Source organism: Erinaceus europaeus, chromosome 3, assembly GCF_950295315.1.
Source record: "Erinaceus europaeus chromosome 3, mEriEur2.1, whole genome shotgun sequence".
In the NCBI taxonomy this organism is placed as follows: Eukaryota; Metazoa; Chordata; class Mammalia; order Eulipotyphla; family Erinaceidae; genus Erinaceus; species Erinaceus europaeus.
In genome coordinates, this window is record NC_080164.1 from 142,044,449 (window position 1) to 142,188,627 (window position 144,179).

The window sequence follows — 144,179 nt, forward strand, 5'->3', positions numbered from 1 at the left end:
TATGGGGGAAGCAGAGTCTCTTCAACAAATGGTGTTGGAAACAATGGGTTGAAACATGCAGAAGAATGAAACTGAATCACTGTATTTCACCAAATACAAAAGTAAATTCCAAGTGGATCAAGGACTTGGATGTTAGACCAGAAACTATCAGATACTTAGAGGAAAATATTGGCAGAACTTTTTTCCGCATAAATTTTAAAGACATTTTCAATGAAATGAATCCAATTACAAGGAAGACTAAGGCAAGTATAAACCTATGGGACTACATCAAATTAAAAAGCTTCTTCACAGCAAAAGAAACCACTACCCAAATCAAGAGACCCCTCACAGAATGGGAGAAGATCTTTACATGCCATACATCAGATAAGAGTTTAATAACCAACATATATAAAGAGCTTGCCAGACTCAACAATAAGACAACAAATAACCCCATCCAAAAATGGGGGGAGGACTTGGACAGAATATTCACCACAGAAGAGATCCAAAAGGCCGAGAAACACATGAAAAAATGCTCCAAGTCTCTGATTGTCAGAGAAATGCAAATCAAGACAACAATGAGATATCACTTCACTCCTGTGAGAATGTCACACATCAGAAAAGGTAACAGCAGCAAATGCTGGAGAGGGTGTGGGGTCAAAGGAACCCTCCTGCACTGCTGGTGGGAATGCAAATTGGTCCAACCTCTGTGGAGAACAGTCTGGAGAACTCTCAGAAGGCTAGAAATGGACCTACCCTATGACCCTGCGATTCCCCTCCTGGGGATATATCCTAAGGAACCCAAAACAGCCATCCAAAAAGATCTGTGTACACATATGTTCTTGGCAGCACAATTTGTAATAGCCAAAACCTGGAAGCAACCCAGGTGTCCAACAACAGATGAGTGGCTGAGCAAGTTGTGGTATATATACACAATGGAATACTACTCAGCTGTAAAAAATGGTGACTTCACCGTTTTCAGCCGATCTTGGATGGACCTTGAAAAAATCATGTTGAGTGAAATAAGTCAGAAACAGAAGGATGAATACGGGATGATCTCACTCTCAGGCTGAAGTTGAAAAACAAGATTAGAAAAGAAAACACAAGTCGAACCTGAAATGGAATTGGAGTAAATGGAATTGGAAAAAGAAAAAAAAAATTAAAAAATAAAAAACATTTAGCCCTACGATAGATGCTTAGTAAGAATAACTGGCACACTTATCACAGATACTGCTCCAACTACCCTACTTACACTCTCTTATTCAATCTTTTCACCACCACCCTGCCATTATAGTACTAACTGATGGTATTTTTTGCACTAAAAGGTGGGATAAGTAACAAGAAGCATCTCTCTAAAGGGTATATTTAAATATATAACTAGATGGATAAAACACTGATGTAAGAGAGAGGCTGCTGGTCATAACTCGATGTTGGTTGCTTTTCCGGGTTTCTTTGGTTGCTGAAACCTGGAGTAGGTACCCGAGGTGTTGGTCCAGGGATAGAAGCAGAAATGGCCGTGGACTGTTGCCAAGGTTTTGTGAGACCCGTGATGATTATGGAAGGTGGACACAGAAGTTTGATAGTGGATGTAGTGTGGAACTATACCCCTGCAATCTTAAAATCTTTTAAACCATTATTAAACTACTAAAAAAATTACTAAGAAAAATAAAATAAGGGTTAGGGAGAGAACATAATGGTTATACAAAATACTTGCACGTCCCATGGTCAACCCTCAGCACCACCATGAGTCAGAGCTGAGCAGTGTTCTGGTTAATAATAACAACAACAACAATAACAATAATAATAGTAACAATAGTAACAACTGGGTGGTGGCATACCTGATTAAGCGCACAAATTACAATGAACAAGGACCCAGGTTCAAGTCCCTGGTCCCCACCTGAAGGGGGAAAGCTTCACAAGTGGTGAAGTAGGGTTGCAGGTGTCTCTCTGTCTGTCTCTCTCTCCCTCCCCCTTCCTCTCAATTTCCGGCTATCTCTAGCCAATAAATAAAGATAATAAAAAATAAAAAAAGAAAACTGAGAAGTTAAAAAAGAAGAGCTTTAAATATTAATGATAATAATATATTAAATAAAATAAAGCATTAAAAGATAACTTGAGGGCTAACAAGATAACTTCACTTGGGAGGGTTTTTTCTTTTTTTTTTTCATTTATTTATTTTCATTTAAGAAAGGATTAATTAACAAAACCATAGGGTAGGAGGGGTACAATTCCACACAATCTCCATATCCCACCCCCTCCCATGATAGCTTTCCCATTCTCTATCCCTCTGGGAGCATGGACCCAGGGTCATTGTGGGTTGCAGAAGGTCGGAAGGTCTGGCTTCTGTAATTGCTTCCCCGCTGAACACGGGCATTGACTGGTCAGTCCATACTCCCAGTCTGCCTCTCTCTTTCCCTAGTAGGTTGGGTCTCTGGGGAAGCAGAGCTCCAGGACACATTGGTGGGGTCTTCAGTCTAGGGAAGCCTGGCCGGCATCCTGATGACATCTGGAACCTGGTGACTGAAAAGAGAGTTAACATGCGAAGCCAAACAAATTGTTGAGCAATCATGGACCCAAAGCTTGGAATAGTGGAGAGGAAGTGTTAGGGGGGTACTCACTGCAAACTCTAGTGTACTTCTGCTTTCAGGTATATATTTTGCAGTAGTTTACGGATACGTGTGAACATATGCTCTCTCTCACAGAACCTGGTGTATAGGTTTTGGGACTTTGTTAGAAAGTGAACCACCTGAGATGGAATTAGAGTATACTATGAAAGGAAAGGTCTCACCCGAGTAATGAAGCTGAAGGGTTGTCATTCCACACGTGAAGTCTCTGGACACAGTCTGAAGTAAAGCATGTTGAGGTGGCAATCATTGCGTTGGTTAGGTTGTGATCGGCAGATGGAATATTATTTCATATGGATTGGGAGAGCATACGGGAAAGTGGGCCCTATCCAAGAGTTCCAGGACTGGGGTAAGTAGAGGCTCTATAGTGGAGATGTGAGGTTCTTGCTGTCTTAGGGTTCAAAAAGACAATTGATAGTTAATGTTATCATCACATTAATTGGTAATTGGGTTAATTTTGAAAAGTCCTTTTGTTAGGGTTTGCTGTACAGTACCCAGTATCTTGTATATAGCTGTGCTATTGGTTGCTTCTGATCTACTTGGTCTAGGCTTTTGAGAGAGTCTGCATATCAATTACACAGCCTATATATTGAAAAGATTCAGTTTGTGTTTCAAAAAACTTCGAGACATACAATTAATTTTCCCCCCTCATATTAATTAACTAGTGATTTATATGACTACATTTTACTAGGAGTGTATATAAAGACCATTCCCACCACCAAAAGACTGTGACCCATCCCTCCCACCCACTCCCACCCCCCACTGTCCCAGGAAGCTGCATGTCTACCCTCACCACAGGGTTTTTACTTTGATGCCCTACTTACAATTTGGTCAGGTCCTGCTTTTAGTTTCCCTTTCAGATCTTCTTATTCAACTTCTGTTGATGAGTGGGATCATCCCATACTCATCTTTATCTTTCTGACTTAGCTCACTTAACATAATTCCTTCTAGCTCTGTCCAAGATGGGTCAGAGAAGGTGGGTTCATTGTTCTTGATAGCTGCATAGTATTCCATTGTGTATATATACCACAGCTTTCTCAGCCACTCACCTGTTGTTGGGCACCTGGGTTGCTTCCAGGTTTTAGCTATTATGAATTGTGCTGCTATGAACATAGGAGTACACACCTCTTTTTGGTTGGGTGTTATGGAGTCCTTGGGGTATAATCCCAGGAGAGGAATTACTGGATCATATGGAAGGTCCATGTCTAGCCTTCTGAGAGTTCTCCAGACTGCTCTCCACCAATTTACATTCCCACCAGCAATGTAAAAGGATTCCTCTGTCCCCACAACCTCTCCAGCATTGGTTGCTGCTGTCCTTTTTGATGTCTGCCATCCTTACAGGAGTGAGGTGGTATCTCAGTGTTGTCTTAGGGAGGGTTTTTTCTTTGCCATGTGAACAACACAAATTTGAACCTAGCCCCCACTGCACTGAAACTTCCTTCAGTGTCTCTTCCTCTATCTCTTGCTTTCTATCTGAAAAAGTCAGTGTGTCCCAGGGACAACAACAACAAAATAAAACAAAACATAAACAACAAAAAGATAATCTGAATGTCACTGGTTTCTCTCCATTTATGTGCAGGACCAATCAGTTACATGTAATTTTCTCTCACCAGAGAAAAAGATGTTAACTTTGCAATTCTCACGGGTATTATATGCCCTTGGCCCTCCTGGGGAAGCAGTCACAGCAAATCTTTCCCAAATATCTTGCTAGAGTTAAAATAAGTCATTGCATGCTGTCATTATTATTATTAGTTGGCTTCAGATTAGCCCAAATAGTGTCAGGGTGCTTGTTTCTAGTAGACCCCATGACCAAGAAGCTTATACTTATCTAGGGCTAGAAGAAACACTTTCCACAGCTTTTCTGGTGTTGTCAAATGTGACCTGAGTTTCCCAGCCCTCACTACTCTGAGAGTACAAAAGAGATTTCACCAGGATGCCCGACTGCTGACTCAAAGCTACCCCTGAAGATTTCTGGAGCACCCCTGGGAGCATTTTACAAACACTAATAATAAGGCAGCTCCCAATGGGTACTGGTAGAAATCATCATTGCTTACTGGGCATTCACTGACTCCAGCCTTTCCTGCTGCTCCACCAGTGACTGTAGAACAAAGGGGAAGGTGAACCCTTGGTTCCTAGGAAGAGGAGGAAAGGATGTGACTCCAAAGCTTCCCTGACCTACCACATGTTCATTCATGAAATAGCAGTTACCGTCCTGTTCCTGATCTGTAACATCTCCGTGTGCAGATCACCTTGACACTTATTAGTTCAATGTCTTTTACCAGAAATGACAAGAATTCTCACATCTCACAAAGGTAGGGTAGAAATTGTCTATGTAATGATTGGACTGCATTTTAAAAGGCATTGTGTGCAAGGTTAAGTGCTAAAACAAGAAAGTCAAAGACTTGTGGCTTCCCTACTGAGACTTTTTGCATTTCTACTTTAAATGCAAAGGATATAAATTTTTGAATGACTGCATGATGCTGAGAGAAAGCAATCTTGAATTTTTGAGATCAATAACTTGTTCTTTAAGCCTCCTCAATGAGCTAGGTGACTGCATAGACAAGTCCAGGTTACAAGGAGAAAGCCTTGGAAAATCTTATACAACTTGAAATTATACAGCTAGAGGCATTAGTACTATGGAAAATTTGGATGGGAATGAGATCTCGTAACTAGTATTTAACAATTAGATCTTAATAAAAAGGACACTGAATTCTTTCTTTCCCCTTAATAACTTTCTTTCTTTCTTTCTTTCTTTCTTTCTTTTTTTCTTTCTTTCTTTCTTTTTTCAACAAGACTGTAGGATAAGAGGGGTAGAATTCTTATTTTATTTTATTTTTTTTAATTTTTAATTTATAAAAAGGAAACATTGACTAAACCATAGGGTAAGAGGAGTACAACTCCACACAATTCCCACCACCAGAACTCTGTATCCCATCCCCTCCCCTGATAGCTTTCTATTCTTTAACCCTCTGGGAGTATGGACCCAGGGTCTTTGTGGGATGCAAAAGGTTGAAGGTCTGGCTTCTGTAATTGCCTCCCGCTGAACATGGGCACTGACAGGTCAATCCATACTCCCAGCCTGTCTCTCTCTTTCCCTAGTGGGGAAGGGGTCTGGGGAAGCGGAGCTCCAGGACACATTGGTGGGGTTGTCTGTCCAGGGAAATCTGGTCAGCATCATGCTAGCATCTGGAACCTGGTGGTTGAAAAGAGAGTTAACATACAAAGCCAAACGAATTATTGACTAATCATGAACCTAAAGGATGGAATAGTGTAGATGAAGAGTTGGGGGGCCCTCCATTTTGCAGATAGCTAATAGGCATATTTTAGTTATATTTCAGAGGGCTTGTGGCTATCCTAGTCTTTGATATGTTAACTCTCTTAAAGCTTAGACCAAGGAGAACAGAAGCAACTGGTGGCATAGCTATATACAAATAATATCAAAGGACATAAACTATGGTGATGTTGTATATGATACAGCAAATCCCAAGAAAGGGATATTTCAAAGCTAACTCAATTGCCAAATAATGTGATTATAGCAATAACTATCTATTGTCTTCTTAAACCCTAAGACAGCAGGAACCTCCCACTTCCTCTTTAGAGCCTATATTTCCCCCAGCCCTGGAACCTCTATGGTGGGGCACACTTTGCTGCATGCTTCTCTCAATTCATACCAAATGACAGTGCATCCACCGATCCCAACCTAATCAATGCAACGAATACCACCTCAGCATGCTTCACTTCGGACTGTGTCCAGAGACATCAGGCATGGAATGTCAACCCTTCACCCTCATTACTTGGGTGAGACCTTTCCTTTCATAGTATTCTCTAATTCCATTTCAGGAGGTTTACTTCCTAACAAAGTCCCAAAACCTAGATATAGACCAGGTCCTATGAGATAGAGCATATGTTCACATGTATCCATAAATTAGGACAAAATATATACCTGAAAGCAAAAATACACAATAGTCTGTAGTGAGTCAGTATAAAGTTCATAATGAAATAGTGTCTACTTAGACTTAGATACCCTCCTCACCTATTTTCTATTCCAGTTCTCTCACTCCAAATCTAACCTTATCAAAGCAAGGACTGCAAAAGCTGAATAAGGAGAAAAGACTGTCATGCTTTATTTTTTTTAATTTCTTTATTGGGGAATTAATATTTTACATTCGACAGTAAATACAATAGATCGTACATGCATAACATTTCTCAGTTTTCCATATAACAATATAAACCCCCCCCCAGGTCCTCTGTCATCTTTATTGAATCTGTATTCCCCCCCTCCCAACCCCAGAGTCTTTTACTTTGGTGCAATACGCCAATTCCAGAGATTGGCATACTTTAACAATGACTCTTTAGCCACTATCAGGCCACCCCATCAGCTGGGGCCCTAATCGGGGAGTCAGTCCAGAGATTCCCAAACAGACAGGATGGGCCTAGCCCTCGAATAAATCCTTCTCTCCATTGTTACTGGTCATTCCTATCAGGAACAACACAATAGACCCCTTTGTGGGCCCCCATAGGACTTTGCCCTCAACTTGGATCAACAATGGTAGAGACTGTCCATCCTCTGAAGAGAGGCTGGACAGCATACTCTATGCTACACCTGAGGAAGATGGGTCCTGATATTGGGGCAGCTTGGAATGTTCCTACTCATGATCACAGAATGTGAACTCAGATCTAAAGGGATGCAGAGGTCACATAGGCTCCTAAGCTGAATATGGGCCCCAGATCACATCAAATCTATGGGGTTTATAGTCAACAATATTTATACACCTTTCCCATATTTGGGAGCTACTCTCTTCTCTGATCCAGCTTTCTGATCCTTCTGCCAGCCATGATACCATCTCCCCAGACAATAACTTGGATCTACCTGCATATCAGATTTCAGGCTTGGGGGGTGGGGAAAGAAAAAGAAAAAAAAAGAGAGAGGGGTACAATTCTACACAATTCCCACCACCAGAATTCTGCATCCCATCCCCTCTATTGGAAGCTTTCCTATTCTTTTCCTAGCATGGACCCAGGATCATTATGGTGTACAGAAGGTGAAAGGTCTGGCTTCTGTAATTGCTTCTCTGCTGGACATGGGCATTGGCAGGTCAACCCATACCCCCAGCCTATTTCTATCTTTCCCTAGTAAGGTAGGGCTTTGGGGAGGTGGGGTTCCCACCAGGACACATTGGTGATGTCGTCTGCCCAGGAAAGCCAAGTTGCCATTATGGTAACACCTGAAGTTTGGTGGCTGAAAAGCATTAAGATATAAAGCAGTGATTCGGGAGGTGGCACAATGGATAAAGCACTGAACTCTCAAGCATGAGGTCCCGAGTTCAACCCCTGGCAGCACATGTACCGGTGTGATGTCTGGTTCTTTCTCTTCTCCTGTCATTTTATTAATAAATAAATAAAATATTATAAAACCATATAAGGCAGAACAAATTGTTTAATAATCAGGAACCTAAAGGAAAAAAATAGCAGATGAGATTTGGCGTCTCCATTTTGGAAAAAGCTAATAGGTCTATTTTAGGTATATTCCAAGGGGCCCATGACTTTATTAATTTTTGCCTGAGCCCGATAACTAACATGCAGGTAGACTAATGGTATTGTCTGGGGGAGATGGTGTCAGAGTTGGAAATAGGGCTAGTGGGGGTCAGGCAGTAGCGCAGCAGGTTAAATGCATATGGTACAAAGCGCAAGGATCAGCCTAAGGATCCCGGCTCCCCACCTGTAGGGAGTTGTCACTTCACAAGTGGTGAAGCAGGCCTACAGGTGTCTTTCTCTCTCCCTCTCTGTCTTCCCCTCCTCTTTCCATTTCTCTCTATCCTATCCAACAACATTGACATCAGTAACAACAATAGTAATAACCACAACAATGATTTAAAAAAGGGGGGCAACAAAAGGAAAAAAAAGAATAGGAAAGCTATCAGAGGAGGGATGGGATATGGAGTTCTGGTGGTGGGAATTGTGTGGAGTTGTACCCCTCCTATCCTGTGGTTTTGTCAGTGTTTCCTTTGTATAAATAAAAAATTTAAAAAGAAAGAAAGAAAGTAAGAAAGGAAGGAAAGAAGGAAGAAAGAAAGAAAGAAAGAAAGAAAGAAAGAAAGAAAGAAAGAAAGAAAAAGAAAACGGTCCACAATGCTGTTCCTGATGAAGGTGACCAGCAATGGTGGAAAGATGGGCCTGTTAGAGGTCTAGGCCCATCATATCTGTGTGGGAATCCTAGGATTCCCAGACTAGTGCTCCAGATGATGAGGTGGCCTGGTAGTGACCAAGAAAGCCATCATTAAACTATGCTAGTTTCTTGCCCATGTCCAGCTTTTAAAGTCCTTACTTTATCTAACAAGGTTAGCCTTAGAGTGATTGAGGGAAGTGAAATAGGTGGTAGGTAAGGAGGATATCTGGGTCTGTGTAGAAACTATTTAATTAAGTACTTTATGGTGTCTACTTTTATGTCTTTCTACTCGCTTGCTGCACTTATTGAGTCTCTGCAAACTATTGTGCACTTTTACATTAAGGTATATATTTTCCCCTAACTTGTGGATACATATGTACATGTGCTCTCTCTCATGGGCGCTGGTCTTTATCTAGGTTCTATGGCTTTGTTAGGAAGTGCACCACCCAAAATGGAATTAAGGAGACCCATGAGCTAGGAGAGGTCTCATCAGAGTAATGGAGCTGAAGGGTTGACATCCCACGCCTGGCATCTCTAGACACTGTCCAAAGTGAAACATGTCCAGGTGGTATTGGTTGCAATGATTTGGTTGAAATCAGCAGATGCAGTATCAAATGGTATGTTTTGAGAGAAGCATGAAGGAAAATGAGAGCCACACCCCAGAGATTCTAGGACTGGGAGAAGTATGGGTTTTATAGAGAATGAGGAAGGTTCCTGCTATCTTACAGTTTCAGAAGGCAATAGATATTGTTATAATCAAGTTATTTAGGAGTTTGGTTTACTTTGAAAATCCTATGGTTAGGATTTACTATACCATACAAGACTTTAACATGGACATTGAATTCTAAGGTACTCTAATGACAGTAATAGCCTTAACAAAACCCTTTATTTAAAATGTAATGAAGGTGCTTAGAAGATAAAAAATAATGGTAAAGACCATGGAAAGGAGGGATAGATATAACATTGAAAATTTTTAGTGGCCAGGGAAAGAGTTCAACTAGTTGAGCACAGAACATCCTTGCCTGAGGCTCCTAGTGCTATGTGCACAGAAGTGGTTTCTGACTTCTTGCTCTGCCTCTCTAATATGAAGCTCTCTTTCTCTTTCTCTTTCCCTTTCTCTTTCTCCTCTTTCTCTTCCTCTCTCTTTCTCTCTCTCTCTTTCCCTTTATATGTATATGTTATAAAATAAACCTGGAAATAAAGAAAATTTGAAAATTTTAATTGAGACTGGGCTCTGCTCCTCCATTCACATATACCCTCAGAAAGTATACTAGAAGCTTCTTCCTCAGAAAATAAGTGACATGCTATATGTCGAATGGTGTCCTCCCCAAAATTTCTACATTGAAGTGCTAATCTCCAGTATCCCCCAAATGTGGCCTTATTTGGATATGGGGTCACTGAATATATAGTTATTTAAAATGAGACTACATGGGAGAAAGATTGACTCATGATATGACTGGTATCCTATAAAAAGGGGAAGTTTGAATGACACACACATGAGAACACTGGGTGACAATGAAGGCAGAGATTGGAATGACACTTTTTAAAAATTACTTTATTATTTATTGGATATAGACAGAAATCAAGAAGGAAGGGGAAGATAGATAGAGACACCTACAACACTGCTTCACTACTCATGAAAATTTCTACATTGAAGTGCTAATCTCCAGTATCCCCCAAATGTGGCCTTATTTGGATATGGGGTCACTGAATATATAGTTATTTAAAATGAGACTACATGGGAGAAAGATTGACTCATGAAATGTCAAGTTTCCAGGAGTTTGAGTCCAGGTCCTTGTGCACTATTACATATGCACTCAACCAGATTCACCACCACCTGGCCCCCAAATGACTCTTTTCCAAGAGAAGAAATACCAACCACTACCAGCAAACCACCAGAAGCTAGGGGAGAGGTATGGGTCACTTTTCCACTCATAGTCCTCAGAAAGAATCAGTCCTACTGGCACCTTCATTTCAGACTTTTAGCCTCCATAGCTATGAGGAAATATTTTTCTATTGTTTAAGCCACCTAACTTGAGGTAGCCCTAGCAGACAATTACAACACATCCCATCAGGCTGTTCTACCCTAAAGAACCAGAAGTGAAGAGGAGAAAGGGCTTAAGAGAATGACCAATATCAGAGAAAAATTTATTTTAAAAAATACTTTCAGGCCTGAGACTCTGGGCTAAACAGTGTTCTGGTCAGTAGGTAAGTACAAAGTAAATAAATAAATAAATAAATAAATGGTGAACAAAGATTCTACAGCACTTCACTAATTTAGAGGTGTGTGAGAGTTAATATATAACTTTCTGAAAATCCAAAAGAAAACGTAGAGGTCATTATCATCAGTCATTTGTTCTATATGCCATATTTCATTTTTTCAAAGATGTCCATAATATCTCCACCTCACATTGTTCTTCTAGAGCCTATTTCCATTAAGAAATCAACTCCCTTTGAATCCAAGCAGATTTATGACTCACTTGTAGCCAACAGAATGTGACAGAAATGTTAGCAACGACTACTAAGGCAACCTGAAGGCTAAGCCTCCCAATAATATTCAGGAAAAATCTTGCCTAAGATGTTCAGAACAAGGCTTCCCAAGATGTGTCACTTGGCATAGGAGTAGTTTCAAGCTGAGGCCAATTGACATCCGATGGGACTCTTTGGGAATATTTACCACTCTCTTACTAATTAAGAAGAATGAAAAATCATGGGTGTTTTTCAGAATTAAGGGTTTAACAGAAAGAATCTTTCTAACAGGGAATCCTGCTTACATGGCAGAGCAAAAGTTAATTACAGAGCATCTGGTCTTTGTCATGTGTTCATTTCTCTTCTTCATGTGAGTTCCCTTCTGTCTGTGAAACCCTAAGGCCATTAGTTCAGTATATCAGTATATTCAGTATATCTCTCTTCATCGAATTTATGTAGCTATTCTGACAGATGCAATCTGACTTATTTTCTATTAATATGTCTGATGTTAATTCAAGTCTGAGAAGTCCCAGATTAACTGAGAAGAACCCAGAGGGGTGAGAAAAAGTTTCCTCTTCATGTCTTAGAAGTTGATGCACTTGGTGACCTGGGAGCTAAAATAATTGCATTGGAGCTCTTAACTGCCCTGGGGCCACCATGCTGTGAGGAAGCTCAAATCAGTTTTTAGGAGAAACCACCTGGAGAGGTCTTAAGAAGAGAGAAATATTCATCAAGACTGCCAATCTCTCTACCATGCTCATCTTGAATTCCTGGCTACAACAACCAAGAGAGGCAATAAGAGGATTGTGGTTGGTTCCTAAGCTTTGAAGTGATTTATTATTATAGTAGTGACTACTGGGTATGATGAAAAGCATTATTCCAGTAATCAAATTTCTTGACTTCTGAATTAACTGTTCCAGAATTTAATTTTCTTTAGAAAAGGGTAGGAAGTTCAGAAGAAAAGATGATTTAGTAACCTAGAAACATCTAGTTTGCAATTTCCCCAAATCTGGTGGGCAGCCCTGTGGGCCACCCAAAGCTGACAGTGTCACTTTCCTTGGCATTTTGCCCTGTTGTTAATTTAAAATGTAAATGTGAAGGAGGTGCTGTAGGACTGGAAGTCACTGACTACACTAATGTTTTATTAAACCAGCAAATTTCTGAGTAGAAATTCCTCCATCCCTTATTTTTCCCCAACCAACTCCCAAGTGTCTTCTAATTAGGAAAAGTTGTGCCATCAGTTGCCTTGACATGAACTATTCAGTAGTTCTCATTGATGCCACCATTTTGCCTGTTGAATTTCCCAACTTCTGAAAACTTCTATTTTCAACCAGAATCTGGCACTAATTCTAATGATTCCTACTTCATTTGTGATGGGGGTGGGAGGCACAGGATGGTAAAGATGTTTGCACTCTGAATAATTCCCAGTCCTTGGCATCTGACAGGACTCTGCTCAGTTATGGAGTGTTCCCTATAGATATTTCCTGGATCCCTTTGACACTCTCATGTTCCAAACACTCCCTATCAGCCTGTGGCTTGTTTTCTATGGTGTCTTTGATTAAGGACTTCTTCTATCATGGCATTTCAACAAAGAGTTCCCCGCCTCCCCTTTTGTTATCAGAGTTCTTACTTGTTGCTTCTGGTCTCCAAGACAGCCCTCCAGCTTTAATGCCAGGGAGTACAGTGTCTGTAAAATCCATCTGTGTGCTGCAAAAGTATTCTTTGAAAACATTGACTTCTTTTCCATTTTCAGCCCTGAAACTGTAGTTGCTAGGAAATATTCATTGAGAACACAGTCTTGAATTAAGAATCTTTGCAGACAATGGATAAGGGGCAGAAAAGAAGTTGAAAAGGGGGAGGCTTTATAATCCCTTATTTGTGACTCCCAAGTAGTAGCTGTTAATAATGTTTATACTTAATCAGATAATTATAGGGCAGAGACAGCCCCTAATCTCCCCTCCTGCACTAGCCAGGGCCTGGAAGATTTTCTGAGGACTATTTCAGAATCCCCAAGTCTTGTCCTCACACCTACACTTGGAACAGTCAGAAAATACTCAGGGAGAAGAAACATCTTTTCTTTAGAACAGAGGCCAGATGACATTTTTCATCACCCAACAAACATTCTGGTAACTGAGAGGGAGAGATTCTATTTATAAAATCAAGGTTTAAATTTTTGCAGCTTAATGTTGTCTTTTTGGCAATGACCAGGTAAAAACTGACTTGCAGGGAAGGTGAGGCAGGATAACTAGACCGGTGGGGAACATATGAGGATCTTATTATCAAGCATATGCAAAAGAAAAAAAAGTCTTTTAAGGCAACAGTGAAGATCATGTATATGAAATATCACTCACTGCCTCTCACTCCTCACTCAGCTGCAACAGATTGTGATGACATCAAAGGCTGTATAAACAGGAGATTCGTGTAGATTCATCTCATAAGCATCTTGGTTTTTTTCTCTGAACATAGAAGAACTGTTTCATTTGCAAAAACTCTGTGCAACTAAAAAACTGGGCATCTCCTGGACTGGGATAGACTTCTTCTTCTCCTTCTTTTCCTTTTTCTTCTTACATCCTATGTCTTTTTTTTTTTTAATATTTTTATATTTATTTATTTCCTTTTGTTGCCCTTACATCCTATGCCTTATGCCTGTCTAAAGTGGCAACTAAGGAAGTTCAAAGAAATTCAATTGTTTAAGGCTGGGGATATGGATTGACCTGCCAATGCCCACATCCATCAGAGATGCAACTACAGAAGCCAGAAGCCCCCCAAAACAAGCTTGATCCATACTCCCAGCAAGGGAGAAGTAATAAGAGGAAGAAGCTAAGAGGGCTTTCAACTTCAGCTCCATCAGCATCAGAGAGACGAGAAAAAGGAGAGGGACATATGGAGGGACATATGTTGTCATGAATGGCTTGGAGGGGGAGAGAAGATTGGACCAGGAAGAAAAGGGGGGCAATTATGTATAAATGTAGACAGATAGTTGTAGAGATGATGGTTGGTCCATGTGTACAACCTTAGGGGAACTGTGGTAGCTTGCAGTGGGGAGACTGAAGATTCAGAACCCTGGTGGTGGGAATGGAATAGATTATACCCCCGTTGACATGCAATTTTGTAAACAATATTAAATCACTAATAAAATTTTTTAAAATAAATTCAATTGTTTAAAAATCCCATTGATATTAAAAAACCCAGCTTACAATAGACTCAGTTCTCTTTACTAAAGGAGGGAGCCAGCTCACTATATCTTCCTTCTAGTCTACCTTTTCAATGAATATATTCTGTATATCTCATGTCTGGAAAGTCATCTTACAGTTCTGTGGAAAAATTCACTGGTTATCAGCTGGTTTCAAAAGTAATCTTGCTTAAGAACAAACCTTGAGGAAGCAGACCAACTTATTGTGAGACAGATTGTCCCCAAGGTTATGCAAATTGTACCATGTCAGCGATTTCCACTTGTTAAACTGCAGTAACAGAACTTTATCTCAAGAACTTATAGTTGCTTCTGCCCATCTCCACCACCTTCCTAACTGCAATTTCCTTGCTTTGAATACTGGTTTTCAAATGGTAACCGCTGAACATTGGATTTCTTCCCTCCCCCTTCTTTCCTTCCTTCCTTCCTTCCTTCCTTTCTTCCTTCCTTCCTTCCTCCCTTCCTCCCTTCCTTCCTCCCTTCCTCCCTGGCTTCCTTCCTTTCTACCAGAGCACTGATCAGTTCTGGCTCATGGTAGTACAGGGGCTTGAACCTGGGACCACAGAGCCTCAGGCATGAGAGTCTCTTTGCATAACCATTATGGTATCTACCTCTGCCCAGCACTGAACATTGGTTTTCAGCAACACTCTCTATTCTTTTTGAACAATATTTGATGGATTTCAACTCTCAAATACTGCATGGGCTAACTATCTCTTTCACTACAGAAAGCTCAAAGATGTTAAATTACTGTCTGTGAAATGTGAGAACTAGATTAGAGTGATCAACCAGCTCAGTTTGCCCAGGACTTGGAGGTGGGTGGTTAGGGAGATTTCTGAAACATAAGATTTTCAATACTGAAACCAGGATAGTTCTAAGAGTTAGAAAGCTTGGCTACCCTAGATTTGAACCAAGTTCACATTGTCTCTAAAGTCATTCATCTGAACCTTAGTACCACCTGGAATTGTCCTTACTCAGAGATCTGGCCCAGAGACCCACAGGGCATCTTCTGGCACCAGTATGAAGAAATCAGAGTTTATTTCTTTTTGAGTCAGAGAACAAAGTTAGGTTGTCAGCTTTGGAAGGTCAGCTCAGAACACCAGGCCCTCTCGTGGGTTATACAGACTCCACTGGAAAGACTAGTCCAGGAGCTGACTCTTCCAAGTGGTGAAAGCCAGACACAAGAATGTGCCCCATTTTTTTAAAATTCCCACATCAGAAGACATTTTACAAAAGGCTTAAAATCATACCCACTGCATTGCTCATTACAGAGACCTCACAGAAGGTTGCTGAGGAGGAAGGCCATGTGAGCAAGAATGAAAGAGATCAGAGCACTACTCAACTTTGGCATATGTCAGTGTTGGGGACTGAACCTGGGACCTCTGGGACCTTAGGCACATAAATATTGTGTTCAATTGCTGGGCCATCTCCCTAGCCTAGATGCCTATTTTAGCCCAAATAATTTTCCAACTCATTCTTGCTCCACTGTGCCAAGTATACTTGGAATGGGTGGTGAGGTTAAAAGGTTTGTCCTCCTGGGAGTATGGACCGACCAGTCAACGCCCATGTTCAGCGAGGAAGCAATTACAGAAGCCAGACCTTCTACCTTCTGCAACCCTCAATGACCCTGGGTCCATGCTCCCAGAGGGATAGAGAATGGGAAAGCTATCGGGGGAGGGGGTGGGATATGGAGATTGGGCGGTGGGAATTGTGTGGAGTTGTACCCCTCCTACCCTATGGTTTTGTTAATTAATCCTTTCTTAAATAAAAAAAAAAAAAAGAAGTGAAAAAAAAAAAAAGATTTGTAATGCTGGCGCCAGGCCCCAGCAATAACCCTAGAGGCAAAAAAAAAAAAAAAAAAAAAGTTACTAGTAGTTGGTTCACACAGTAAAAAAAAAAAAAAAAAAAGGTTTGTCCTCAAATTTTACATTTCTATTAGAACAGCTCTTCATTCTTCTTTTTCTCTGTCTCCAAATAAAAATAATTTACAAAAGTATCTTGAATAGAAAGAGTTTGGGGTTGGGAGTACCAAGGGGTGGGGGTGAGACCTGCTCTTCCTCTCCTCCTAGGGCTCCATGAGTGAGTGAGTCACTGTCAGAAGTGGCAACAATGGTGGCACTGTGTGGAGGTCAGGAGCACAGCTGTACCCGGGTTTGTTGCCTAGTCAAGAAAGACTTTTCGCAAAGGATTTTGTTTTCCTTCATGCTAACTTTCCACTCCCTTCTTTCTAAAAGCCCTGTAATTTCAGAAGTAGATGTGCAGCTCTTCCGTCACTCTGTGTCACGGGATTACAGCTGGTTGTGGCGGCCCCAGCCAGCAGCCTCCTCCCACCAGTCATGGAAGAGTCAGTTCTAAGGTCAGTTCAAAAGTATATGCTTCTGTACTCTGACTACCCCCTCTATCTCCTCTCTCTCTTTCTCTCTCTCTCACCATAGCACCACTCAGTTGTGGCTTATGGTGGTGCTGGGAATTGAAGCTGGGATCTTTGCTGCCTGAGGCTTGACAGTCTCTATGCTATCTGCCTATCACTCCTCATTTACTACTGGCTAAAGAGAGAGAAAAATTGAGAAGGGAGGGGGGAGATAGAGAGGAAGAGAGACAGAGAGACACCTATAGCCCTACTTCGCCACTTATAAAACTTTCCCCCTGTAGGTGGAGACCAGGGGCTTGAACCTGGGTCCTTGTGCACTGTAATGTGTGTGCTTAACCAGGTGTGCCATCACCCAGCCCCTCCCCATCACTCTTTGTCCTCCCTTCCTTCCTTCCTTTCTCTCTTCTTTGCTTTCTTTTGTTGTTATCATCAGGACTTTGCTGCTCTGAGATGACTTTATTTTAAATTTTATTAGTAATTTCTTAATTGCCATCAGTAGCTTTCTATTTACCCCCAAGGAATGGCTTTCTTTTCTCTGCATACTTACTTTGGTTCCATATGTTCCCCATTCATAGAGCAGCTTTTTGAACTTCAGTGATTTGCTTCTTGTGCAAGTATCACTGCCTTCCATGAGGCTCCACTGAAACTGCTGTGTGCTCTGGCACATGAAGCTTTTAAGTTTGGATATTCTGTGCCTATCATGTGTGGGTTACACAAAGATGACTAAGAAAAAACCTGACTTCTTGATGCAACTTTCAGCAGGGACTACAGTTTATTGAGCATATACTATGTACCAGGTCAAGTACTTTATATATATTATTTTTGAGATAGTATCATCAGTTCCATTTTCTTTATTTCTGAATAGAGACAGAGAGAAATTGAGAGGTAAGGTGGAAATATGAAAAAAAAAGAAAAGAAAGGAGGAAAAGAAGGAAGGAAGGAAGGAAGGAAGGAAGGAAGGAAGGAAGGAAGGAAGGAAGACCTGCTTCATCAATTGTGAAATTTCTCCGCCCTAACACATTGACAAGTGGGGACCATGTGCACTACTGGGTGCACCACCACCCTGCCCCTGTATTATTTCTGTTTTAGAGACAGGGGAACTGAATCTAAACAAAATGCCAAAACTTGCCTGGTTACTGGTTGGTGGCAGAGGCAGGACTTGAGTGTAAGTCTGATGACTCAGAAACCTGAACTCTTCCCTAGTCACTCAGCAAATACTGAACACCTACCACCTCTCAGATACTGTTTTTTGCAGTGTAGAACACAACCTCTGATTCACTGTAGACTTCATTCCTTCTTGCTCTGTGCCAGAGGATGTTCCTCAAATCCCCTATAAGGACCAGGGTGGCGCAGAGTAGGAAAATGACTACCTGCATGCAGGTGTTCATTTAAAGTTTGCTAACCCCCAGGAAGAAAATCCTGTGTGAGAATTACTGTATCCGCTGTGTATTTCTATTTTAAACATCACTGGCAGTAGCTGGAATTTAGAGGCAGACAGAAATACAAATAATTGGGAGTATAGAATTCCATGAAGGTGTGACAGACAGGAGGGTCGGGAAAATGAGTTTGAAGGCCGTCTACATTATTTTTTCAACTTTTTTTTTTTTAAATAGTGAGGTTCAGTATTGAACTTGATGTTTCTAAGAAATGAAAGCATAATAGGTTCCATCAGACGGAAAATCAGAGGCTGGAAGATTACGTGCTAGACCTTGGATACACAGAAAATCTGTGGAGATAAAACACCTGCAATCTAAACCTTCAGGAGGTTAAAAGCCATAACTGGGGAGATGGCTTAACTGGTAGAGCACTGAGCTTGCATGCCTGAGGTTCTGGTTCATTCCCAAGCAGTACATGTGCCAAGGAAATGCTCTTATATCTCTCTCTCTCTCTTCGTGTGTGTGTGTGTGTGTGTGTGTGTGTGTGTGTGTGTGTGTGTGTGTGTGTGTGTGTGTGTGTGTGTGTGATGAGAAGACTTCTCTCAAATGTAATAAAGTAAAAAGTAACAACTTTTTAAAGAGAATAAATTCACTGTGGCTAGCCACTTCTTTTATTTTTGGGTTGTTAAAATAGTTTTTAACATTACTGAGAGTCAAAATGTGTTTTTTATATTTATTTATCTATTTACACAATGCCAGGGACCTAATATAAAGCATTACACATGCACATGTACTCTATTGCTGAGCCAACTACCTCAGTTTTTATCTTAATTTCCTAATAATAGAGAGAGGGGGAAAAAAAAAAGCACAGCTCTGTTATCCAGGGAGTTCCACAAGAAGGTAATAGAAAAAAGAGACAGAGGAGAGAAAGAAAAGAAAGAAATACATAGAGAGGAGGAGAGCTACTGCAGCACTGCTCCACTACCTGTGAAGTTTCCACCCCGCAGTTTGGTGGTGGAACCCCAAGTTCCAGTTTGGTGGTCCAGGGTTCCAACCAGGGTCCTTGTACATGGTAACATGTGCACTCTATATGAGATACCTTCTGATGCTTAACTTTATTATTATTTTAAACCAAGAGCACTGCTCATTTCTGGCTGTGGTGGTGTGGGGAATTGAACTTGGGTTCTCAGAGCCTCAACCATAACTATAATATTATCCTATCTTCATGGCCCTATAAGATTTTTTAGATTAGTAGACGTATCAGTAACATTTTCCATTTCTTCCCTGATATTTGAATTCTGGTTTTCAGATAAGTTTATCTGAGAAAAGTGAATCCTTCCCTCAGTTGCATGAGATGTACCATGATCAGATTGATTAATTTCCTCTTTGCAGGTCATCAATTTGGTTAACATGATGGTGATTTGGTTCAGTTCTCAGTAAGGAAACATACCCCATAGTTCGTTATTGGCTTCTGGAAAGATTTTCCTCTCTAGTAAGGAAAGACACTAAGGAAAAGCCTTACATCTCTTACTATGTTTGGAAACTTTTGTTTAAGATATAACACATTGAGCACTCTTGCCACCATGAGAAACATCAGCATGATCACACTGGAGGTTACAAAATGAAAGAGAGAGAAGGACTGGGTTCTTGGTGACCTCATTGCATCACTGAGCAATCTGAAACCACAACTGCAGAGTTCTTAAGTGATGCAAACTGCTCTGTAGTTTCAACTACTTTTAGTTCATCTCCTTGACATACAAAGTAGAGAGAAATAGCTGGAAGCCACTACATTATGAAAGCACAAAAGAAATACGTCTGTACCAGGATGATACTGCAGGTGTTGGATTCTCGGCTGGGTTGCAAAACCTTCAAATGAATTAAGAAACTGAGAAAATTTCATCTGTTTGCTGCCTGTTCCTATGTGCTAGGAGTGTGGATAAGACAGACAAAGTCAGTGAAGTTATAGAAATAGAATTCTAGAAGACAGATGGTAAACCAATAAACAAATAAGGGTAAGTGAGAACATTCTTGGGCAGCTTTCTTCTAAATTTATTATTATTATTATTATCTTTATTGGATAGAGACAGCCAGAAATTGAGAGTATAGGAGAGGGAGAGAGAGGGGGGAGAGAGAAAGAGAGACACCTGCAGCTCTGCTTCACCACTTGCAAAGCTTTCCCTCTGCAGGTGGGGACTGGGGGCTCAAACCCAGATCCTTGAGCACTGTAGCATGTGCATTCAACCAGGTGCGCCACCACCCAGTCCCTGGGCAGTTTTCTAAATATGGCTTAAGATCAGTCCTGAGTGTTAACACAGAAATCCTCAACTTCATCATCATTGTCACTATCATTATTCATGTCAGGTATGGCTGGTGTCAAAAGATGGACAAGACATAGACTCTGCATTCAAGAAATCTCTTAGATAAGAATCCAGCTTTGGCCATAGAACAGTAAAAAGTTAGGCAATGAATCAGGCAGAAAACAAAAGAATTCCTCTGGTAACCAGGGTTGGAGTAAGCTAGGCCCCTAGTCTCTACTTTTCTCCCACACATGTTTTATCATCATTACTCTTTTTATGAAGAGGGAAAAAAATATTCTGGTGATTGCGGCTCTTCTTTCACATACAGCCACTGTTCCCAAGAGAATCAAGTGGGCTTTTTTCTTTCTCCAGTGAAGTGAAAAATACAGGAGGTGTAGTTCTGAAAGGCACATCCCATTGAGTGCACACAGATACTGCCATAAATTATCTCACCGAACCCTATCTCCCTTCCCTCATCCTCTCAAAACCATAGGCACTTAAGGTAGTTCATATGCCACAGTTGACTATTAGCTGTCAAATCACAAGTCATGCTATAAAGTAAAGATAAACACTGACTAACCTGGTCCTCCATGGCCACCCACATACCCTCACCCTTATAGAAACATCTCCACTGATGGCAATGCCAGCCACTGAAAACTCTCTCACTCTAGGAGTGCATCTTCCCACAGGCTTACTCATACACTGGCTTTTTATTTGCACTCTCTTGGGAGATCTTTCAACTCTGAGATAGCAGTTTCTTTAATAAGGGAAGGGTAGGGGAAGGTCAGAGGAGAGGGAATTAAAATCACTGTTAAAAGGCATCTAAAATAGCATCACCCTCATCTTCCCCACCCCCTCTATCTTTATCTACATTCTGTGTAGACTAAAAAAAAAAGAAAGAAAGGAGGAAGAGGAAGAGAAGAAGAAGAAGAAGAAGAAGAAGAAGAAGAAGAAGAAGAAGAAGAAGAAGAAGAAGAAGAAGAAGTAGAAGAAGAAGTAGAAGACGAAGAAGAAAAGAAAGAGAAAAAAACAGTTTCTCATTAATCGGGCAATTGTCCAGGCTCTTGGTTTGGCATTAAGCCTAAAAGAGAGCTGTGAAATCAACCTCACCAAGCCTGTGCTTTGAAATGAGGAAATCTCACTGGAAGCCCATTCAAAACAAGGAACTTGTTACAAGAGTCCCAGGTCCTGTGTTTCTTTCTCTTCTCAGCCACATCTGTCTCGTCTTGCCAGGGTCTCATTTGACCAACACACAGATCAGAGATAGGAAAGCAGTGACCAGAAACTTCTACAGCTTATTCAGAAGCCACTGTCTGATTATCAAACCTGCAGAACCAGGAGAGGACATATTTTCAGTTGTTTTCCTTCTGCCCACACTGCAGGTTTTTCAGGTCCTTGCTTGAGCGTGCGCTCACAGGCGTAAATAAACGTGCTATCAACAGCCTGCGTCAGCCAGCTGGCTATTTAAGCAGGCTGGCATCAGCACTCTCAGCTTCCAAACCCAGCACTTGTCTTTGCCACTAACACGTAAGTAACTTGCAGAGGTTCACCTTTATTGTAGGGAATGAACTTGTGTGTGCAGAAACTAGACAGAAGGGCTGTGGTTACCGTGTTTTCTGTTCTGTTGGTAAAGGTAGAGGTGAAGGAAGGAAGTCCAGAACTGGCCGCTAGCAGGGAGGGAGAGAATTCTGCTGACAGAATAGATACCCGACCAACCATTGTTGTGGGTCTTTGCTCAGCAGGTATGATTTCTTTCTTTCTTTCTCTCTCTCTCTTATCTTTGAAAGACACTTTTAAAAACTGGCATGTGTGTGTCACATGAATTTATCATTTTGAGTAGTGTTATCATGAATTTCAGTCTACAATCAGATACAATCAAAATATCTTTTCTGTTTGATGTAGAAGGGGTATAAAGGTGTTTTGGGAGTGAATTGAGTTGGCTTGGTTGTGAGTCTGCAGTGCCATTTACTGTTACTTCTTTCTAGTTCTCTTTTTTTTTATTTGCAACAATGCAAATGCTGATCTTTAAGACGGGAAGGAATCCTGTGCTCTGGGGGTTTGTGACACTGCAGCACTGTGTTATCTGGGCAAACTGTTAAATGTGTGAAAACACCAGATGCTTTGGTAAAGAGAACTTAAAAGAGATGAGGAATGCAAAAAAGTTCCCATGAAATAGCTCTGCCACTAGCCAGAGCCACCTAATGTATTTAGTCAAATGGGATTCAATATAACCAAAGTGGGCAGAGAAGAAAATGGTAGTGCTGGGGAACAGAAACAGGAGGAGCAGATAGCAGATTTATACTTAAACATCATATGTGCCATAAGTCTTTATTAAAACCTAAGTAGGACTATACTAAGAAATAAAGCATACCATTAATTCTGTAATTCATCCCTTTGGGTCACGGACTGGACAAGAATCTGGTGAAAGTTGAGAGTCTTTCCCTTGAAGTTCTGATATCTGCATGTTCCCAACACCTTGGTACCATCTTATTGAACCCCTAGAAGTAACCCTAAGTAAAGATGCCTGGTTTAAGCCAACATTTTATTGTTAGCTGAGTTGCAACAGCTGAAGAATCTGCTCAGAAATAGTGGGGAGAAAAAAAAAAGAAATAGTGGGGAGAGGAGACCTTTGGCATAATAGGTACTTGCTGGCCATGAGAGAGTCCCATTCCAAAAACTCAGTTGATCACAAATGTCTGTTGATCCCAAATCCTATATCACATCATGCTAAAGTGAACAAGCGGCTTCTCTGAGCAACATTAAATTGGGGAAAAAAACAAAAAAGGTGGTTCCTGTTCTCAAAAAACTTGAAACCTAAAATATAATAGCACAGCTAATAGGTCTGGTGAAAAATAGTGCATATTTTGTGATCCAACTTGTGTCAGATGTGGGAAAATGCAAACAAATGGAAATGCTGAGCAGGAGTTACAGGGGGAAGGGAGGCAAGAAAGGGACAAGGAAGGGATCAGGAGGGCTGGGGGTTATAAATTTGTCCACTAACTTGTTTGGCTAACAATTTCTTACATGTGAAAATTTATCAGATTATGACCTAGGTTTGAGCCCAGCCCCCACCACACTAAGGGAAGCTTCAGAGTGGTCTCAGACCCCACCCCCACACACACCCACACCCCATCCCCCACCTGTTTTTCTATCTGAGAAAATTGGGCTGTAGCTGTGAAACCCCAGTGATGAGGGAAAAAAAGTTTATCTTATGGTTCACTTTATTATTTTTTTAAGATTTTATTTATTTATTTTTTTATTAATGAGAAAGATAGCAGGAGAGAGAGAAAGAATCAGACATCACTCTAGTACATGTGCTACCAGGGATTGAACTTGGGACCTCCTACTTGAGGGTCCAATGCTTTATCCACTGTGCCACCTCCTGGACCATACTCTTATGGTTCACTTTAAACATGTGGAGTATTATCTGCCAATTATACCCAAAGAAGCAGAACCTAAACAATACATCTTATTTTTTTCATAGTTGGAAGCATTCCTAAAGGTTAGCCTATGTAACATCATAAAGTATTTATTCATGTATTTATCTCCTAGAGCACTACTCAGCTCTATTTATGGTGGTACCAGGGATTGAACCTGGATGCTCAGAGCCTCAGGCATGAAAGTCTTTTTTCATAACCAGTATGCTATCTCCCAGCCCTCATAAAATTTTTAAATGAGGATATGGGGGAAAATTAATATAATAGATAACATGGGGGTCAGAACTGCGAACTTCCATGTAATGGGAGAGTCCCCTTGCCCCCCCAAAAAGGAGGAGGAAGAGGAGAATGAAATGGGAGAGTCTCAAAGAGTCTCACTCAGCAGTTTGAGAAAAACTGTTTTGGAAAATATCTGGGACTAGACCCCACCCTGAACAATTAAATCAGTATCCCTTGTGTTGATGTATAAAATTCCCAGGTAATTCAAATATACAGTCATGGCTGAGAACCAGTGAAACCCAGAGCCTCCCACCCCTGTTGATACATGGTCCAGGGTCCCTGAGAACAGCACCAGCACCCCAGAGGAAAAAGAACCCCAAGATCATTATTGCTTGATCTTCAGAACCACAATTCCACCTTTACTTAGGTTAGCTAGGTTACACTATCAGGCACATTTCAAGAGAATTCTTGGAACATTGATGTGCTCCAGGGAGGCCAGCAGGAGGTTCGTTACTAAAGGATTGTGCCAACTTAGGCGAAGGGACCGTGAAAAGAGTTGTTTCCAAACTAAAGCTACCTTTTGTGCCTGACATATCTGGCATAAGCCAGGGGATTATAACTATTGAAAAGAATCTCGGTGAACGAACTGAGCTCTGTGCTCTAGGGGCAGCCAATTTGTTCTTTCAGGATCGAGCATGAGTTCTCAGCACTGGGATGTGTCTAACTGGCACATCTTTGGTCCTTTCACTGTGACTACCAACTAACCTCTGGGGTAAGAGGCTGAGTGGGTGCAGTGTGTCTTTTTGTCCGCCTTCCCCTCAACACATGTGTTTATGCAAACAGACTCATGCCTGAGGCTCCAAAGTCCCAGATTCAATGTCTGCACCACCACAAGCAAAAGCTGATCAGTGCTCTGGTAAAGAGAGAGAGAGAGAATTAGAGAGGGGCCAGGTGGTGGCGTGCCTGGTTAAGTGCACACACTATAGTATGTGCAAGGACTGGGGTTCAAGCCCCTGGTCCCCACCTACAAAAGGAAAGCTTCACGAGTGGTGAAGGCTACAGGTGTCTCCCTGTTTCTCTCCCTACCTCCCCCTTCCCTCTCAATTTCTTTCTGTCTTTATCTAATAATAATTAAGTAAAATTTAAAAAATAAGATTTGTCTATGACACTACAGCACCTCATCTGCTCTTTCCAGGCCAGCTAATCATGTCCTACATGGTTTCCCACCTGCCTTCAATCCAACTGTGTGATTTCCAAGGTCTCATTCTCTCATGGGCATGCTTACCCAGTTCTTAAGAAGTAATTAAAGTCATATGTTAATAGACAATAATTGTTGAGTGCATTCCATCTCTCCCTCATGAATAGCTTCCAGCAAGATAACATATCTGGGGAGTTCTTTGACATGTTATATAAATAAAATTACCTTCTGTGGCAATCAGGAACAGCAACATTTTAGATAACATACTTCAACCCTGCTGGTCAAATTTCACGTAACTTACTGCATGGAAATAGGCCAAGATTGGTGGCGTGGAAAGAGTTGTAGAATTCCACAAATCACACCTATAGAAACTGCCTACCCAGGGGTCAGGCGTTAGTGCAGTGGGTTAAATGCACATGGCACGAAGCACAAGGACCAGTGTAAGGATCCCAGTTTGAGCCTCTGGTTTCCCCATATGCGGGGGGGGGGGGGGGTTTGCCTCCCCTTCTCTGTCTTCCCTTCCTCTCTTGATTTCTGTCTGTCTTATACAACAACAATGATGGCAGTAACAACAATAATAATCACAAGGGCAACAAAAGGGAAAAAAATAGCCTCCAAGAGCAGTGGATTCGTGGTGCAGGTACCAAACCCCAGCAATAACCCTGGAGGCAAAAAAAAAAAAAAAAGAAAGAAAGAAGGAAGGAAGAAAGAAAGGGAGAAAGAAAAAAAGAAAGGAAGGAAGGAAGGAAGAAGAAAGGAACTACCTACCTACCATGGGTCCTGAGAGATTACTTTTCCTGAGTGTACCCAGTCTTTGTTAAACACATCTTTTCTCACTAGAGATGTCGGCGTTTCATTTCTCTCTGTGTGAAAAATAGGTCTTCATCTTAATATCACTATAGTGGAGATCAAATCCCCAGAAATTTTTCTCTGAATATGACCTACTTCTTCTCTGGAGTGGAAGTCTGGCAGGGCAGCTTACCAGCCTTTGTGACCTCCCTTGGTCATCTCTCCACCCCTTCCATAGCCTGAGCAGAATCCTCTGCAGTTCCCTCCCCAGCCAGCAGCACTTACTTCCCAGAGATTGCTGCAGCTTCTCTTGGCAAGTGGTAGGGGCTGTCACAGGTGGTGCAGGTCCTACCTCTGATGGAGGTTTGGCCAGTGTATACTTAACTTCCCTCTGGGGGAAACAGAGTCCAGGAGGTAACTGGGTAGCCAGAAGGCACTCATTGATTGTACCGCACTGGTGAGAAAGCAGCAGCAAAGTGGAGGGTATAAACTGTCCTGAGCTCAGAGGAAAGGGGAACTCTCAGAGTCAGGGAGAAAGGATAAGAGAGTGGCAGCCAACACTGGTTTTAATGCTGTTGTTTGGAAACCCAGTATTTCTACTTCTTCCCATGCAGAATTTCAGACACAAAATTTTCCCCACCTCCCACCCCTATGCTGTCCTCCAATCTGGGGCCTCACACTTTCATGAGTCCACTGATCCTGGAAGATTTTAAATTTTTACAGATAGAAATAAAGAGGGGCTGGGTGGTGGCACACCTGGTTGAGTGCACATATTACAGTGCTCAAGGACCCAGGTTCGAGTCCCCAGACTCCACCTGCAGGGGGGAAGCTTTGCAATTGGTGAAGCAGGGCTACTAGTGTCTCTCTATCTCTTTCCCTCTCTGTCTCCTCTTTCCTCTTGACTTCTGGCTGTCTCTATCCAACAAATAAATAAAGATAGATAAAAAAAAAAAAGAAAAGGCAAGACACTACAGCACTGCTTCACCATTCATGAAGCTCCCCCTGCTGGCATGAATGGTGTTCCCATGTGGTGTCAGGGCCTCAAACCTGAGTCTTCAAGCATGGCAAAGTATGTTCACTATTGGGGTGAACTCTCTTACAGCACCACAATAAAGCTTTTAAAATGAACAAAGGGTTTGTATAATTGATAGGATGTTTGTGCAACCATGACAGAATTTCTGTCTTCTTTGTATGATTCTTTTAATTGAAAAAATACTTCAGTGCATTTTATTTATTTCATAAAACAGAGCTGGGAGGTGGGTATCACTGTGCCACATGTGGTGTTGGATACTGAACTCAGAGCCTCCTGCCTGCAAGTTCAGAACTCTGCACCAGCCCCTTCTCAGGAACTACATATCTGGCTTTTCTTTGAACATTTCCCTCTACTTTTGTTTCCAAACTCTTTCACTAGAAGATGGCTTCTTTCACACCTTTTATTGTTATTATTTTGATTTTTATGTAACTTGGCATTTTGACATTATAAAAGCTCCAGGGCCAATGAAATATCTCCCAATGAATAGCACTCTTCTTTGCTATGTGCATGACCCAGGTTTAAGCCTGACCCCTACTGAGTTGAAAGAGGCTTCAGGGCTGTGGTCTCTCTCTTCCTTTCTTCTTCTACCCCCCCTCCCCCCGTCTTTATCTAAAACATGAACAAAACCTTCAGGTGTACATCACTGGAAATCAACAAGTGTACACTCCCACCAGCTCACCACTGAAAAGCTAATCCTCTTTACCATACGTGGGTTGTTTTAGGGCTGTGTAATGGCCTAGCTGGGATTAACTTTTGGATGTTCTTGCTAGCTTCCTCAAACTTTTAAAATGTCAAATGAAAGGAGACGGTGAACAGAATTATGAAACGATGGATTTGTTGACAGAAGGGTGGTGGCCTTTGGCTCAAAGTGATTTACAAAGTTCTAACCTGCTCATTTAAAAAGTCAACATCTGTGAGAAGGGAGCACTGGCTCATGGGATGAGGTTTGTGCTTTGGCTCATGTGGCCCAGTTTCAAGCACCAGTACCACATGGTGCCAACATACTAGGATAAGCTCTGATGCTGTAGTGTCTCCCCCACACTGTCTCTTTATCTAAAGTTTTTAAAAAGCTCTCCAAGAATAATGAAATCACATGCGCATGAGGTCCTGGTCCCAGAGATGGTTGGAATGGGAGGTGACACAAACAGATGATAATCTCAAGGCAAACCCCACTACCCCAGACTTGTCCACTGGCCTTGGGTGATAAGTAGAGAACAAGCCAAACAGGCCAAGAAGTAGGAAATCTCCTGATGCTTCTGCTCTGGCCCTGGCTCCCTACATTTCAGTAACCCTGGCGTCAGTTGGGTGTTCCAGTGTTGGGGAACCTAAACTTACATGGGATTTGGAGTGTCAGAGCTCCTGACCAAGCAAGTGTAGGTTAGCCTGGTTTTGTTCTTTCTCAAAAAATGTTGAGGTGTGCCGGGAGCCGGCACCAGCGGAAGTAATTAAAAGTCCCTGAAGGAAAGGGGGAGTTGGTGATGAAGAAGTGAGAGACACATCAGCTGCTTCAGGTGCAGGAGAGAGGCGTCTCTGCCCTCTGTCTGCAGAGGTTTATTATTTCAACACTTTTTGCCCAGATATAGTTGACATTATGTAAGATTATTTTCATTAACATCAAGGATACAGATGACATTATGCATAATATTTTCATTAATATCAGGAATAAACTTAAACAACAATATTATTATTATAGGTATGTTTTCCTTAGAAAGTTCCCTAGGTCTGGGGCATCCTGATCTCCCCTTGAAAGTTTCTTGGGTCTGGGGTAGTCTAAATCTACCCTTGAAAGTTTTCTTGGTCTGGAATAGTCTAAATTTCCCCTTGAATGTTCCCTTGAAATGACCATCTGTGTTTTGACCATCTCCCTGTTCTGACCTTCTGTATGAATAAACATTTTTTCTCTGGAGCTAAATCTAATAGCTTTTCTTCTTAACCCATTCTTGGATGGGTCTAACTAGATCATAGTAGGCTGTCCACCTAAAGAAATCTGCTGCAAAGTAAGCACACACCATGGGGGCTCTCTTCTGGTTAACCTTTACATATGTGAAAGTTCACTGACTTTTAGCTTACTTCTACCCATATATCCTAACATTAGCTATTTAACTACACTACCTAATACTCATCATGGATGCCTGAAAGTGGAATCAGGGTGTTTGTGGGTGAGGGTAAGCAATAGGGCATCTTTATATTTAGGTGGAGATCACAGTCTGCCACTCATGCTACAAGCTTTTGGTCTGAGTCCAGCTAATTGAGAAGCTGTAGTGCTGATAAGTAGCTCTTTTTCTGAAAGCCTCCCAATGGATACAGCAGCTTCTGCTCCTAGGCCATTTTTAGTCTTGTCACACTCACTGCCATAATTGTTGTTACTATGTACTTCCCCTGGGGATCTCTTTCTACTGTCCCCTGGTAATATTTATGTATTTGCAATATAGCCAATAAGTCCTCAAATTATCAATGTAATTAAAAACAAATAGCTTCAGTTTAGTCTAGAACTTCCCTCTCTGCAGTAGGTTCCAGTCTGTTCGGACTTTGTCTGGCAACAGACATGACCTCACCTCCGCCATTACACAAAAAGGATGAATAGTTTCAGTTCAGTCCTGGCTTGCTCGGACTTTGACAGCAGCCTTGACGTTGCCTCCACCAGAGGTGGGCAGTTGGTGACACACTGGGTTAAACACACATGGTGCAAAGCACAGGGACCAGCACAAAGGATCTTGGTTTAAGCCCTGGTTCCCCACCTGTAGGGGGTCACTTCACAAGCAGTGAAGCAGGTCGTAGTTGTCTGTCTTTCTCTCCTCATCTCTATCTTCCCCTCCTCTCTCAATTTCTCTGTCCTATCCAACAACAACAATAACAACAAAATGGAAAAAATGGCCACCAGGAGCAGTGGATTCATAGTGCAAGCACCGAGCCCCAGTAATAACCCTAAAGGCAAAAAATAAAAAGTAAAAAAAAAAAAAGAAAGAAAGAAAGAAAATGTTAAATACTTGCACAGGACTTGGCAGAAGACAGCCAAACCTGGGGAGTGAAGCACGGTCTGGTGGTCAGGTATCTGGATTTTGTTTGCAGCCCTAACTCAACTGTCATGAAACTTAAATTAGGAGGGAGCTCAAAGGGTCATTTGTGCCAGTAGATTGCCAATAGAATATCATTCTTTCACTCTCAAAAAATATCAAGTCTGAGTAGTAAGTAAATTGTTGGGCTGTCAGAAAAGTCATGCTAAATTTTTCTCTGTAAAAATGCAACGAAGTTTTTCCAATAGCCCAATAGATGGCCCTCTATAAATCTAACGAGTTGCCTGGAATTCTACCATTAGTAAGTGGCTGATTTGGCACTGAAACTCATGTACTTCCTAGGTCTCAATTCTGGTCTCTGCCAACTTACTCACACTCACTAAGACTTAGTTTTCCTATGTATTAGTAATATATTAGGAATATATTAGGAATAACCATACTGCCCAGACAGATATGGAACAACCAATCATACTGGAAGTTTAGCATTAAAGCATTCTTAAAGTCATTTCTTAGTCAACTCTAGCTTTCCATTTCTCCATATCTGTCATTGATCACCTGGACAAAGCAACTGAAATGGACTAAGAAATCTTATCCATAAGGTTGAGTGGAGTTTCTAAAATGTTTTGTCATTTTAATGGTTGCAAAACCTGATATTTAGTTGCCCAACATTATGTCCTGAGTCACTGGGCAAGTTGAAGTAGAAACTTCGTAATGGTGCCTTAGAGTGACAGAGTATAATTTATAATGCTATTCTAAAATATAGTCTATCTCGTCAAGTCCTACAATAACCTGTGAGTTAGGCGGTAGCTGCTGATGAAAGGAGAGTGTGGGTCTTGCAGGCCCTTTCTGCAACATTATGCCTAATTCTCAAATAAATGATCTTGTGTAAATTCAGAGTTACCCTAAGCTGGACTTCATGGCAAATCAGTCTTTGTAGTGACTTTGTGATGTTATTGAGTAGGCTAAAGTGACATACCTTCTGTCTCATTACCTGAACACCTGTTCATAAAAACAGCTCAGTTGGGGGGAGTGTGGTGGATAGGGTTCATAAAACAGAGCAGTGTGGCAATAAATAGCATGCATGGTTTTGGACTTCTATACTTTGGATCATTACACAGTACCAAGTGTGTGCTATTTTACTCATTCCCTAATTGTAGTCATAAAACAAGAATGGTGGTGGGACCGTAAAAATAATAATTAATTCAAATACATTTGTGCAAAGAGATAATTCCAATTTTCAAAGAGTCTTTTGTGGACTTTTCACGATGCACAAATAACTTGAAAAATTATGCCGGCTAGTATTCACAGGTTACAGTGGTCTGTGAACTGGCTAACTAAATACCTACTGATCATGCATGCACAATACCATGGAAGTCCCTAACTACTGCTGGTCCTTATGATGTAACCAGAGTTTGAGCAAAAATATTGCATGCATTTTCAGGAAATAAGTATAATGGTATGTTCCCAGACTACAAGCCAATAGACCTTTTCAGAGTCAGTTCTTGGGAACATTTTCAAAAAGAAGCTAACTTTCTGACATTCCAAAATGTCTGAATAGCTACAGAACAATGTGACATTTTTAGCTGCTTGATTCTCAGCTATCTGTATCCAGAATTTCAATTAACTGTGCTGGCTTATCTGTATTAAGATTTTAAAAATCCAGACTTACTTCTACCATCAGCATTTAAGTTTTTGAGTACTCCTTTACCTGTGTTTAAAAAGCAGGTACATCTCCCTCCCTATTGTTCATTGATCTAATTAATGTGCTCCTAAATAAAACTGGAGTTGGAAGGCGAATAACTGAAAAAATAATCACACACTCAGAAATACTGCTGCAGTATCAGAGAACAAAATAAGAAGCTTATTAGCTGTCACTTTCATTAGCTTGTGTTACTGTTGCATTCACAAACTTGAGAAAAAAATTATCTTTAAGCTTAGTAGTGTTGACAGATTTCTTTTTAGGTTTAATGGTTCTCTTTTAAAAGATATTAAATTTCTCCCCCTCCTCCAGCAGAAGTTTCCTTTCCTAATTTTGTGTTACATCAAGGCCTCAGACATTCATAATGGGTAGATTTGATAAAATTCATTGTACTTCAAAAGTTGTATCCCTCCTGTATTATCTAGTTTAAAAAGTCCTGATCACATGGCCCCACGGAAATTTCTAGTACAAGCCGCTTTTGTTCCCTTTGTTTATATTTGATCATAAGACCAAACTGTGTTTGAAATGTAATGGATATTCATACTTACTAAGCATTAGCACAACTACACAAACAATATACCAAACAGGCAGAGGGCCAAGCATTATTCATCCTACTAGATAAATTCCTACCCAACATATTTAAACTGCAGTAACAATGAAAGCCAAGTGGCTGGATGGTGGTTCAGTAATAAAGCACATACTGCACTTCACATGGGAGGCCCTGGTTTTAACCTCTCCAGACAGGTACTCTATCTTCTCTCAGTCTTTCTTTTTCTCATGAAATAGATAAATGAATAAATAATAACAAAATAAAGAAAACTGAAGCTATGGTATATCCTCTTATCTTTAATCACAGAACAGCAACAGTATTCTCTCTCTCTCTCTCTCCCTTTGACAGAGACAGAGAGAAATTGAGAGGAAAGGGGAAATAGAGAGGGAAAGAGAAAGAGAGACACCTGCAGTACTGCTTCATCACTCATGAAGTTTCCCCTCTGCAGGTAGGGTCTGGGGGCTTGAACCTATGTCTTCTCACAGGGAAGGAATATGCTCTATCAGATGTGCTACTGCCCATCCTCCCAGCAGTATTCTTTCTTAAAAGAAAAAAGCATCCTCTGGTTCTTTACTATGTATAGGTATGTGGTTCTGTCCTCTCGGGTCCTAATAGACCTACATCTTGCCAGCCTACAAGAGCAGTATAGTCCAATAGGAACATTTTTACCATACCACACCAAAGTGAGAAATTTAACAAGTAATGTGATAATCTCCTGCCCAAAGTCTGCCTGGGAGACTTCTCATATATGTGATCCAGACTGAGTGACAAATTATGCAGTCATGTTAATTTAACAGGCTGACTGTTAAAAGGCACTACATTTCTAAATGTTCCATGCACAACTCAGTTGTCCTTGGAAAGAGAGACTAGCCCCCTGCAGAGGGAAGCTTCATACACAGTGGAGCAGGGCTGCAAGTGTCTCTCTCTTTCTCCCCTTCCCTCTCAATTTCTCTCTGTCCTATTAAATAAAATGAAAAAAAATTAATTAAAAAAAGAAAGAGAGACTAGCCACAAAGAATTTGGCAAATCAGGGACAGAGTCTCGAATCTAGGACACAAGTCACAATTTTCTCCCTTTCCAGATCAATAATATCAGCAAGCTGTTAAGTAGGAATAATACAATAACTTAAAACTCAGGTCAATTAGATTATCAGAATTTTTAGACAAGAAATGACTTCATCTGACCCAACATCACTTTTCTGGATGAAGAAATAATTCTAACACTTCTGGAAATGTGTATGTCATCTTATTGTTTACTAAGTTGTCTCATGAGCATAATGTCATTGTATCACATTTATCAGAAAAAGACAAAGAAGAAAAAAACTGAGATCCAGGTCTGACTCCTTTCCCAGTGCTCTATATGTTGGATCATCCCCATTAAAGAGATACATTCTCTCTATAACTAGTGCTGTACAAACCCAAAGCACTTTATCTCTGTTTCTCTCTCCCCACCTACAGCAACCAAACTGTTCTCGTCTGACTGTGCCCCCTTAGTGACTACCTCAGTAAACACAAGGCATAAGTTAAAAAAGTACCCCTCTCCTTGTCACCTGGATAAAAGAATCAGGAAAGGACCATGCAAATTAATTCTCCAGTTTCAATTATTCATCATTCACAATATCATTAATCATATTTGAGACAATTATGCATCTCAATGCTTTCAAAATTTCTCCCTTTTCCCTTTTAGTCTCATAATACGGTGACACAGATAATAATAGTTCTAATTATTGGGCTGTTGGAAAAACCATGGTGTATTTTTCTATATTTCTATGCCAAGATGTGCCATGACTTTTCCAACAACCCAGCATTATGCCTTCATGTCAACAAAGTGTTTTTTTTTTTCCTTCTCCTTTTTTAAATCATTTGTGAGTGATTCCACTCCTCCTACACCAAATATCTAGCTCTTTTTATTTCAAGCAGAGGGAAAGATAATACATCACTGCTCTACCATCTGTGGAGCTTTCCCCAGTACTGGGTGCTCCCATGTGGTGCTGGGGCTCAGCCACACACCTCTTGCATAGTGAGAAACATGTCAAGGATTATTCTGGATACTTGGGATACATCAGAATTGAGCAATACACTTTTAGTATCCTTAAAAGTTCCCTGAAAGCTCTTCAACATCTGCACAAAACTTCAATTTTTCAAGACAATTTTTAATTAAAATTGCTTTTTCTGGGGGGCCCAGGTGGTGGTACACCTGGTTAAGCACACACATTACAATGCTCAAGGACCTGGGTTCAACCCCCTGGTCCCCACCTGCAGAGGGAAAGCTTCATGAGTGGTGAAGCGGGGTTGCAGGAGTCTCTCTGTCTTTCTCCCTATCTCCACCTCCCCTCTCAATTTCTCTCTGTTTCTATTTATTAATAAATAAATAACATTTAAAACTTGCTTTTTCTAAAGTGAAAGACTACTGTTGAGTGGTTGCAGTACTATGTGAAATGTAGATAACTAGATAACTAGAACAAACAAAGTTTTAAAACAGCAACAAAATTGTCTCTTAGACTTCATGAGATGAGAACTGAAAACTATGGTGGCATTAATAGATTTAAAATGTAAGTTAGGAAGATCCTGCTTTGTGTTTTCAACAACCAAAATTAGCTATATTCAAAACCTAAGTACAATATGGGGAAAAATAACTTTCTAGCCTTCCAGCTTTCTGCTTCCAAATATCTATGTTTATAAAAATATGTCCCTGAGAAAGAGAGACACCTGCAGCACTGCTTCACATGAAGCTTCCTTCCTGCAGGTTGGGGCCAGGGGCTTAAACCTGGGTCCTTGAACACTGCATTGTGTGCCTTCAATCAGGTATGCCACCATATCATTCCTGAGAGGCTATTTTATCTGGCTCTGAAAGCCAAAAACAACAACAACAACAACAACAAAGGATGATTTAGTAGAGGACACTTCCAATTAAAGGCAAAATAATAAAGTTTCCTTAGTGAAATTTATACCTTAGGAAAAAGTAGATTCTCGTTTTTGATAAGATGGTCAAATAAATATGAATGGTTGTCATTCACATCTGGATGCAATAATAGGGTTATGTGTGGCGCGGAGCAGAAAAGAGAGCTGGACCTGGAAGAGAAAGGGGGCAATGATGTGTAAATGTACACAGGTAGTTGTAGAGATGATAGTTAACCTATGTCTGCAACCTTAGGAGAGCTGTTGTGACTTGCAGTGGAGGGACTGGGGATTCAGAACTCTGGTGGTGGGAACGGTATGGAACTAGATCCCTGTTGACATGTAACTTTGTAAATCAATATTAAATCACTAATAAATTTTTTAAATGGCTGTCACTCAAAAAATATGTCCCTGAAATCTTACAGTTTTATTAACCATGGTTAAATCACTAATAATATAAACAAAAAATGAAGAAATATAAAAATAATAATAACTATAATATAGCAATATTTCAAAGACATTTTCTAAAAGATACCTGTTTATAAAATGGAGATTTTTATGGAAGTGGACTGGTCTCTTTCATTTGGTCATTTGTTTCTAATCATTAGATTACATATTCCACTAATTTTACAGCACAAAGAAGAAACCTAAGGTTTACCATCTTTCACTATTGCTCCATGTTTCCACGTACAAGGTTTTGGATTAGAACATGAGCTAGTCTATCAGTGAAAAGAATTCAGTGTGAACAGAGAATTTTATGTCCTGTGATTAATTCACTGCTAGAAGCCATTCAAGAGCCACCTCTTCAACAGCTTTTCATAGCATCTTGCTATTTTCATTAAGTGGCTGTATAAAGTCCAGATCGCTAAGGGACTTATTCCAACGACAGTTTCAGGGGGCTCCTTTCAACAAACTGGACTTCTAGGAGTTAAGTAAAAACAATACCCTCCGGAGAGTTGGGCGGTAGCACAGCGGGTTAAGCGCATGTGTTGCAAAGCACAAAGACCAGTGTGAGGATCCCGGTTCGAGCCTCGGCACCCCACCTGTAGAGGAGTCGCTTCAGATGCAGTGAAGCAGGTCTGCAGGTGTCTATCATTCTCTCCCCTTCTCTGTCTTTCCCTCCTCTCTCCATTTCTCTCTGCTTTATCCAACAACGATGACATCAATAACAACAATAATAACTACAACAATAAAATAAAAACAAAGGGAATAAATAAATAAATATTTTTTAAAATATTTTAAATATTGTTTTAAAAAGCTAGTCTTTCTATTTTATTCTGTTGTATGCTGTCACTGTCACTTACCTATATGCTGTATAATTTACATAATGTCATTGCTCAGTGATGTCTGTACCAATCATAGAAAAGCATTTGGGGAGTGAGGGGAGGGAGTGGGGCGGTATAAATGGTTAAATGCAGGTGGCACAATGCTCCAGGAAGGGAGTAAGGATCCAGGTTGGAACTCCCCGCCCCCCCACCTGCAGGGGAGTTGCTTCACAAGTGGAGCAGGTCTGTCTTTCTTTCTCTCCCTCTCTGTGTTCCTCTCCTTTCTCCAGTTCTCTCTGTCCTATCCAACAACAATGATATCAATAACAACAACAACAATAACTACAACAATAAAACAAGGGCAACAAAAGGGAATAAATAAATAAATATTTTTTTTAAATCTTAAAAAAAAAAAAAAAGAGCATTTGGGGAAAGGGAGGCACTCTGGCTGACGGTGCTGTGTTTATTAACTGAAGTCACTGACTAATCTACACATCTGGGTCTCAGCCAGGTCTACCAAGGCTGAGAGAGGCCACAGACCAGCCCCACCCCCAAAGGGGAGCCAGAACAAATATATGACTCTACCTCCCTCTTGTCACAGAGGGCACCCACTTAGCACGACTGCCCCTTCTCCACCAAATTCCATGAAGGTTCTGTCTACATAAGCTACTCAGTACAAAGAGGAAACATGGTGTAAAGGTGAAAAATATGGATGTAGAAGCTAGACATTCTGGATGTGAATCCTTGCTTCACTACTCACTGGACTTAGGATCTGAGGAATGTTATATACTGTCCTTATGAAAGGCTTATTACGTTTCTATTTATTAAGCTTCCACATGTATAAAATGGAGACAGAGTGCCTATCTATCAACTAATATTATTTCTCTGATGGATAAATGAGTTTATGCATCTAGGATATTTAAGATTGTGCCTAGTACATACTAATCACTCAGTAAATAGATTATTGTTAAGACAGAAATGAGGCTTCTGTATATGATTCAAAAATAGAATTCAGCTTTCAAAAACCAAAACTCAGTTCTGTGTTATTTGGAGACAGAAAGCTGGCAGGCTAGAAAAAAAATTTTTTTTTTTACCAGTGTTGTGTTTTGGTATTGAATATGGCTAGTTTTGGTTATTGAAAACACAGAGGAGGATCTTCCTACCTTACATCCTAAATTAATCAGTTCATGCCAGAAGCTATTGGCTTAGAGCTCAGTTCAAAAGACATCTAGTGAGCAGCTGTTAAGTACAAAGTACTTCTTCTTTTTTTTTATCTTGTTTATTTATTTATTATTGATAAAGAGAAGGAAAGAAACAGAGAGACACCTGCAGCCCTCCTTCACCACTTGTGAAGCTTTCTCCCTGCAGGGCTTGAACTTAGGTCCTTGTGCACTAAAATGTGTCCACTTAACCAGGTGTGCCACTGTCTGGCCCTTGTACCAAGTACTTCTAATGAATGCTGGAGAAATGCAAGTGAATAAGACACATCATATCCCTCAAAGGGTTGTGTTTAATCTAGTGAGGAGGGTTGGCCCATGAATGGTTTCAAAACAACTTCATTTTGGTCATTTTTACAAGTTAAAAGAGCCAAGAGAAATCGCTTCACTAATTCATGGAGTTTTTGTTCCTATTCCTGCTTATTACGAACTTCTTCACTGTTTATTTTCTGTCCTATGAAGGCCTCTTCATTAGTAAATGACTGGAAAGGATAACTAGGGGAGGAATGAAAAAAGAAACCAATATTTTAGTGAAAATACCAACAATTTAGCTCAAATAAAAATGAAGGGTAAACATGCTAATGAGAAAATATTTTAATAACATCCCTCCCACTTGGTAGTTCTGAGAAGCTCCATCCAGGGGTACATTTTTTTTAAAGGTCCTTGTTTTATTTTACTTTACTTTTTTTTCAGATGCGGAGAAATTGAGAGTGAAGGAAGAGAGAGAGAGGGAGAAACACCTGCAATACCGCTTCACCACTTGTGAAGATTCTCTCCCCCCCCACTACAGGTGGGGGCTGGGGGCTAGAACCCAGGCCCTTGTGTGTAGTGTTCATGTGTGCTCAACCAGATGTGCCACAGCTCAGGCCTTCAGGGGTACATCTTGTCAGGAAGCAATATATTCAGTTCTGATTTTTGTTTTAAGGTTCTTACTTCAGCTACTAGGCTTAGCCACTCCATGAAGACTTAAGAGAAGGTAATATAACCCAGAAAGAGTGGGATTTATAAATTGTTCTTATTGGTTTGCCACCCAGGAGACAAGATACCGAATACCTAATTCCCTGTTGCTTAAAAAAGAACATGATGAGGATTGGAGAAATGGCCTAATGGTTATTGCAAACAACTCTCATGCTGGAAGCTGTCAGATCCCAGTTTCAGTCCCCAGCACCACTATAAGCCACAGAGGAATGGTGCTTTGATAAATTAAAAAATGATAATAATTTAGTTAAATAATTTAAAAAAACATATGTATGTTTGGTAAGTAGGCATTTCACAGCTTAGAAATACTTTCCCTACAAAAATATCTTATGGGGAGCTGGGCAGTAGTGCAGTGGATTAAGTGCACATGGTTTAAAGCACAAGGATCCTGGTTTGAGGCCTCGGCTCCCCACCTGCAGGGGGTCACTTCACTAGTAGTGAAGCAGGACTGCAGGTGTCTATCTTTCTCTCCCCCTCTCTGTCTTCCCCTCCTCTCTCCATTTCTCTCTGTCCTATCCAGCAATGACAGCAATAACAACAATAGTAATTACAACAATGATAAACAAGGAGGGCAACAAAAGGGGGGGAAATAGTCTCCAGGAGCAGTTTATTCGTAATGCAGGCACAGAGCCCCAGCAATAACCCTGTAGGCAAAAAACAAACAGAAAATATCTTATGAACTTTACAATAATGCTGTGGACTAGGCAAAAGTGAGTATTATTATATTTCTTTTTCACGTGAGAGAAATAGAGACTCAGCAAGTAACACTAGGAATGATTAGTTCTCAGAACTTTTAGTTATCTGACCTTTTTTATTACATTAACTTGCACTTTTTGTTGCTCTTAATTCTGTTGGGTTTTATGGAACAGAGAGGTTCTAAGGCAGGAGAAAAGCTAACCTGAAGAGGATAGCCAGACAGTAAGGTGAATTATAAACTATGCAGAGCATCTATTAGAAAGCATACCAGATACACAGAACTGAAAAGAAGGGGCAGCACTTTTTAAAGGCATAGATTAACTACAAGAAGATAAAATCCTAGTGCGGGGTTGCACACTGACAATGAAACCACCTTATAAAATTTGGCTAAGAGGCATTTGGGATGATAAGGTCATTTGCTAGCCAATGGAATGGAATGAATTCAAGTGCTAACTGGTATCTCAGTTTTCCTGACTCAATGAGCCACATTCAGCACATTCTGGGACCAGTGTGCTTGTCGTGAGTGGGCAGGTGGCCTGTGTGCTATTACATTGGACTACACTGGGTCAAAAGGTAGGAGCTCAGACTTTATAAGATAATCTTGAACAAATCTCCCTAATTTAACTGCACTTGTAAAAATGGAGTCAGAAACACACTCAAAAGATGGAGACTAAATAATCTCTGTTGCTTTGGTATCTAATAGACAGTGGGGCAAGAAAATGTAGCTGCAATTAAGGGAATGAAGCAGAAGAGCACAGTAGGTTAGCAACTAGGTAAAGTTAGCTTTGCCCAGCCTCTATTCTATTTATTTAATGATAGAGAACAATCTATAGGGAAGAGGGAGGTAAAGAAGGTGAGAGAGAGACACCTGCAGCACTTTCCCCTTGCAGGTGGGGACTGGGGCCTTAAACCTGGGTCCTTGCACATTGTAGTGTGAGCTTTACCAAGTGCACCACCACCACCCAGCTCCTATTCTTAACTAAAGTGGCAGATGGTGGTTGAAGAAGTGTTGCAGTGGCTAGAGCTTTGATCTTAAAAGTGTGAGGTCCTAAATTTGGCAACCCCCGCCCTACCCCACCCTGCCTTGCCCTCAGTATTACTTATGCCAGAGTGATGATCTCTCTCCTATGTGCTTTGGTAAATAATAATTTAATTAAATGATTTAAAACATCTGTATGTTTGTTAAACAGGCATTTCACAGTTTAGAAATACTTTCCCTATAAATGTATAAAAAATAAACTGACAATGACTAAAATCAGAGCTCAAAGATCCCAATAAACAAGTTAAAGATATCTTAGAATTTCTAACATCAGTAGGTTTGAGTCTGAAGGTAAACCAGTTAACCATCCTGTCCAGAAACAGGACTAATTTCATTCCGATTTCTGAGAGGATTGTGAAAGAAACAGAAAGAAATAATGTCAATCTGTTTTTGAACTGAAGCTCAGGACTTCATGGTCAGGATAGTGCAGTCTAAATTCTCAAACACGCTATTTGATTTTACATGTTTATATTCTGTTTCAAACCCACATTTCCTGTCTGTCCGTACATCCTTTTTCCTTCTTTACTAAACCATTTTAAAATCCATCTCTGTGGTTTTCATTTGGAGATTTTGATATTCACTGGGCAAGTAGTAATGTATTTGACATATCTTAAAATTTTAACACTTCTTTAAAAGTGCAGAATCAAGTTCTGAGTCCCAGGAGTTCTGTATAAGGGAAAATGTTAATACTTTTAGCAATAATACAGACGAAAGCTGTCCTCAAATTACTTTTTCATACATCTTTTGCATTGTTCTGGGAGAACTGATGGAAATAAATGAGCCAGCCTGGAGACAGTCTAGATTCAAAACATACTTTATTTTTAGGACTGGAGCAGAAAATACTTTTACACAATAAATAATAAATATAAGCAACCTTTTATCCCTAAGAAGTTAAGTGGGCTGAAAATATATGTAATTCGAAGGTCATTATTCATGGATATAATTGTAGATATTCATGGACTGCAGGAATATATGCCATCTCTGGAAAAAATTAGGAAGTCTGACTGTGATAGTGTTAATGAAAATGGGAGATAAGGAAATGCTAAACACTGCTGGTAGGAGTATAGTTTTGTCCCTCACCTTTAGAAAGAAGTTGATGTAATGTTGCCAGGCTAAGTAATCACATAGCTTATTACCCTGTTCCACTCCTGCTATCTACTCTGGAGAAACCACCTTAGGTGTATGTGCTACAGAAGGTATGTTGGGAGGGGGGCAATGTTTATAGCAGGAAACTAAAAACAATCCAAATATGCAATCCAAGTATCCATCAACAGGAAAAGATATTAACCAAATATAGCACAGTTACAAAATGGAGGCAGTACAGAATATGACTAGATATCTCTACATACAGAAATATGGATGAGTCTTGGGGACATATTAATGAAAACAGAAATCCACAGAATTCCATATAGTATGATACCTTTTTAAAAAAAATGTCTTTATTTATTTAATATTTTATTTATTTATTCATGAGAAAGATAGGAGGAGAGAGAAAGAACCAGATATCACTCTGGTACATGTGCTGCCAAGGATTGAACTCAAGACCTCATGCTTGAGAGTCCAATGCTTTATCCACTGTGCCACCTCCTGGACAATAGTATGATACCTTTTTATGGGAGAGAACAGAGCACCTCTTACCTCTGGTATATGCTAGGGCCAGAGATTGAACATGCTGAACTATCTATCTCCAACACTGGTACTGTTTTAATAAAACTAAAGAAGATAAAAAAAAAACTAAATAAACTGTTATTTAAAAAATGTTATTTTAGGGACTCACATGTAGATGATAGAATTCATTTTAAAGACAAAGGAATAATCAAAACTAAATTCACAATCTGGGTTTTTTCTGGTGGCCAATAAGTCAGAGGGAGGGATTGGAATGGAAGTGTAGGTAGCCTTCATAGTCTTGGTAATGATTTAATTCTTATATTGGTGGGGTTTACTGGTATTTATTTAATTTCTGTCTCATTGCTTACATGTATGATGCATACAGTCTTTGGGTACTTTTTTTTTTTTTGCCTCCAGGGTTATCACTGGGGCATGGTGCCAGTACTATGAATCCACTGCTCCTGGTGGCCATGTTTTCTATTCTTTTTTTATTGGCTAGGACAGACAGAAATTGAGCAGAGAGGAAGAGGGAGATAGAGAGAAAGAGAGACACCTGCACACCTGCTTCACTGCATGCGAAGCATCCCCCTGCAGGTGGAGAGGAGACTTGAACCTGGATCCTTGAGCAGGTCCTTGCATTTAGTACTATGTGCGCTTAACTGGATGTACCACTTAACCGGATGCACCACTGCCCATTCCCCTGATACTTTGTGATCTTTCAGTAAAATATTAAAATGTTCATTGCCCAATCTTCTAGGTAGACTTGATGGAGAGAAGTGCCATTGCTTATCTAAAACTGTAATTTTGGTAGCAGTAGTCAGGTAGATGATGTTTGGGTAAGGTAGATCATTGGTCTAATCCAGGGTATCTTTTTAAGGAAAAAAATTGACATTTCTAATTTCAGAGTGATAAATGTCTATTTATAAAATGACACATGCTAAGCAAATATAAGGAAGAAATTTTAAGACATCCAGAGGTCCACTGTCTAGATATAATCACCATTAGCATTTTGTTGTATGCCTTCCATTTTTTAATATGTCAAATTAGAATCAATATACCATTTAAAATGTGTTTTCCCATTTAGATTTAGAATCTAGCTTCAGTAGTAATACTCTGTACAGTAGTAATACTCTGTACACATGATGTATTCATAGTTCATTTTAGTTCTTAGTTTTACTTAAGTTTCTTTATAGAAGTTGCCTATATCATTGATTATTTAAATCTGAGCATTACTCTAACTGGAAAATTTAAAGAATTTGAAAAGGACAGTCAGACTCCATGCTCTAAAGAACAACTCATCTGCTCTTCATTCACCATGGGACTAAGTAAGGCTTTTTGAACATCAATAACTTTTTCTTTCTCTTGGCTTCATTACAAAGAGATCAGAATAGCTGAGAGAGGGAGAAGATGGTAAATGTGAACCTGGAGAAATTTCTAGGATTTATCTATCAGTTTTCTGCATTCTCAGGGAGCTAGTTCATAAAAACAGGTACTTTAGTTTTTTTTTTTTTTAAGTTTTTATTTGTAAATTGGAAACACTGACAAGACCATAGGATAAGAGGGGTACAATTCCCATCACCAGAACTCCATATCCCACCCCCTCCCCTGATAGCATCCCTATTCTTTATCCCTCTGGGAGTATGGACCCAGGGTCATTATGGGGTGCAGAAGGTGGAAGGTCTGGCTTCTGTAGTTGCTTCCCCACTGCACATGGGCATTGGCAGGTCGATCCATACTCCCAGCCAAAGACAGGTACTTTTAAGGGAACTACAGGATTAGAGGACAGAGGGGAAGCTGGAGATGACACACTGTCTGCCCAGGATTTGGTATTTAGAAAGAATATTATTAGTATTTAGAAAGAAAGTTTTTATTTACACTCTTTTATTTGCAGTGCTTCCTCCCAACCACTAAGAAAACATAAGCACAGGACAAATTACTCTTTTACTGTTTCATAAGATATTAATAACCACAGCAACAATAGTTCTTTGCTAAGATTAAAGTTTAAGAAGTTTTAAAGAGTTTTAGCTCTTTTCATCTGGAATTGTTTAGACTGCCTTCAGAGAAACTTTTCAACAGTTTCCTTGTTGGAAAGAGTTGAGAAGCTTTATAAAACCAAGGTTACTAGGGTGACTTGGTTTATAAATTACCTTTCAAAGAAGAAGAGAGACAGGTAGAGAAGAATTGAAGTAGTAACAGCAAACACTTGCTGTCGGGGTCCTGATGAGGACCCCGCTTCTCAATCTGACCAAGCAGGCTGACCCACTCTGTTGCGCACCAGAGGAGGGGGCTGAAGAGGTCAAATCAAGGGCAGCAGGGGTGAGTACGAGCTGGGGTCTTTCCCTGCAGATCGAGGGCAAGAGACAAGCCAAGGATCACCCCAGGACACTATTTGCCTGTGAATGCGCATTTATTTTATGGCAAGCAAGGGTTTTTATAGGTTGGGGTTGGGGGAAGAACAGAGCAGCTATGGCCTAGCCTTATATGGTCAGAAATGTTAAGGGAAGAGGGGGCCGCTGGGGGTCTTCAGAGACAGTTACTTGTTTACACTATATATGGTCAGGAGAGCAGGGAAACAGGGAAATGGTGAGGGTCTTTGTAATAACCGTTGGGTAAGTGATCAAGCTAGTTTGAGGAAGTGAAACCACCAGCTAGCACAGAGGGGATATGAGCCCCGGCTCCAAGGAGGCTTACAGAGGGGCTGGGACCTGTTCTGCAGGTTCTCTCTTGCTCAACCTATAGAGGTGAAAAAGCCCCTGGGGAGACTGACAGAAAGCCTTTACCTTCCAGGCATCCAGGGGTCCCTTTCTGGATGGCCCATGCCATGCTCAACCTCATTATGCAGGGTCCCACAACTTGCCCATCAAAGAGGACTGAAATAACAGGGTGAGTTATTACAGTGGAGGAATTACAGGTAGATCTAACAGTAGAGGTTAGATCTGTCAGTCACCCTCATTTCTAGAAATCAAGTTGTTTGTTTGTTTGGTGTACCTTGGAGAAGTGGGAGCTTTCAAAGGATCCTCCCACAGGTCTCCTGAATCAACTGCAATGGCCCTTAGCCAATTAACCAACCCAGAGACTTTTAAATTCAGTTGTTATCTACCCTTGGAACCTCATGCAAAGTCCTATACCAGGAAGTTTCCAAAATAAAAGAAAATGCACCAGATTAAATGTAAGAACCTTGTTAGCTTTTGAATTATATAACAGCAATTAAATACCAGGGAAAAAAGAGGAATGTACATGCATGACAATTATTGAATTTGAGTCCAGTTTAGAAATCTGTACATTTGATGAATACTTCTGAAAGTCTAGGGATTCATGAATATGTTTTTCATACAAAGAAATCAGCATTAATCTTTCAGTGAGGTGAACAGAGCCTTTCTAGGACAAGAAACAAAATCAGAGACAGAATCTTTCTCTTGTTTTCTTCTAGGCAAAATAAGCAACAGAGTGTCTTAGGAGTAGCTTAGGTTGAAACCGGTACCCCACTAGGACAGTCTGTGCTCATCCAAATTGGCAGCATGGCCTTGGCGACACTGAGGCCACTTCTTTCCTGATTTTTTTCCCCTGTCAAACCAAAGACAAAGGGCCTGCTGAGGACACAGCAGAGCAAGGGACTAAAATTGAAGCTAAGTCTCCTCCTAGGACTATGGCCACTAAGTGGACAATGCTAGGAAAGAAAGTTTGTTCTCCCTAAATGTACCTCATTCTCCTGGGCTGTTGCAGAGAAAACTAAGTTTACATCAAAGAAAGAAGGAGGTGAACACCAGCAGGATGGGAAGTATTTCTTTAAGGAGCACAGGGTGCAGGCCACACCAGAAAAGGTGCATTCTGCAGGCAGCTCAATGGAGGGAGGCTCACCCTCAGGAACAGACCACATCAAAACCTACTCAAGGTTGTGCTGGATGATTTGGTAATTGTTTGTTGAATCAACAAATCAGTGTGATTCCCACACTTGCCCTTGCTTTTGATTGTCAGCAGTATCAGGTCCTGACCTGTTGGTACCAAATCCACAGCCAAGAGCTATAAGACTCAAACTTCCTAGACCTTGGTATATCTTCACCTAGGGGGAGGGAACAGGAATCTTATCTGACATCTACTACTCACTCTACCTTATTTTGGAGTCAGTTCAGAGTGTAGGGTTAGGTGCACTATGGTACACTCAATATGCAAGAGCAATATTTGATTCTAAAGCAAGGAGATAGAAGAGGCCTTGAAGCTAGTAATGAACCTATTCACTTGACTTTACCATAAATTTTAATACAAAGAAGGGTGGGGGTGTTGTGGATTTTGAACCACAATTATGGTAGACCTCCCTCTGTTATTAGCTCAATTTGGAAAGGGTGTGGGGGTGCAGTGAAGAGAGCTCTCTCCTATATACTGTGGGATAATGTCCAAACCTTGCTGGGTAGTAAACAGTGGGGCAACCAAGCCTTGAACTCCAGGAGTTAGGCAGCAAGAGCTGGGGGTGGGAAGCAGGGTGCGGAATGTGAGTGGTCAATTCTTTATTATTATTATTTTATTAGTGACTTACAAAATTATAAGATAATAGAAGTATAATTCCACACCATTCCCACCACCAGATTCCTTCCTTCCTTCTTTCTTTCTTTCTTTCTTTCTTTCTTTTTTATTTTATTTTATTTTATTTTATTTATTCCCTTTTGTTGCCTTTGTTGTTTTATTGTTGTAGTTATTATTATTGTTGTTGTCGTCGTCATTGTTGGATAGGACAGAGAGAAATGGAGAGAGGAGGGGAAGACAGAGAGGAGGAGAGAGAGACAGACACCTGCAGACCTGCTTCACCGCCTGTGAAGTGACTCCCCTGCAGGTGGGGAGCCGGGGGCTCGAACCGGGATCCTTATGCCGGTCCTTGTGCTTTGCGCCACCTGCGCTTAACCCGCTGAGCTACAGCCCGACTCCCCCTCTTTCTTTCTTTCTTTCTTTCTTTCTTTCTTTCTTTCTTTCTTTCTTTCTTTCTTTCTTTCTTCTGCCTCCAGGGTTATTGCTGGGGCTCAGTGCCTGCACTATTAATCCACTGCTCCTGGAGGCCATTTTTTCCCCTTTTGTTGACCTTCGTGTTTTTATTGTTATTATTACTATTGTTATTGCTATCGTTGTTGTTGGATAGGACAGAGAGACATCAAGAGAGGACAGGAAGACAGTGAGAGGGAGAGAAAGATAGACACTTGCAGACCTGCTTCACTGCTTGTGAAGCGGGGGCTTGAACCATGATCCTTGTGTGGGTCCTTGAGCTTTGTGCCATGTGTACTAAATCTGTGGCGCTACCACCCAGCCCCCTAGATTTCTTTTTTTTTATAAAAATATTTTTGAATTTGTTTTGCTTTTCACCCCTTTTTGTTTTATTGTTGTTGTTGTTGTTATTGATGTCGTCATTGTTGGCTAGGACAGAGAGAAATGGAGAGAAGAGGGGAAGACAGAGGGGGGAGAGAATAGACACCTGCAGACCTGCTTCACCACTTGTGAACCGACCTCCTGCCAGTGGGGAGCCAGGGGCTGAAACCAGGATCCTTACTCCAGTCCTTGCGCTTCCTGCCACCTGCGCTTAACCCGCTGCGCTAACGTCCTACCCCCTTTTTAATTTTATTTATTTATTATTGAATGGGGACACAAATTGAAAGGGGGGATAGAGAGGGAGACAGAGAGACACCCGCAACCCTGCTTCACCACTTGTTAAGCTTCCCCCGTGCAGATGGGGACCAGGGGCTCAAACCTGGGTCCTTTAGCATTGTAACATGTGCACTCAACCAGGTATGCCACCGCCTGGCCCCCCACCACCAAATTTCTGTGTCCCCATCCCCCCTACAGGGGAAACTGCAATAATTCCCCTAAGGTCACAGATATAGGTTGATTCTATATCTAAATCTATCTTTTTGATTTTTTTAAACCATTTTTATTCATTTCTTAGGCCCTGCCTTCACTTCCTTCCTAAGTCACACCTACACCTATTACTGTGAGTGGCCCTTTCTCCTGATGCCCCCCAGCCCCCTGAGCCTTCTGACCTCCAGGGGTAAATCACTTCTCTGAGAACCTCTCTCCAACTCTATAAAAGCGAGGGACTGAAAAAGCGCCACTCCAAGTCCCCAACGAAGGAAGTATGAGTTGTAAAGAGCTAACCCACTTTTTGGCAAAGACCCCACCCAAAGCCACCACAGAAACAGGTGAGGGCAGGAACTGGGGTGCACCCTCCCAGGCCATCTAAGGAAGCTGGAAGGGGGCTTTTTGGAAATCTAGGGCTGTACTTCCTCCACTCCTTTAGAGCCTTAAAATAGTGACTTTCTGCCTAAGCACACCGGGAGCCGAATTGAAGGAGGAGAGTGGGGAGGAGGTACAAAAAGCCCCGAGTAGCTGGAAGTCTCGGCTGTGGGGCCCCTGGGGTGCCCCGAGAGGTGCCCGGAAGGCTTCCACGGCAGCCTGCAGTGCCCGAGGAGCACAGCCAGCGGGCAGAGCGCGCCGACCGCGCCGACCGCGCTGGGTATCTCAGCCACCCCCCCTCCCCACCCTCCGCCCCGGCCCAGCTCAGCGCCGCCTTCTCCTCCCGCAGGCGGGCGCGCCAGGACCATGTCTGCCGAGAACGCGAGCGGCCCCACCGAGGACCAGGTGGAGATCCTGGAGTACAACTTCAACAAGGTCAACAAGCACCCGGACCCTACCACGCTGTGCCTCATCGCGGCCGAGGCCGGCCTGTCAGAGGAGGAGACCCAGGTGAGCCCCGGCCGGGTGGAACCCCACCACCCACCACCCACACCCACCACCCACTCTGGGCTGACGGGTGACAGTGGGGTGATCCCCCTCGTTCGCGTACCCCCTGCCCCAGTCTTCCGTCGCTTGGCTTGCACCCGCCCCAGCCCAGCTTCTCCGCTCCTCTGCACCAGCTCTGCCCTTCCTCCCCAGCGGTGGAGCCTTGTGCACACCCGTCTGTCCCCGGGCTTATCTGTTCCCCTGGGCAGCCGGAATACACGCTGTCTGGGTTGGCAGTATGCTTGAGCCACCCTTGTCTTGCCTTTCCCGCTTCGGTTTCACCTTCGGATTGAGCGCAAAACCTGCAGGAGCTCTCAGCTCGATGCTCAGAGAGGTCGGCGCAGGAGAAACCTTAGTCGTCAGTCAGTCCCGAGTGAATAATCCTCGGGTCGTGAATAATCCTCGGGTCTAACTGGCCGATGAGCTGAGGTTTGCAGGACTAGGGCCCTGGGCTGCAGGGCTGGCCCGGGTCGCCAAGCATGCGCTTTCCATATCATGCTGCAGCCTCATCTTCAGCTGCAGAGCTAGAATAGCAGGTAGCTCTGGGGATTTGATTCCGATTGTTAAAAAAAATTCTCCAGCTCGCAGGTTTAGTCTTTTTTCTAGAGCTTTCCAAGAGAACCAAAAATCTGGCATATTGCAACTGGAGACAGAAAACAGATGTCCTCTAAAGTGCACTGATTCATTTATTAGTTGATAGCTGCTGTGTTACCTTAAAAAATGTTGCCGGTGGAGAAGGTAACACTGCCCACTATTAACTTCCAGATGCAGTGTTGGTGCCTAAGTCTGACTTTGATTGTTTATTTGTTCTGTTTTCCCTTTGATCGGGAAAGGTTGTTATGCAGAATGCTTGGAACTGCTCTAGCATTCTAGAGCACTAGGCACTTCCAGTCCCGGCTTATTCTTTCCATTTGATGGTTCTAGAACATCAGGAATGACTCATAGTGTGAAAGTTTAAAAATTTGTAATGGTTACTCCAGTGGATCCTAGAACAGAGTCTCTGATCTACTAGTCCAAAGTGATTTATTTGTTTATTTATTTATTTTTACCAGAGTCCTGGTCAGTTATGGCTTACAGTGGTGCTGGGGATTAAACCTCAGGCGTCTGGTGCCTCAGGCATGAAAGTGTTTCTGCAAAATTTTATGCTATCTCCACAGCCTGCAAAGTAATTTTTAAAAAAATAATAAAGCAGGGGCCGGGCAGTAGTGCAGTGGGTTAAGCACACATGGCACAGAGCTCAAGGACTGGTGTAAGGATCCAGTTAGAACCCCCTGCAGGGGGCTCACTTCACAAGCAGTGAAGAGGTCTGCAGGTGTCCGTTTTTCTCTCCCTCGTCTGTCTTCCCAAATTCTCTCGATCTCTCTCTGTCCTATCCAACAACAATGATAGCAATAGTAACAACAACAACAACGATAATCAACAAGGGCAACAAAAGGGGGAAAAATAGCCTCCAGGAGCAGTGGATTCATAGTGCAGGCACTGAGCCCCAGTAATAACCCTGGAGACATCATCATCATAATAATAATGAAATATGAAGAATTTGCCTACAGAAAATTCTCTCCCTCCTAGATCAAATGGAGAGTTGGCATGTCTATTTTTAGCAGATGGAACCACTGTCTAACTAGAAACAGAACTTAATAGCTAATTTTCTGTAACCAAAATCTAACAACTCGTGTTTCTTGGAACCCCCTGAGGAGGCAGATACTGAAGTTACATCATTGAAAATCCCATGCTATATTTAGGAAAGAAGAATAATTACAGAGACAATAACTTACTGTGTAAAAAGAAAGCTGGAGGCAGGGTGCACAGAACTTCGGTGGGGGCTGTGGTGTGGAATTATTTCCCTGTAATCTTATAATATTTTTTAAAATGAGACAAAGAGAGATGGAAAGAACAACACAAGAGACCAGAGCACTGCTCAGCTCTGGTTTATGGTGATGCTGGGGATTGAACCTGTGATCGTAGAGCCTCAGGCATGAAAGTCTTTTGCATAACCATTTGCTATCTCCCCAGCCATGTAATCTTATAATCTTGCAAAATACTAAATCACTAATAAATGTTAAGAAATAAAAAGAGGGGTCAGGTGGTGGCGCACCTGGTTGAGCGCACATGTTACAATGCGCAAGGACCAGGGTTCCAGCCCTCAGTCCCCACCTGCAAGGGAAAAGCTTCCGGAGTGATGAAGCAATGTTGCAGGTGCCTCTCTGTCTCTCTCCCTCTCTTTCTCCCCCTACCCTTTAGATTTCTGTCTCTATCCAATAAATAAATAAAGATAATTTTAAAAAAGAAAGAAATAAAAAGAAAGCTATGAGAGACAGTGATGCAGCACACACATTACCCTGCACAGGGCCCTGGGATTTAAGTCTTCGGTCTCTACACACAGGAAAATTCACTAGTGGTGAAACGGTGCTCCAGATGTCTCTTTCTCCCTCTCTCTTGATCTTCCCTTTCCCTCTAATTTCTATCAAAATACATATAAATGTAAATATATTAAGAAAGCTGTGAGTCAGAAAATAGCGCACCCAATAGGGAGCCTGTGTCTTCAAGGGAGAGGCTCAAGACTTGAGCCCTGGCATATTCCATGAAAACTCAGGAAGCTCCATGAAATGAAGAGTAATGCTGAGGCATCTCTCCTCTCTCTGAAGTAAAAGAAGAAAAGGAAAGGAAAGGGAAGGGAAAAAGAAGGGAAGGGGAGGGGGAGGGGAGGGGAGGGAAGGGGAGGGAAGGGGAGAGGAGAGGAAAGAAGGGTAGGGGAGAGGATGAAAAAGGACAGCAAAAGTCAGCCTGGGAGTCGCAGATTGTGTATATTGCAAGGTCCCTGCAGCACACACCCACAAAATAAAGAAAATGAAAGCTATGGATCTATTGTCAATGCAAAATAAAGTAGGGGTCTGACTTCTCAGCCTCTGATTCTGCTTTGTTAAGTTGCCATCACTTGGGGCTGGTGGTGGCACACCTGGTTAAGTACACACACTACAGTGTGCAAGGACCCAGGTTCAAGCTCCCCACCTGCAGGGGGGAAAGCTTCACGAGTGGTGCAGCAGGGCTGTGGGTGTCTCTCTTTCTCTCTCCCTCTCTAACTCCTCCTTCCCTCTCAATTTCTGACTGTCTCTATCCAATAAATAAATAAAGATAATAAAAAATATTTTTAAAAGTTGCCATCACTCCTATTATCTATAAAGCAGAACACTTTCTTGAACTTTATAATGAATAATCTTAACCAAGAATTGCTCCAAGTGCCCTCTAAGTATTAAGTCATTTACTTCTCAAAACAATGCTGTCGATGTATGAATTTTAACCCCATTGTACAGAAAAAGAAGCTGAGTTACAGAAACCATAAAGAGCTTACTTGCCTGAGACCTCACTGAGAAGAAGCAGATCTAAGATTAGAACCTTGGTAGTCTGTTTCCACAAAAAGACGTTTAGTTACCCATGCCAGGGGACCACTACAGAAGAACATTGGAAACTGTTGGGTGGAGCAGGAGGGAAGGTCTGAAAATCAATTTATGTTATATTTCTTTTTGAGAAAACATCCATGTATTAAAATGACAGGCATCTCAAGCTATACACAATCTTTCAAGATTCACCTTGTGTTAGAGAATTGAAGGGAATCAAGTTGGAGAGGAAGAAGGCAAGAGAACCTTCTTTTCTCCTCCTCCCACCTCCAACCACATAGCTGTTCTCCCATTTCCCCTCTTCTGTCAACCTCACATGGGCAAATGGTAGCACCACCTCCAAAATAAGTGGGTGTGGGGCTGAGTCAGCCTTGTACTAGCAGGGCCTCCGGCTTCCTGTTCCTGCCATGAAGCCAACACCTTCTTCCTCCCTGAGTTACCCATAGTTCTGCTTGCCCCTCTGTCTTCATAACTAGGCCTGTGGGCTTCACCCGAGACCCTAGAGCTCAGAGAGAGGCAGCATTTAGCAAGTTCCAGAAAAGAAGCTTCCTAGCCTGCCATCTCTTCCTGCACTGGGACTCATGCTACTAACTCCTGACCCTCCCAGTCCTTTCCCAATTCGTCTAAACCCCATGTGCACTGTTAAGAGAAAATGCTTTCTGTTTTTCTTTTTTTCAGTTTTATTTTTATTAGTCTCAAGGGGAGAGGGGCCTGTGAGGGGCGGGACCAGAGCATGGCATAGCTTAGCCCTATCCCATCCATGGTGGTGCCTAGGATTGAACCTGGGACCTTTGCAGCTTCAGGCTTGTAAATGAGGTGTACTGTATTTGCACTATATCCAGCCCTGGCATCTTCCTTCACTTTCTTTAATAGCATTTAATTTTATTATCATTATTATTATTGCCTTCAGGGTTATCGCAGGGGCTCCATACAGACACTAAGAATTCACCATTTCCTGTGGCCATTTTTTCCTTTTTTTTTTTTTTCTTCTTTTCTTTCTATTTTATTGGGTGGGACAAAGAAAAACTGAGAAGGGAGAGAGAGGAAGAAAGATAGACAACTGCAGACCTGCTTCACAACTTGAGAACTGCACCTCTCTGCACCTTTCTGGCTGGTGAGGGGAGTGCTTGAAGCCAGCCCTTGCACTTGGTAATGTGTGTGCTTAACTACTTGCTTAAACAATGTCTTCAGAAGATATACTGCCCAATGGTGAACTTTTAGGCACTGATACAATTACTTTTATTTATAGCCAGCCTTTTGGGAACCCTTTAAATCACTCCATGGAGGCCAGGGACTGTTGGGTTAACATTTAAGCAGTGTCTGCTATTAGGGCTTCCTGTTTCCTGTCTTTACTAATACTGCACTTTTTCATGAAGAAGAGTCACCAAAGCCAAATAATGTTAATTTCACATGGGTGATTCCCCTTCCCTAACAATATCTGCTTCTAGAACTGAAATCATAGTCTTTATTTTTTCTTGAACAAGTAATACCTTGAGAAGAAACTTATGGCCCAGGTAGTGGCTCAGTGGTAGAGCAGGTGCCTTGCTATGTGAGGTCTTTGGTTCAATCCCTGACACATTAAAGCAACAACAACAAAAACTATTCAGAACTCCATGAACAGTGGAATAATGTTTCAATTTCACTCTTTCTCTCCTACACACACACACACACACACCTTTATGATTATTTATTTGTATTGAGGGAAGGTTGTTTTACAAAACTTTTTGTCACTGGGGTACAGTTTCACATCTACCCAAAATATGCACACATATTTAAAAAAAAAAAATGGATAAAGGAAGACGGAATAAGCCAGAGATGTGACACAGTGGTAGAGCAGAGAACAGACCCTGAATTTGATTTCTGGCACCAAATTTAAAAACGAAGAAAATTAGCATGAGATGTCTTTGTGAGATAGTATGTAGAACTGATCCACACTGCTGCTACTTTGGCAGGGGCAAGAGGGGCTAAAAGTTTAAAAGAAAATCTGACTCTCCCCATGTAGAAAAAATTTCTTTACTATAGGCCAGGCACCTATGGGAACTCTGAGTGAAGCATACTTTAATGGAAATTGTTTTTTAAGTTGCATTTGCTGGGATCCTAGGATGGGTTTTTCTCATGACAATTATCAGATTTACATTTAAGCCAGATAAGTGTTACAGAACCCCAACCCCTATATCTTTTATTATTTTGAAGTCAGTGCTAGAAGGGCTGGGAAAGCTCTTTCAATAGCCCTTTGGGAGACTGGGCTGATCTACTGTCCCTTTTATCAAAGTAGCTGGCACTGGTTCTTAGAGAGGTTTCTAGTATTTTTTTATCTCATTTTGCTGTCCTGGGGCTATTCCCAGAGCTCAGTGGCTTAAATTGTTGGGTGTTTTATCAGTGGAATAAAGACCTTGAAAGATCTACCCTTAGAAAGAATAAAGTATTGGTGGGGAAAGGGCTAGGGACAATGCTTTTTTTGCCCCAGCCCCACCCCTTCACAGTGTCTAATTATCATCTGTTCACTCAGAATAAATAAATCTCCATCAGTGGGTAAGGGTAATGAGAGCATTCACTTATAAGCTAACAAGGGAAGAATGTCTTTCCCAGAGGGTGACTGAAACAAAGAAGCAAGGGTAAAGCCAGGTGGACAATTAGAATTGGTGTGAGTAAGATGTGCTAAGACTCACAATTTTAGAGGGACTAAAAGCAAGCATAATGTTTACTGGTTTTTTGTTTGCTTTTTTTTTTGTTAGAGAGCAACTGTTTTTGCAGAGTTATTGTCTACAACACACATCTTCAGAAAACAGTTGAGTGGTTTTTGTTTTAAATCTAGTTCCATCCTCCCATGTTAGAACTCTATTAAATATTTAGATGCCAGCTTGCTGATTTGCAAAAGTGGTCCTTGCTGAAATGATTTTTGGTAACTGTATAGTAATAGTCTGCTTCATTACTAGTGTAAAGATGTGGGTGGCTCTTCTGAATGAGGCCAGCTCAGTCGTTTTGCCTGAAATGAATCCTGATAGTAGACGAGACTTTATTCCTCCAACTTTTCAGTAATCAACCGTTAACATTCAGTCATTATTCAGCTGTAGTAACTGGAAATCTTAATGAATCAAACCTGTGGTCTTGAAACTCCAACAACTCTACCTCATTAATGAAATCAGGGCCTTGCTCCTCTCATCCCAGATACCAAAATTAACTGAGCACACACATGGATTACAGAAGAAAATGTGCTTGCCTTTAGTGGCATAGCCTGGGGGAAAAGCCACCAGCATTACATGCTCTTAGAATTAGTGATCACCAGGAATAAAACATGGCAAACCACAGAAAAATAAAGCTTCCTGCTGGGAAATTGTGCAGATGCAGTCACATCTGCCATGTTGCCCCCTCAGGCTATTGCTAGTTCCCAGGAGAATTGGGACATTCTCGGAGAGCCTGGGAGAGCCTGTTCCTGCCATGTTGTGCCCTCAGGGCATTGTCAATTCCCCCATACAGTTGGAGTGCTTTGGTTACTCCTCCCCCTTCCCATTCCCTCGAGAGAGTTATTATCCTACCCTGGAGTGCTATGGTTACTCCTCCCCCTCCTCATTCTCATAAGAGCTATTCCCATAAAAGCCCTTCTTCTTCTGCACCTCACTCTCTTGCCCTCCTTTCGACCCCAGGGAAGGTTGCTGCGTGAGACGGCCATTTTTGCTACCTCCACGTGGCCCAAACTGTTGCTCTCTCACCCAAATCTGAGGTGCCGGCGCAAATAATGGATTGTGTTCCTTTTTCTGCGTCCTGCCGTTGCCGCAAGTGACAGCTTCCTTAACCTACTAAGTTGTCATATGCTCCTGTTCTTAGACTATTTTTCTCTGCTGCCACTTCACTGTACAAAGTATAAGACTTTATAAGAGTATGCATAAGACTACCGATCTTTTTTTTATTTTATTTAAATACTACTGATCTTGACTGATGTGTAAGGCATTTTGATGTGTAAACCCTTCTGAGCAGCTAGGGGAAAGTGTAGGTGTGATCCCAAGCTGTTAAGTCAGCTTAGCTTTCATGCAAGGCCCTGAGTGTGATATGAATGACTTTTAGAAGCATGCCTTCCTTGGTTATCACCTTGCCTTCTGAATTTGGGTTTATGCTGAACTGTCTTCTAGCTCCTTAGATCTCTGCAGAGATGAAATTTTCCCTCCCAGCTTGACCTCAGAGCCTATTAAATTTGTCAGAGATTGAATCTGTATCTGGGCAGATATCCACTCATGCTAAACCAGAACCCTCTAGATGTTTCTTACCAACTGTCTCCAGCACTGTCCTACAACTGTGTTCTTTCTGTGTCCTTTCTGTCCACTTATCTACTTACCCCTAAAATTGGTAAATCCCAGAAAATCCAGAAGGAATAACGTAGACCTCCTAGGTGTATCTCTTCATTTATAATTGAGCTGACTGGGTTTTTCATAGTCAGTTTGTCAGAGACCAGTGGTCACCTATCCAAACACCTTGACTGTTTACAAATATCCTGTTCAGTGTATCCCATAATGCATGAAAGGTTGAGAAACATAGGCAAATAGAGCTTGGGAGTCTTAACTTCCTGTAGCATTCTCTAACTCCTCCTTTCCCTTGTGGAGCTGCTTGCTACTGCTGTTGTGTCTCCCTTCCCCTCTCCTTTTCCTTTTTCCTATCCTCCTCTTTCTCCTTCTTTTTCTTCTCCTCATTCACTAGTCTATACAAAATTGTTTTTAAAAAAAACCCCAATTTTGGGGCCAGGTGATGGCACACCTGGTTGAGTGCACATATTACAATGTACAAGGACTCACCCAGGTTTGAGCCCCTAGTCCCCACCTGCAGGGGAAAAGCTTTGCGAGTGGTGAAGCAGTCCTGTAGGTGTCTCTCTATCTCTCTCCATCTCTAGCTCCCTTCTCCTTTCAATTTCTGGCTGTTCCTATCCAATAAATAAACAAATAAATAAATATAATAAAAATTTAAAAACTAATTTATTTTATAAAAAAAAGTCCTAATTTCCTGGGTTAGAGAAGTGGCCTAGCAATAGAGCACATGCCTTGAATGTATGAGGGAGGCCCTGGGTTTGATTCCAGCACCACACAAAAAAGAAAAGAATGACAGAAAGCAAATGGAACGTCATAAATGGTGGTGCAATGCTTTGATATCACACACACACTCTCTCTCTCTCTTTCTCTCCCCCCCCTTTACCCAAGCATAGGTCTCTTATCTCCCCTTTGCGAAGACCCCTCAGCCCTCAGTAGCACAATCAATGTAGCTACTCCCTTACAACATATAAAAAAATATTTTGCCCCTCCTAGAAGATTACATCTGTGACCATCACTAAATCCATGGTGTGGAAATTGGAGTCACAAAGAGATAGAAGAATCTGAGTAAATTATAACCCTATTTGTGACTTCAGCAGCTCTGGGACAGGATTGTTTCATAGCTCTCCCAAATTGTGCTCAGAAATTATTCAGTGCTTAGTTTTTTCATGCATTTTATTCAACAAAAATATTTTAAAATCTGATTTTATTCATGATTAAATAATCATGTACAAAATTATGAGGTTATAGAACTATAGTTCCACATTGTAGCCACCATCAAAGTTCTGTGCCCTCCTGATGTCCCATAGTCACCATGGTTCTCACAAAATTTGAAAGGCAGTTTGGTTCCTTTTTTATTATTTTTAAAAAATTTTTTTTAGATTCATGTATTTCAACTCTCTATACTTCACATATAAGAGAAAACACCTGGTAGTTATCTTTCACCTTATTACTTTCTTCAGTAAGCATAATCACCTCCAGTTCCATTCACTTTTCTGAAGGGTAAAATATCATCTTTTATAATTGCATACCACTCCATTGTATATATGTCTTATAATCTCAGTATCCAGTCATCTGTCAGTGAACTTTTAGGTTGCTTCTACTCTTTGATTGTAGTGCAGCGATGAACATAGGGGTACATGAATCTCTTATAATTTGTGTTTGCATGTCCTTTGGGATATGTTGACAGGACTGGTGTTGCTGGCTTATTAAGTAGTTCCATATTAATTTAGCAATCACTTATTAAATTCTATGAGATATGGAAGTCAGTGAGGCCTATCTAGGGCCCCTAGGGAGACACTTCAATTTCTTTTATTCTTTCAGTAGCCACTGGTTATTTCCTAACAACTAAGTATGTGTGCTAGAGGCTAAGGATACAATTATAAGATATACTACATCTGTTTCCATAGGTCTTCTATTTTAGAAGGAAAGGGGCAGCCGGAAGTGTTGAATTAGGTGGAGTGTTCCATTTGGTGGGTTAGAAGAGGAACTCTGATGGTGGGGCTGTGAGTTGTTATTTGGATGTGATACTATACCCCTAAAATCATCAGGTATTGTAAACCAATATCAACTCTATAAGTAATGCTAAAAACAAAGTGAATACACAAAGTAATTATAGATATTGAAATTAATAAAGTACTAGAATGAATGGACAACTTATTTTAGTTAAAATGATCAGAAAAGGCTTTATTTAAAAAGTTACTTAAGTTGAGGCCTGAGGTGGAGAGGGAGATAGATCATCTAGTGAAGACTGAAGGTAGATAATCCTAAGCATAGAAAGGAGCTTGTGCAAATATCCTGAGGCACAACATAAGCTTCTGTGTCACAGTGAGGAGATCTATCCCCATGGGCACATTCCTTGCTCTCCTTTCCAGTTGGACTACAGAGGCCACCATTCAGAAGGGGGATGGACACTTCAGTTTTTCAAAACATGACAGGTGATTTTGTATATGTTTCTCCTCCAGAAATGGTTTAAGCAGCGTCTGGCCCAGTGGCGGCGGTCTGAAGGTCTACCATCGGAATGCAGATCCGTTACAGACTAAGGAAATGGTGGACACCGGTGGCTTCCCTCCATGATGACCATTTGTTCTGTCTCTCCTCCTTGGCTCCCAACCAAGCTGCTTTGGTTTCTCAGTATAGTGTTGTTTGTTCCATTCTTAGCTAGCCTGCTATTTAACACAGTGTTGTATTTTTTAAAATGTATATAAGTATAAAATAAAATAACAATAGGAAGCTATGTGCAGCTTCTGTATAAAGCAGTGGATTGGCTAGGACAGTGGTGTGCATTTTCCTTTGGGTCATGATGACAGATGCTGTGAAGACCATCTAAGTTTGTTTTTAACCATCACCTCCCTGTCACAATTCCCTTTCATATCTATTTTGGAGCAGACAAGGCCTTTGTTAAAAAGATGGCACAACCAAGAAGAAGAGACATTCTCTTCTGAGTCTACTTCCTAAATCATATTCCTTATATTTAGTACATCAAGGTTGAGTGTGAATACAGAAGGATATTTGAGTCATTGAAGTTTTGTGAAAACAGATCCTTGTATTAAATCTGTATTAACTTGGAAAGAATCAGTTAGGCTAGAAGAAAGAAGTTCCAACTGGAAGAAAAGAAAGTAACTAGGAAAACAATCCACAAACATCTTGAATTTACCTTATTTAAATGCATTTGTTACATTTATTTTTGCTAAACAATGAACTGTTTTTTGTCTCTAAAATGATAACTTCAAATAAAACTGTAACTTTTGCTGAAAATGCACTGAGTTCTCTGTGAATTTTATAATGAATAATAAACGCTTCAAAGAACAGAATAGTTTCAGCATTGGACCAAATCAACCAAAAGAAGTTGTCATTTCCTAAATCTTTATTACTCTGAGTATGGTGCAGGGCTGGGACAGTCAGCATCACAGCACTATGCATACTAGTGAGAAATGCAGAATTTCAGACTTCGATCTAGACCTACTAAGTTGGAGTCTACATTTTTAAAATTTTTTCCCTTTTGTTGCCCTTGTTTTTTTTTTTTATCATTGTTATTGTTGTTGTTATTGATGTCGTCCACATTTTTAACCAAGAAACCCCCCAGGTGAGGCATATGTATATAAGAGTTTGGACAACACTTTTCTATGTTATTATTATTTTTAAAAAATAGAGAGAGAGATAGAGAGAGACAGAGACCACAGCACTGAAGCTTCCTTCAATGCAGTGGGGACTGGGCTCAAACCTGAGTTATTCATGTGGCAAAGCAACAGACTACACAAGCACAATATTCTTCTGGCCCTAAACAGCACTGGCCCAAAGGTGTCTAGAGTCAATAAAGGCATCTGTCTTCTATCATAGCACATTCAATATTTTTTAATTATCTTTCATTATTTATTGCATAGAGACAGCCAGAAATCAGGAGAGAAGGGGGATAATAGAGAGGGAGAGAGACAGAGAGACACCTGCAGCACTGCTTCACCACTTGAGAAGCTTTCCTCCTGCAAGTGGGGACTGGGGCTCAAACCTGGGTCCTTGTGCATTGTAATATGTGTGCTCAATCAGGTGCACCACCACCTGGGCCCACACATTCAATATCTTAATATCTTAATAGTGTATCAGTTAAACTGGTGCTTGATTACACGGAACAGTAAGTAGATAGACTTCGTGATTGTTTAATTGATTGTTCTTATGTAAGTCATAGCAAGCAGATGGCTCCCTGACCTTGTCAAGGATCTTCAGTCATTTAATCCCCCTGCTTTATTACCTTAGCGTGTAGTTCTCCTATTTCTGGAGTCAAAATGGATGCTTGGATATTGAGTCTGCACTTCCAAAAAAAAAAAAAGGAAAATCTTAGCTATGACTACCCCCCTTTTGCCAGAGATTTCTTGGGAGCCCCACCTAGCAATTTCCATGTACATCTCATGAACAGAATGGACACATGACCATTGCTAACTGCAAGAAAGTCTGGCAAGGTGAACATCTTTAATTGGGTGTGCTGCTGCTTGCAGCACAATGAGGGCCTGCTGGTAAGAAAGATGGGGAGGATGAATGTTGGAAAATCTACTAGCTGTTTCTGCCAACACAACCTGGAATGAGTCCTGTATGTGCTTTTGAACTTTTACCAACAATAAGGCACAGTCTCTCCAGTTCTTTAAAATAAAGCCCTGAGATAAACACTGTCAGTGATTCTGAATACAAATGTTTATATTTGCACTGGGAGGGAGTCCTATTAAACATCCTTGGCAAGTTTCCTCTTCCTCTACCTTAAAGCATTTCTTCTGTCAACAATACACAATGAACAGAGGAGCCTCTTCTGGCATGCCTCCCTGCAGCCTAGTTGTGGTCTAGTGGTGGTCTAACTAGTCACCAGCCCTCAGCTCTGGGTGCTGACATCACTTTCTGGAAAGGAAAAAGGAAGAAAATGGAGATGAGGTGGAATGTAGACATACAATAAATTCTTGCACAAAGAGAGCATTCTTTACATTTCAAAGTGCGTTCCTAGATACTGTTTAATAGGTAGGAAGGAAAAACCATGCTGCTGATTTAACTGCAGAGCAGACACAGCTCCATGATTTACCCACACCGGGTATGGAGAGAAGTGCTAATCTAAGATGCAGGTCAGGCTTTCCAGCATGCGGAACATGTGATTCAAGAACAATTCATTCAGGATAAGACAGATTAGCCAGATGAGCAGGAAGTACACCCTCAGCTTGGTGCAGAGATGTGCCATTTGTGGCAGATAAATCACTATCTGTGCTTTATCATGCCTGAGAAACAAGAATCCTTTGTGGTGTGTGCTGGGAGAGAATGGGAACTGGGGATTCTTTTATGCATTTATGCTTGTGTGGGGTATATATTTTAATAAGCACAAAGTTTTTTTTCTTTATTGGGGGTATTAATGGTGTATAGTCAACAGTAAAATACAGTAGTTGGTACATGTGTAACATTTCTCAGTTTTCTGCATCACACTCTAACCCCACACCTAGGTCCTCCTCTGCCATTATATTCCTGGAGCTGAACACTTCCCCCACTTCCTACCCCAGAATCCTTTACTTTAAGCACCAAGTTTTTCATTTGTTCATTTTCTGCATTTGAAATACACTTCCACAGTATCCTTAGCCTGAAATTCTTTATTGTATTCCATCACCATACTGCCACAACTAACAACCGTACAACAGTTTTCACTTATCAGTTTTACAGAGGATTCCTCTAGCTCCTAACTTCTTGTTGTCATCAGCCTAAACTAGGTTGATTAGTTTCAGCACTAAGGGCTCTACATGGGTTCATCACAGGTGGACGCGAACACAAGGATGCATTTGGTACTTGTCTAAGACCTTGGCAAATTCTCAAATTCCACATGCAAGATCTTAAATCTTTTTTTTAAATGTTTTTTTAGTGTTTTATTTATTTATTATTGTATAGAGGCAGAGAGAAATTGAGAGGGGAAGATAGAGAGGGAGAAAGACAGAGAGACACCTGCAGCCCTGCTTAACCACTTGTGAAGATTTCCCCCTGGGTGGGGACCAGGGGGCTTGAACCTGGATCCTTGCGCACTGTAATTTGCGTGCTTAACCAAGTGCACCACCACCTGGCCCCCACTGTTGGTATGCTTCTAAAAACCTCTTCTGTTTCGTTAGTTTAATCCCCCCTGCCTAACACTATTCTATTTACATAACCACTTCATTCTACTTACATAACTGATGTTAACAAGCACCACCCTCCCTCCAGGACATTGGTGGTTCACTGGTAGAATTCTTGCCTGCTCCACCCCCTCTCCTTGTCACATCCTGATTTTCACCAGTCACTTTTCTCTCCACCCTCTCTGCTTCGCATCCTGTTCCCACCCTACTGGGCTAGTATATTTATAAGGACAAGATTGTAGTTTTGAGTTTAAGCTTTAGCTCGGCTTAGATTGCGCTGCGTCCTGCATGAATAAAGAGATATTATGTGAAATATTGTCCACTTAGACTCAGATACCCTCCTCACCTACTTCCTACTACAGTTCTCTCACTCACTCCAAAGCTAACCTTATCAAAGCAAGGACAGCAAAAGCTGATTAAAGGCAAGAGACCGGCATACTTTAACGATGACTCTTAGTCACTATCAGGTCATTCCACCAGCTGGGGTCCTAATGAGGGAATCCTGAGATTCTCAAATAGATTAGATGGGCCTAGAACTCAAATAAATCCCTCTCTCCATTGTTACCAGTCATTTCTATCAAGAACAACAAAATAGACCCCTTTGTGGGCCCCCATAGGACTTTGCCCTCAACTTGGATCAACAATGGTAGAGAATGTTCCGTCCTCCGAAGGAAGGATGGACAACATACCCTATGCTACACCTGAGGAAGATGGGTTGATACCAGGGTAGCATGGAATGTTCCTACTCATGACCACAGAATGTGAGCTCAGATCTACAGGGATGCAGAGGTCACATAGGCTCCTAAGCTGAATATGGGCCCCAGATCACATCAAATCGATGGGGTTTACAGTCAACAATATTTATAACCCTTTCCCATATTAGGGAGCTACTCTCTTCCTCAGCTTTCTGGTTTTTTTCCCAGCCATGACATCATTTCCCCAGACAATAACTTGGGTACATCTGCATATCAGATTTCAGGCTCAGGAAAAACAAACAAACAAACAAACAACAACAACAAAAACCCAGAACACTAGTATAGCTACAGGCCCTTTGAAATATAACTAAAATATGCCTACTAGCTATCTATAAAATGGAGGACCCCCTCCCAACACTTCATTTGCACTATTCCAGCCTTTAGGCCCATGATTGTTCACAATTTGTTAGGCTTTTAGTGTTAACTCTCTTTGCAGCCACCAGGTTCCCAGATGCTAGCAGGATGCGACCAGACTTCCCTGGACAGACAGTCCCACCAATGTGCCTTGGAGCTCCACTTCCCCAGAGCCCTTCTCCACTAGGGAAAGAGAGAGACAGGTTGGGAGTATGGATCGATCTGTCAACGCCCATGTTCAGCAGAGAAGCAATTAAAGAAGTCAGATCTTCTACCTTCTGCACCCCACAATGACCTTGGGTCCATACTCCCAGAGGGTTAAAGAATAGGAAAGCTATCAGGGGAGGGGATGGGATATGGAGGTCTGGTGGTGGGAATTGTGTGAAGTTGTGTGAAGTTGTCAATGTTTTCTTTTTATAAATGAAAAAAAATTTTTAAAAAGAAAGTAATATTGCTGATTCTAAACTGAGGAGAACTGCAAAGCCCCTCTTTCTTTTCCCTGTGCTCTAATTCTGCTGTTGCAGGCCATTGGCTACTGAGACTGAAAACTATTCCCAACCACTTTCTCTTTGCCCCCTTTTATGTCATGGCTATACAGAATGGGAAAAATGAAATCTCCCTCTTCCCATCCTTGAACTGTGCTGGTTATATGATACATTCTTCAGTGAGGCTTAGCTTGAATATTTAGGGTGACCAGAAAGTTTTATGGATAAGGATTTGCATTTCTTAGCAAAATGTACAGAAACAGCAGGCTCTACCTATTCACACTGTTCTGCTTTAAACTAGTTTTGGTTAATTGTAGAAATAGGAATTAGGAAATGATATGTACAATAAAATAAAGGAAAAAAAAAACATAGAAAATGTCCAGAATCCCACCTGAAGAAGTCAGGCACAGTTCCACTTATCTGAGAGGGAAGAGGAAACGGAAGGATAACTATGGAATGAATTCATTCATAAGTGCAATAAAGAGAATTTTTTTAAAATATTTTTATTGGGAGTCGGGCTGTAGCGCAGCGGGTTAAGCGCAGGTGGCGCAAAGCACAAGGACCGGCATAAGGATCCCGGTTCGAGCCCCGGCTCCCCACCTGCAGGGGAGTCACTTCACAGGAGGTGAAACAGGTCTGCAGGTGTCTGTCTTTCTCTCCTCCTCTCTGTCTTCCCCTCCTCTCTCCATTTCTCTCTGTCCTATCCAACAACGATGACAACAACAATAATAACTACAACAATAAAACAACAAGGGCAACAAAAGGGAATAAATAAAATAAAATAATTAAAAAATATTTTTATTTATTATTGGATAGAGACAGAGAGAAATTGATAAGGGGTGGGAGACAAGGGAGAGACAGAGAGACACCTGCATCCCTGCTTCATCTTGTGAAAGTTTCCTCTCTACAGGTGGGGACCAGGGACTTGAACCTGGATCCTTGCACACTATTAATGTGAGTGCTTAACCAGGTGTGCCATTGCCTGGCCCCATAAAGAGAATTTAAACACATGGACTTGAAAAGAAAAGAAATATATATAATCAACTATGGTGGTTATCATTGGGGGGACACAGAAATTTTGTAGTGGGCATGGTGTGCAATTATACCCACATTTTCTTATACTCTTGTAAATCATTATTAAATCACTAATAAAATATATATATATATAAGAAACTAACCAGAATTCCGTCACCCAGAGGTAACATTTGATTAGCATCAATATCATGCTATGCCACATGAAGGGAGGCATGTTTTCAGTGTCTCACTTCAGAGATTCTCAAATTGAACATATACCTGGCTGCTCAGTGTCACAGAAAGCCAAAACTGTCACACCAGTTTCTGCCAGAAGGGAAAGGCTTTTAACTTCAGTGTGGAATGCAACGGGGGAAGCAGCAATATTCAGATGTACTTCCATGTCTCATTTTATTTATTTATTTATTTATTCCCTTTTATTGCCCTTGTTGTAGTTATTATTGTTGTTGTTATTGATGTCGTCATGTTGGATAGGACAGAGAGAAATGGAGAGAGGAGGAGAAGACAGAGAAGAGGAGAGAAAGATAGACACCTGCAGACCTGCTTCACCGCCTGTGAAGCGCCCTGCAGGTGGGGAGCTGGGGGCTCGAACCGGGAACCTTAGGCAGGTCCTTGGACTTTGCGCCTAACCCACTGCACTACCACTGGACCCCCTCCCTGTCTCATTCTTTCAGGAATCATTTATGCAAGTAGAAAGAAAGTATGGACATTTTATTTTGTAAAAAACAGGAGATACCTTTGGAACAAAGAAGAAGAGAACCTTGAGGCCATGAGGTCACCAGCCTTCCTAATCATAGGTTTAGGTTTCCCAGGCATTTCCTCCTAAAGTAAAACCTGAACAGATCTTAAACTCTTCTTGTTGCTGTGAAGAATTTAGACAAGCAGGACTGGGATGGAGAGTATGAGTACACCGTCCTTTATTTCTCAAATTCAGTTTTACTATATTAACTATTGCTTGCAAAAAACTTCTGTAAATAACTCTTGGCAGGCATTATCTTTTTTCCAGTCATTTTATTTATTTATTTATTTATTTATTTCTAGCACACTGTTCAGCTGTGACTTATAGTGGTATGAGAGATTGAATCTGGGACTTTGGAGCTTCAGGCATGAGAGTCTGTTTGCATACCCTCCACCCTGTCCAAGTCATTTTACCAATCTTAGGCCACCTCATACCTATCGAACCATATCAGACAACCTTGTCCTTCCTCTTGGGGTCAGGGTTTTCATTACCATAATCCTACTCTTGGGTTAGATTTCTTTTTCTAGGACAACCCATAGAGTAATTTACTTACTAGGTTGCCAGCCTATTATATGTTGATAGGACTCAGAAATAGTCAGTTGGAAGAGATGCACAGGGACAGGCATGGAGGGAGATTTGAAGAGCTTCTATGAGCTCTCTGAGTGCCCTACCCTCCCAGCACTTACGAAAGTTCACCAAAGAAGAAGCTCTCTAAACCCTATGGCAAGATTTTATTTTTTTAAGTCTTTGTTATATAGGCATAGTTGATGAAATCATTGGTGTTTCAGGCTGACACTCAATCTCCAGTCCCTTTCCACCCTCTAAGGAAAGGGTGGGGAGAGTAGGGCTCAAAATTCTAACCCTCTTAGCACATGGCTGGTTCCCAAGGCATCCAGATTCCCAACCTTTGGTTATCTAGGGCTTTCCCAAAAATTACCTCATAAACATAAACTCAGGTGTGCTTGAAAGAACTTGTTCTGAATAGCAAGACACTCCTTTTACCTTCACCATTCTAGAGCAATTTCAGGAATTAAAGCTATTCGAGAACAAAGGAACAAGTACTGTTCTGGATGATATGCTCATTACTCTTATCACTTATGAAATAGCTAAGGATTTAGGAACATGATAAAAAATCAAATATGTGTTCCTTTTCTTTTTTTTTAAGAGATAAGGTAAATACATACTTTTATTTTAAATTGCAAAATTACAGGATAAAAAAATATTCTTCCTCCCAGTGATAACCTGGTGATAAACAAACAAAAATCTCTTCCCCCTAAGGAGAAAATGTGCTCAGTATTTATGGAAAACACCTTTACTTTCTCTTCATTTTTTCTTTTTTTATCCCTCCTTGCTACCAAGGTCATAGCTGGGATTCTGTACACCTGTGTGATTACACTGTTCCTAATAGATTTTTTTTTTAAATAAGGGTTTAGAGTCAAAGAGAGATATATAGAGGAGAGACATACTAGCACTGCTCCACTGCCTCTGAAGCATCCCTTATGAGGATCTTCCTATCTGGTGGCCAGAAGCTCAAACCTGGGTCCCTGAGTGTAGTGAAGTGGATGTTCTACCAAGTGAGCTATCTCCCAGTCCCTGAAATGCAACTTGATGAACAATTCTTTTTTTTTTTTTTTAATTGTCAACCAGATCTTAAAAGGAGAGGGGGGATAAAAGAGAATTCAGTACCTGTGTGTAAAATGGAAAAGGAGCACGAGGCCCCTCACAACAGGGCAGCTGATCCAGAAGGCTGAGGGAGTGGACTTAATGAGATAACCCCAAGACGCTGTTGCACCATCTGTGGAACCTCTCCCAATGTGCCACGATGCTTACATCTGGCGACGGGGTTCAAACCTGGGGTTTTGTGGATTATTTTTTTTTTGTTTGTTTCCAGGGTTATCGCTGGTGCCTGCACTACAAATCCACTGTTCCTAGAGGCTATTTTTTCCCTTTTGTTGCCCTTGTTGTTTATAATTGTTGTTATTATTGTTGTTGTAATTGCTGCCGTTGTTGTTGGATAGGACAGAGAGAAATGGAGAGAGGAGGGGAGACAGAGAGGGGGAGAGAAAGATAAGACACCTGCAGACCTGCTTCACCGCCTGTGAAGCGACCCCCTTTCAGATGGGGAGTCGGGGGCTGGAACCTGGATCCTTATGCCAGTACTGGGCTTTGTGCCACGTGCGCTTAACCTGCTGCGCTACCGCCAGGTCCCTGGTTTCCTGTATTTTAAGGAGCTCTTTCCCACTGAGTGAGATATCTCTTGTCACTCAATTTTAAGTTAATATCAGTAGAGCATTGGACCTACCGTTGCTTTGCTGAAATTGCTTCTTGGCATCTTCAACTTTCAGGACAACTCTATCATTCCAAAAGTCTATGCATTTATTTATGATGCTTTGGGGGTGGTGTGAGGAGTTGGAGAGGAGCAGCTTGAATTCACATCATGGTCTGAAATGGACTGCAGCAGCCCTTGTTTCTGTCTACTCTCTTGCGGAGGTAACAGAGCTGTTTTACAGTGGGCCTCTTGATGGAGCAGGTAATCACAGTGCCCCAGCGACCTCACCTCCTACAACACTGACACCAGTACCGGGACTGGCCAATCACAGTGCAAGTTCTCTTTGCATTGTAGGCCCTTAACCAAAGTTTTGGCCCAAGATCTAAGCTGGGCCAATGCAAGTCCTTCACCAAAGTTTTACAGACTGAACCTGGAGTGCAGCTCACTATTAGCCTTTCTCTTGGGGAATTGTTAGGGTTGAGGTCTGAGGTTTCAAGCAACCATTTTTTTTTTTTTTTTTTTTTTTTGCTACACAGAGAAGGCACTTTGTCATGGGAAAGAATGAAGCAAAGTAGGGGGAGAGGAGAAAGGTCAGATCTTTGGGCCCAGGCTCCTACTCTTCCTTGGAATGTTCTAAGTGTTATGGTTTTGTGAACTAGTGAATTCCCTACTTAAAATATATCATTTGGGGAGAGGAAGAGTTCTGTCCTTTGGCAGAGTGGATAAAGGTAGAGAAGGGTGTATGGAAGAAGGAATGTCAGATACCAGAATAATTAAGAATACAGAAGAAGCCAAAATTCAAAGTGAAAGCTAATCAGGGATACATAGGCCAGCCTTAAAAAATAAGTGGATAGGAGCAGCAGGAGCTTACTGGGTAGACAGCTTGCCTTGCCACACATATGACCCTGGATTGATTCCTCAGCACCACATGGGAGGTGCTGTGGCACTAGAGGAAGCTCCAGTGTTACAGTCTCTCTCTCTCTCTCCATCTCTCCCCTCCCCCCCTCTCAATTAAAATGCATCCCTGAGTGGTAAAATGCACATGTAAGTGTCCGGTGCACCACTAAAGGAAAAAAAAAAGATAACTGGGTAAAATATCAGACTTTTCTCAGTTGATGGAAACATGAAAAAAAAAAAACTTTTTTTGAGGGGCTGGGTGGTGGCACACTCAGTTGAGCCACGTGCTAACCATGTACAAGAACTCAGATTCAAACCTGCAGTCCCTACCACTTCATAAGTGGTAAAGCTGTGCTGCAAATGTCTTACTTTCTCTCTCCCTCTCGAAATTTCCTTTCCTGTCTCAATTTCTCTGTCTCTACCCAGTAAGTGAATAAATAAAATATTAAAATTATTTTTGCTTATTAAAGAAAAAGATGATCATTGACAAAAGTCTTATATAGATATCAAAGTGATATACTTTATGAAAAATCAAATACAGATATACAGTAAAGACAAGCTTAATAAAGATCTTATGAGGGGATAAATAGCATAATGGTTATGTAAACAGACCTCATGTCTGAGGCTCCGTCAAGTCCCAGACTCAATCCCCTACACCATAAGCCAGAGCTGAGATTTATCTCCCTCAGATGATATGTTGGAGTAGCAGCTATGTGATATAAGCGTATTTGTTAAACGTTCTCTTTTAGTTAATCAGCTGGTATCTGTAGCTGTTTTTCTAGGAAGAGACTCCAGCATCTTTCTAAGCCCAAAAAACACTGGGGATTTCCTGATTGGTAAGTTTTTTTTTTTTTTTTTTCACTGAGACACATATTTATTAACAACTTAGCTAAAATATTTTTTTTTATTCCTCCACGGTTATTGCTGGGCTCGGTGCCTGCAGCATTAATCCACCACTCCTGGAGGCCATTTTTCCCCCTTTTGTTGCCCTTGTTGTTGTAGCCTTGTTGTGGTTATTATCATTGCCATTGTTGATGTTGTTCATTGTTGGATAGGACAGAGAGAAATGGAGAGAGGAGGGGAAGACAGAGAGGGGGAGAGAAAGACAGACACCTGCAGACCTGCTTCACTGCCTGTGAAGTGACTCCCCTGCAGGTGGGGAGCCGGGGGCTCGAACCGGGATCCTTACGCCAGTCCTTGTGCTCTGCGCCACATGTGCTTAACCCACTGTGCCACCGCCCGACACCCTAGCTAAAATATTTTAATGAAAGTATGACTAGGATGACATTGGCATAGATACGTGATGAAACCTATGCAAACTTCATTTTCTATTTTCTAACTATATGTAGACAAGATGGCTAAGAAGTATAAATGACATGTACATATATGTTTAAGAACAGGACTATTGGGAGCCAGGTGGTGGAGCACCTGGTTGAGTGCACATGTTAATGCAGCACTAACCTTGATCAGTTCCATATAGAAATTATTTTTTAATGTTTTATCTAATTTTTTGTGAAAGAGGTAGAAAGAGAGAGAGAACGCTCGTGACTAGAACACTGCTCAGTTCTGGTTTTGGGTGTACTGAGGATTGAACCTGGAACTCAGAGCCTCAGTTATAAAAGGCTTTTGTATAATTGTTATGCTGTCTCCCCTGCTCTGGTGTAGAATTCAAGTTCTTATTCTTGTTCTTCATATTCTACCAAGATCATTTGAAAACTTCATAGCACATAACTGTCACAAACGTATCTGTGCCCAAACTCAATGCCACAGTCTTTAGTAATAACAATGATAACAAGAAAAGTAATGTGGAAGTTCACATTATTTCCCCATGACTGAAATACTAAGCAGTAACACGAATCTGGATGTTCATAAGTTAGGCAAGGCTTGGCAACATCTGCCATTACTTCTGGTGACAAGGGAGGATAAGAGATCATTCCATTTGTGAAGCTTGGTGCCATGGACTTGGACTCTACATAAACAACTATAGGTAGAAGAAGAGAAGGTTTTTAGAGATTTCTTTCCTTCACTTTCATCATCAATTATTGTATTACAAATATTTGAGCACTGCTGAATTAGGAACATGCTCCAAAAAGCATAAAGTTTCCTGTGTCTTCTTATAAGACTTTACCCCCTAAATTTAGAAAAGCTTGAGAAACATTGAATTTAAATAGCAATAAGTCATCCAACTAAGTACAAGTGACAAACTGACTCACAATTTGTATGATTCATCGCTAGAACTGGAGATTAGCAACGAGAAAGGATTTTGTTTCTTTTTCTTCCAGATGGAAACTTCTTCCCACTCCTTAAAAATTTTTTTTAAATATATAATTGTATTTTTCTGGAAGTGAAGAAAAAAGGAGGGTAGAGAGAGAAAAAGGAAGGGTAAAAGGAAGGAAAAGAAAAGGAAAGTTAGGGAAGAAAGAGAGCAAGAAACCTGAATGTCAAATTTATAGAAAGATGACTTTTCAAATGAGAAGTTCTCTCCTCTACATTAAAAAAGAAGAAGGAGGGAGTCGGGCTGTAGCGCAGCGGGTTAAGCGCAGGTGGCGCAAAGCACAAGGACCGGCATAAGGATCCCGGTTCGAGCCCCGGCTCCCCACCTGCAGGGGAGTCTCTTCACAGGCGGTGAAGCAGGTCTGCAGGTGTCTATCTTTCTCTCCTCCTCTCTGTCTTCCCCTCCTCTCTCCATTTCTCTCTGTCCTATCCAACAACGATGACAACAACAATAATAACTACAACAATAAAACAACAAGGGCAACAAAAGGGAATAAATAAATAAAGTAAATATTAAAAAAAAGGAGGAGGAGGATGGTGTGTGATGACATAAAAGGATGTAGGTTGTGGTTGAGAGTGATCTGCAGACAACTTTCACAAGAAGATGAAAAATTGTATCCATGTGTCAATGACTACACTATAAACTACTAAGCTCCCCCCGCCATAAAAATGATTTAAAAAATTTATTGTTATCTTTATTTATTGGAGAGAGACAGCCAGAAATTGAGAGGGAAGGGGATAGAGAGAGACATAGAAAGGGAGACAGAGACACATCTGTAGTACTGCTTCACCACTCGCAAAGCTTTCCCCCTACAGGTGGGGACTGGGGGCTTGAACCCAGGACCTTGAGTATTGTAATAGGTGCACTCAACCAGGTGCACCACCACCCAGCCAAAAATGATTTTTAAAAAAGGAGAAGAACTTGCAGGTTCAGCCCTGGACACCACTAGTAGCCAGAGATGAATGGTGCTCTGGGAAAGAAAATAAACAAACAAATAAACCCTCATTAGGTAGTGTTCACCATGGAGCCAATGGGTATAAAGTCTTTGTTCGCAAGCATTCAGCTTCCAAAGCTGCATCTGCACTGGTAAAAGAACAGCCAGTAAGGTTATAGAAGCACTCATTTAGGAGCAAACTTTGCTAAATCTCCAAACAGTGTTTAGTAGTAGGTAGTTTCTGAAACACCAAATATCATGTAGGGTGGCCCTTTAAAAATACAAATTTGGGGGAGTCAGGCAGTAACACAGTGAGTTAACACAGTGGGTTAAGCACACGTGGTGCAAAGCGCAAGGACAGGTGTAAGGATCCGGGTTTGAGCCCCTGGCTTCCCACCTGCAGGGGAGTTGCTTCACAGGCAGTGAAGCTCTCTCTGTCTTCCCCTCTCTGTCTGTCCCCTCTCTGTCTTCCCCTCCTCTCTCCATTTCTCTCTGTCCTATCCAATAATGACGACATCAATAACAACAATAATAACTACAACAATAAAACAATAATGGCAACAAAAGGGAAAATAAATAAGTATTTAAAAAAATTTTAAATGCAAATACTTTATTTTTTTTTAATCAGCTCTCCAATATGTCCTGATGCTCAGTAAAGTATGAGAAACATTTCTACCAGTCTAGCTTTAATTTTTTTTTAAATAAATTATTGTTTTCAACACTGTTAACATTTCCCATTCCACCCAGTTCTCTTTCCTATTTACTAGTTAATATCCATGATAGGAAACAACCCAAAACAGCTGCAGGGCTTCCTTCCTGCTGCTACTGGTTGGGATGGGCCTCTGTTTTTATTGTTTTCCTTTCATCACTCATTGGCAAAGCACCAAGTTTTGCTGGTATGTATTGTAAATGTGGGAATCTGAACAAAAGTACACGGCACCTGGAATACTGGAAAATAGAGTTGTATTCTAGTGAGACCAGAATCAGCTCATGCTAAGATTTCAGGGCCCCGATGTTCAGTAAGATTTCTCTTTTATGCAAAAAGGAAGGTTAACCGAAAAATGATTCACATTGTACATACAAGGACTAAGAGATGGGCAGAGGTCATAAAGGTCAAAGGCCATTAGGACTTTTACGAATACCAGACGCTGGCTTTGAATCTGTCAGGGCTTTTACAAACACCAGGAGGAAGAGTGGGTTAGGTTTGGTATTTACAGGTGGCTCAAAGAAACCTGATACAAGCAGTTCTATACACTACTTCAGTACTGCAGTACTTCAGAACCTATGAGAATAGGTTCTTGCAGATTCCATGCTGCCCGGTTAAAGTAGCTACTGACTTCCTTGTCATCTCATAATGGACCGCTGAAACACTCTCTGTTGGTGAAAGTGTAAAATGATAACGACTACTTCAGAAAAAAAAAAGTGTTACTATTTACTAAACTTAAACATATGCTTGGGGGTCGGGCCGGTTAAGCGAACGTGGTGCAGAGTGCAAGGACGGTGTAAGGGTCTTGGTTCCAGCCCCCGGCTCCCCATCTCCAGGGGAGTCACTTCACAGGTGGTGAAGCAGATCTGCAGGTGTCTGTCTTTCTTTTCCCCTCTCTTGTCTTCCCCTCCTCTCTCCATTTCTCTCTGTCCTAACAACGATGACATCACTAACAACAACAGCAATAATAATAATAATAACTACAACAACAATAAAACAACAAGGGCAATAAAAGGGGGGGAAGCAAAAATTAAAAAAAAAACATATGCTTAAACTACAAATTCCATTCCTAGATATGTTCCCAAGAAAAATGAATGTGTATGTCTGCAAAAAGACACATCTCCAAGGTTCACAGCAGTGCTACTAACAGCACCAAACCAGAAACAGCTTAAATGTTCATTTACAGAATGGGTGAACATAATAGCACACACACACACACACACACACTGAAATACTCCACCACAACAATAAAAGAGCAACTGTAGATATTAATGTATATAAAAATATGGATGAACCTTCAAAATATTTTACCATGAAAAAGAAGCCAGACACAAATGGACGTAACTGTATAAGTCCATTCATAAAGAGTTCAAGCACAGGCAAAACTAATTTACAGTGATATAAATAAGAGACTGGACCACTTCTGGATGAGGCTAAGGAGTTATTGACCTGGAAATGCTCTAAATATTGATTTGGTTAGTGTGTTCATGGGTCTATGTTGATGTAAAAGTTCATTGAGCCACACATTTAAGATCTGTGCACTCCAATTTGTTTCGCTGCCAAAAGATGGCTGGTTTCCACTACTGTCAAGAGGCAAATCCACATGCCTTGGCTTGTAACTTCCCTATCCTTTCTTGCCTGGGTTCCCTCCACTCCACATACTTCTGCATTGACTATGTTCTGTCTTAACAGAAGCATTCTGCAGCTGCCAATTTCTGCTCAGTCACCCTTCTAGCATATTCTCTCATTGCTGTTGCTGTGTGTCGCACCAGAGCCTGTATATTTACTTCCATTACCTACCACCAAGGTGAGTCACTAGCAAAATCTACATAAGTGTAGCCCTTCTGTAACCTACAGTAACTGTGGCTAATCCTTTCCTTCAGATTTGTTTTCATTTTCCAGTTTCTAATTTACACCGATTTCTATTTCCCTACTTGGTTTCAGCTGCTAGAGATAAGCAAGAAAAGTTAATCGTTTGGTTGGTGGATTAATTAAGACCACTGTGGTCTGGGATACAAGCCCAGATAGGCTCGCCAGAGGGAACACAGTGCCAGAGCAACTTGATGAGCTACTAGCAACAGAGGCCTGGGAACAATAAAGGCAGAAGATGCTACTGGGAGGCACCCCCAAAGACAGCTCAATAAACAGGGGAGTCACGGATGTTAAAATACAAAAGGGAGAGAGTAGGCTCAGTGTAAATGTTCTCACCTTTCTAGCTCCTTAAATCTTTTTTTTTAAATATTTAATTTATTTATTCCCTTTTGTTGCCCTTTTTTTTTTTTATTGTTGTAGTTATTGTTGTTGTCGTTGTTGGATAGGACAGAGAGAAATGGAGAGAGGAGGGGAAGACAGAGAGGAGGAGAGAAAGATAGACACCTGCAGACCTGCTTCACCGCCTGTGAAGCGACTCCCCTGCAGGTGGGGAGCCGGGGTTCGAACCGGGATCCTTATGCCGGTCCTTGTGCTTTGCGCCACCTGCGCTTAACCCACTGCACTACAGCCCAACTCCCCTCCTTAAATCTTAATATTTGCTTACAACAAACTATAAAACCCAAGTGATGCAGTCCAAAAGTGTCCACCCATTTAGACAGAATCCAATTTATTTCCAAAGTGGAGCAACGTATTCCCTGCCCACAGTGGAATCATGACACTCTTATCCAAGATGAGAAAGAAAGGGAAAAATCTGTAAAGCCAAAAATATGCCACCTTTAAACTGCTGAACATTCTGAGTGACCCACAGATAAGAAAAATAGCAGTGGATTAGAAGAAGGATCTATTCCTGGGTCCATACTCCCAGAGAGAAAAAGAATGGGAAAGCTATCAGGGGAGGGGATTGGATATGGAGTTCTGGTAGTGGGAATTGTGTGGAGTTATACCTCTCTTATCCTATGGTATTTTCAATATTTCCATTTTACAAATAAAAACTAAAAAAAGAAGGATCTGTCTTGATTTCTGTCCTAGAGGGCACTTGTTCTTTTTGTTGTTGTTATTGTCCTTTGTTTTGTTTTGTTTCTTTGTTTTCATTTTTTGCTGTTTACTGTTAGTGGAAAGAAAATAAAGTAGCCTAACAGTCACTTCCTAAGTGAACCTGATTGGCTAAGGAGTCATGGTGCTCTAGACTATTGATTCCCAAGCTTGACTGAACACTGGAAGTGCATTTGAAGCTATAAAAATCACTGAGGCTTGATGCCACTTTTAGAGATTGTAATTTAATTGTTCTGGGGGTATGGCCTGGATTTGAGATTTTTAAAAGTTCCCACATGACTTTAACAGATATTGGAGGTTGAAAATCACCATTTTGGGGTTGAGGAGACAGCATAATAGAGTTATGGAAATTACCTGTAAAACTGAGGCTCTGAGCTAATCCCTAGCACCAATACAAACCAGAACTGAGCAGTGCTCCAGTTAAAAAAAGGAAGCTGACATCATGGTAGCATCTGGAACCTCATTCAGCATCTGGTGGCTGAATGAAGAGTTAACATATAAAGCCAAACAAATTGTTGACTAATCATGAACCTAAAGGCTGGAATAGTGCAGATGAAGAGTTGGGGGTCTCCGTTTTGTTTTGTAGATAGTTAGTAGGTCTATTTTAGCCCCACTAGGGAAAGAGAGAGACAGGCTGGGAGTATGGATAGACCTGTCAACGCCCATGTTCAGTGGGGAAGCAATTACAGAAGCCAGACCTTCCACCTTCTGCACGCTATAATGTCCCTGTGCCATGCTCCCAGAGGGATTAAAAAAAAAGAAGAAGAAGAAGCTGAATAGTATTTCATTGTGAATGTCTTGGATGGAGCTTGAAGGAACCAAGCTATGTGAGATAAGCTAGAAAGAGAAGGATGACTATGGGATGATCTCACTAATGGACAGAAGTTGAGAAATAAGAACAGATAGGGAAATACAAAGTAGAACTTGGACTGGGTCTGGTATATTGCACCATAGTTAAAGACTCTGTGGGTGCAGCGGGGGGCGGGTATTCAGGTCCTGGTGCGTGATGGTGGTTGAGGAGCTAGGGTGGATGAAAATGTTTTTCAGAAAACACATGTACCAACAAGTGTTGGCTGTAAACCATTATTCCCCCCAGTAAAAAATTTTAATTAAATATAATAAAAAATAAACATGTTGAATTATTATATTTAATTTTTATTGGGGAATTAATGGTTTATAGTAAACAATAAAATACAGTAACAAAAACCAAAATACAGTAGTTTGTACATGTGTAACATCTCTCAGCTTTCCACATAACAATTCAACCCCCTCTAGGTCCTCTGACATCATGTTCCAGGACCTGAACCCTCCCGCTCCCTGCCCCAGAGTCCTTTACTTTGGTGCAATAGACCAAACCCAGTCCAAGTTCTGCTTTGTGTTTTCTTTCTTCAAATTCTTTTATTTATTTATTATTGATGATTTGATAATGATTGACAAGATTGTGGGATAAGAGGGATTCATGCATTCTCACCACTAGCATGCCATATCCCATTCACTCCATTGGAAGGTTTCCTATTCTTTTTTTTTTTTTAACATTTATTTTATTTATTTATTCCCTTTTGTTGCCCTTGTTGTTTTATTGTTGTAGTTATTATTGTTGTTGTCGTTGTTGGATAGGACAGAGAGAAATGGAGAGAGGAGGGGAAGACAGAGGAGGAGAGAAAGATAGACACCTGCAGACCTGCTTCACCGCCTGTGAAGCAACACCCCTGCAGGTGGGGAGCCGGGGTTCGAACCGGGATCCTTATGCCAGTCCTTGTGCTTTGTGCCACCTGTGCTTAGCCCGCTGCGCTACAGCTGGACTCCCGGAAGGTTTTCTATTCTTTATCCAACTGGGAGTATGGACCAAAGATCTCTAAGGGGTGGAAAAGGTCAGAGGTCTGGCTTCTGTAATTGCTTCTCCACTGGCCATGTTGAATTTTTTTTTTTTAATTTAAGAAAGGATAAATTAACAAAACCATAGGGTAGGAGGGGTACAACTCCACACAATTCCCACCACCCAATCTCCATATCCCATCCCCTCCCCTGATAGCTTTCCCACTCTCTATCCCTCTGGGAGCATGGACCCAGGGTCATTGTGGGTTGTAGAAGGTGGAAGGTCTGGCTTCTGTAATTGCTTCCCTGCTGAACATGGGCATTGACTGGTCGGTCCATACTCCCAGTCTGCCTCTCTCTTTCCCTAGTAGGGTGGGTCTCTGGGGAAGTGGAGCTCCAGGACACATTGGTGGGGTCTTCAGTCCAGGGAAGCCTGGCCAGCATCCTGATGACATCTGGAACCTGGTGACTGAAAAGAAAGTTAACATACAAAGCCAAACAAACTGTTGAGCAATCATGGACCCAAAGCTTGGAATAGTGGAGAGGAAGTGTTAGGGGGATACTCACTGCAAACTCTAGTGTACTTCTGCCATGCTGAATTTTTTAAGAAAATTACTACAGGAAGTTGGGTGGTAGTGCAGCGGGTTAAGTTCATGTGGCACAAAGCGCAAGGAGCAGCATAAGGATCCCGGTTCAAGCCCCCCGGCTCCCCACTTGCAGGGGGGGGGTCACTTCACAGGTGGTGGAGCAGGTCTGCAGGTGTCTTTCTCTCCCCCTCTCTGTCTTCCCCTCCTCTCTCCATTTCTCTCTGTTCTATCCAACAACGACGACATCAATAACAACACCTGTCCTTGCGCTTAGCACAATGTGCGCTTAACAGCTACACTACCCCCGGGCCCTAAATATATATACTTTTTAAAAAGAAGAAAATCACTTTTCTGGCCTCTAGTACATAAACCTAGCAAAGTGCTTAGCAGACTACCAAATATTTAATAAATTGCTGTCTGGCTGTTGTAACCTAAAAAAAAATGTCTTTTTCTTTGAGATATAATTCAAAATATAAAGGTCATCACTAAAATTATATAGTGCAGTGTTTTTTTTAAAGCATATTCCAGAATTATGTAACTAGCATCACAATATGATTTTAGAACATTTCCAACAAAGTAAAAAAAGACTTAGTACTAATATGGTAGTAGTTGTTCCCCTCACCCAGTCCCTGTCAACCAACCATTAATCTACTTTCTAACTTTATGATTGATCTATCCCAGCCTGCTATCACATGGTGAACTGTTATGTGGAGAGACCACGTGCCAAGGAACTAAGGGAAGCTCCCCATTAAGCATCAGTAAGGAGCTAAAGCAACAAAGTTGCACCTGAATTCTAGACCCACAGAAATCAAAATAATAAACACTATTTTAGACCACTGAGTTCACCAAAGGAAAAATGAAGAATTCTAAAAGGCTAAACTCAGGGGGCACACATGCTGCAATGTACAGGGACCCAGGTTCAAACCTCCATCCCCACCTGCTGGAGGAAAGCTTCACAAGTAGTGAAGCAGCATTATAGTGTTTTATCTCTCGCTCGCTCGCTCTCTTTTTTTCTCTCTCTTCCTCTCTCTTTCTTTTTTTCTTCATCTCCCTCTCCTTCTTTCCCTCTCTATTTCCCCTTTCCCACTTGATTTCTCATTGTCTCTATCCAATAAATAATAAATAAAATATTTTTAAAAAAACCTAAATCCCTGACAGCAAAATTGTTCTAAAGGTAAGGTGGCTAGAATTCAGCTGATCAGCCTAATGGTATTTACTGAGCCGTCACAGCACAATTTTTTTTATTGACTAAAGGGACTGCAAATCACATTTTAATATATGACATGTTAATTAAGTTTTGTTAAATAAACATGCTTAATATACTATGTGTTAATACATAGTACTCCTGTAATAGAAATAATATATCGTATTTAACTCAATGTGTTTTCAATATAACTTATTTTTGATCAGTAGCATTTGTATCTCTGAAATACTCATTCAGAACATCTGGACCCATTTCTCCCTTCCCTTCTCTCCCTTACACACAGTAGTTTGTGCTAGCTTCACACTGGCATGAAGCTACAGAATATAAGACAGTATGATATTTCCCTAAGCAAAATAAAGTTAGGAACATGATTTAGTTATCTAAATAATATGCAGTATATAAAAAATGACTTTCTATTCCCAGGACAATCTTGATTTAAAATCTTTATTATAGTCTAAATGTGTCCTATTTGGGCTTCAAAAAGCAGAGTTGCTACATCTGTATGCCAAAAGGTCCCGTAGTAACTATCTGGAAACTTCTGTCACTTTAGTCATTCAGTTCTATTTCAGTGAAGCTATCCCATTTGCACCAACAGTTTTGTTGGTTAAGGGGAAAATCTTCCTGAGGTTTGAGGTTCTGCAATCCATAAATAAGCCATTAGCCTTCTTTCCAGACAAGAGAGTTCCAAAACAATAGCAACAACCTAAGGTGCATAGGTTTGGTCGAGTCTAAACAAGGATGGTAATCAGAAAATTTGCCTTAAACTGTCTGAGGGGAAAAGCCACAGCCGGGTCAGGTCTAACACAAAACCCAGATGGAAAGGTTGTTTTGCTCTGAGAAGCTGAGCACTGGCCAGAAAGAAGAGAACTTTGGGTACTCCTGCCTTGGACAGCATTGTCATTCCTTTCATCTACTCTCATAAGGAATCCACTGTGTTGTCCAGTCCTGGTACAAAATACTTATTCCATAAAAGCACATGAGTGTCTGTCCTGACAATAAGGGGCCTCTCTAGCACATTCTACTCAAAGCTCCTTGACATTCCAGCGGGGAGACCAAAGCAATAAGAAAGCAAGGCAGAATCAGAATCTTCTGGGTCAATTAATTGTTGTTAAAATTCGGAGGCTCTTGCTGGCTGGGCTAACTTCACGGGCGGGTAACAGAGACGACTAGAGACATACGGCTGGGCAGGGAAGCTGTATTTCTTTATTCAGGAACAACAATTCATAAACTAAGACAAATTAATCACCAAACAGAACTCTGCTGTCTCTTTGCAGCGGCGCAAGCACTCTCTCTCTCTGCAACTCTCCAACTCTGGAACTCTGAAACCCTCTCTCGGGGTTCCTAGGGGCGGGGCCAAGCGGGCCCGTGAAACTAACAGGACTGATCCAATTCTCTTGGCGGGGGAGAACTAGAACCCAATGTAAAGCATACAACAATTAATAAAATTAACATATCATTTTTTAAATTTGGGATTTATATAAGGGCTATGAGGCAGGAGCAGATAGCATAATGATTATGCAAAGAGGCTCTTGTGCTTGAGGCTCCAAAGTCCCAGGTTCAATCCCCTGCACCATAAGTCAGAGCTGAGAAGTGCTATGGTAAAAGTATAAATAAGTTAAAAAAAAAAAAAACCTTAATTAAGGGCTATGAACACGATTGGTGAGGCAGACCCCAACTCTAAAGGTGTGAAATAAATATAGCTTTATTTCAGTACAGTAAATGCTGATAGCTGAGGTGCAGACAGAGGGGTGGATACTGGGTCCCACTCTAGCTGGATGTCTCAACTTCCAGCTTCAGCACTTCAGCTGGACTCCCAAGGGAATTGTACTTCCCTCTTTCAAAGTGCTGTTACACATGTCTAAATACACATCAAGAACTGAGCTCACGTTAAAAAATCAAGCAGATATCTACAAAATGGAGGACTCCCCAACACTTCTTCTGCACTATTCCAGTCTTTAGGTCCATGATTGTTCAATAATTTGTTTGACTTTGTATGTTAACTCTCTTTTCAGCCACCAGGTTCCAGATGCCAGCATGATGCTGACCAGACTTCCCTGGACAGACAATCCCACCAATGTGTCCTGGAGCTCTGCTTCCCCAGAGCCCTTCCCCACTAGTGAAAGAGAGAGAAAGATTGGGAGTATGAATCAATCAGTTCAAAGACCATGTTCAGTGGGGAAGCAATTACAGAAGCCAGACCTTCTACCTTCTGCATCCCACAATGACCTTGAGTCCATACTCCCAGAGGGATAAAGAATAGGAAAGCTATCAGGGGAGGGGATGAGATACAGAGAGCTGGTGGTGGTAACTGTGTGGAGTTGTACCCCTCTTATCCTATGGTTTTGTTAATGTCTCCTTTTTGTAAATAAATAAATAAATAAATAATCAAGCAGAAAAAAAGAAAGAAGCAAGCAGAAACTCAAATAAAGTTTAAACAAGGTTTTGTCTTTCTTCCTTACAGGCATAAACCCACCAAACTCAAGGGGGATTAGGCGGTGGTGCGCCTAGCTAGCTAAGTGCACAAGTTATAGTATGCAAGGGAACAGGCTCAAGCCTCTAGTCCCATCTGCAGAGGAACACCTAACAAGTGGTGAAGCAGTGTTGCCGGTGTCCCTCTATCTCTCTCCCTCTCTATCTCCCCCTTCTCTCTCAGTTTCTCTCTGTCTCTAATAATGTATATGTATGACATTCCCGGGACCCTCATCACCTGCTTTTTATAGTGGAGAAAAGGGTAGACCTCAGAGCCACCTAAACAAGCAAAGGAGAGGGGAAGGCGAGGGCTCCTACTGCCTGCTTTCCATTCCCAGCAAACAATGGAGAAAAGCTCCTTTGCTGTGAGGTTGAGATGATATATGGATTTCTCTTTAGATAGAAAATGTTAAAAGATTTTTTTAAAATGTTAATAGTAGCAGCTAGTGACCTTGACAAGGTTCAGGGCTGCAGTGGGAGGTTTGGAGAAGGAGAGTGTTATAGAGAATGTTTCCAGATGTGGTGGGGAGGGTCTGTTGAGAGGGGCAGTTAAAGCAGGACAGGTGTGGTAGAAGACTGGGAGACTGGAGCAAAAACAAAAAAGTTCCCTTTCCATCTCCCGCCATGTAGCACCTGATAGTGGGTATCCATATAAGGACCAGGGACCCTGATGCACACTGGAAACTTGGCCAGAGAAATAGGCAGCTTTGTTTCTTGACTGAGTTGATAAGAGAATAAAGAAAACTCTCTTTGGATAACTCACAAAGAAAGACTGTTGATAAACTCATACAAACTCCTTTCCACGAAGCAAGCAAGGCCTATCTGTCCTGGACAAAATGAATAACATCTGGACTGGTTCTGAAGCTATTTTATATTCCATTTCTCACCCCAAACTCTCAGGAGAAACTGTGACCTTTTGCTTTCCCCCCTACCTACCTTTTTCCTGCAAAATTGACCTGTCCTGCAGCCCAGAAGGGTGCATAACTGATGTTTCTGCCCATGATTCAAGGTGAGAAGGGGATGAGTGATCTGAGGAGTCAAGAAGGATGTGATCCCAGGTCTGAAAGAGGTCAGGCTTTCATTGTCAAGAGTAGCCTAGGGCAGGAGTAAATAGCATAATGGCTATGCAAAGAGAATCCCATGCCTGAGACTCTGAAGTCCCAGGTTCAGTCTCCTGTACCACCATAAAACAGAGCTGCTCAGTGCTCTGTTGGGAAAAAAAAAAAAAAAAAAAAAGGTGTGAAGAGCAGGATTGAATTCTCTTGGATTATCAAACCTGCATGGCAACAGACAAAGATCTAGTCTACATGGGGAAAACGTGTATGTTATGAGGGTTAAATGTGTACTTAATATGCAAGATATTAACAATAAAATACTTTCTGGTACCTTCATTTATATTTGCTGGCATGATGAAACATAGTAAAATTGCAAAGTACATTGTTTACTAACTAAGCAAACTGAGAGATTTGGAACTTTTCCTATAAAGGGTGACATTTATCCCTCTGCATAGACTGAGTTAACATTCTCAATAATCAACCAAATGAGAAAGTTTATTTTGGCAATGGGTGTAAGACATTTTATTACTCTCATTTAGTTCTTAATCATTATGTCTTTGCAAAACAAACAATGCAACTTAGTACAAACTAAACAGAACTGAATACATGTTTTAACTTGGTTTGTTGAATGACTCAAGATTTTCCCAAGAATGTATCATGCTCTCTTAATTTTTTTTAAATCAATTTACTTTGATTCTTTATTTTTAAGCAGTATAGAGTTTTCAGAAAATTTTAGGGGAAATACAGAATTCTTTGTACCTCTTCATGCTCACCACCACCCAGGCCCAGTTTCTTCTATAATGATCTTGCTTTAATAAAATGCAATTGCTATAATCAAGTAGATAATATTAATATATTATAAACCAAAGTAAAAAAATAAAATAAAGCTCATAGTTTACACGAGGGTTCACTTTTTTCGTTGTGCATTCTATGGACTTTGGCAATATAATATTTCATGTGTTCACCATTACAATATTACAAATTCCTTTCACTACCCTAAAAATCCCCTCCCTGTACTGCATGAAATCATCCCTCCCTTCCCTTCCCCAACTTGAGTGTTTGCTCTTATTATTCACAAACTCTGGAGAAAAGAGAGGTTCTAATAAATCTAAGTTCCCATCTTTGTCTGTAGAGGAGCCTCTATTTTGTTTTCCCATAACTATAACAATAGTGTATACTGCTTTGAATTCTAATTATTTTCAATCAACATTGCTTCATACATCTATTTCCATCTATAAGTAGAGTCTGCATATTTACTGACTCTAGCCAAATTTTAAGGATGTATTGCCTTACAGGTTCTATGATTTTAGAAGATACGTTGGTGTTAAGTTTTTATGATACAGATTAAAATTTGACTTCTTCTATGTAACCACTATCACTGAATTGTTATCTGAAGGTTTTGCCTACCCTTTTATACAGAGGGTCTTATTTTACTCACAGATCAAAGTATTTTTCCCTGTTTTTAATTATTCATGTTTTGTTGAAGAAATATTGTTTTACAAGATTGATATTTTCTCAAGGGTACAATTTCACATCTCCCCTAAAGTAAGTGCCAGTATAACTCACTAAAGTGCCTTCTCCTTCTACTACAGAGCACTACAGGCCCACTTTAACTCCCACCACCTCCTATTACTGTCCACAGATCTTCTGAAACAGACTAATTTTATTAATACTTTACTGTGCATTTTCTTTTTTAAAAAATATTTATTTATTTATTCCTTTTGTTGCCTGCTGGGGCTCACGTGGGGTGACTCTCAGCCAGGAAGGTAAGCTTACTGGTTCCCCCTTCCTAGCTCAAGGGCTCAGCGATATAGATAAGAGACACCGGGGAGGATTATGATACAAACACTCTCAATTTATTCAAGGGTGGGCTTGGGTATATATAGAGAAAGTTAAACAAAGAACATATTTCAAATACGTCAGAAATTACAGGTTTCTTAAAGGTCAGCTTGCCCCTATGGTAGGGGGCTGGTATGACAAGAATTGATGCAGATACATAAAGGGCAAGATAATTAGTCTCCTGACGCAGGCATTTAATTACCCAAAAGCATTTGAGAGGAGAATAGGGGTTAAACCAGTTAAGGTGAGATAGAGAGAAAATAAACAAGACTTGATGTAAATTAAGGACATCAAAAAGCACTAGTAGGAGTGTGTGATAAGATGTGTTCTCCTTTGTGATCAGAAGGTGAGGTGAATTTTGAGTAAATGAACCTTAAAGCAGGCATCCATGTGGCCTGCTACTAGTAGGGAGAAACTGTGAGGTTTCTGTGGGCTTGAGAGTCTTACCCTCAAGCTTCGTCTGGGAGATTTTTTCCCTCTTGGCTCATCTCTATGACGAGAGAGGCTAACAAGCGGGTTGTCTTTCCAGACGTTCATCCGAGGATGGGGGCTTCCCTAAGGTCTATAAAGCTTTCACATAGTCCCACAGTTGCCCTTGTTGTTTTATTGTTGTAGTTATTATTGATGTCATTGTTGTTGTATAGGACAGAGAGAAATGGAGAGAGGAGGGGAAGACAGAGAGGGGGAGGGAAAGATAGATACCTGCAGACCTGCTTCACCTCTTGTGAAACCACTCCCTCGCAGATGGGGAGCCCAGGGCTCCAACGGGATCCTTCCTTGGGTCCTTGCGCTTTGTGCCACGTGTATTTAACTCACTGTGCTACCACCTGACTCCCGAATTTTCTTTTTTATTAATTTTTATTTATAAAATGGAAATATTGACAAGACTATAGGATAAAAGGGGTACAATTGCACACAGTTCCAACCACCAGAACTCTCTATCCAATCCCCTCCCCTGATAGCTTCCCTTATTCTTTATCCCTCTGGGAGTGTGGACCCAGGATCATTATGGGGTGCAGAAGTTGGAAGGTTTGGCTTCTGTAATTGCTTCCCTGATGAACATGGGCGTTGACAGGTCTATCCATACTCCCAGCCTGTCTCTCTCTTTCCCTGGTGGGGGAGGGATCAGGGGAGGTGGGGTTCCAGGATACATGGTGGGGTCATCTGCCCAGAAAAGTCAGGTTGGCATCATGGTAGCATCCAGAACCTGGTGGCTGAAAAAGAGTTAAGATATAAAGCAAATTGTTGACTAATAATGAGCTTAAAGTCAAGAATATTGCAGATAAGGGTTTGGGTTCTCCATTTTGAAAAAATCTAGTGGGTCTATCTTAGGTATATTCCAAGGGGCCCATGATTTTACTAGTTTTTGCCTGAGCCTGACAGCTAATGTGCTGGTGGACCCAGGTTATTGTGTGGGGAGGTGGTGTCATAGTTGGAAAAAAAAAAACTAGAAAACTGGATCAGGGAAGAGAGTAGCTCCCAAATATGGGAAAAGTATATAAATATTAACTGTAAACCCCATTGATTTGATTTATCTGAGGCCCATAGTCAGCACAGGAGCCTATGTAACCTCTGAATCACTGTAGGTCTGAGTACATATTCTGTGGTCACAGCTAGGCACATACCAGGCTGCACTAATTTCAGGATCCATCTTCCTCTAGTAGAAGGTAGAGTATGTTGTCCAACCTCCCTTAGGAAAATGGAACATTCCTTACCATTGTTGATCCACATTGAGGGCAAGGCCCTATAGGGACCCACAAAGGGATCCATGATGTTGTTCCTGACGGAGAAGACTAGTGACAGTGGCAAATGAGATCTGTTAGAGATCTAGGCCCATCATGTCTGTGGGGAATCCCAAGACTCCCTGACTAGGGCCCCAGGTGATGGGGAAGCCTAGTAGTGAGTAAAGAGTCATCATTAAAGTATACCAGTCTCTTGTCCTTATTCAGCTTTTGTAGTCCTTACTTTGTCTAACAAGGTTAGTTTTGGAGTGATTGAGGGACGTGTAATAGGAGGTAGGTGAGGAGGGCATCTAGGTCTAAGTAGAAACTATTTCATTTGATACTTTAAGGTGTCTTTTTACTTCCTTGCTTCATTTATTGACTTACTGCAAACTATTGTGCACCTTTGCTTTAAGGTTTATGTTTTCTCCTAACTTACGGATACATGTACATATGTCCTATCTCATGGGCCCTGTTCTATATCTAGTTTTTGAGGTTTTGTTAAGAAGTGAACCACCTGAAATGGAATTAAGGAGTCCTATGAGCTAGGAAAGGTTTCACCAGAGTATTGAAGCTGAAGGGTTGACATTCCATGCTTGACATCTCTGGACTCAGTCTGAAACATAGCATGCCAAGGTGGTACTAGTTGCATTGCTTAGGCTGGTATCAGCAAATGCAGTATCAGTTTGTATGAAATGAGAGAAACCTGTGGGAAAATGAGCTAGAGGTTACAGGCCTGGGAGAAATACAGGCTTTATAGAGAAAGGGGGAGGCAATAGTTATTGCTATAACCAAATTATTTGGCAATTAGGTTAACTCTGAAAATACCTCTGTTAACATTTGTTATATCATATAGATGTTAACATATAGAGCCAAACAAATTGCAAAAAAAAAATTGTTGATTAATCATGAACCTAAAGGTTGGAATAGTTCAGATGAAGAGTTGGGGGGTAGGGGGGGTATTTGTTTTGTAGATAGTTAGTAGTCCTATTCCAAAGAGCCCATGACTATACAGATAGATCCTGGGGAGATGATGTCATGGCTAGAAAAAGGACCAGAAAGCTGGATCAGGGAAGAGAGTAGCTCCCTAATATGGGAAAGGAGTATAAATATTGTTTACTATAAACCCCATCAATTTTATCTGATCTGGGGCCCATATTCAGCTTAGGAGCCTATATGACTTCTGCATCCCTGTAGATCTGAGTTCACATTCTGTGGTCATTAGTAGGAACATTCCAAGCTGCCCCAATTTCAGCACCCATCTTCTTCAAGTGAAGCATAGAGTATATTGTCCAGCCTCCATTCAGAGGATGGAACATCTCTACCGTTGTTGATCCACGTTGAGGGCAAGGTCCTATGAGGGACCACACAGGGGTCTATTGTGTTGTTCCTGATAGAGATGACCAGTAACAATGGAGAGAGTGATCTTTTCAAGGTCTAGGCCCATCATGTCTGTTTGGGAATCTCAGGACTCCCCAACTAAGGCCACAGTTGATGGGGTAGCTTGATAGTGACTAAAGAGTCTCTGTTAAAGTATGCCAGTCTCTTGCCCGTATTCAGCTTTTGCAGTCCTTACTTTGATAAGGTTAGCTTTGGAGTGAGTGAGGGAAATATAATAGGAAGTAGGTGAGGTTAGCTTATCTAAGTCTAAGTAGACACTATTTCATTATGAACTTTATGGTGTCTTTTTAGGTTGCCCTTGTTTTATTGTTGTGGTTATTATTATTGTTATTGATGTCATTGTTGTTGGATAGGACAGAGAGAAATGGAGAGAGGAGGGGAAGACAGAGAGCAGGAGAGAAAGACAGACACCTGCAGACCTGCTTCACCGAGTGTGAAATGACCTCCCTGCAGGTGGGGAGCCAGGGGCTCAAACCGGGATCCTTATGCTGGTCTTTGTGCTTTGAGCCATGTGTGGTTGTGCACTACTGCACAACCCCCACTTTCCTATTCTTTATCCACCTGGGAGCATGGACCTAGGATCATTATGGGGTGCAGAAATCAGAAGGTCTGGCTTCTGTAATTGCTTCTCTGCTGGACATGAGCATTGGCAGATTGATCCATACTCCCAGCCTGTTTCTGTCCTTCCCTAGTGGGGCAGGGCTCTGGGGAGTTAGGGGGGATCCAGGGTACATTGGTGAGATCGTCTGCCCAGAGAAGACAAGTTGGTGTGTCATGGTAGCATCTGCAACTTGATGGCTGAAAAAGCACTAAGATATAAAGCAGAACAAATTGTTTAATAATCAGGAACTTAAAAGTAAGAATATAGCAAATGAGACTTGGGGACTCCATTTTGGAAAATATCTAGTAGGTCTATTTTAGGTATATTCCAAGGGGCCCTTTTGACTGAGCCCGACAGCTAACATTCAGGTGGGCTAAAGGTATTGTCTGGGGAGATGGTGTTGGAGTTGGAAATAAGACTAGAAAGCTGGGTCTGGGCAGAGAATAATTCCCAAATATGGGAAAGTATATAAATATTGTTAACTGTAAACCCCATTGATTTGAGCTGGAGCTCATATTCAGCACAGGAGCCTTTGTAACCTCTGTATCTCTGTAGGTCTGAGCTCATTCTATGATCATAGTTAGGAACATTCTAGGCTGCACTCATTGCAGGACCCATCTTCCTCTAGTGGCAGAGTATGTTAAAGTAACCTCCCTCCGGAGGATGGGGTAGTCCCTACGAATGTTGACCCACAATGAGGGCAAGATCCTGTAGAAGCCCACAAGAGGGTCCACTAAGTTGTTCCTGATGTTGGAGAGAGGGATCTGTTAGAGGTCTAGACCCATCAGGTTTATGTAGGAATCCCAGGATTCTCTGACTAGGGCCCTGGATGGTTGGGTGAGTTGTTAGTGACCAAAAGAGCCATCCGTAAAGTTGCTGTTCTCTTGCCCTTATCCAGCTTTTTGTCTGACAAGGTTAGCCTTGGAGTGATTGAGGGAAGTGAAATAGAAAGTAGGTGAGGAGGGTATCTAGGTTTAAGTAGAAACTATTTGATTTAGTACCTTATGGTACTTAATAAAAAAGAGTATCTATTTTTAGGTCTTTCTACTTTCTTGCTGCATTTACTGAGTCACTGAAAACTATCGTGCACTTTTACATTAAGGTATATATTTTCCCCTAACTTACGGATACATGAGTACATATGCTGTGTCTCATGAGCTCTGGTCTATATCTAGGTTCTGTGGCTTTTTTAAGAAGTGCAGCACCCAAAATGGAATTGAGGAGTCTTATGAGCTAGAAAAGGTCTCACCAGAGTAATGAAGCTGAAGGGTTGACATTCCATGTCTGGCTTCTCTGGACACAATCTAAAGTGAAACATGTCGAGGTGGCACTGGTTGCATTGATTTGGTTGAGATCAGCTGATGCAGTATCAAATGGTATGGATCAAGAGAAGCATGAAGGAAAATGAGTCATTCCCCAGAAGTTCGAGGACTGGGAAAAATAAGGATTTTATGGAGAATGGGGAAGGTTCTTGCTTTCTTAGAGTTTCAGAAGGCAATAGATAGTTATTATTGTAACCAAGTTATTTAGGAATTTGGAAATCCCATGGTTAGGATTTACTCTATCATATAAGACTGGTGATGTTATTTTTGTTGTTGTACTGTTGAGTTCTTTATTAATTTCATTGTTAGTCCTTTGATGTATGGTGTGTGAGTATCTTCTCCAATTCAGCCAAATGTCCTTTTGTTTTGGTGATTTTGTTTTCTGTACAGAGACTTTTTAGTTTGATGTAACTCCACTAGTCTATTTTTGTTTTTGTTGTCTTTTGTTTTTTGTCATTCATAAATGTCTTTTCTCTCTGAAGATATTTATGACACTAACATCAACTCATGAAACAAGTTTTTGGAAACTTCATAAATCAAGACTCATTTCCCAAGAGGAATAACTGAAGGGTATGAAAAATAAATTACTTGAATGAGAAAATCTATGCCTATTAGAACACATTTTCTTATCTAAATATTTTTTTAAAGAACCCATTTTTTCTTTTTTAATTTTTTATTATCTTTATTTATTATTGGATAGAGACAGTCTGAAATTGAGAGTGAAGGAGAAGATAGAGAGGGAGAGAGACAGAGAGACACCTGCAGCTCTGCTTCATCACTCATGAAGTTTCCCCCTGCAAGTGGGGACTAGGAACTCAAACCTGGGTCCTTGTGCACTGTAACATATGTGCTCAACCAAGTGTGCCTCCATCGGTCCCATTTAAATATTTATTTATTTACCAGAGAGAAAGAGAGAACCAGAGCATCACTCTGGCACATTTGATGCCAGGGATGAAACTCAGGAAGTCATGCTTGAGAGTCCAGTGCTTTATCTACTCTACTACCTCCTGGACCCCATGATCAATTTTTCTTCGTGCTCCCCTGCTCCCACAACCACCTTCCTCTGTCCTCAAGCCATATGCCTGCCCTGTCTTGCAGTCTAGCCCAGCTGCCCAACGTCCTGGCAGTTCTAGCAGATCACACCTTGACATCAGAGGGCAGGCAGGCAGGCTGATGCGTGCTGTCAGGGGCAGGGAAGTGTTCTCATCTGGCAGCCCCTCCCAGATGGAAAAGGAAGATGAACACAAACCATGGAGGGACATGTGTCTTCAGGTCCCCTCTCTTCCTGCATATGGCATGTCTCTGCTGGCAAGAGGGCCATGGGCCAGGACCTCCTCAGGCATGTCCTTAGGGAACAAAATCCTCTAGAAAGAGGAGCATTAGGTAATGCAAGAGGCTTAGTCTAGTCAGTGGCCTACACATCCCTGTGCCTCCACTTATGTAGGCTCTTCCTGACCAACTATGGGGCCCATGGGCTCAGGTCAAAGCAGTCACTCAACAACATGTATTTAATATATGAATCCAGTATAAAGATGGACTTATACACCACTTCTTTAGAAGGCAAAAGCAGATAAAATCAACAATTTTTAGCCAATTCATACTATATTGCATACTATTTATTTAATCTCAACAATGTAAGAGAAATTCATGTTACATAGAAAGAAACTGAGTTAATAAATTTATTCAAAATCATGTCCAAGGGGATTACTAACCCAGGCCTGCCTGATCCCAAAATTCCAGGTCAAAACTACAAGGCGGAATTGTTTCTCTATTATAGTTTACAGCTTATCTTCTCAATGTAGAGACTTTAGAATTCACTCATCTGTAAAACTGTTTTTTGTTTTGTTTTGTTTTGTTTTGGGGGGGGTGCCTGTTTTTACCAGAGCACTGCTAAACTCTGGCTTCTGGTGGTACTGGGGTTTCAACATGGAACCTTTGGAGTTTCTGCATAGCAACTATGCTATCTCCCCTATAAAATCATTTTCTTTTCTTTTCTTTTGCCTCCAGCGTTATTGCTGGGGCTCTGTGCCTGCACCACGAACTCACTGCTCCTGGAGGCTTTTCTTTTTCCCCTTTTTTTGCCCTTGTTGTTTTATCTTTGTTGTGGTTATTGTTATTGTTGTTATTGATGCCATTGTTGTTGGATAGGACAGAGAGAAATGGAGAGAGGAGGGGAAGACAGAGAGGAGGAGAGATACCTGCAGTCCTACTTCACTGCCTGTGAAGTGACCCCCTGCAGGAGGGGAGCTGGGGCATTTTCTTTTTTTATTGTGTATGTTTATAAGGAATGAGAACAGAGCACTAATTAGACATTTACATTTTCCATTAATTTTATCTTTCTTTCTATTTATTCCTTTAAAGCAACCCCATGGATGCAGGAGACTGAACCTAGAACTTCAAACACACAAGGCACATACTCTACTGCTGAGCCACCTGTCCAGTTCATTTCCATGTAAGTCCAGATATAAAACTCATCTAATTGATAAAATACTGATCAATGGAGAGAATTAAATTCAAAACATGGCAGATGCAATCTGACAGTGAATTATCACACTGCATGCCCTGCTTTTTCTGCCATTCATGATAAATGGTGCTGAATGTGAGTGAGGGAAGAGAGATTGGTAGTAATGTGATCATTTAAGATAACCTGCAACCCGTATTTCTTTTGCAGATTATGCAAAGCTTTTCCATGTGACCAAAATGCTTCAATGTCACCATTTCAGTGTTTCTTCCTCAAACCTGAGGGGAAGTCGGCAAACTAACACAAAAATTATTTCCCTTCTCAGGACTTGCTGAAGAAGAGTGTGAGTGAGATCAGCTACTGGAGGACAGTCACTTCACTGGGAAAACCAAGCAGATCCAAGGAGGTACGTCTTTCTCTTTTCCTTCTCTTTTTCTAAATTTATTTTGTTATCTTTATTTATTGAATAGAGGCAGCCAGAAATTAAAAGGACAGAGGAAGACAGAAAGAGAAAGGAGAGAGAAAGAGAGAAACCAACAGCACTGCTTCACTACTCGCAAAGCTTTCCCCCATGCAGGTGGGGACTGGGGGCTCAAACCTGGGTGTTTATTGTAACATGTGCATTCAACCAGGTGTGCTACCACCTGGCCCCAGAAAGTGTTTCTTTAGATCAGGCTGGCAAGGAGACAGCCAAGATTCTTGTAAGGAGAGAGTAAGGATAATAAGTCAGGCTATCATTCTCTATTTTATTACATGCTGGAGCCTCCAAACCTGTCAGCTCCATGTGTGCAGGTAACATCAGTGTTGTTATTGAGGGTCACTGTGCTGTTCTCTGGCAGTCATCATGCATTTTGGTGGGAGTTAGCAGTGGAATGCAGTCAGAGTGGAGAACTAAGTCAGCTAACATGTGCTTTGGAAAACATAACTAGTTTGACTGATAAGGCTCTCTGTACTTAACGAACCACAGGTTCTGCCAATTCCTGGATCCTTGGAGTACATACTGATTTCAAGGCTGCTGGCTTGACTTTAAAGACTTCAGGGTCATAGTAGACAGCACGCATAGCCCTGAAATGAGGAGGGGGAAAGAATGCAACTTGAAATAACGTGAACACAAAGGGTAAGTGATATTTCTCAAGCATTCACAGCATGTTAGGAACAATAACATCACCTCCCTGTTGTTTTTCACCAGCACCTCAGGTTTTAGGATCTCCACTGTACATATCAGGGGATGAAGGCCTAGAGAAGTTCTAAGAATGCTAATCAGGATTTCAAGGACTTTGCTTTTTCCACAGAGAGCAAATACTGGGATTTTCTCAATAACTTGATAATGCTAAAACAGACCGTATGGTCCTCTTGTAGACTTACAGCAATCAAATATTCAAGTTTTCACTCTTTTTAAAATTAATTATAGGTAGTCAGGCGGTAACGCAGCGGGTTAAGCACATGTGGCACAAAGCTCAAGGACCAATGTAAGGATCCCGGTTTGAGCCCCTGGATCCCCACCTGTAAAGTAGTCTCTTCAAGTGAAGCAGGTCTGCAGGTATCTATCTTTCTCTCCCCCTGTCTTCCCCTTCTCTCTACATTTCTCTCTGTCCTGTACAACAACGAGGACATCAATAACAACAACAATAACTACAACAATGAAAAACAAGGGCAACAAAGGGGAAAATAAATATTAAAAAATTATTTATTTTATTGGATAGGACAGAGAGAAATTGAAAGGGAAGGGGGATTTATGGATTTCTCTCCCTCTCTCTCTCTCTCTCTTTCTCTTTCCTTTTTCTTTTTGCCAGAGCACTTCTCAGCTCTGATTTTTATGGTGTTGTGGGGGATTGAACCTGGAACTTCAGAGCCTCAGGCAATGACAGTTTGTTTGCATAACCATTATGCTATCTACCCTCACCCATCCAAAGTGAAGGGGGAGATAGAGGGGAGCAAGAGAGAGAGAGCTGCAGGACTGCTTCACTCTAGTGAAGCTTCCCCCCTGCAGGTGGAGCTCAGACACTTGAAGCCAGGTCCTTGTGCATGGTAGCATGTGCATTCAACTGGGAGTGCCACTGCCTTGCCTCCACATTTTTTCTCTTAACTGTTGAACACTGAATAAAAATGTTGCCACTGAGATAGAACTTAAGCTCCAGCCCGATTTTATGCTTCCTTTATGATCAGTCCATAAGTATAGAGTAAGTTCTATTGCATCTAATGTTGAAATTTTAAAGAAAGAACACATTATATTAACCATATAAGGAGAAAAATCCAGCTTTCTGGCCCTTTCTCGAGCCATGACATCATCTCCCAGACAATAACGTAAATCCACCTGCATATCAGATGTCAGGCTCAGGAAAAAAAAAGAAAAGAAAAAAGAAATGAGTATAGTCATAGGCTCTTTGGAATACAACTAAAATAGTACTACTATCTACAAAACAGAGACCCCCCTAACTCTTCATATGAACTTTTCCAGCCTTTAGGCTCATGATTAGTCAACAATTTTTTTTGGCTCTATATGTTAACCCTTTTTTCAGCCACCAGGTTCCAGATGTTAACATGATGCCAACCGGACTTTCCTGGGCAGATGACCTCACCAATGTGTCCTGGAACCCTGCTTCCCCAGAGCCCCACCTCACTGGGGAGAGAGAGAGGAAGGATGGGAGTATGGATCGACCTGCCAATGCCCATATTCAGCAGATAAGCAATTACAGAAGCCAGATCTTCTACTTTCTGCACCCCATAATGACCCTTGGTCGATGCTCCCAGAGGGATAAAGAATAGGAAAGCTATCAGGGGAGGGGAGGGGATACGGAGTTCTGGTGGTGGGAATTGTGTGGAGTTGTACCACTCTTATCCTATGGTTTTTGTCAGTGTTTCCTTTTTATAAATAAAATTAAAAAAAGAAAAATCCCTTTCCCCTGAGATCAACACTTCCACAACTTTTCCAGTAGCAAAGATTTTAATGATGACTAAAATAGGGCATCAAGTAGCATCTCTTGAAGGTATCAAAGTGAACTTGGGTTCAGGTAATTTAAGAGGTCTTGCAAAAAATAATTATGAGAGTCCTGATGGTGGCACGCCTAATTGAGAGCACATATTACCATGTACACAGACCAGAGCTGGAGCTCCTGCTCCCTACCTGCAGGGGGCGCTTCACTAGCAGTGAGGCAGGTACGCAGGTGTCTCGCTCTCTCCCTTTCTATCTCCTTCTCCCCTCTCAATTTCTCTCTGTTCTATCAAATAAAATAGAAAGGGGAAAAAATGGCTGCCAGGAGCCCTGAATTCATAGTGCCACACCAAGCCCCAGGGATAACCCTGGTGGTAGTAGTAGTAATAGTAGTAGTAGCAATAGCAAGAATAATAATCAGGAACTAGAGGGAATTTCTTCTCTATTGAATTTATTTTTTAATTTTTAAATTATCTTTTTTATTTATTGGATAGAGACAGCCAGAAATCTAGAAGGAAGGAGGTGATAAAGAGGGAGAGACAGAGAGACACCTGCAACATTGCTTCACCACTTGTAAAGCTTTCCTCCTACAAGTGGGGACTGGAGGCTCAAACCCGGGTAATTGCGCATTGTCACATGTGTGCTCAAACCCAGTTCCTTGAAAGTATTTTCTTTTTTTTCTTTTTTTAAATTTTTTTAATATTTATTTTTTTATTTATTCCCTTTTGTTGCCCTTGTTGTTTTATTGTTGTAGTTATTATTGTTGTTGTCGTTGTTGGATAGGACAGAGAGGAGGAGAGAAAGATAGACACCTGCAGACCTGCTTCACCGCCTGTGAAGCGACTCCCCTGCAGGTGGGGAGCCGGGGTTCGAACCGGGATTCTTATGCCGGTCCTTGTGCTTTGCGCCACCTGCGCTTAACCCGCTGCGCTACAGCCCGACTCCCCCTTGAATGTATTTTCTTTATGTAGTTAGACAGGTAATACATTACACACGCCTTCAAGAACACTGAAAAATATAAATGCCTATTTGTTGAAAAATAAATCTGTCTCCCATCCCAGTAGTCCAAGGCTCCAAAGGTGAACACTTTCTAGTACTGACTTCTGGCGTGTTCTTCAGAACTACTATAGGCATATTCAGAGAAATACCGGGTAGTTTTTCTTATACAAATGATAGAAATTTAAATGTTCTGATCTGCAACTCACCACTTGTAAGTTGCTTCAAGTGCTACAGTGGATATGACCTTGGACTCTGCAGCACGAGCTCCTGAGTTCAATCCTCAGGATCACATGTGCCAGAATGATGCTCCAGTCCCCTCTCCCTAGCTCCTCTTTCTCATTAGTAAACACAAAATATTTTAAAGATAAAAATAAATGTTCTGTTCTGCAATTTGCTTCACTTAATATGTTAGAGAGGTAACCCTGTATCCATACTTTCAGAATTGTCTCCTTGATCTAAGTTGCTATACTAGCACTAACCCAAAACTGTAGCCATGTATTTATGCAAAGAAGGCCACAGATTAGTTACAACCAGTGAGGTTTAAAAAGTACTTCATGGGAGTCGGAAGGTAGCGCAGCGGTTAAGCAAACGTGGCGCAAAGCACAAGGGCCGGCGTAAGGATACCGGTTCAAGACCCCGGCTCCCCACCTGCAGGGGAGTCGCTTCACAAGCAGTGAAACAGGTCTGCAGGTGTCTATCTTTCTCTCCCCTCTCTCTGTTTTCTCTTCCTCTCTCCATTTCTCTCTGTCCTAGCCAACAATAACGACATCAATAACAACAACAAAATAACTACAACAAGAAAAAAGGGCAACAAAAGGGAATAAAATAAATTATAAATAAATAAATAAAAGTACTTCATGTGTTTCTAGTTCATTCGCTGACCTCTTTAAGCCAATTCTTCTTTCCCCCTGGCACCCCCAGCATTCCTGTCTCATGTTAGCCTTAAAGCCAGCAAGATAGTTCACTTGGATATGCTTCCATTGTCATGGAAGCACCAGGACCCAGGTTCTAGCCCAGGCCCTTCTGTGTAGTGGTGACATTCTTTCTGTCTCTCTATCTCTGGCTCTGTCAAAGTCAAGCTGGAGCAATGAAGTCCCAGTAATGTCCCACCCCCACCACCCAAAAAGGGGAAGGAAAGCCATTTTAGCCACAAATTGCATACCTTTGAGATGGATTAGCCAATTCCTGAACTCTAGGAGATGCTGTGGTATGGATTGCTGCATGAGATACTGACCAATAGGCATCCCGACCTGGTACATAATCTTCATGAAGAGGCTTGGCCTTAGCCAAAGATACTATCCGAGGGCTAGATTCAGCTTGTAAGGCAGCGTGGGATATCTATAGTGGAAACAAAAAGACACAAAAATATCTCAAATGTCCCCCTGTCACCTTCATTTACAACTCCATTCCCATTCTTCTTTCCATAATAGACTCTTAATTGGTCTCTGCCTAATTTTTTGCCCTCTGTTCTAGTCATCCCTAACATAATAGCTCTGGAGGGAGTTAATGTACATTTAAAATAGTCTGTCTCGTGAACTAGAAAGTATTTTAAGTGATCCAGTAGAGTGCACATATTATTGAACAAAAACCAATGTTCAAGCCCCTGACCTCCACCTTCAGAGGAAGAGCTGCCTGAGCAGTGAAGCAGTGCTGCAGGTGTCTGTATTGCTCTCTCCCTCTCCCCTCTTCCCACTCAATTTCTCTGTCTCTGTCCAACAAATAAGTAAAATATTTGTTAAAATAAAGTGTTCTATGTGATTTATTTATATCACCCCTGTTAACCACTACAATGGAGCAACTCTAGGGGGGTAAGCACTTTCTGACAACCATATTAGGTGATGTCACTCCCAGAATTTAAAACCTTCCAGGAGTACCCAGCATGGGAGCTGAAGAATGCCAGAGCAGTGAGCACTTACTGGACGGATGGGCATTTCACTTTTTTCTCTTTCATAGCACAGACCCTCTATCTTCAACCTTGGATGGGCAAGGTCTATAATTCTTGGAGATGCAATAGCATTTAAAGTAGAATATGAAGGCTTGGTTTCAATCTGGGAAAGAAAAGAGAAAGAAACAAAGAAAGAAAGAGTACTTATGAGTATCAGATAACAAACCATCTCAGCCTGGGAGTTTGGATCAACTGCCCAACATCCATGTCCAGTGGAGAAGCAATTACAGAAGCCAGACCTTCTTCCTTCTGTACCCCAAAAAGAATATTCATACTCCTAGAGGGGGAATATGTTAGGGGAAGATGAGCAGAGGGCTTTGAACCCCAATTCCACTGGGGTCCTAAGCATATGGCACCAGGAATCTTTATTATTATATATTAATGAAAGGGAAGAGAATCTGGAAAATACCACAGGAAGTCAGACACTGTTCCACCTATCTGAAAGGCAAGAGAAAAAGGGTAGGACATTCATAAGTAGTTATAGGTGTAAGTGCTAATTAGAAAGCAAGTGAAGAAAATGGGAAGAAAAAACATAGAGAGATATAGATATAGACACATAGATATTAAATCAACCCATATTTGTGACCTTGGGAGAACTATTACAGCTTTCGCTGGAAGGCGATGGGGACACAGAACTCTGGTGGTGGAAATGGTGTGGGATTATACTCCTATTATCTTATAATTTTGTAAATCATTAATAACTTTTTTAAAATTGTTTCAACTAAGATAACAAAAGGTCTGACTTTGGCACCAGACTTCTCAGCAAATCCAGCAGCAAGGATAAGGACATTTCAGTAACACACAACCACAGCAGGAAAAGAAGCCCAGCTTTTCAGGAACTTAATATTAAATAAAAGACAGGGAGGAAATGTCAATGTAACTTACTGGCTAAGAGCTAAATGCTAATGATTTATAAAATGAAGAATGCAGCCAAAAGGTTCAACCCTTCCACATGTGACGCTGTAAGGAAGAGAGAGCTCTGGTTTTTTTTTATTAGGTGGATATATACATCTAATAAAAATTATTAGACATACTTTAACATCTAAGTAGTTTCTTTTTTAAATTTTATTTATTTATTCCCTTTTGTTGCCCTTGTTGCTTTATTGTTGTAATTATTATTGTTGTTTTGTCTTCGTTGTTGGATAGGACAGAGAGAAATGGAGAAAGGAGGGGAAGACAGAGAGGAGGAGAGAAAGACACCTGCAGACCTGCTTCACCGCTTGTGAAGCGGTGGGGAGTCGGGGGCTCAAACTGGGATCCTTCTGCCAGTCCTTGTGCTTTGTGCCACGTGTGTTTAAGCTGCTACGCTACCACTCCCCAGAAGTTTCTTTTTTAAAAGATTTTATTTATTTATGAGAAAAACAAGAAAAGAGAGAGAGAAAGAACCAAACATCACTCTGGTACATGTGCTGCCGGGGATCGAACTCAGGATCTCATGTTTGAGAGTCTAATGCTTTATCCACTGTGCCACCTCCCAGACCACTCTAAGTATTTTCTATACAGATTTTTTTAACTCAAAAAAAATTAAACTATAAGCTGGGAGAACTATTTGCAACATGTATAACTTGAAGAATTTATATTTATAACATGTAAAGAATTGGTATGAATCAATAAAAATAAAACCATGAATAGATAGCTTTTTCACAAAGGAAAAAACACACATGGCAAATATAAGGAGATATTTTAATTTATTAATAATTGTGCTGGGTGGTGGCATACCTGCTAAGTGCACATGTCACAATGCACAAGCACCTGGGTTCAAACCCCTCACCCTAACCTATAAGGGGGGGAGCTTTTTGAGTGGTGAAGCAGGGTTTCAGGTCTCTCTATCTCCCTCTCTGTCTCCCCCACCTTCTCAATTTGTCCAAACTTAATTAATTAAAAATAAATGTATTAATAATCAAGAAATAGAAGTGGTTTTGTTAATATTATTTTTGTTATAAATCTTGGGGGGACAAAGAAATAATATCTAGTGTTGGCAAGAGTGCAGTAAAAACAGTGCAGCCTGGCAGGAGTGGACTGCGCTAATACCAAAGACTCTGGGGAGGGAGAGTTGGCAGAAAGTGAAGGGGGCCTTGTGGTCTTGATGTATGGTGATGGAAAAGGTCCGAGAATGAGAAGGGTCTGCAGACACACACCTACCATGAGGAGATGAGAAACTGTACCCATGTATCATCAATCATATTGTAAACCATTAAACCACCCCCCAATAAAATGAGGGGGAAAGAGCAGGGCAGCCTAATTTATGCAAGTAAACACACAATTCAAAATCACCTTTGTTAGGACACTTTTGGGAATTATCTCAAAAAAGCATTCACATTCTTCACCTAATCATTTGACTCTGAGGATTTTTATTTTTAGAAAATAGAGATTGATAGTGATGGGGAAGAGACATGTTCAAAATAAAGTTCAAAATTTATAAGAACAAGTCAGATGAAGGCATGTGACATATGAGGAGCACAAGTGGCTACTACTTAAATGTGTCTGTTAGACACAAAAGAAAGCCTTAAAAGTCAAAATCTCTCGTGTCAAAGATTTTAAGAATCCAAGTAGTTAAAATAAAAAAACTCAAGTAGTATGGGTCGGGTGGTAGCGCAGTGGGTTAAGCGCACATGGCCCAAACTCAAGGACTGGCATAAGGACCCAGGTTTGAGCCCCCGCTTCCCCACCTACGGGGGGGGGGGGTCACCTCACAAGTGGTGAAGCAGGTCTGCAGATGTCTATCTTTGTCTTCCCCTCCTCTCTCCATTTCTCTCTGTCCTGTCCAACAACAATGATATCAATAACGATAATAATAACCATAACAACGATTAAAAAAAAACAACAACAAGGGCAACAAAAGGGAAAAAAAATAGCTTCTAGGAGCAGAAGATTCATGGTGCAGGCACCAAGCCCCAGCAACAACCCTGGAGGCAAAAAAAAAAAAAAAGGGGGTCGGGCGGTAGCAGTGGGTTAAGCGCATGTGGCACAAAGCACAAGGACCAGTGTAAGGATCCCAGTTTGAGACCCCGGCACCACACCTGCAGGGGGGTCGCTTCACAAGCGGTGAAACAGATCTGCAGGTATCTATCTTTTCTCCCCCCTCTGCTTCCCTTCCTCTCTCCATTTCTCTCTGTCCTATCCAACAACAATGACATCAATAACAACAATAATAGTAACCACAACAACGATAAAACAACAAGGGCAACAAAAGGGGGAAGAAAAAAAAAGTCTCCAGGAGCAGTGGGTTCGTGTTGCAGGCACAGAGCCCCAGCAATAACCCTGGAGGCAAAAAGAAAGGAAGAAAGAAAGAAGGAAGGAAGGAAGGAAGGAAGGAAGGAAGGAAGGAAGGAAGGAAGGAAGGAAGGAATGGAGGAAGGGAGGGAGGAATGGAGGGAGGGAGGGAGGAAGGAAGGAAGCAAAGAAAGAAGGTCCAAGTAGTTTAAATAACCTGAGTAGGGGCTATGGACATGTTTAAGTAGAGTGTTCATGATGGATATGAACTAAGTGAGCCAGAAGACGACCACCATTTAAAATTTTGTAGTTCCTGAGAAATTTTGGAAACAAAATTAGCATTATTCAAGATTATTAAAAGTCATTGTTCAGTGGTAGGGTAGTAGCGCACATAGTTTGAAGCACAAGGACTCGTGTAAAGGATCCCTGGTCCAGCTCCCGGCTCCCCACCTGCGAGGGGGGACGCACTTCGAAAGCTGTGAAGCAGGTTTGCAGTGCCTTTCTCTCCCCTTCTGTGTCTTCCCCTCTTCTCTCAATTTCTCTCTGTCCTATCTAACAACAGCAGCAACAACAACAATGGGGAAAAATGGCCTCCAGGAGCAGTGGATTCTTAGTGCGAGCACTGAGCCCTAGTGATAACCCTGGAGGCAAAAATAAATAAATATTTAAAAAGTCATTGTTCGGGAGTCGGGCAGTAGCGCAGCGGGTTAAGCACACGTGGCGCAAAGAGCAAGGACCAGCATAAGGATCCCGGTTCTAGCTCCCGGATTCCCACCTGCAGGGGAGTCGCTTCACAAAGCAGTGAAGCAGGTCTGCAGGTGTCTTTCTCTCCCCCTCTCTGTCTTCCCCTTTTCTCTCCATTTCTCTCTGTCCTATCCAACAATGACAACATCAACAACAATAATAACTACAACAACAATAAAAAAACACAATGGCAACAAAAGGGAAAAATAGATAAATAAAAATAATAAAATAAAAAAGTCATTGTTGAAAAACTGCTAATACTACAGAGAAAGATAGCATAGTGATTATGCACAAAGACTCTCATGCCTGAGGCTCTAGAGTCTTTAGTTCAACCCTCTACAAATAAGTTAGAGCTGAGAAGTACTCTGGTAAAATAAATAAATAAATACAAAAGCTGCTAGTACTATATACAGGATAAAATGATGTATAAGCTACATTAAAAATCCAAGAAAGAGGGGCTGGGTGGTGTCGCACCTGGTTGAGCACACTTGTTACAATGTGTAAAGACCTGGGTTCAAGCTCCTGGTCCCCACCTGCAGCAACGGAAAGCTTTTTGAGTGGTAAAGCGTGTTGCAGGTATCTTTCTTTCTCTCTACCCTATCTCTCCTACCCTCTCAATTTCTGACTGTCTCTATCAAATAAATAAAGGTAACTTAAAAAAAAAAAAAAAAAAAACCTAAGAAAGAGTTTTAATTTCCGGGAGTCGGGCTGTAGCGCAGCGGGTTAAGCGCAGGTGGCACAAAGCACAAGGACTGGCAAAAGGATCCCGGTTCGAACCCCGGCTCCCCACCTGCAGGGGAGTCGCTTCACAGGCAGTGAAGCAGGTCTGCAGGTGTCTATTTTTCTCTCCTCCTCTCTGTCTTCCCCTCCTCTCTCCATTTCTCTCTGTCCTATCCAACAATGACAACAACAATAATAACTACAACAATAAAACAACAAGGGCAACAAAAGGGAATAAATAAATTAAATAAATATTTTTAAAAAAGAGTTTTAATTTCAAATCTTAGGAAATAACAATGGTAAGAACAGAAATGAGCTGGGGCTTGGAAATAGGTCACCTGATAGGGCATGCACCTTCCATGAACAAAGCCCCAGAGTTTAAGTCTTAGCACTAAGTAGGATCATCACAGCACTAGGGGCAGCTCCAGAGAAAAAATCGACTATTAATCAACTAAATTAAGAGCGAACTTCTGAACAGTCATTTCTACACACATAAGCTATGCACATGAATACATAAATACATTACTGGATTTAGCAGAATTGTTTTCCCTGAGTACCTATAAATTCTTTACCATTTCTCTCACTGAGAAGTGGAGTTTGTCTTTCTGCACTCCCCCACCCCCTGAATCTAGCCAGACTTGTAACTCCAGCAATCAGCAAAGGATGACAGTAGCACATTATGTGATTTCCAAGATCATATCATACATATATGCTCATCCTGTGAAAACTCCATTTTAGAATGTTCTTTTTCAAGCTACAGTTGCCATGTGAGATAATTCTAAGTCATATGGAGAGATCATAACAAGGTGCTCCTATAGGAATTCTCAAGTCCAGCCTTTGAATTTTTCAGCCTAAGCCCCACACTTAAGTGATTCCCACCCCCCCCACCAATTCTTATGTTGAAGCCTCAACCCCCTATGTAATGATATTAACAATTGGAAATAATCAAGTTTAGATGACCTCATAAGGGTGGGGTCCTCATAATGGGATTAGTGTCCCGAAAAGAAGAGCATGAGATATTCTTCCACTAGGCACACACAATTCATGTCAGCACACAGCAAGATGAGGGTGGGCTGGAGATGTCTGCAAATCAGCAAGAGGACCTTCAGCAAGAAGAGAATATGCTAGCACCTTAAGCTTAGATTTCTCAGTTGCTGGAACTGTGAAAACAAATGTCTATTGTTTAGGCTATGGAATTTTTTTTATAGCACTGGAGCTAAGATAAAAGTGAAGAAGCCTTCAGATGATTCCTGCCTCTTAACATGTCAGACAATGAAGTCATTGGAGATATTATGACTAAATCCTCAAATGTCATGGAGTAGAGACAAGTCACACCTGCCTGTTCTGTCAGTACTTACAACATAAAAAAAAAAAAAAAAAAAAAAACCCTGAGCATTTTTATGCCACTAAATCTGGGGATGGCTTGATCTGAAGAGCAGACAACCAAATCAGATATTTAAGGGTAAGCCCTCTGCATTGGTTCTAGATTAGCTGGAATATGTTTTCTGAGCTGATTACATATAGAGATATATACTAGTGAGGAGTGAGGAGAGAGGGGGAGACAACGTGTTTCAATGGCATCCAATGGAAAACAGAAAGCAAGACTCTGAGTACACTCAGCAGTTGCCAGAAACTATGTTGGTGAAATAGAGAAGTTTAGACAGCTTAACTGGTTGCTTCTCATTACACTAAAGAATTTGAAAAAAGAATCAGCACAGAGTGCTGGGGAAGTGGTTCAGTGGTATAGCTCCTGCCTCAAATGCCTGAGGCTCTGGGTTCAATCCTGGGTAACACATAAGAACAGACATGAGAACTCCATATGGATGGTAGCAAAGTACTTTGAACTGTCTCTTTCACATGAGCTGGGAAGTGGTTTCTTGACACTGCAGAAGGAGGGAAGGAAGAAAGGAAGGACAGGTCAGACCAGACCTTTAAATTCCTAACTTAATGTATGGTTAGGAGTGAACTTAAAGGGTTGGGGAGATAGCATAATAAAATATATATATATATATATATATATATATATATATATATATATATATATATATATATATGCCTTTTATGCCTGAGGTATTAAAGATGCCAGGTTCAATCCCCAGCACCACCATAAACCAGAACTGAACATTTAAAAAAAGCTAAACATAAAAATCAGTGAGCTTAAGAGTGTTTATTATTTATGTAAAAGAAACTCTTATTCCATAAGGACAAAGAGCTAAAAATTCTGTAAACCAAATTCAAGACCTAATTACTTTTTTAAAAATTATTTACTTATGAGAGGAAGAAGAAATACAGAGCAAACCAAATCATCACTCTGATGTTAGAGACCAAAATATAGGAGATAATGTTGGAGACCAAACCTGGGACCTCATGCACACAGGTCAGGCACTCTATCCGTAGCTCTGCCTCCCAGGCTGAAAAATCTACAAGCAGAGTTTTGGTTTAAAAAAAAAAAAATATATATATATATATATAAAACTCTTAGGGGCCAGGCGGTGGTGTGCCTGCAGCTTCTCAGCCCAGCCGTGTGTCCCCGAGTCTGTCTGTGTCTACCGCCGTGACGCTAGCCTGGCCTGCTGGAGCCCCCGAACTTTAACAACAAATTTTAAAAAGAAAAGAAAAATGAAATAAAGCATTTATTTTTTAAAAAATCTAACTCTTAGCTTAGAGTCAGTGAATTGCAGAGCAAATATGATTTCCAAAGGTGGATGTTAAAGTCAGGTCAATGGTTGGGAAGGAACAGACTTGGAAAACTGAAATAGCACCCATATGTCCTCCCCAGTCAGAAGTTAGTCAACCTCTACCTGAAAAACCTGTAATGACTTCCCACGAAGTAAAACTTTCCAGGGAACAGCTGACCTACTACCTCTCATTTACTGTTTCTAGACCTATATTCAGACTCAAGTTCCAACAGACAACACAGTTTCCTTAGACTTTCCCATCATTTCCCAAAAAGCTCACAGCTTCTCTGATCAAGTCCTAAGTGGCATATTAGGCACAGCGAAAACAGCTGGAAAAAAAATTTGCACTTGATGGGAAGGGAAGGTAAACAAGAAAGAAAATTTACACCTAGAAGTAAGAGGGGGCTTATAAAAATGCCCCATGTTACAAAGCCAATTAGGAACTATTTCTTTCATGTGGACCCACTTACACTTTTTGGAGGAACATATTCTGGACTTATGCCCTTTGCTACTGAGAGTCGTAATATCCTGGGAGAAGGATCAGGTATCTGAAGAGAACTTCTTGCTGAGTAATTACTGACAGGCCTAGAAGCAAATGGGACATACAAATAGCATAATCATTGGAAGAACAAAAACTGAATTTTCATAACTATAATCAACCTCCTATCTATCCATCTACCTACCCTATTTATCCATCTGCAGAAATTGTTCTTATTTTGGCAAAAACTTTTCTTAAAATTATTTATGCTCAGACTAGTGTTTCTTGTTTTGTTTATCATGATCCACAATAAGAAAAACATTTTATATTATGATACAGTATACACAAATCTGTATATATCTGAAACAAAGTTAATTGAAATAATTTAATTAAATGAAACTTTTTTCTGAGAACTATGTTGCTTATGGTTGGGAGAGTAGGGGCAGAGAACTCTGGTGATGGGTGTGGTGTTGAACTATAATATATCCTGTAATTTTACAATCCTGAAAATCACAAATTTAAAAAATTGCTTGAAAATGAATGAAACAGTATTTGCCCTATCAATGTGTTCTGATTATTTAAATTTCATTTTATCTAAAACTTAGGGTCAATTTCATGTACAGTTTAAAACACTCGCTTCCTCAAAGTTTTTTTAAATTTAAAAAAAAATTTTAAAGGGGGGACTGGGGAGACAGCATAAAGGTTGTGCAAAAGACTTTCATGCCTGAGGCTTTGAGGTCCCAAGTTCAATCCCCAGCAGCACCATAATCCAGAGCTTGGCAGTGTTCTGGTGTTTCTCTCTGTGTCTTTCTCTCTGTATGTGACTCTCATTAAAATAAAATAAATACATAAAAAATTCACCTCCTATCAAAATCTCATAGTAAATCCTGAGATAAAAAAATCTAATCATTGGGAATGGGGCGGTAGTGCAGCGGGTTAAGTGCATGTGGCGCAAAGCACAAGGACCTGCATAAAGATCCCAGTTTGAACCCCCCCTTGCGTGGGGGGAGTCGCTTCACAAGCAGTGAAGCAGGTATACAGGTGTCTATCTTTCTCTCCCCCTCTTTGTCTTCCTCTCCTCTCCATTTCTCACTATACTATCCAACAACAACGACATCAATAACAACAACAATAATAGCTACAACAATAAAACAAGGGCAACAAAAGAGAATAAATAAAAAATATTTTTAAAATAAAAATTAAAATTTTAAATAATTTAAAAAATCTAATCAATATCAGCAACACCTCTGTGATGTCATTTCTTATAATGCACTTAGTAAACAAGCTGGTAACAACCCCTACAGCCAGTTGGCTAGTTTTCATGGGCTCTTTTACATATAGTCCCTTTCCAGAACAAAAGTCTACCAAGAATCAAAAATCTATAGATCAAATACAGTTTTTCCCAAATATTACGTGACAACCCTATAGTAATAGTCTTATTTTCAAATGATAAAAAAAAAAAAAGTTCACATTTCGAGGGTCGGGCGGTATCACAGCTGTTTAAGCACACATGGTGCGAAGCTCAAGAACGGGCTCAACCCATCCGGGTTCAAGCCCCCGGCTCCCCACCTGCAGGAGCATCCCTTCACAGGCAGTGAGGCAGGTCTGCAGGTGTCTTTCTGTCCCCCCTCTGTCTTCCCCTCCTCTCTCCATTTATCTCTGTCCAGCCAACAACAATGACAGCAATGACAACAACAATAATAATAACAACAATGATAAACAACAAGAGCAACAAAAGGGAAAAATGGCCTCCAGGAGCAGTGGATTCGTGGTGGAGGCACTGAGCCCCAGCAATCACCCTGGAGGCAAAAATAAATAAATAAATAAATAATTTTTTAAATTCACATATTATAGAATTTACCCTTTTAAAACATACAATTCAGTGACTTACAGAATGTTCCTAAATTATGCAACTTTTCTGTTTTCTTTTTTTTTTTACCAGAGCACTGCTCAGTTCTGGTTTATAGTGGGGCAGGGGATTGAACCTGGGACTTCAGAGCCTCAGGCGTGAGTCTCTTTGCATAACCATTATGCTATCTAGCCACACACACACACATACACACACACACACAACTTTACTATTTTCTAACTTCAAAATCTTTTCATCACTCCAAGGAGAAACCTATACCCAGTCACATTCCCTCCCCATTATTTATTACCATCATCCATTCAAATCACCAATCAACTTTATCTATGGATTTGACTTTTCTAGAAATGTCCAACAAATGGGAGCATGCAAATATGTAGGCCTTGAAGTCAGCAAGATAGCTTACTTGTATAGTGAGTTGCTTTGTCCTATGCACAACGCAGGTTCTCCTTTGCTCCTACCACACTGAAGGGAGTTTGATGCTGTGGTCCCTCCCCCTCCTTTCTTCTCTCTCCTCTTTTGTTCCAACATTCTGTCTCATCCTATTCTGTTTTTTTGTTTGTTTCTTTGTTATTTGTTTTGGGTTTTTTCCCTTTCTCTCTTGCTTCTCTATCTCTATGTGAAAAAGTCAGCCTAGAGCAGTGAAGCCCAGGAGATGACAACAAAGTGTGTGGTGGTGTGCATATGCGTGGTATCCTTCTGTCTCTACTTTCCTTCGCTTAGTATGGTTTCAAGATCCCTGTATTAGCATGCCGTTTCCTTTCATAGCTGAATAATATTCTGTTCTAGAGATTTGTCACATTTTGCTTTTCCCATTGCTTCTGCTTTCTGGCTATTATGAGATGCTGTTAGGAATATTCACTCACAAGTGGTTTACTTGTCCAGATAAGCCTTTTCATTACTGAGAAACTAGTGAGAAAGATTTTCCTGGGGGTTGGCAGTGGTGCACCCGTTTGAGTGCACACTTTAGCAGATGCAAGGATGGGGTTCAAGCTCCTGCTCACTGCAGCAGGGGGATCCTTCACAGAGCAGTGAAGCAGTGTTGCAGCTCTCTCTCTCTCTCTCTCTCTCTCTCCCTCTATCTCTTTAAATTTATTTATTTATTACTGGAGAAAGCCAGAGAAACTGAGAAGGGAGGGGGTTTTGGAAGCCAGAGAAACAGAGGAGAGGGGGGTTTGGAAGGAAAGGAGACAGAGAGATACCTGTAGTCCTACTTCACCACTTGTGAAGCTTCCCCCTGCAGATGGGAACCAGGGACTTGAACCTGGGTCCTTATACACATACTATAATGAGTGAGCTTAACCAGATGCAGCACCACCTAGCCCCCTCTTTCCTTTTCAAATATCTTTTTTTTTCAACCAGAGCACTACTCAGCTATGGTTTATGGTGGTGCAAGGATTGAACCTAAGACTTTGGAGCCTCATAGCATGAGAGTCTCTTTGCATAACCATTATGTTATCTACCCCGACCCCCTCTTTCCTTCTTTGATTGACTTTCCCCTCTCAATTTCTCTCTGTCTCATCAAATAAATAAATAAACAATAAATAAGTGTGCACTCAACCAAGTGTACTACCACCCAGACTCTAAATAAATAGATAATATTATTTTAAAATTTTCCTGTACTTACTTGAAATCTGATACTCTAAATCCCTTATTCTTATTATACTTCTAGTTCTAGAACCAACCTAAAATAATTCTTCTACTTTTACTTCTTCTTTTTTAATTGGCATTCCCCTCAGATGCCAACACTTTAAACATTTAAAGACAACTATCACTGCTTCCTTGGTCTCTGAGCAAAAAATATCATTACTCTTAGCTTTTTCATATAAAAGCTTTCAAGGTCTCAACATCTCATGTCTTATTTTGAATGGTTTCAGATTTATTATCAGTTTCCTAAGATATAGAATCCATAAGTAGACACATACACTTAATATTTCCTGACTAAAGTAGCATTCAGTAATACCACCACCTCCTTGCAACTATATACTTTGCATATTTCAGTAACACAACTGAACTTCTTTCCAACAGCCACATCCCAATCTTAGGTCCCTTGTAGAAGGTATCGTGTAAGCTGTCTTCCTTGCATTAAAAAGGAGAGGGGCTGGCTGACAAAACAGTTCACTTGGATAATGCACGGCTTTGCCATTGCACTGCTTTGCCATGTGCATGGGCCAGGTTCAAGCCCAGCCCCTACCGCACTGATGGAAGTTTACCTGCTGTGGTCTCTCTCTCTCTCTCTCTCTTTCCCCTCTTCTTTATTTTCTATCTCTATCTTTAAAATAAAGTGAATAAATAAATACAAGGAGAAATTCAACATTTATGTCAAAATAGGAATATCTGAAAAGTCACAGAAGCGTTAAGAGAAACTAACTTCTACAAATGACAAAAAGCCTGCGATGTCTTATCTGTAAGTCTCCTTTTCATTAGCTGGCAATGGTTAACTTTACTATGAATTTTAATCTTATCACAATCTAAGTCAAATAAAAATATGGTTGATCGTCTTTCAATTACCTACAATTGATGCAAATGTCTGATCCTTTGAAAGACAGGTGGAATCTTCTTTTATAAAATTGCATAGACTAAAACTAATAATAGCATTGTGACATTTAACCAATATTAAGATTTGTGGGAATTCTCAAGGTTCTCTACCTATTTATGTGACACTCTAGTGTGTGTCTCCTGGGCTCCGACAGCTTCTGAATCCTTCTGGAGGGCTGATTAAACAGTGCAGGATGAGGGACATTCCAGATGGCAGACTCTCTGCCACAGCCATAGTAAAACTGAACTCTGAAATCCATAGAAGAGTTTTTTTTTAAAGCATGAATTCAAATTATCTTTGTAACTTCCAACACACACACACACACACACACCTAGGTGAGCAGTTATGATAGCTCTGTCCTTTCACTACTGAGCTATTTTGCACGGGGGGGGGGGGGGGGGTGCAAAACTTAAAAAAAAATAATTACTTCTGTAGAGTTCCTTAGAGGAACCTTGCAGGGATATATTTAGAGTTAAAAACGGATTCTTGAAAGATACTCTCACTTTATTCTTCTAAATTAATAGTAAATCAAGAAGATCATACTATATATTTTAAGTGTGCAAATGCTAGATATTAGAACTTGGACTTGAAAAGTTCAACAACATAATGGTTAACAGTTAAGCAAAAAAAAAAAAAAAAAAAACTTTCATGCCTGAGGCATCAAGGTCCCAAATTCAATCCCCAGCACCACCATAAGCCAGAGCTGAACAGTGTTCTGTTAAATTAAAATAATAATAATAAAAAGTTTGACACACACACAGAGAATCCCTAATCTCAATAAAATCTGAACACAGATTGGACAGTCTATGGCTCTTTGTAAAAAGGACTGGATTCTGAGTTAATTTTCCTCAGAAGCTCCTGATAGAGCAATATGCTAACAGCCAGGCACTAACTTGTTTGGTATATAACGGTGAGAGATTTCTTTGGGCTGAGCAAGGTGCTCAAGTCTTTCTGTCAGTTGAGCCTTCAGAGCCCCATGGGAAATAGGAAGAATTGGATCTTGATTTCCCCAGAACAGTTTTCTGTTAAAAAGCAGAAAATAAGTGGTTAGAAAATTAACTGCTGATGGACAATTTTTTTCTAAGATTGAACATCATTCATTTTTTCCATTTTATTAAAGGATTACTTGTTTACAGTATGGTTGCTGACATATGAGTACATCAATACCCAAAACCTTTTTCTTTCTTTCTTTCTTTTTTAGTATGATTTTTATTTTAATGAGAGGCATACAAAGAGAGAGACCAGAATACTGGTCAACACTGGCTTATGGTGGTGCTGGGGATTGAACCTGGGACCTCAGAGCCTCAGATATGACACACTTTTGCATAACCATTATACTGTTTCCCCACCACATATCAACCCCATTTCACATCCTCCCAACCTCTCCAGCCCCAGAGTCTTTTGCACTGGTGCAGAACACCTCATCCAGTTCAAGTTTCACTTTATGTTTAAGTTCCACCTATAAGTGAGATAATCTGGTGTTTTTCCATTTATTTTTTTACATATCTCATTTAATATACTTTCAAGTTCTTTTTTTTTTTTTTTGTCTCCAAGGCTATTGCTGGGGCTCATCGCCTACACTATGAGTCCACTGCTTCTAGAGACCATTTCCCCCATTTTGTTGCCCTTGTTGTAGTTGTTATTGTTGTTATATGCTTTCAAGTTCTATCCAAGATGAAGTAAAGGAGGTGACTTCATCATTTTTAACAGATAAGTAGTATTCCATTGTGTATATATACCACAACTTTCTTAGCCACTCCTCTGTTACTGGACATTATGGTTGTCCAGTAACATATTTTTAGAAAAATGTTACTCATTCACAAAAGACAAAGAGAAAATGAAAGCATTACCCTGGCAAATGTAACACAGGGATCAAACTCCAGGAGCTTTTTACCTCCTGGGCCACTGATGGACATTTTAGAAATGGCTCTTAAAAGCTTCTATACAGACTCTATTTCACACAAGACTCTATTTCACTCTATTTCTACGCATCAGAAACAGATAACCTAATAGAAATGAAAATAAGAATAAAATAACTTGTACGGTAGCGCAGTGGGTTAAGCACATGTGGCACAAAGTGCAAGGACCGGCTTAAAGATCCGGCTTCAAGCCCCCAGCTCCCCACCTGTAGGGGAGTTGCTTCACAAGTGGTGAAGCAGGTCTGCAGGTGTCTATCTTTCTCTCCCTCTGTCTTCCCCTCCTCTCTCCGTTTCTCTCTGTTCTATCTAACAACAACGACACCAATAACAACAATATCTACAACAATAAAACAAGGGTAACAAAAATGAAATAAATAAATATTTTAAAAATCTTTAAAAAAAATAACTTGTACCTACCATCATAAAGAGGCTGGCATATATAGTTCTGCTTCTGATATCATGTAATTAGCACTATCACCAGGACAATATAAAGTGGGGATGCCATGTATCTATACTGCATTCCTTACTCTCTACTAGGTTAAGCACTGTACTAAGCCCTCAGAAAATAGGATATTAACAGAGTAACGTTAAATAGCTACCATTTGTAAAGATCCCAGTTTGAGCCTCCGGCTCCCCACCTGCAGGGGAGTCGCTTTACAGGCAGTGAAGCAGGTATTCAGATGTCTTTCTCTCCCCCTCTCTGTCTTCCCCTCCTCTCTCCATGTCTCTCTGTCCTATCCAACAACAATGACATCAATAACAACAATAACTACTACAACAATAAAAAACAAGGACAACAAAAGGGAAAATAAATAAAATATATTTTAAAAAACAGTTGCCACTTGTGGAATAGCTCTTGTGTGCCAGGCTTAGGGCTGAGTGCTTTCCAGACATCAGATCACTGAGTATGAACATCTCTATGAAAAATGTTTGGTCGTGGTCTTGGATGGAGCTTGAAGAGATCACGTTAAGTGAGATAAGTCAGAAAGAGAAGGGTGAATATGGGATGGTCCCACTCATAGACAGAAGTTGAAAAGCAAGATCAGAAGGCAAAACACTAAGCAGAACTTGGACTGGAGTTGGTGTATTGCACCAAAGTAAAAGACTCTGGCATGAGGTGAGGGTCCAGTCCTGAAACATGATGGCAGAGAAGTACCTAGTGGGGGTTGAATTGTTATGTGGAAAACTGGGAAATGTTATGAATGTACAAACTATTGTATTTTACTGTTGACTATAAACCATTAATCTCCCAATAAAGAAATAAAAAAGAAAAGAAAAAGGTATGGTCATTGTGCTAGGGGTAGAGAGAAAAGAAGTTCAGAACTAAACTGAAAGGAGCTTCATGGAATAAAGTAAAAGACTGCCAGAAATGAGGCACAGCCCACATTAAGGCAACCGAGAGAAACTGGAATAATCAAGTGTTGGACAGCACGTAAATGGGCAGAAGAAGAAAGTCATGTTAGGAAGTAATTTTTTATTTATTTTTAAAAAAATATTTATTTATTAATGAGAAAGATAGGAGAGAGAAAGAGCCCAGCATCACTCTGTACATATGCTGCCAGGGATTGAACTCAAGACCTCATGCTTAAGACTCTAGTGCTTTATCCACCGGGCCACCTTCCGAGCCACATAACTTATTTATTTTTATAGAAACAGAGAGAAATTGAATTGAGAGGGGAGAGGAGATAGAGAAGGAGAGAGAGACACTTGCAGCAGTACTTCAGGATTTGTGATGCTTCTTACTCTGCAGGTGTGGACCAGAAGCATGAACCTGGGTCCTTGTGAATCATAACGTGCAAAATAACTAACATTGCTAGAATGGGTGGGCAAGGCGGAAAGAAGGCTTGAAGAACTGGCCAAGGATGCTAGAAAAAGATACCTGAGTAACCAGAGAGGTTCTGTTTTTCTTTAAACCTAAAACTACTCTTTAAAAGTAAAGTATATTCAAATGAATATGACAAAAATGTGTTATAAGTACACAAATGGATTACTACTCAGCTATAAGAAAGATGTGATTTTTGTCTTTTATTACAACATAGATGAAATTAGAGGAGATCATACCAAGGGAAAATAAGCCAGAAGAAAAGAGACAGATACCATTCACATCTGGGATTTGAGAAACAAAGCATGGGAGGGGCATTGAAGATAGGGTGAAACATCAGTAAACCCTTGGTCTCAATCTGCATATCTGAGGTCACTAAGAGGTAGGAGGTGAAGGAGAGAAGGGTCCCAATGCTCTAAAGTGGACAGAAATGACACCTTGGTGATAGGCTGGCTATACTATCACATATTTGGGAATGATGTGAAGTGTATTCCTGGACAATAACAGTCTTACTTTTTTCACTTTTTCATTAGTGATTTAATAGTGATTTATAAGAATAGAAGATAACAAGGCTATAGTTTTGTTTAAAATGCAAGCTGAAGGTAGAATGTCCTGGTGCACACTGGTTATCAAACCAGTTGCCTGTTAGAGACATCTGGGAGTCTTTCAACACCCCCAAGCCTAGGCTGCACTCCAGACTAAGTATAACAACACAGTTTCTGGTGATGGGACTCAGGCTTGCACCAGTTTTAAAGCCATCTGGATGATTTGAAATGTAGATGAATTAGAGAATCAACAACACAGAGTTAATCATCCATGCGTTAACTCACCTGGAAGACATAATATCCGCTCAGTGAATTCAGGTTAGCAGAGAAGTGACTGCACCTGCCTTTCTCAGGCTTAACAGATAATACTATTACTTACCTATTGAATGTAAAGAATACAATAATCACAGAGAAGTGGTGTGCCATGTTAAGTGCACACTGTAGTAAGTGCAAGGACCTGTGCAAGGATTCCAGTTTGATCCCACATGAGGGGTTCACTTTATAAGTAGTAATGTAGGTTTTCAGGTGTCTGTCTCTCTCTCCCTCTCTATCTTCCCCTTCCCTCTCAATTTCTCTCAGTCCTATCCAAAAAGTCGGGGGGGGGGGAGAAATAGCCATAGAAGCAGTGGATTTGCAGTGCAGGCACCGAGCTCCAGCAATAACCCTGGAGGAAAAACACACACACAAAAAAAAAAAAAGAAAGAGAGAGAAATAAAGGAAGAGAGAGAGAAAGAGAGGAAGAAAATGAAAGAGAGGGGGGGAGGAAGGAAGGAAGAATGGAAGAAAGAAAAAGAAAGAGCCAACACATACCTTGCAGGTGGGGACCAGGGGCTCAAACCTGGGTTCTTGTGCATTGTAACATGTGCACTCAACCAGGTGTGCCACCACCTGGCTCCCAATAGTCCTGTTCTTAAAACATATATGTACATGTCATTTATACTTCATAGCCATCTTGTCTACATATAGTTAGAAAATAGAAAAATGAAGTTTGCATAGGTTTTAGCGCTTATCTATGCTAATGTCATCCTAGTCATGCTTTCATTAAAATATCTGAGCTAAGTTGTTAATAAATATGTTTCTCAGTGGAAAAACATTGTCTTACCGATCAGGAAATCCCCACTGTTTTTTGGGCCTAGAAAGATGCTGAAGTCTCCTCCTAGAAAAAGAGCTACAAATACCAGTTGATTAATTAAAAGAGAACATTTAACAAATACGTTTATATCATATCTGCTACTCCAACATATCATCTGAGGGAGATTAATCTCAGCCCTATTGATTTGATTTTTTTAAAAATATTTATTCCCTTTTTGTTGCCCTTGTTTTATTGTTGTAGTTATTATTGTTATTATTGATGTCATCGTTGTAGGATAGGACAGAGAGAAATGAAGAGAGGAGGGGAAAACAGAGAGGGGGAGAGAAAGATAGACACCTGCAGACCTGCTTCACTACTTGTGAGGCTATTCTTCTGCAGGTGGAGAGCCGGGGCTCGGGCCGAGATCCTTGCACTGGTTCTTGCGCTTGGCACCACCTGCGCTTAACCCGCTGCACTAACACCCAACTCCCCCTATTGATTTGATTTTTCAAAGTATTAACCTGGGGAGATGGCATAAAGGTTATGTAATAGACTTTCATGCCTGAGCCTCTGAAGTCCCAGGTTTAATCCCCGGCACCACTATAAACCAGTGATGAGCAATGTCCTAGGTTTTCACTCTCTGTATTGCCCTCATTTATACATATACATATATATTTGTGAAATATTTAAAAAGTTGAAAATAGGGGGTCAGGCGGTGGTGCAGTGGGTTAAGTGCATGTGGCGCAAAGCTCAAGGACTGGCGTAAGGATCCCGGTTCCAGCCCCCGGCTCCCCACCTGCAGGGGAGTCGCTTCACAGGCGGCAAAGCAGGTCTACAGGTGTGTATCTTTCTCTCCCCCTCTCTGTCTTCCCCTCCTCTCTCTATTTCTCTCTGTCCTATCCAACAACGAACAACACAACGAGGCTACAATAACAAGGGCAAAAAAGGGGGTGGAAATGGCCTCCAAGAGCGGTGGATTCGTGGTGCAGGCATTGAACTCAGGACTCCATCACTGCACCACCTCCTGGGTGGCAAGGATTATAATCTTAAATAGAACAATCAAAAAGGCATATGCAATTTTTGTTTTAAAGAGAGAGAGACAGAGTAAAATAGACCATAGAATGGAAGCTTCCTCCAGTGCAGCGAGGGCATGGATCAAACTTGGGTTGCACACACGGAAAAAAAAAAAAAAAAAAAGGGAGTCGGGGAGTAGCGCAGCGAGTTAAGCGCAGGTGGCGCAAAGCACAAGGACCGGTGTAAGGATCCCGGTTCAAGCCCCCAGCTCCCCACCTGCAGGGGAGTTGTTTCACAAGCGGTGAAGCAGGTCTGCAGGTGTCTATCTTTCTCTCCCCCTCTCTGTCTTCCCCTTCTCTCTCCGTTTCTCTCTGTCCTATCCAACAACAATGACATCAATGATGACTACAACAATAAAAAAAAAAAACAGCAAGGGCAACAAAAGGGAATAAAATAAATAATAAAAATATATATATATTTTAAAAAGTACTATCCAATTGAGTTATTTCATTATATTTGAACAATGACTAACTGTACAAATTTTTCAGAGATGAACCATCCCATTCTGTTAATAATGATGAGAGTAAAGGTCCTGGGGCAGAAGCTATGCCTATATGTTTAAAAAATAGCAGGAATAGGGAGTCGGGCTGTAGCACAGCGGGTTAAGCGCAGGTGGCGCTAAGCTCAAGGACCGGCATCAAGATCCCGGTTCGAGCCCCCGGCTCCCCACCTGCAGGCAGGTCCCTTCACAGGCGGTGAAGCAGGTCTGCAGGTGTCTGTCTTTCTCTCCCCCTCTCTGTCTTCCCCTCCTCTCTCCATTTCTCTCTGTCCTATCCAACAACAACGACATCAATAATAACTACAACAATAAAACAACAAGGGCAACAAAAGGGAATAAATAAATAAAAGAAAAGAAAAAAGAAAAAAAATAGCAGGAAGACACGGTGTTTATACTCATCTATAAATAAAAATAATTATATCCATCTCAAGGGCTCCTGTGCTCAGCAAGCATGGAGTGAGTACTCAGTAAATGTTAACACCTAGCATGATACCTTTATGTAATTGTTCAGTAATGCCAATTTAATTAAATTGGTAATGAGTTTTTGAAAATATAAACTTGGTTTGGTGCCAGGAGACGGCTCACCCAGTAAAGTGCAAACTTTACCATGTGCAATGACCCAGGTTCGAACCCCTCGCACCACAGGGGAGCTCCATGCACAGGGGAGGTTTTCACGAGCGATGGAACAAGGCTGTGGTGTCTGCTTCTCTCGCTCTGTTTCTCTATAAGACTGAAAGGAAAAAAGAAAAAAAAAAAAGAGAGAGAGAGAGAGTCCACAAGGAGTGGTGGAATCACACAGGTATAAATCCCCAGCAAAGCACTGTGGATAAAAATAAATAAATAACATATAAACTTGGAAAATGTTTTGTCTGATTTGAGAATTCTAGTTGTTGCCTTTTTCTCTTTATCTCTGGCTTGAACACTTTGCTTCCAGTTACTGGATGGTTTCACTAATATGTGAAATATGAATACTAAAGCAAACAAATTTGATCTGTCAAAGAAAATCCCTGGACCATCAGTAAACCAGAGAAAGTGATACATTTGAGATCATTTACCTTTCAAATAGGTTGCCAAGTGAAATACATGTTTGAAAGTGGCAGGCATAGGGAGTCAGGCGGTAGCACAGTGGGTTAAGCGCACGTGGCACAAAGCACACGGACCAGTTTAAGGATCCTGGTTCGAGCCCCCGGCTCCCCACCTGCAGGGGAGTCGCTTCACAGGCGGTGAAGTAGGTCTGCAGGTGTCTGTCTTTCCCCTTCTCTGTCTTCCTCTCCTCTCTCCATTTCTCTCTGTCCTATCCAACAATAATGACAGAGATAAAAACAATAATAATAACTACAACAACGATAAAACAACCAGGGCAACAAAAGGGGAAAAAATAGCCTCCAGGAGCAGTGGATTCATGGTTCAGGCACCGAGCCTCAGTAATAACCCTGGAGGCAAAAAAAAAAAAAGAGAGAGAGAGAAAAGAAAATGGTGGGTATAGTACTCCATTTCCACACTCTTTCTTTCCCTGTGCCTCAGACTTAGGACTTTTCTAACTTTCCCTTTCCTACTACACGAATCCATCTGCGTTTCATCACTCAGGACTATGCTGCTTAATTCAAAAGCTCCCAGTCTGAAGTCCCAAATACTCAAGGAACCTATGAAAAAGTAATCAGAGTCTACAACCTTGCTCTCAATTACTGAATAGTTTCAACCATATGTGGGATATAGATAACTAGCACAAACTTTCAGAAAAGAATGATAACCAAACTGACTGTTAGACACTATGAAAATTGTAGTGGCTATTGGAAAGAACTATAAAAGAATAGAGGGATGTGGTTGGTAGTGAGTTCTATTTGGTTAGTGGTAGAGGAATTCTGGTGGTGGGTGTGGTGAGTTGTAAACACACTTATAGAGATGTGAAACTATGTTCCTAGAATCATGTATTTGTGAATCAATGTTGAATCACTAAATTTTTTAAATTAATAGCAAAGTTTGTTTGTGAACAATTATAGTCTTTCAGAACATGAGATTGTGTTGTGAATAGAAATCATCAAAAAGATTCATGGGAGGTGAACTCTGTGGAATCTGTTATAATCAATATGACATAACCCCCATGTCATGCCTGCTAACACCTAGAAACAATGAACATACTGTTCACTACCCGGAATAAAGTCTACATCTTAATTAAACAGAAGGAAGGCCTGCCATGCAGGTATCACATCACCTCTTCTGAGAGAGCCTTTGCCAACTTTCCAGGGAGGGTGACTAGGTAGAGAGAGAAAGCCATAGTTGTAGACAAAACGTCTTATTATACATTAATTTTTTCACATAAGTTAATTTCTCCTTTCTGTCATCACCTCTAAGTCAAGATTTCCCTAGGTACCTTTTCTTCACAGCTAAAATAATGAGTTTTTTAAAGTATCATTTTATACATGATGGTTGACTGTTCCCCGGTTTACTCTGTAGATACTTAAATTGGATTGTTATTTCAATTGGCAATAATCTCATTAACATTTGCTAATTCTGTGTGAAGGTCTGTCTAGCTAATACCACTCTTTTTCATGAAGTATTGTGTATTCATGAAGTATTGTATATTATGTTACTATGGCTACATCGCCAACCTAAATCTCTTCATCTTAATATAGCCTTCCCTTCTCTTGCAAGTATTGCATTACCTCACAATGTCTAGTCATTAGCCTATGAAGAAACAAAAGAGTGTAGCTGAAGGATTTTTTTTAACTTCTTTATTAAGGCATTAATGTTTTACAGTCAACAGTAAATACAATAGTTTCTACATGCATAACACTTCCCAATTTTCCACACAACAGTACAACCCCCACTAGTGCTCCAGGACCTGAACCTTCCCCCTACCCCACACCAGAGTCTTTTACTTTGGTGCAATACACCAACTCCAGTCCAGGTTCTGCTTAGTGTTTTCCCTTTGGATCTTGTTTGTCAACTTCTGCCTATGACCATCCCATATTCACCCTTCTCTTTCTGACTTATCTCACTTAACATGATTCCTTCAAGCTCCATCCAAGATGGGCTGAAAATGGTGAAATAACTATTTTTAATAGCTGACTAGTATTTCATTGTGTACATATACCACAACTTACTCAGTCTATCTATCCTTGGACACCTGGGTTACTTCTAGGTTTTGGCTATTACAAATTGTGCTGCTATGAATATAGATACACACAAATCTTTTTGGATGGATATATTTGATTCCTTAGGATATATCCCCAGGAGAGGAGTTGCCTGATCATAGGGTAGGTCCATTTCTAACCTTCTGAGAGTTCTCCAGACTGTTCTCCACATTCCCACCAGTAGGGCAGGACGGTTCCTTTGTCCCCACAACCTCTTCAGCATTTGTTGCTGCTACCTTTTCTGATGTATGATATTCTCACAGGAGTGAAGTGGTATCTCATTGTTGTCTTTATTTACATTTCTCTGACAATCAATGCCTTGGAGCATTTTTTCATATATTTGTCAGTATTTCAGATCTCTTCTATGATGAATATTCTATTCATAACCCTTCCCCATTTTTGGATGGGGTCATTTGTTTTCTTGTTATTGAGTTTGGTGAGTTCTTTATATATTTTGGTTATTAGCCTCTTATCTGATGCAGTTGAAAGATTTGTAATGCATGAAGGCGTGTGTGTGTGTGTGTGTGTGTGTGTGTGTGTGTGTGTGTGTGTGTGTGTTTTAATAGGTATCACATTGTTATTCCATATCTTCACTGATAATTAGCTCTCCATAGTTAGTCACTACCCAAGAACATTTTGAAATCTTTACCTTCGGTGCAGAGCAATAAACACACATTTATATATCAACAATTACAGAAATGATTTCAAGTCTGAATTAATGAAACAGTTGAAACAATTTTTGTATTAAACGAAAATATATTGAACTATTTTTCTTAGATTCTGAAAAATATGTTCATTCAAATAGTGAAGTATACCATATCTGTTCCACAAGATTATTTTAGTGATGGAGACAGGGACAGATGATGCAGTTAGCACAAATTCTTCATAGAATCAAACCTAATTCAGCAATCAAAAGCAAGTAGTACTATATGGGCTGTCAGAAAAGTTGTGATTTTTTGCATAGGAAAGCAGAAAAAATATGTCATCACTTTTCTGACAACCCAATAATAGCATATATATATTTATATATATATGTTTTTAAAGAAAAACACTTTATTCATAATTTTTGTGGCTATGAGCACAAGCTAGGCATAACTATCTCACCATCTATTTAGCTAAAGAAGAGTTTGCTCATTTGGCATGCATTTTCTTGAAGTAAAGTAATAGTTTAAGTCGATAAACGTTAGTTCTATGAACTCCATGACTCAGCCACCACACAAACTTGGGAAAGTGACACAATTTCTCTGAATTTATTTTTCTCTCAGTAAAAATTAGTTAATTTCCTCTCCTGGGGCTATATCCTAAGGAATCAAACAAACCCATCCAAAAAGATCTGTGTGTATCTATATTCATAGCAGCACAGTTTGTAATAGCCAAAACCTGGAAGCAACCCAGGTGTCCAAGGACAGATGAGTGGCTGAGTAAGTTGTGGTATATATACACAGCGGAATACTACTCAGCTGTTAAAAATGGTGATTTACCTTTTTCACCCCATCTTGGATGGAGCTTGAAGAAATCCTGTTAAGTGAGGTAAGTCAGAAAGAGAAGGATGAATATGGGATGATCTCACTCTTAGGCAGAAGTTGAAAAACAAGATCCGAGGGAAAACACTAAGCAGAACTTGGACTGGGGTTGGTGTATTGCACCAAAGTAAAAGACTCTGGTGTGGGGGGAAGGGTGTAGGTCCCGGAGCATGATGGCAGAGGAGGACCTAGCGGGGGCTGCATTATTATGTGGAAAACTGGGAAATGTTATGCATGTACAAAATACTGTATTTTACTGTTGACTATAGGCCATTAATTGCCCAATATAATAAGTTTTTTAATTAATTTTTATCTGTCCTATCTCCTCAGAATTTTTAGAATGAAGGGGAAAAAAGCTATAAGAAATTACATATAGGGGCCAGGTGGTAGCGCACTTGGTTGAGTGCACATGTTATAATGCTATAAAGGACCCAAGTTTGAGCCCTTGCCGCCCCCACCTGCAGGGGGAAAGCTTTGCAAGTGGTGAAGCAGAGCTGCAGGTGTCTCTCTATCTCTCTCACTCTCTATCTCCTCCTATCCTCTCAATATCTAGCTGTATCTATCCAATAAATAAATAAAGATATTTTTTTTAAAAATTAAAGACATTACATAAATAAAGTATCAATGTTCACTGACTGAAAGAGGAGGGGGGAAGCAACTAGAAACCACAACAAATAGAAAATGCATAGTAAGTCTAAATAGTGACAATAAATCTAAATGGAATAAATAACAAATATGTATAGTTTTAACTCATTTCAAGAATGGATGAAAAGCAAAATCTAGAGTTACTGCTTCCCATCTGTATGAACTATTAATATGAATGCTTGTTTTTTTCCACTTTAATAGTGCTATTGTTACCTCTTCTACCTCTTATAAGAACAAGCTTTTTTTTCAGGAAACATTTTGTGCATTGCATGTATACACACACCTTTTAAATAAGCATTGAAATTCCATTAGCTATGACACTTAAAGCTAGGAAAGACTGGGATATACTAAACCTAGAGTTTAATGTAATCTGTGATATGAAATCACCAACATGAAATTCTAAACTCATTAAACACTCAGACTTAGTATGTAATAGACTTAGTATTTAGCAAACAAGTGAAACAGTGAATATAAGGAGAATTCTTATACATAAGTTTTCTTTCCCATCTCACTTATTTACTTTTAATTTTTTATATGTGTTTGTTTTTAGTGAAAAGCAGAGAGAATGAGAAAGACTATAGCATAGGAATTTCCTTCGGTGTGGTGGAAGCCAGTTCAAATCTGGGTCACACATGGCAAAGCAACACACTATCCAAGTGAGGTACCTTGCTGGCCTCAAAATATTTATTTTTGAATGAGAAAGAGAGAGGGAGAAGAACTAGACTGTCACTCTGACATATGTGTTTCCAGGCAGTGAACTCAGGACCTACATTTGAGAGTCCCAACACTTTATCTACTCTGTTATCTCACAGGCCACTGCCACCCCATCTCACTTTGTAATCACTTTGTCTCTCTCCTTTTCCTGTAGGAATTGTCACTGGAAAGTAGCATGTGAAAAGGGCAAAGCATAAGAATCTCCTCATAACTTTATAGTAGGCTTTCACTTCAAATGCCCAGATTGATTACACCCCATGCAGCTAGGCTGGCCCACTAGCTTCAGTCTGGGAATAGAATACTGGGAATATAACTGTAGACTTGCCTTTTTCTTATAAAATCAAAACGATCCACATCTGCAAAAAAAAAAAAAATTAGACTCAATAGGAATCAGAGACAGCATCACAAGTCAAACAAAGTTAAGAAAATCAAGTGCTGGGGGTCGGGTGGTAGCAGCGGGTTAAGTGCACATGGCACAAAGCACAAGGACCCCAGTTCGAACCCACGGGTCCCCACCTGCAGGGGGTAGCTTCACAGGTGGTGAAGCAGGTCTGCAGGTGTCTATCTTTCTCTACCCCTGTCTGTCTTCCCCTCCTGTCTCCATTTCTTTCTGTCCTATCCAACAACGATGACATCAATAACAACAACAATAATAACTACAGCAACGTAAAAAAAACAAGGGCAACTAAAGGGGAAAAAATAGTCTCCAGGAGCAGGCACCCAAGCCCCAGCAACAACCCTGGAAGCAAAAAAAAAAAAAAAAACAAGTGCTTAAGGGAATGGACAAATCAAAAGTGTCAACCATGTGTCAAAATAAGCCACAGGTAAATCAAGTAGTTATTTTTTTAATGAATTAGAACAAAAATAAGTATATATATATTTACTCATTGTGTTTCAATCTCTTAGAGATAAAAGTGACAAAAGATATAGAGGTAAACAATAGAGTAAAATGTTTTAAACAAAAACTTGCATGTTAAAAAATAAAACTTGAAGAAGTAAAAACTTATAAACTATTTTGCAATGAATGATAGAATACTTAATATTGTCTTAATATCTGAATAGTATATAATATTAATTGAGATAAACAGTAAGGCAGATATCAAAAATTAAATAGAATAGGAACTAAATTCATATATGAAGGCATATGAAAAACAAATAAGTGTAATATCAAACTTGTATGTAATAAAAACAAGGGTTTGTGAACTTTAAAATTAGCAAAACAAAATTGCAAAGAATGATATTTGAAGGGTAATGTTGTGAACTTTTGATGGAAATGAGCAAATTTTCTGAAAAATAGTTTGACAGTATGAATCAGCAATGTCTACACTCCCAAATTCAATTGTACTTCTAGAAGTATTCTCTAGAGGAAAAAAAATCCAAGTATGGGCAAAGATTTATGCACAAAATGTTTATTGTGGTGCCTTTAACAGTGAAAAATTAAATACACCTGAAAGGACCAAAATAGAAGAAATGAGTAAGTAAATTATAAACCATTTTTAGAACAGTTTATTTATCAACTTATTTATTTTTGCCAATGATATAGCTTGCCTGGGAGGGTGTCTACTTTGCCATTAAACAACTCAGGTTTCAGCTTCTTCCCAACACATGAGAGACCACAGCCATGGGAGAATCTTCAGTATTGTCCTCTCTCTCTCTCTTCCTCTATCTGAACAAGTAGGCCTGGAGCAGTGAAGCCCCAGCAACAACAACAAAAATGGAGTCTTTCTTTAATGTGGGGAAGTGTAGATTACCACATAGACCAAACTCTTCAAAGATTATAATAGGCTTCATAGTAAATTATTCTAGGCAGTCTCTTCTTGGGAGCTTTTAGTCACATCTAAGAGTTCTGAAATAACATTTCCTATGACCTGCAGAATTTGAGATAAACGAAGCTGGAAGAGCTCTGGCACCAGACAGACTTCTCAAACCCCAGCTTTATTGTTTAATCAGCAGAATGATATTGGGCAATTCACGTCTCTGATTATCAGTTTCCAGATCATAGATCCTAGAAACCTATAGAATTTGTAAGTAAAAGCAACCTCAATAAAAATTAAAAAAAAAAAGGAAATGGGGTCAGTACATGCCTTAGTAGGTAAAAGCATATGCTTCACCTTGTATGAGTCCCTTTATGTGCTTGAATTTGATTTTGTAGCCCACAAACCTCCTAAGGTTGCATTCTGGAGCTAACTGGGATGATCTAGCCCTGTGGTGGAGAAGAAGGCTGCCATCTACTGGGAGGAAGCAAGATTTCTCTCTCTCTCTCTTTCTTTTTTTTTTTTTTTTTGGTTTACACCTGAGTTTCACTGCCCTGGGCTGGCAGATATTCTTTTTTAATTATAGGTGGCATTTAAGAAATAAAGTGAGAAAAAGGAAGCAAGGGGGAAAACTTGGACTGGGTGAGGTGTATTGCATCAAAACAAAGGCCTAGAGAGAGAGAGTTGGGGAGGGCATCAGGTCTCCAGCACACAGTAAAGAGAAGTGGGCTGGTGATAGGAGTGGTGTGCCGACACTAATCACGGGGAAATAAACTGTGCTCGTGTATCAACTATTATTTTCCCCCAATAAATGTGATTGGGAAAGGAGAGATGAGAAAAAGAAGAAACAGGAAGACCCACAGCACAGAAGATTCCTCCCATGCGTTGGGAGCAGCACTTAAAACGGAGTAACGTGCATGACAGGGGAGATGCTCTATCCAGGTGGGATATCTTGTAGGCCCAAAAGCATGATTAAAAAATATGTTCTCTGAGACCAGAAGGGTGGCATAGTGGATAAAGCATTGAACTCTGCAGCATGAGGTCCCAAGTTTGAACCTTGGCATTGCATGTACCAGAGTGATGCTCTGGTTCTCTCTCTTCTCTTCTGTCTCTCTCATTAATAAATAAATCTTTTTTTAAAAATCTGTTCTCATGTGACCTGGGAGGTGACATAATGGATAAAGTGTTGGACTCTTGAGCATAATGTCTCAAGTTTAATCTCTGGCAGTACATTTCTTAGAGTGATGTTTTGGTTCTCTCTCCTCCTCTCTCATTAATTAACTAGTTAGTTAATTAATTAAAGTCTATTTTTTCCTGATGGTGATTCAGGTCACCCTTCAATAGCAGTACTCATTGGAGGAAGAAAAAAAGAATTTTTGCAACAATAATACGGATAAACTATCTAAGTAGAATTATTCTCCACCTTGCCCTCGGGCCTGCCTTCTAAGAAACTTGTGTTTGAGTGGTTCAGCTTCTAATCTTTGGTTGTGCTGAGTGAGATACAGCTGACTTAGAGAAAAAATACAGGGAGTACTCTCAGAACAGACCTCAGGGACACAAGAAGAGAGAAGTTACCTGGAGTCTGGGAGGGATAGGAAGTGTTCAGGCTTGGGAGTGGGTATCTGTCCTGGGAATGAGGCCTTGAGAAGAGAAATGCCTCAAGAGTATTTTTTTAATGTTTTTTAACATTCCCTTTTGTTGTCCTTGTTTTATTGTTGTTATAGTTATTATTGGTGTCATCGTTGTTGGATAGGACAGAGAGAAGTGGAGAGAGGAGGGGAAGACAGAGGAGGGGAGAGAAAGATAGACACCTGCAGACCTGCTTCACCGCCTGTGAAGCGACTCCCCCACGGGTGGGGAGCCGGGGGCTGGAACCGGGATCCTTATGCCAGTCCTCGGGCTTTGCGCCTGTGCGATTAACCCGCTGCTGTACCGCCTGATTCCCTCCTTAAGAGTATTTTAGCAGGTTATGCTCTGTGGCATTATTCTCTTTAAGCTCATAATATTTCAAGGTTTTTTTGAAGTAAATTCATGCATATTTTAGTTGTATTACAGTTTTAAAGTTTAGTCTTAAGTCAGTCCATTTCTATTCTGAGCCTGACTACATAAACACTGAATACCCTTTGATAAATTAATCTATATGATCTATTGTTGTTGTTCACTTTTTTAATTTAAAAAAAATTTATTAGTGATTTAATATTGATCTACAAAATTATGAGATAACAGAGGTTATTCACTTTTTTAATTATCTTTATTGGATAGAGACAGACAGAAATTGAGAGGGTAGGGGGGATAGAGATGGAGAGAGACAGAAAGACACCTGCAGCTCTACTTCACCACTTGCAAAGCCTTCCCCCTGCAAGTGGGGACCGGGGGCTGGAACCCCGGTCCTTGCGCACTGCGACATGTGCGCTCAACCAGGTGTGCCACCACCCGGCCCCTTAGTGTTCACTTTTTATGGTTTCTTTCTTAGATCCAGCTCGCTACTCCCATGTTCCCCACTACCTGAACACAGAGTCATTTTGAAACTAGTAAATAACAAAAGTGGTTGGGACTGAGCAGTGACACACCTAGTAAAACACATACACCCCTGCGGCTACAGACAGACTATGACCCACATAGTCAATGACTGCCACCTCTCCAGATTCAAAGGAGGTCTCGAAACTTTACATCAGTCTCAACCTGATGCTGTTGACTGGCTACAGAAGAAGGGCAAACGCTAGAAGAAGACTACAGTGCATGAGGACCTGGGTTCAGGCTCCTGGTCTCCACCTGCAGGAGAGAAGCTTTACAACTGGTAAAAGAGTACTACAGATATCTCTCTGTCTCCCCTTCCATTTCAGTTTCTCTGTCTCTAACCAATAAATGAATAAATAAGACATTTTAAAAATTCTGCTCGGTAAGTTTTCCTTCCATATTTTCACACTTGTTTGGGATCTCGTTTCTTTTAAATCAGTTCCCTAAAGCCTTTTATTCTAAAGATTTATTTATTAGGGCTGGGTGGTAGCGCACCTGGCTAAGTGGACACAGTTCCATGTGCAAAGACCTAGGTTCAAGTTCAAGTCTCTGATTCCCACCTACAGTGGGGAAGTTCCACAAGCAGTAAAGCAGTGTTGCAGGTGAGTTTCTTTGTCTCTCTCTTTGTCTCCCTTTCCCCTCTCAATTTTTCTGTCTCGATCCAATAACAATTTTTAAAATTAAAAAATAATACCATATCATAAATAGTGGAATCTTTTTATTCTTTTTCACTAAAGAGAGAGAGAGCAGCCTTCCTCTCTCTTTTTTTCAGGGGTCTGCATGCCTACATGGCTTGTACTTTCTTCCCTTTGTCTGACCTTACTTCCTCCCAATAAATGTTCATCTCCTTGAAACATGAAGAAAAAAAAAAAGCAGAAGAGTGGAAGTGGTAAGGAAGACTTTGGGGGGGTTGCTTGTTGATTTTTCAATAAATGTGATTGTTACATGTCCAGGTGCTGATGAGAATGATCCGTAGAGTGAAGTAATAGTGTACAGGAAAGGATGAAGCTAATTATAGGAATAAGATTAAAGAGGAGTCAGGCGGTGGCCACCTGGTTAAATGCACACACTACAGGGCACAAGGACCTGGGTTCAAGTCCCTGGTCCCCACCTGCCAAGGGAAATCTTCACAGGTGGTAAAGTAATGTTGCAGGTGTCTATCTCTCTCCCTTTCCCTCTCCCTCTCTAGCTCCCCTCCCCATCTCAATTTCTGTTTCTATCTAATAAAAAAAACTTTAATATTAAGGGAGGTGGGCGGTAGCACAACGGGTTAAATGCACATGGCTCTAAGCGCAAGGGCCAGCATAAGGGTTCGGTTTGAACCCCCAGCTCCCCACCTGCAGTGGATCACTTCGCAAGCTATGAAGCATATCTGCAGGTGTCCATCTTTCTCTCCTCCTGTCTTCCATCCTCTCTCGATTTTTCTCTTTCTTATCCAGCAAAAACAACAGCTATGACAAAAATAACAATAACAACTACAACAAGGGCAACAAAATGGGGGAAATAGCCTCCAGGAGCAGTGGATTCGTAATGTAGGCACCGAGCCCCAGCGATAACCCTGGAGGCAAAATAAAAGGATATTAAAGAAACAATCCAACATGCAGGCTGAGTGACCTTTGATAGGAAAAAGTGCAGTTCATTCACTATTTATAGGATAAAAAAGATGGGGAATATATGTATACATGCTTGGTAGATTTCATGTTGAAAAATGAATTCACTTGAGGAATTTAGTTTTATTGCTAAGCACCATCCAAGAGTCCACTTGAAATTCAAGGTCATGAACTTGAAGATCAGTCAGCATAGTTGTTTGTCTCTTGTCACTGTCTGTTTTTCAAGGGCAGGCAAGAATTTTTTTTTTTAAGTTTTATTAATTTGTTAGTGAGAGAGAACCTGTAACAAGACAGGAGTTAGTAATTATTGTTGAATGAAAGACCTCTCCCCTCAGCTCTGGGATGCCAGGAATTGAACTCAGGAGCTCTTACTTGGGAATTTAAGGTTTTCACCACTGCACCACTTCCAGGGCTCCCAAAATGTGATTTAACCAGACAATAATGTCAGAGAAAGAGGCAAGACAGAAAAGGAATTTTGAGAGTGATTCCAATGAGGAATCATAAACTATAAAGTAAGAGAGACAGAGAAGGACATAGGCAGTGATAAATAGTGAAAGGTTAGTAACATCGGTGAAATAGAGGTCCCTTTGAAGCTGAAGACTGGATGAAGGAACACAGAGTGGAGTGAGCTGCAAAGATCAGATAGGGTTAGAATGCTTGAGACAGTTTGGAAATGGTACAATAATTGACATTATCAAAGACTAAAGTAGTGGGTGACTAAAATGGAGTGAGGGTCAAGATTGTTCAACATAAGGAAGTCAGATAATTGGGGGCCAGGAGGTAGCACAGAGGTTAAGTGCAAAGACCAGCGCAAGGATCCCAGTGAAATCCCAGTTAGAGCCCCCGGCTCCCCACCTGCAGAGAAATCGTTTCACAAGTGGTGAAGTAGGTCTGCAGGTGCCTTTCTCTGCCCCTCTTTGTCTTCCCCTCCTTTCTTGATTTCTCTCTGTCCTATCCAACAGCAACAGCAATGACAACAAGAGCAATAATAATAACAAGTCAGATAATTAAGAAACCTAGTGGATCATCCATATGGATACTGAAATTTCCATATGTGATGACAGGTTTGCTGGAGCAGGAAAAGCCAATGTGTGAGAGCAATTTCAGTGGAGTGGAAAGAAAAGAAGCCTAACTTGGAGGTTGAGGAGAGAACGATAGGTGAGAAATGGGGTCAGTTTTGAAAAAGAACAGGGAAATTGTGGTGGATAACTGGAGATGGAAGTCTGAAGAAGACATGGAGTCAAGGTTTATTGCAAGATGTAGATTCTCCTGGGAGTAAAGGGAGAAACATGCTGTAGGGAAGATAACTGACGAGACAAAGTTTTCTGGGAGACAAGAGTGGAATACAAAGCACAAGTAGAAGATTTTGCTTTTCATGGAGAGAGACAAACTGTCTCACTGAAATATGAGAAAATCCAGAATCCATGGGTGAATGCTGGGTGGCAAGAAAACAAAGGAGTTTGTGACTGATTGCTTTTACTTCTCAATCAATTGTTATCCTCCAGGAGATAGCATAGTGGTTATGTAAAAGACTTTTCGTGCCTGAGAGTCTGAGGTTTCAGTTCAATCTCTGACACCACAATGAGCCAGAGTTGAGCAGTGCTCTGGTTAAATAAAGAAAAAGTGAATATTGTGAAACAATCTGCAGGACTGTTTGGAGGTCAAAGGTCTGATGGATGCCTTACAGAAAGTAAAAAAGCATTTTAGTTATTTCAGAGACTGGAAAAACTAGGTAAACAGAATGGATTAGTTAGGTAGTTTTGTTACTACAACTACATGAGTACTACCTCTGTCCAAACACAAGAACACCCTTCACTTCCTCTTTTCAGTTGGGAAGAAAGACAACCATGCAATACAAATTCTTAAGTGTCACAGCAGAGGTAAAATTCAAACTGGCAATCAAAAATCACGTATTGACTAACTGCACAAAACAATTAAAAGAGTTTCAAAAAGATGACCATGGATAATCAAGGGCAGCTCAGAAGTTATCTGGTAGAGAGGAAAGAGATCCCGTTTCTCTCTTCACCCAAGGGTCTCAATTTCCTGCCAGAGTCCTGAGCTTTGAAAAGACTGCAAAGCAGTGGGTAAATGACAGTCACCTGCCTTTAAAATACAACGAGGGGCCGACTAGTGGCGCATTTCATTGATTGCCTATGCACAGGGGCCCAGGTTAAAAGTTTCCAGAGAGGTGAAACAATGCTGTAGCTCTCTCCTTCCCTCCCTCCGTCCTCTCCTCCCCTCAATTTTTCTGTTTTATCAAATTAAAATAAGTAAACAAAACAAAAGACAGTAAGCTTTTAACAAACAAAACTTCACATTAGAACCCCCAGCTTTAGATGGGTCGGAGTTGCTTGATACCTTTTAAGGGCCCCAACACCTACCGCTCAGAGACTCTATCTCAGGCGGCAATTTGGTCACCAGAGGTGGGGAGATCGTCACAATAGCGTGAGCAGCCACCTGGGTTTCTTGGGACTTGCGGACAGCACCACGCGCCCTGGTCTTGTGAGGCTCTCGGGTTATATTTTGCTCAGAGGGCACGTGGGGCTCGTAGTCTTCAGCCAAGGACCTATCGGGCTCCAAGGGTTTTTTGGGCTCGTAGATGGTATGGTAGGACCCTTGGGACTTGTGGGGCTCGTGGGGCTCGTGGGGCTCGTCGGGCTCGTCGGGCTCGTGGGGCTCGTCGGGCTCGTGGGGCTCGTGGGCCTCGTGGGCCTTGTAGGGCTCGTAGGGCTCGTAGGGCTCATAGGGATCGTAGGGACCGTAGATTGCATCAAAGGACCTATGGGGCTTGAAAGGCTTATAGGGTACATCGTAGGGCCTGTGAGGCTCGTAGGATGCTTGGGGTTCGTAGGGCACTAAGGGTTTGTAGGGTGCTTGCGGTTCGTAGGGTGCTTGTGGTTCGTAGGGTGCTTGTTTGTAGCGTGCTTGTGGTTCGTAGCGTGCTTGTGGTTCGTAGTGTGCTTGGGGTTCGTAGGACGAGTAGAGCTTGCGGGGGCTCTGGGGCGCATGAAGCTCATAAGTTATATAGGTCTTGAAGGTCTTGTCAGACGTTGGGTGGTCGGACTCAGTTCGCGGACGCTGCTGCTCGGACATCCTTTGCTCCTTCCGATCGTGCACGTTGAGGATCCTGCTGACACCCGGCGACTGGAAGCCCTTACTGCAAACCACCGTGTCAGGGTCAACGTGCCAAACCCATCAGACGGCAGGGATGAATCCAACAGCTAGCTGCTAAGTCTCTCTTGCTGCCTACGGGTTGTCGCTGCGCAAGCCACCCACCCGCTTGTGACTGCGAGCGTCCAGTGTGATGCGGGCAGCGATGGTGAGGACGCCCGCGCCCTGCCCTGGGACCCCGGGCAGCCTCCACACCCAGCCTCGGGTGCCCCGCCCCTCCTCCCTCCTTCTCGGGTTGCCATGGAGACGGCTCTGGATCGGAACTGACCGCACAGCGGTGCGGAAAGCGGAACTAGGGTAGATAGCAAAATAGTTACTCAAAGAGATTCTCACGCCTCAGTGTTCCATAGCCCCAGGTTCAGTCCCCCGCACCACCATAAACCAGAGCTGAACAGTGCTCTGCTGACCCAAGCTGGTTGGAGGCACATGTTTATAATGCACAAGGACCTGGGTTCCAAGGGCTCCCAGCCCCCACCTGCAGGGGGAAAGTTTTGTGAGTGCTGAAGGAGGTGTCTTCCTTTCTCTCTGTTACCTACTTCCTTCTTGATTTCTGGCTGTCTCTACCCAATAAAGATATATATATATATATGTTTTTGCCTCCAGAGTTATCACTGGGGCTCAGTGCCTGTACTACGAATCCACTGCTCCTGGAGACTATTTTTTCCCTTTTGTTGCTCTTGTTTATTGTCGTTATTGTTGTTGTTGTTGCTGCTGTTGTCGTTGTTGGATAGGACAGAGAGAAATCGAGAATGGAGGAGAAGACAGAGGGAGGGAGAGAAAGACACCTGCAGACCTGCTTCACCGCTTGTGAAGCGACCCCCTTGCAGGTGGGGAGCGGGAGTGGAGGGATCGAACCCGGATCCTTACTCTGGTCCTTGGGCTTTGCACCATGTGCTCTTAACCCACTGCGCTACCGCCCCACTTTACGCCCAATTTTGTTTTGTTTATCGTTGTTTTTGCCCTTGTTGCTTATCGTTGTTGTTGGATAGGACAGAGAGAATTGGAGAGAGGAGGGGAAGACAGAGAGGGGGAGAGAAAGATAAGACACCTGTAGACCTGCTTCAGCGCCTGAGAAGCGACCCCCCTGTATGTGTGGATTCGGGGCCTAGAACCTTTGCGCCATGTGCGCTTAACCCGCTGCGCTATTGCCCATTCCTCCCCAAAAAAAGATTTTAAGGGGGGAACACAACTGCTGGCCAGCTGTTTCCTGAGTCAAGGGCTATCAGGTGCCCTCCTGTGCGATGGCACTGGGAATAAACCATATCTGCTTTTAATCCAATCGCAACTGTACATCCGGGAAAACCAGGTATTCTCTCCAAAGGCCTTTGTCTCCTAGTCCTGAGGGAAGGGAGTGCTTCCACAGACTACATTCTAAAGTCCATCAGTAAGGCTAATTTTGGCCTTTTAGCATTTTTTACAATCTTTTTAAAATATTTAATTTTATTTATTCATTTATTGGATAGAGACAGAGAAATTGAGATGGAAGAGATAGGAAGAAAGAAAGATACCTGCAGCACTGCTTCACCACAAGCAAAGCTTCGACTGGGGCCTTAAACCCAGGTCCTTGCACATTGTAACATGTGCAGTCTACTGGGTGCGCCATTGCCCACCCACTTTTAGTAAATGCACAGTAACGGGAATGAGTGCTGTGGGAAGCAGGCAACAACAGTATTGCATATGGCTCAGGCTTAACATCTAGGGGACTCAAATTTAGATGTTTTAACTTTATCTCCACATAAAGTTCTACACACAACAGTCACAAAGACAAGATTAAAAGGAGGTGCAGGTGGTCAGTTGATAGTGCACCTGTTTGAGCTCACATGCTACAATGCACAAGGTTCAAGTTGAAACCCCCAGTCCCCACCTGCAGGGGGGAAGCTTCATGAGCAGTGAAATAGTGCTGCAGGTGTCTCTGTTTCTCTCCCTCTCTCCTTTTCTCCTCCTTGATTTCTCGATGTCTCTATCCAATAAATAAATACAAAAAATAAAAATAGTACATTTGTCTGTTATTTCTGTCTCAGTCAATATTGGAGTGAACTGTAAATTGTTTCTAAATTATCTTGTAAATTGCACAACTTTGAAATGAATTTATTTGTATCTCTATACCCTGAAAGGACAATGTGTATTTTATGTCAAAGAGGCTGTTACTTTGACAACAGCTCATCCTGTCTTGGTTGAATGCTATTTTTATGAAAAACCCCTGTAACAGGTGCCTCTCTCGTTGTCCTGAGAGCAAGTCCCTGTTTTAAGCATCCTCAATATGAAGCTGTGAGTGCTGTATTGGCACTCAAAAAGCTGTTCCTGAAAGAAAAATTCCAGCCACAAGACTACTTGTCTAAATGCAGAGTGTAGAGACCCAGGATGTGGTGCAGAGGCTAGAGTGATGGTTCTACCAGCATGATATCCCAAGTTTGATGCCCAGCATCACATGTGCCAGAAATATATTCTGGGTTTTATTTATTTTTTTGCCCCTCCTGCTCTACCCCATCTATCCCCCCTCATTTTTCCTCCTCTCTCATGAGTAAATATTTAAATGATTTTTTAAATGCAGACTGTAAAATCAGAATGTGAAAAAAAAAAGTAATATCAAACTAGGAAGAAAATGATACTCCCTCAGAACTTTTTGACATCAGCCTCATTATCCAGTGGGTCACCTCCTGGGCCATCATTCTTTTTTACATCATCAAAACACCTTGGAATTCATGTGTTACACATTGATTTGGAACACTAGATTTTTTTTTGTAAAGACAATTAACTAGTTCCAAGAAGGGTCCTTCACTTCAGTGATTATATTTTCGTTTTATGAAATGACTCCACTCATTATTTTGTCTTGTACCAGAAGGGGAAGAGGGGGAGGGAAAGAAGGGCTGGTGAAATAGTTCAATTGGGTAGTGCACTGCTTTGCTATGTGTGCGACCCAGGCTCAAGCCCCAAACCCTCACTGTATTAAAGGAAGTTTTGGTGCTGACACAGAGCTCTCCCCAGCACCCTCTGGAAAATAAAAATAAAAAATAAAGAATTTTCACTGTCTAATCTCCTAAAAGTCCTAAATCTTTTTGAATGCTGTTAGTTTTTTATTTCTATGCAGATTTTATGATGCTTTTCTTCTGTTATAGAGACAGAGAGACGAAGAGAGTGAAAGAGGTGTTGGGTGGTGCTGCATCTGATTGAGCCCCCATTTTACAATGTGCAAAGATCCGGGTTCAAGCACCCAGTACTCACTCACAGGAGGAAAGCTTTATAAGTGGTGAAGCAGGGCTGTAGGTCTCTCTGTCCCTCTCCCTCTATATAGCCCCTTCCCTCTGGATTTCTGACTGTCTCTATACAATAAATAAATAAAGATAATAAGAATTTTTTTAAAAGAGAAAGAGTGTATGAAAAAGATCACAGCACCAAAGCTTCCTTCAATATAGTGGGAGCCAGACCCAAACCTGGGTCATGCACATGGCAAAGCAGCACACTATTCAAGTCTTATGTCACTGAAAAATCTCTCCTGGATTTTTAATTGAGTTCATTTTTATCTTTTAAAATTCATGTCATTGAAAAACTACAGATGTGATGAATGATTACTATTCACTTAAATTTTATAGACTGAAAATTCAAGTTCTGGATTCAGGTCCTAGAACATAATGGTAGAGGAAGACCTAGTGGGGTTTGTATTGTTATGTGGGAAATGTTATACATGTACAAACTATTGTATTTATTGTCGACTTTGAAACATTAATCTCCCAATAAAAAAAAAAAGTGAAAAAAAAATTCAAGTTCTCCCAGCCCCCAATAACACTGCTTTCACTTTTTTTTTTTTTTTTTTTTTTGCCTCTGGGTTACTGCTGGGGCTTGGTGCCAGCACTATGAATCCACTGCTCCTTGCAGCCATTTTTTTTATTTGGTTGTTGTTACTATTATTGTAGTTGTTGCTGCTGCTGCTGTTGTTGGATAGGACAGAGAGAAATTGAGAGAGGTGTGCTCTGGGAGGTGGCACAGTGTCTAAAGCATTAGACTCTCAAGCGTGAAGTCCTGATTTCAATCCCCGGAAGCAAATGCACCAGTGATGTCTGTTTCTTTCTCTCTCTCTCTCTCCTCCTATCTTTCTCATTAATAAATAAATACAATCTTGAGAAAAAAGAAATTGAGAGAGGAGGGGAAGACAGACACCCGAAGACCTACTTCAACGCTTGTGAGGTGACCCTCTACAAGTGGGGAGTCTGGGGCTCTAGCCGGGATCCTTGTGCCTGTGCTTGCGCTTCGCACAATGTGCATTTAAGTTGGTGTGCTACCACCCAGCCTCCACAATATTTTTTTTATTCCCTTTTGTTGCCCTTGTTGTTTTATTGATGTAGTTATGATTGTTGTCGTCGTTATTGGGTAGGACAGAGAGAAATGGAGGGGAAGACAGAGAGGGGGAGAGAAAGACAGACACCTGCAGACCTGCTTCACCGCCTGTGAAGCAACTCCCCTGCAAGTGGGGAGCCACGAGCTAAAACCAGGATCCTTATGCCCGTCCTTGAGCTTTGCGCCAGGTGCACTTAACCCGCTGCACTACCTCCCGCCTCCCATCCACAATATTTTTAAAGTTCAAGCCAACAAGGTCAGGGAGCTGGTTCATCAGCAGAACTCATGCAGTGTATTATGAGACTCTGGCTTCTATCCCCAGCACCACATACGATGAAACAGTGTTCTGGTCTCCCTGTCGTAAAAATAAAATAAATTTAAAATAAGGCCAGGTCAGGAGTTAGCTCTTCCAAAAGGGTGTGTGTCTTGCTCTGTGTGAGACCCTGTCCTTAAGCCCCAGCATGACAGGAAGCTCCATGAGTGGCACTGGAGGAGCTCATGGATGGGGTAGCAGCACTGTGATGTCTCTCTTCTCTCTATGTCTCTCTCTCCCACTCTTCTTTTTCACTTTCTCTCTCTCCCCCTCTCTAAAAAAATAAAAAAGAGAATGAATGACCCTGTTAAGACTGCCAATTCACAGCACTGATTCTGGAGCCACATTAAATTAAAAAAAAAATTAAAAGAGAACAGAGGTGATAGCATAATGGTTATACAAAAGGTGTTGATGCCTGAGGCACCAAAGGTTCAATTCTCAGCACCAGTATAAGCTAGAACTGAACAGTTGTGACCCCAACACAAGTTTGGGACTATTAGTATACGAATAACATCACCGTGAGGCAGGATGGACAGAGAAGGGAAAGTATAAAGCATGGGACTTTGAGCAGGTCTTTCTCTCTCTTTGGATGCTGCTGCTTCTCCTGGTCAGAAGCATCTCAGTGGAGGTGCGCCGGGTATCCGCCATGGCTACTCCTCTCGGGAACTGAGCCTGTGACTCTGCTAGCCGGTAAACTTTTAGACCCCTCTACAGCCATGAGCAACCTTTACCAGAGCTGATAATTTATCTTATGGGACTAAACTTTTGATAACTATACTCAGACTTTATGGACCTAGTGTACTCTTAACACTGGATGATAGTTGCTTATTTTGCCTTTTACCTATTTTACCCTAATAAACCTTGTACTGTTTAAACCAGTTGCCAGCTCACTGCTGTGAATCCTTTCATGCGCCACAACAGCCCCCACAAGCCCCTTTTAAGTTACATAGCAACAGTGCTCTGGTAATTAAAAATAAATTAATTAATTAAAGATAAAAATTTTAATTGAGGCCAGGTGGTGGCACACTGGAATCAGCACACACATTGCAGTGCTCAAGGACCTGGGTTCAAGCCCCTGATCTCCACCTGCAGGGGGAAATCTTCACAAGTGGTGAAGTAGGGCTGCAGACATCTATCTATCTGCCTCTTTCTCTCTCTCTCTCTCTCTCTCCTTCCCTCTTCAATTTCTCTCTGTCTTTATCCAATAGTAAATAAATTTTAAAATAAATAAATAAAAATGAATTAAATTAAAAAGAAATAAAGTTTGAAACTTAGAGAGATATGGTTAGGGCTGGGGAGATAGCATAGTGGTTATACAGAAAGACTCTCATGACTGAGGCTCCAAGATTCCTGGTTCAGTCCTCAGCATCATATGCTAGAAATGAGCAGCGCTCTGGTGAGAGAGAGGAAGAGACAGAAAAAGAAAGAAAGAAGACAGAGGGAGGGAGAAAGAAAAGGAAGGAAGGGAAAAAATGGAGAGAAAAGGAGCATTTGACATTAATTTTGTATATATGCAATGCACTGAGAAAATAGGAAATGGCTTATTTTTTATTTGAAAGTGGAAGCCATTCAACACACCCTGATGACATTTAAATCCCAAGTCACAGGGGAGACCTGGATCTGGTCACTGCATATCTGCAGCCAGCTGTGCAATCAGGCCTTTGGCATCTTGCATGCTAGAGGGTATCTCTGAGCCGTTTTCAGTCACTTGGGTTCCAAACAAGAACAGCTTCCTGTCATTTCCTACCTCAGATAGTGCCAGAGCTTCGTGGATATCTGTAATGTGATAAGCTGTTTCAAGATCCTTCAACCAGAATGGGAAGAGAATAGAAAAAAAAAAAGTGAGTTATTTTGCATTCCTTCTAGAGATTTATATTACTCTCATCTACTGCTTCTGGTAAGAACAGGGTTTGAACCTGAAGCTCTGTCTGTCTCAGAGTCCATGTGCAGAGCCACTACAACAGGTCAGCACTCTGCTCTCATCTACTGCCTTCCAAGATGCCACCTCCATTCTAACAAGGAAGATATTACGAGACTGTTAGTATAACACCAGTGGTCACTTGATTCTACCACTGAGTTATCACTCTGACCTTACTAGTGGTCATTTGAATATACAAATTTTCACCAGAATTATATCAGCATTTATGAGTTATCATCAGAAAATATTTTCTGGAAATAAATCAATATGATGCACTAGTCATTATTTTAAATCTCATAGTTAATTAACTTGTGATTTTGATTTTTCCATTTTCCTTTTTCACTTCCCCAAGATTATTATTTTTTTATTTTTATTTATTTACTTTTTACCAGAGCACTGCTAAACTCTGGTTTATTGTACTGCTGGTGACTGAACCTAGGATCTTAGAGCCTCAGACATGAAAGTCTTTTATATAACTGCTATCATATGTTATCTCCCCAACCTTATTTTCCATGTATCTTTAATGACAGCAATTTGATTATGAATTGGATTTTTTTGTCCATATTATAATAGATGGTAATATTTACTACTGCATGTTTTCTTTTGTGGCTATTATTTCTACCAATAAAATATTTTGAGAGATAGTTAGGGGCAAAGAAGAAAGCAGGGTAGCCTATGAGGCAGAGTAGTGGATACGGTATTGCACTCTCAAACACTAGGTCTCAAATCCAGTCCCTGACACTACATGTACCAGAGTGATCCTTTGGTTCTCTCTCTTCTCCCATTAATAAACTGAGAAAGAGAACAGCAGTAAGATAGATGTAGTAAATTGTATGGTAGGAGAAGACTAGGGACAGGTAGAGAGAAAGAAGGCAAGATGGAGGGCCAGGTGTTGATGCACCTGGTAGAGCACACATGTTACAAGGTACAAAGACCCGGGTTCAAGCTGCCAATCCCCATCTGCAGAGGGAAAGCTTCACAAGTGGTGAAGCAGTGTAATTACTTAGTTTGCATTCAATGGACATTCCTCCATAGAAGTAGTGTAAGAAAAGCTAGGAATTGCCTCACTAGCAGTACCATATATGTTTAATTTTAAACATTTTTATTAAAGTAATTTACCATATTAGCTAACTCCCTATTTCTCCCTAGTCTCCCAGCCCCTCATAACTATCATTATACTTCCTTTCTTCATGAATTCGACCACTCCAGGTACATTATAAAGTAGAACCACTAGTATTTTTTTAATAGAGGCAGAGAGAATGAGAGAGAAAGAATGAAATCATAGCACCAGAGCTTCCGTCAGTGCTCTAGAACTGGGGTCACACACGGCAAAGCAGCAGAATTCATATTGTAACATATTTTAGAATTTCCTTTTTCCTTAATGGAGGTATATGAAATGCCCCATTGTATGTACATGCAACATTTTACTTATTCATCCCTAAACAAATGGTACAAGCTATACTTGAATCACTCCCTCATTCTGACTATTGTGAAAACTGTTGTGAATATGGATATATATATATACATATGAAAATTTGGACCAGATCAGTGAAATCACACACATATGAGGTCCTGGTTACACACACACACACACACACACACACACACACACACACACACGAAAGGAAAATAATACAATTTTGAGTATAATTCTAATTGCATAGATTTTTACCTGTTTGTTTGCAAACACAACCAAAGGAAGTATGGGGTTGATTCTGATCAGCTGATGAAGGTACTTCTTGGCTTCAGGTAATCTGTTGTGATCTGCTGAATCTACCACAAAGATTAGAACCAATCCCTGGGACAGGTACGTTGACCAATAGGGACGGAAAGGTTCACTGCCACCAACTACAGGGAAGGAGAAGAAATCATGAAAATTCTGTTGAGGACTGGATAGGCACATTTAGATGATTTCTGAACACTGAGCTGGAGAGCTGGTGAAATAAGACTATTAAATTGTACCCAGATGAACAGTGCTCTAATTGATATCCTTCAGAAATAAGCCTTAGTCAACAGAGTTTGTTTGGCTCTATATGCTAACTCTTTTTTTCAGCCACCAGGTTCCAGATGCTAACATGATGCCAACCGAAATCCCCTGGGCAGACAATCCCACCGATGTATCCTGGAGCTCCGCTTCCCCAGAACCCCGCCGTACTAGGAAAAAGAGAAAGACAGGCTGGGAGTATGAATTGACCTGTCAACGCCCATGTTCAGCAGGGAAGCAATTACAGAAGCCAGACCTTCCACTTTCTGCATCCCACAATGACCCTGGGTCCATACTCCCAGAGGGATAAAGAATAGGAAAGCTATCAGGGGAGGGGATGGGATATGGAGTTCTGGTGGTGGGAACTGTGTGGAGTTGTAGCCCTCTTATCCTATGGTTTTTGTCAGTGTTTCCTTTTTTTTTTTTTAATCACTGGGGCTTGGTGCCTGCACTACGAATCCACTGCTCCTGGATGCCATTTTCCCATTTTGTTGCTCTTTTTGTACTTGTTATTGTTGTTATTGGATAGGACAGAGAGAAATGGAGAGAGGATGGGAAGACAGAGAGGGGGAAAGAAAGATAGACACCTGCAGACCTGCTTCACTGCTTGTGGAGCGACCCTCCTGCAAGTGGGGAGCGGGGGCTCAAACCAAGATCCTTACTCTGGTCCTTTTGCTTTGCGCCATGTGTGCTTAACCCACTGCACTACCACCCAGCTCCCTCAGTGTTTCCTTTTTATAAATAAAAATTAAAAAATAAATAAATAGGGAGTCGGGTTGTAGCACAGCGGGTTAAGCGCAGGTGGTGCAAAGCACAAGGACCGGCATAAGGATCCCGGTTTGAACCCCGGCTCCCCACCTGCAGGGGAGTCGCTTCACAGGTGGTGAAGCAGGTCTGCAGGTGTCTATCTTTCTCTCCCCCTTTCTGTCTTCTCCTCCTCTATCCATTTCTCTCTGTCCTATCCAACAACGACGACAACAACAATAATAACTACAACAATAAAACAAGGGCAACAAAAGGAAATAAATAAATAAATAAATATTAATAAATAAATAAATATTATGGGGCTTGGGCAGTGGCACAGTGGGCTCAGCACACATGGCTTAAGAGCGCAAGGACCGACTTCCCACCTGCAAGGGGGTTGCTTCACAAGTGGTGAAGCAGGTCTACAGGTGTTTATCTTTCTCTCCCCCTGTCTGTATTCCCCTCCTCTTTCAATTTCTCTCTGTCCTATCCAACAACAATGACAACAATAACAATCACAACAACAATAAACAACAAGGGCAACAAAAGGGGAAAAATGGCTTCTAGGAGCAGTGGATTCATGGTGCAGGCACCAAGCCCCAGCAATAACCCTGTAAGCAAAAAATAAATAAGTAAATATTATATGTGAATATATTATTTCTACAAATAGGGTTATATAATAAGCTTCATGTGCTTATCTTTCATCTCTTTCAGAAAGAAGTCATCAAGAATGTTATGGGGGTAGGAGAGATAGAATAATGGTTATACAGAGAGATGCTCATGCCTGATGCTCCAAAGCCCTAAGTTCAATCCCCTGCATTACCATAAGCCACAGCTGAACAGTTCTCTGCTAAAAATAAATAAACAAGTAATGACATCACCTACCAGATCATGAAAATATCACTGAATACAATCGAAACCTTTTCCTGTGGCATTATGGGGATCAACTTAAAGTGCTGATTAAATCCAAATCTAGTTTTCATTGTGTGAATATCATTTTGAAGTTAAAAGTTGCAAACTTAAACTACTGTTCCTCAGAAGTTCAATTATTGGGGGTCGGGTGGTGGCACAGTGGGTTAAGCACATGTGGTGCAAAGCACAGGGACTGGCGTAAGGACCCCGGTTCGAGCCCCCAGCTCCCCACCTGAAGGGGAGTCGCTTCACAAGCGGTGAAGCAGGTCTGCAGGTGTCTATCTTTCTCTCCCCCTCTCTGTCTTCCCCTCCTCTCTCCATTTCTCTCTGTCCTATCCAACAACGAACAGCATCAACAATGGCAATAATAATAACCACAACGAGGCTACAACAACAAGGACAGCAAAAAGGGGGGGGGAAATGGCCTCCAGGAGCGGTGGATTCATGGTGCAGGCACCGAGCCCAGCAATAACCCTGGAGGGGAAAAAAAAAAAAAGAAAAAATAATAATAAGTTCAATTATTGTGCCCCAAGTCTAGACTGCAGTTTAGGATGACACTGTCGACTCTGTATTACTTGTCAGACACCATGTGTGCATATTGAACTAAACCAACGTGGAACTGCTCCTGTAAAACTTACTGTCTACTGGATAGATAGACCATAAACAAAATATAAGATATGTATTTTTTTTGCCTCCAGGGTTATTACTGGGGCTCAGAGCCAGCACTATGAATCTGCTCCTGGTGGCCACTTTTCCATTTTATTGGATAGGACAGAGACAAAATTGACAGAGATGGGGGATATAGTAAAGGAGAGAGAAACAGACACCACTTCACTAAAACAGCACTGCTTCACTGTTTGGGAAGTGGCCTGTCCTGCAGGAGAGGAGTCAGGGGCTTGAACCAGGATCCTTGTGTGGGTCCTTGCACTTCATACTATATGTGCTTAACCTGGTGCACCACAGCCCAGCCCCCCCAAACATAAAATATATACAAGTAAAAATAAGAGGGCTGGGTGGTGGTACACCTAGTTGAGAGCACACATTGCAGTGTGTAAGGACATGGATTCAAATCCCCGGCCTCCACCTACAGAAAAGCTTTCTCTCTCCATCTCTATCTTCACCTTTCCTCTCAATTTTTCTTTGTGTCTATCCAACAATTTTTAAAAGTATAGATACTTTTCTAAATTTATTTTTATTTTTTATATTTTTTCCCTTTTGTTACCCTTGTTTATTGTCCTTATTATTGTTGTTATTGCTGTCGTTATTATTGGATAGGACATGGAGAA

General features: G+C 41.1%; 3 protein-coding genes across 4 annotated transcripts in view; 1 reads left to right on the forward strand and 2 right to left on the reverse strand.

Annotated features, from left to right (window-relative positions):
* The first annotated feature begins 21,837 nt into the window (after positions 1 to 21,837).
* HOPX (HOP homeobox) lies at positions 21,838 to 59,806 on the forward strand. The gene is made up of 3 exons (XM_007523858.3): positions 21,838 to 21,993; positions 48,665 to 48,825; positions 59,014 to 59,806. Exons 2-3 carry the CDS (start codon positions 48,682 to 48,684, stop codon positions 59,089 to 59,091), a joined length of 222 nt encoding a protein of 73 aa, XP_007523920.1. The 5' UTR covers positions 21,838 to 21,993; positions 48,665 to 48,681; the 3' UTR covers positions 59,092 to 59,806.
* A 33,496-nt stretch (positions 59,807 to 93,302) lies between these two features.
* On the reverse strand, positions 93,303 to 132,848 carry SPMAP2L (sperm microtubule associated protein 2 like). 2 transcript variants are annotated; one of them, XM_060188022.1, is made up of 9 exons: positions 131,901 to 132,848; positions 123,964 to 123,994; positions 116,080 to 116,145; positions 111,585 to 111,713; positions 110,802 to 110,939; positions 106,278 to 106,392; positions 98,424 to 98,555; positions 97,670 to 97,845; positions 93,303 to 93,641 (listed from the first exon to the last, which is right to left on the reverse strand). In XM_060188022.1, exons 1-9 carry the CDS (start codon positions 132,610 to 132,612, stop codon positions 93,530 to 93,532), a joined length of 1,611 nt encoding a protein of 536 aa, XP_060044005.1. In that variant the 5' UTR covers positions 132,613 to 132,848; the 3' UTR covers positions 93,303 to 93,529. The 2 variants fall into 2 exon arrangements, with proteins under 2 accessions (XP_060044005.1, XP_060044006.1); XM_060188023.1 differs by lacking the exon at positions 111,585 to 111,713.
* A 6,017-nt stretch (positions 132,849 to 138,865) lies between these two features.
* The window catches only part of ARL9 (ADP ribosylation factor like GTPase 9), a 12,032-nt gene continuing 6,718 nt past the window's right edge, over positions 138,866 to 144,179 (reverse strand). The window contains exons 3-4 of the mRNA XM_060188024.1: positions 140,926 to 141,101; positions 138,866 to 139,139 (exon numbers count right to left, since the gene is read on the reverse strand). Coding sequence (XP_060044007.1) covers positions 138,960 to 139,139; positions 140,926 to 141,101 — 356 coding nt within the window. The 3' untranslated portion in view covers positions 138,866 to 138,959. The remainder of the gene's footprint in view (positions 139,140 to 140,925; positions 141,102 to 144,179) is intronic.

Coding starts and splice junctions, on each gene's coding strand:
- SPMAP2L (XM_060188022.1), bottom strand. CDS start 132,612: ATGTCCGAGCAGCAGCGTCCGCGAACTGAGTCCGACCACCCAACGTCT. Junction 110,940..111,584: donor CACCGTTATATACCAAACAA/GTTAGTGCCTGG, acceptor TATGGATTTCAG/AGTTCAGTTTTACTATGGCT. Junction 106,393..110,801: donor CTAGAGTGTCACATAAATAG/GTAGAGAACCTT, acceptor ATTTGCTTCTAG/GCCTGTCAGTAATTACTCAG.
- HOPX (XM_007523858.3), top strand. CDS start 48,682: ATGTCTGCCGAGAACGCGAGCGGCCCCACCGAGGACCAGGTGGAGATC. Junction 48,826..59,013: donor TGTCAGAGGAGGAGACCCAG/GTGAGCCCCGGC, acceptor TTTCTCCTCCAG/AAATGGTTTAAGCAGCGTCT.